The following is a 138653-nucleotide window of genomic DNA, read 5'->3' as shown; positions in this document are numbered from 1 at the left end:
TTTTGGGTCCTTTTCCCAGGGAAAGGACCGAAGAACAAGGGATGGCATTCTCCTTGCCAGCTTGTACTTAACAGACTGCCTCTGAAAGGGGCGAGTCTGTGAACACGAGCACAGAGGGCTGTCACAGCCCTGAAACCCTGAAACAGGAGCTTTCATCCACCACTTGTGGTGCGTAGGGTCCAGAGCCAGAAGGGAGTCATCGGTATTAGCTATCCTTTGCTCATTTTGATTCAGCACAGCACCTCCTTCCTCGCCGCTTCCCTAAGCCATCCCCGCCACCAAACTTCCCACACGTTCCCGGCAGCACCATGGCTGCTGGGTTAGAGGCACCTTCCCAGCAAGAAGAACCCTGTAGCATCTGTGCTAACCATAAATGCCCCTGCAGCTCTGGCTGGGGGGCTTCAGGAAAACAGCTATCTGACCTGTCTGCTTTATTGAACAACTAGCATAAAATCTTTGCCGTGTTTCAGTTGACTCTGGCGCAGAAAGGCTGAAAGGAGCTGTAGGTACGTCCTAGGGCTTCAGATCTAGGGGAATTTCTGAGCAGGAATTTCATGGTTATATTGGTTATAGGATGTTCATAGGTTCCGGCCCTTAGGTCACCTGGAATCAGTCTCAGTTTCACATGTGTAGGCCTCTTCTCTGACCTTATTCCAGCCAAACCAGCAGGAATCCCAGACTAGCATCAAGCTGGCTCAGGACTCTTACCAGGGAGATGCTGAGCAATGCTGGGAGCTTTGGAAACAGCACGTGCAATCCTTCTGTGCCCGGTTCTGCATTTGTACCACGGGGTTGCAGAGACACCTGCCTAGCTCTCGTTTGCTTTGTCTCCTTCCATGGTGATGCTCAGGTGTTGGGACCAAGGCATGACAGCAATCCGGGCTCCTGCTGTGCTTGTGCATTTCAAGCAAAAGTTGGCAACTAATAAGACCTTGTGCTTGACTGTTGCACAGGTAAATCCTCTTCCCTGGCCAGATTTACTCTGCTCTCGGTACAAAGATAAAGATGGAAGTGTAGTGCAGAAAACAAGAAGGACTTCTCCTTGAGCAGTGGCTGCAAAACAGCAGCAGGTTGTTACAGGAGTGTGGACACCTTAGAGATCAGAGCATCCCCCCCTCTGCACTGGCAAAGGATAAATATAACTAGGCCAGCCTTCGCGGCTGCTCGTCCAACCTGTTCTTCAGACCCTTGTAGTTGATGGACTCCACAAGGCCCTTTGGCAGGCTGAGACGTAGATGCTATTTTGAACCTGCAGTAATGCCCACGGGTTATCAGCCGGGCGCTGTGGGCTGGGGCCAGGCTGCTCATGGGCACATTCCTCTGCAGTCCCTGTAATTTAGTAAGCAACAGGGAGGGTGGTGCTGGCAGGAGGAGGCAGTTTGCTCTTGCATATGGGGTCACTGAATTTCAGGGCTATAAAAACAGGACTGGCAGCCAGAATAAGGCAAAAGACTGGTGGATCACTCACCTGGCTAAAGTCAGGTATGATCCCACAGCAGAGGTGAAGGGAAGATGTAATTCCTGCTTATCTTCCAAACGCTTTGCTGTTTCTGCACATACTGGGATAGCTTGAAAAGTCACCATGCTTTTAAGGGGAGCTGTGGCAGGTGCTGAGCAAGAAATCCTGCAGTAACAACCACCTGAACTCACTGGAAGAGATTACGGCCCTTGCACCAAGCCACACAGCCCGTCACCCGGCCCAATTTCTTCCCCACCCTCCTCTGCTTCTTGTGGAATTCCCCTTACGCCATCCCAGAGAGGGTCAGGGGCGGCACCGCTGAAGCCATCCCGATGCGCTGCACTGTGGTTTATTCTGTTTGCGTACGCCTCTTAGCATTATAGATTTGGCCTTTGTCTTTGTTATTTGTGTCTCCAATTCTTCCCCTACCAAGTACATTAGTTGCTATGGAAACAATTATTTCATTGGTATGAGTAATCTTTACGACAGCCACAAAAGCAGCAAAAAGTCAGTTCATATGCCGCACCTTCTACTTAATTCAGTTAGCTGCTAATTAGCTCTTCCCTTGGAAGTGATCAAAATCTCTGCCACCAATAATCTGTAGGGAAAAAGAAAGAGTTTTGACTGGTTGCTTTGATCATTTTGTGCTAACATTGCATGGATCGGAGAAACCCAACAGGTAGGTGCTGCAGCACGAACCACCACCCAGTCCCTCAGCGTAGGAGGACCGGAGGACATCAGCTGGGTGTAGGAAGCACGCAGCAGCTCGCGGCGTCAGTGCCTGAGCCTCTGAGCAAAGCAGAAAGGGCCCAGCAGAGTCCCGGCGTTATGGAACCGACAAAGTCATTGCACCGGGGCTGGCAGGGTGCAGCATCCCAGCGCGGCGACATGCAGACTCCATGGGAGACACCACGCTTGGGAACCCACCAGAGCTCGTGCACTCCAGGCTGAGCAACCCTCGCTTAGCAAGACTGGAAACCTTCCTCTTTTGTGCCAGGCAGGAACTGCAAACGTCGCTCCTCGCTGCGTGCCAAAATAAAGGGATGAGAGAAAAAGCAGCGTGTAGCAGGGGCCCCAGGAGCATCTCTCTGCTGGGCATTACAACTAGCAGTGACCGTCTGCAGCGATGGCAGCTCTGGCTCTGCCGGGCCAGACTCTGCTGTATCCCATGTCAGAGGTGTCCTCTGCCTCGGCAGCCCCTGGGCAGTCGGTCTTCAAAAGATTAACCATTGCTTGCAATATACCAAAGTTTATCCCAGGCTTTACCTTAACGAGAGATGATTAAACTTCCCAATCAGGCTCTCACAGGATGTCTGAAGGCACGCCTGCAGCTGGCCCCGCAGCGCCGGGACGCCGGCTGAGCCACCCGACGCACACCGAGTGCCGCCCGGCTGCTGCCGGCTTCGCCCACACCTCACACGGGGCTGCAGGCCCCGGATGTGCGGAATGGTTGACCTGCCCGTGGCTACCAGCAAGCTCGGTGGAAACGGTACTTCGAGTCCTAGCCAGACTGGTGGAAGCAGGTTTAGATGGATCCAGGGGTGAGAGGCAGAGGGGAGTCTGAGCAGGGCACGTCCTCGTACCTCTGCCCGATGAGAACTGGCTCATCTGAGGATGCTCCCAGGTGACAGCCTCGCTGTCTTCCCAAGCGCTGCTGAATGTGAGATGTCAGATGAGCGCTTCTGGGTCTCCGGTAAGAGCTGATTATACAGAGCCAGGCTAATATTAGCAACCAGACAAGCTCTTTGGCATGGAAAGGAAAAAAGCAGAATGGAAAAACTAACCTGATCCCAAATCATTCCCAAAGAAGTTGATGTCTCCCGTGATCCATCCACAAGAGTAAGCCCAGGGAAATCCCCTGGGTTGTGATCAGCCATTGAGAGACTGGATCTGCAGGCTACAACAGCGAGGACCGAATGTGTCAATGGGATGGGACAGGCTGAGCCGTTGGTTTATTTCTCTTCTTTGTCTCTACACAGGGAAAATTTACTGCAGCTCAAGTAACAGCACAGCAATTAATTCTTCCTGCTTTCTCTATTTGGCAGTCACTGCAGCAGGGAACTGATACCGACGTTTCTGAAGGTTAGGAGCAGTGCTACGCTCTCCTTGACCTTCCCTGGGAGCACCTCCTGCCCCAGCACCCCTCTCTCCTCAGCCCACCCGCTTGGCTGCAAAGGCAGCCCGCTGCTTCCAGCACCCGCCGGAGCCGGGGCTACCACCATGGGGATTTTCCTTCCCTGGAGACCCTCACCCTGTGGGGTGCCTGTGGGATGGCAGAGAGTGCCTGCTGCCCAGCGCTGCACTCAGGCACCCCCAGGTCCCACAGCAGCAGGGGCTGCTGTGAGATGTTATGCGGGTGCTCATCCCTGAGCAAAGAGCTTTATTGAGCCACTGCAATCAGAGAGGGGTTGCATTCAGCCGTGAGCACTCAGGCTTGTGCCTGGGCCAGGGAGCAAAGGCAAGTGACCGCTCAGGAAGGACTGGGGTGCAGCCTCCCCAGGGATCGGGAAACACCCTGCAGCCTTTGCGAGCATGCGCTGTGTACTGAGCTCGTCTCCATCCCTGCATGGCCTGGGAGCCTGCCTGCTTCTCCTGCAAGTGGAGACCTCTGGCAGCCAGCCGGCATGGGTGAGCGTGTCTGGAGCACGCCACGGGCTCTGTTCCATCTGCTGGAGATGGAGCCACTTGGGAGGGGAGGACAGCTTCCTTCCCCGCTGCAGGGAAACTGCTCCCAGTCCAGTCCCTGAGCCCTGCTGGGAACAGCACAGAAGTTTTGGGCAATGCAAAGCAGAAGAGTGGTGACTGCAGTGCCCCAGCAATGGCTGACCAGCAGTTCAGGGCAGGGTGCCAGAGCCCTGCCCTGCTCAGCACACCTGCACCGCACAGACCTGCTGTCCAACCAACCTTTAAACCTCATCCCGAGGATGCCCACAGAGGGAGGCTGAGACACATGCAGGATGAGAAGGGGTCCTAGACCTGCTCTCTGCAGCAGGAAAAGCACTCACACACGTGCACATGGAGAAACAAGACCCAGGATCCTGTGCCAGGAGCTCTCTGGTGCACGCCCCACCGCCCGCTGCCGGCACCGGGCGGGCTGTATCCACCTCTGCTGCAGGAAGGCAAAGGGATCATTAGCACCGGACTTTGCTGACACCCAAATGAGAATCTGGGGTCTTGCTGGGGTGTCTGGACTTCTCTCCCCCTCTGGCTGCATCTCAGTGCCCCCAGCACAGACCCAACAGGACCTTCTGCATCACCTGGAGTAGAGTTGGCAGTGAGCGTCGGGGAGCTTGCTTGAGCGCATGCTTGGCTGATCCCATCCCAACCGGATGCCACACGGCACCCACGTACCACCTATCCTCTCTCCCAGCACGTACAGCTCACTCTCCTTCCACCATCCTTGTTTTATTAAGGAGGCCTGTTGGCTTTGCCCTAGTCCCAGCGAGCCAGGATGCTCTTTTCAACCTACAGACCTCCAGAGCAAGAGCAAACCCCATTCACGGGGATATGCCATCAAAGGCTCCTAAAGCACACGACAGGCAGAAATGCATCAAGTTTTATCCCTCTTCCTGGATGAGGGGAAAGTATTTATTTCCCTGGTTCTCATTCTCCTGCCTGGTTTGTGGAAAAGGCGAATCCCTCCTTTGTGCCCTTTGTATTTGTGTCTGGTGCTCAACCCTGCTCCTTGCTGGAGCTCCAGCCCAGTGGGGTTTGGGGATGGTACAGTCCCCCCAGTCCTATGGGAAGCTCTGCATGGCGGTGGCCTTCCATGCCCATCATGCTCACCAGTGGACTCTCCAACATCTCCTCCTCTCCTCAGCACACACCTCAGGAGGCAAAGACATAGGAAAGATGCTCAGGACGTCACAAGCCTGGTGATCCATGAATTCTGAACAGGAGAAGTCCTAGACTGTCACCTCTTCTGGCTGTTACCCTGTCTTGTTTTCCTTTTACTCGTGAGAACCATGCTTCTTTAACATGTGCTGCTAACTCTTCAAAGACTTTGAGATGTTCTGGGGTCAGCACCAGCCGGCTGGTGGCTGGAGGGACCACACGCTCCTCTGACAGGTCCTATCTGCTTGGTACTGAGCACGTGAGCGCTGGAGCTCCTCTGGTCTCGCTGCTTTTTTCAGCCACTTGGGGAAATCAATGCTGTTCACTGTCAGCAAACCGCGCCCCTGGGGAGATGCTCTTGGAGAATCTAAGACATGCAAATTGCTTCAGAGATAACGCTGTGGCTGCTGCTCCAAGCCCATTGCAAGAGAGAACAGTGGGGACAGAAAGAGAAAAACCCATGTCATCTGGCTAATCAGAGGCCGAGTCAGCAGCCAACAATTATTTGGACAAAAGAACTCCAAAGAGATCTTCAAAGAGAGTTTGGGAAGAGCCCAAAGCCTCTAATACAAAGGGCCCAGTTCCAGACAGAGGAAGCCTTTTGCTGGCAAAGGGATTTGAAGCCCTTATATTATCCCCGGGAGGAAAGAGCTCATGTTTGCCAGCCGACTGTCAGGTTTCTCCTACTTAGCTTGCACAGCAAACATCTTTTTGTTCTGTGGTTGTATGGCACTGTGGACTACAAAGTCCCAGCCCATGCCTGGTCTTCCAGCATGCTGCCGGCATCCAGGGAACCCAGAGGGAGCGCAGACAAGATCTGCAAGTGTGATTTCTTTTGCACTAGTGCCTATCTCAAAGTGGTCCAGTGCTGCGACGTGGGCTGCTGCTGGGAGGAAGCCCCGAGTGCCAGGACCAGCGTGGATCTCAGTCACTGCTGACCCAGTTCCCTTGCGCCTGCAGGAGGACTCAGAGGAGGAGGCTAAATGCTTGCAAATGGGGCAGTGTCAGGTCAAACAATCTATTTTCCGTCCCCTCCCAGCAACTCCAGCATTATTAGAAGGTGCTGATGTCTCCAGATGGATAAACAAGAGCAGAGGAGCTGCAAGGGAAGGTCACTGGTAATCACATGTGAGACAGGCTGATTGCTTTTTCATATTGCCGAGTGAGGCATTTTGCTTGTGCAGTGTCACCCTCCGGGCTGAACTTTACCCTCACGTACACCTCAGGGATATCTTCTCCTGGAGAGAGCACATGAGGCGCGGGGTCCAGGCCGCTTTCCGTCTTGCCTTCCCACAGCTCCCAGGCGTGGGAGCGCAGGGCTGAAATGCAGCCGCTCCACTCCAGTGCCTGTATTGCCTAAACAAAATCAGCTTTTCTTTCCCGCAGTCCCTGCAGACAGCTTCACGTGTCTTCAGCTCTAATGCCATCGCTCCGCACCCTCCGCACTCTCCTTTTCTCCTCACGTCCCTGTACCTGCCTGGCTGTATCCACCCATGCAGTGTGTTTCATATAAGCCGGGGTTGCATGAAGGACTGGCCTAGGGCAACTTTAAGCACATCCTGGGAGGTCGGACTTGCTGTAAGAACTTGAAGGCTCAGATTCAGCTGGCCGAGTTGCACCTAAATCTCTTATTAGCTGCTCAAGGCTTCATTCCCAAGGACTACTACGCAGAGGTGGAGAACAAGCCATCTGAGAAGCTTTCAGAAGTGGTTGGTGGGTCAATTCCCCAATAAAGACACCAGCTTCTTTAGAAAGGTTGTGTCTCTGCCTCTGGTAAGCAGGGCTTTCCTGGGGCTCTCGTGATCACCAATGCAATGCCCCGGCTGAGAGGACCGTGGGCTATCTTGCTCCAGGGCTCATCCCAGCTTATGACAGCTCCCCGTTGGATGCTGGAGGCAGTGGGAAAATCCCTGTACATCACCCACACCGCCACAGATACAACACACGGTGAGGTCACCGTAGTGACAGCAAGAGCCTTTCAAGGTCCTCTGTGCTGTCTCACGGGAAATCTCCAATCTGCAGCTGGTTTCAGCTGAAACCCACGGCTCTGCTGCCCGCGGCCCCGAGGAGCCTGGGCAAGCCCTCTGCGCCGCTCTACGTAGGCACCACCAAGGCGCCAGGACTGTCGCCAGCTCCCGTGTCTTCATACCACATGGCAAATGCTACAGGCATGGTTGATAACCCAGTTTTTATTTCTCTGCAACAACGGATGCATTTTAGCTTTTACTGAAAAAAAGAAAAAAAAAAAGATTTAGCTTATTAAATGACTCCCAATCTTCTACCTAGGTTTGTACTCAGTCAGACCTAAAGCATTCTTATAAACAGGCTTGTCAGCAGGCCAGCAAGTCCTGGGAAAAGGGTAAAATTAAGCCATGAATGAATTTTTTTTTTTTAATATGAAAACCTGTAATGCCTTCAAAATGGAAGGAAACTAAAAAAACATCAACTCAATAAAATCTGGGGAGAGGCAAATTAATGAAATGTTCTTACAGAGGCTACCCTTTCTTGAAAAATCCACAAACATGCTGATCTCCTGCTCTGTGTCATTTAAAAGGTGCAAAAATGTTCTCATTTCAGTAGCACCTTCCCTCTCAGGCTCTGTAAGCACAACACAAAAGACTGCCCAATTGTGCAAGCAGTCACCTGCACCAGAGTCATTCTTCCGTTCAGTTACGTGTGGCATTAAATATCTCTCCCTCACACACCTGGCATAGCCCAGAGATGTTTTGCTGGATTTACCAGGTTAATTCTCAAGTCTGATCACGTAAAGCTGTGGCAGAGAAAAATAAACTCAAGACATCTTAATTCAAAGCCCAAAGATATAACCTTCATGGAAAGCAGTTTGCACTGCTGAGAATAAATCTCCATCTCTGCTCATGTATAAAGATCTAAGAATAAATTATTTGATAATGTTTATCCTTGCAACGTGTGTGAAAGTCTTATATCATTCATTAGACGTTTGGCTTTCAGGATAAGCGGATGAGCACTGGTTGCTGGTCTCTTGACTTGACAGAAACGCTCTGAGGTCCTACCAGAGTGAATTAATCACTTTTCCCCTCCCTGGACAGTAAAGGGCCATTGCCTAAAAGCCATTACCGAGCCCAGCGCTGCTCCCGTGTGCCGCGACACCTCCGTTTGCCCCCCAGCCCTGTCCCAGAGGGTTGGCGTCACCTCGTCCACCATCGCTTTCCTGCCTGCCCTTCCCCAACGCCTCTGCTCTGCTCACCAGGTCTCCTGGGGCTCCTCCCTACTTCTCCAGAGCCTCTGACAGCAGGGTCCCACTCTCCTGCTTGGCTTCGTCATGGTGCTCCAGCTGAAATCCCGGCCGGCATCCCAAGGAGAGCCTCCCACCCACCGGGCCAGCACAGTCCGGCAGACGGAAGGGCACGTGCGCAACCTCCACGTGCCACCAGTTCCACGACAGCCGCGCGAGCGGGTCAGGCATTTCGCTGTCAAGCCTCAACCCTCCGCTTCCTTCCAGAAACGTTTTCATTCACGCTCGCCCTGTTGCAAACCCTGCTCCTTCCCTGCAGTTTGGAAGGAGCTCTGACAGGTTCCTTCTCTCAGGGAGATCATCTCTTTGAATTTCCAGCCCACAAGGGTTTAGGTTTTATTAATACTGTTGGGAGTGGGATTTTTAATGCTAAATGAGTTTCAGCCTGAGCCAAGGAGGCCAAGTATCATGGGCAGCACAGAGAAGGATTCACAGAAGTTAAAGACTTTATTTTTTTAAAAAAGGAGCTGTGATTAATCTCCTTAATGCAAAGAGCATTTTCTGTGACGTCAGTTTAATGAGTCAACACTTCTGCCACAGTGCTGCAAAGTCCCTCCACTCATTCAGCTCCTGGAGTCCAGAGCATTTCTGCTTTTTATTCAGAATAAAAAGTGCTGAACCCCAGGGGGAAGGAGAATAGCTGGAGAAGGGGGTAAAAGCCCCCCGAGATGGCACGCAAAGGGATGCAGCAAATCACCATTCTCACACCAGACTTGAGTTTTTGGACCCCCATCCCCACCCCCCTGCAAACCTATGCCTACACCAGGCTCTTCGCACCCCCTGCCCCCAGATCCCCCCACGCCGGCGGCCGGCATCCGCATCTCTGCGGCGTACGAGGGCCGGGAGAGCGGGGCACGTGCCCTTCCACGGGGCTGCAGCGCTGCCCGCGTCTCAAGGACGGGGACACGGGGACCGCCCGCGGGGACAGGCAGGGCTGGGCGCGGGCAGACGCTGCCTGCGCGGCGGTGGCCAGGCAGCGATAGTCATCCTGGCCACGGGTCTGGCAGGCGGCACCGGCAGCGTCGGGGACGGGCAGGCGAGCGCTTATCAGGGCGTCCCAGCCGGCTCCGAAGAGCCGTCCCGCGGTGACAAATTTCAGCCAGGCCTGACGCGAACTGAGAGCAGATGGACAGAGGCTGGACAGCAGATGGGGAAAAGGAAATTTGGACATAATTGGAAGGCCCTGAAGTGTCTCGTTAGGAAAACACACATCGCGGGCAGTTGTCTGAGCGGCAGAGCAGCCTGCAGCCAGCCTCGCATGCAAAGGTGGAAAGGATGCGAGAGGAGGCAAAGCACCGCTACCGAAGCCACGACCCGCTCCGGTCAGCAGCGGGGTCGAAGGACAGCCAAGCTCCCAGGCATAGCACGCACCCTGCCTCAGGCTTGCTGGCCTGCCCAGGTGCAGACAGACATGGCAGCTTTTCTCAGCTCTTGGAAGCGTCCAGCCCACACCGCTGCAAGCGAATAAAGCCGGGAAAGGCTGGGACCCCTGCCAGACCCTGAAGCGGCCTGCCTGGCCCTCAGGCAGCAGCAGAGCACGCAGTGGGGAGGCCTTACCGCTCTCTACAACTACCTGACAGGAGGGGGTAGTGAGGGGGGTGTTGGGCTCTTCTCCCACGTAGTTAGCAATAGGACGAGAGGAAATGGGCTCAAGCTGCGCCAGGGGAGGTTTAGGTTGGAAATTAGGAAAAATTTCTTTACGGAAAGGGTGGTCAAGCATTGGAACAGGCTGCCCAGAGAGGTGGGGGAGTCCCCATCCCGGGAAGTGTTCAAAAAACGGGCAGAGGTGGCACCTGGGGACATGGTTCAGTCTGGTCTACCCTTGACTGGTTTAGTGTGGACTTGGTAGTGTAGGTTGATGGTTGGACTGGATGATCTTAAAGGTCTTTTCCAACCTAAACGATTCAATGATTCTATGATTCCTCCCCCTCACGCCCTCGGCCAGGAACCCTGGTGCCGGCAGACGCCAGGCCGGTGCCTCCTCCGTGCGCTGCCTGCGGCGCGGGAGCCGTGGGCAAGGCGCAGCCCCGGCGCCGTGCCCAGAGCAGGTCAGCGGTGCTGGGCCGCAGCACCGCAAGCTGCTGGGTGGCTCGGCAGCCTTCTCCTCATCCCCGCCATAGCCCTCCCTTCCCCGCCATCCCTGCCAGCCCCAGGCCCGCTCCAGCGCCATGGCTCTGCGGATGAGTCCCCCCCAGGCCCTGCGGCTCCGTGTGCCTCAGCCCTGAGGCTGCCACAGCCGAAATGAGGGCAGGAGCTGCCTGCCTGAGGGCAGGATGGGAAAATGGGGGAAAAGGGAGCGTGTTTGCTGCCGGTGTGTTGGTTCGTACACCCCTCTGCTGGGCAGTCGGAACAGCGGCTGGGTAACATGGCAGAGCACGCTGCAGCGGGCAGGACGAGGGCTGCAGGAAAGAAAAAACCCCCCAACATGCTTTTAAAATGAAAATGCCAGTGACAGAAAAGTAACTTCATCAAAATTAAGGAAGAAATTTTTTACACTGAGGGTGGTGAGGCACTGGCACAGGTTGCCCAGAGAGGTGGTGGAGGCTCCATCCCCGGAACCATCCCAGGCCAGGTTGGACGGGGCTCTGAGCACCCTGGGCTGGTTAAAGCTGTCCCTGTGTCACGACACCCTGGCACTGCAGGGGTTGGGCTGGGTGATCCCTAAAGGTCCCTTCCAACCCAAAGCATTCCATGATTCTATGATTCTATGAAAATTTCCCAGTGTGGAAGATCTCCACCGGCCCCACCGCCAGCCAAACTGGAGTCCGTGCAAACATAGAATCATCCCTCGGCCCTGTTCAGCCTGGGAGGGGACAGGATCAAATGGGAGATTTTCATCAGGAGAATCACTGAAAGAAATATAAGCTGGGAATCCTTGCCCTGCTCTTCCAGCTATCTGGATAGCTAGAAGAGCTGGACAGGAGGCATATTAAAAAAAAAGAAAATCACTCATCTTTTACATTCTCATAAAGCAGCAGAGGTTGGGGATTCAGGCTTGGAGACATCCCAGATCAGAGGTTTTTTAGTCTAAGCTCAGCCAAGGGTTTCACGTGCCTTCGGTGACACGTGTGTCGTGGTTTAGCCCCAGCCAGCAGCTCAGCCCCCCCAGCCGCTCACTAGCTTCCCCCCGGAAAACTCGTGGGTTGAGATAAGGACAGTTTAACAGGGAAAGCGAAAGCCGTGCACGCAAGCAAAGCAAACCAGGGAATCCATTCCCTCCTTCCCACGGGCAGGCGGGTGCTCAGCCATCCCCAGGACAGCCGGGCTCCAGCACGCGTAGTGGTGCCTTGGGCAGACAAACGCCATCGCTCCCAACGTCCCCCCCTCCTCTTCCTCCCCCCAGCTCTGTGCTGAGCGTGACGCCATGCGGTGTGGGACAGCCCTGGGCTCAGCTGTCCCGGCCGTGTCCCCCCCAGCTCCTTGTGCCCCCCAGCCTGCCCGCGGGTGGGGTGGGGGAGAGGCAGGAAGGGCCTTGGCTCTGTGCAAGTGCTGCTCAGCTACAACCAAAACATCCCTGCGTTATCAGCACTCTTTCCAGCACAAATCCAAAACACGGCCCCATGCCAGCTACTGTGAAGAAAGTTAACTCTGCTGCAGCTATATCTAGGCACTTCATATAGATCAATTGATTTTATATAAATATACATAGGATGAGCTGAAATGACAGGCCTTTATATACAGTCCCCAAATTGAATAATACAAGAAATTCGGGTTCAGAGAGTAATTAGTGCTTTGTCTGGGCACAGAATGGATGACATTCTTCCTGTGACCTTCCTCAGGGGCAGGCAGGACCTCTACCTGGAGCAGAGAGGGAATTTTTGCTGGAGTCTATGACCACGCAGGAGACGCAACAGTCCACATAACATCAGCCAGTGCTACCGGGGAGAAGAACAAACACGTTCACAGCCCAAGGATACCCATTTCTCCCTGTAAGTGTAAGTCCTAGCTGTACAAACACCCATTCAGACCCATGCTGGGTGCCCCTGCTCAGAGGGAGGGTCCATGGGGAAATGAGACCCATTTGCAGAAGAGAGAGCAAGAGACTGAAAGCCACTAAAGCCCACGTGCATCTGCGCTTGGCTGCTGTCCGGGACCAGGCGCTTCAAATGCTATGCCCAGAGGGGACCCACAAGGCATATAAGGACATTCGCTCACATATTGCAAAAAAACAGCAGTAGAAAAAAGTCACACCCTAGCCACTAATGCACAGAAACGGTTGCGGTCAGTTCAGCAGTTCTCTACATACGTGTCAGGAGGCCCCATTTTAGTCCAGACTGATGCTCATGACTCAGTGGCTGCGCTGACCTAGCGTGGTGGCTCCGAAGGAGCTGCTAAGGCACAGCAGATGAATGAGCTGCTTGAACAACAGCTCCAGGGAGCTGTTAACATCTCCTGTGCCTCGGCTCGCTTAGAGACATTTTTTAGCTTGTGCCGTGACTGGCTGCTGATAGCTTTTGGAGCTCTCATGTTTTAACAGGTTGGTGCAGCTGGAGGGCTAAAAACGCGCAGGAAATCATCCATTTAAAGCACGCCGAGCTGCAGTGGCCTGTCTCTGAGACCAGCACTTCTTGTCAGTTTGTTTTCTTCCCCCCATCCTGTGGAAGAGAACTTTGCCCCCTGCGATGCTCCTTGACCCTGAATTTTGGGGAGGAGGAGCCACGTGCGAGAAGAAGGGACCCTTGCAGGCAGGGCCTGCCAGACAGCCGCGGGGAGACCTCGCACCCTCACGTGTCCCTAAGCCTCCATTCCCCACAAACAAAATGAAGACGCAGGTGCGTCCGCAGCGAAAGACCCCGTGATGACGGGTACGATCACAGCAGCGAAATACCCAGTGATCACAGTACCCAGATGCATCTGCCAAAGACCTGACCTGAATTTGCCCACGTTCCGCGCGTGAATCCAGACTCGCCCTCCAGTGTCAGTGCCCATGGGATTCACACAAAGGAGCTATGGGAAAATGTGAGGAAACCAGGCAGCCTGCCCATTTTGCCTCTTGAGCAGCACCCGGATTCAGAACTGGGTTCTCCGTCAGAGATGTGAGACGAGGACGAGGTGATGGGAGAGGGAAGTGTAACAGAAACAGTCAGACACTTGACAGCAGCATCCTGAGACGCCAGTCTTGCAACAAACAGCTGGTGCATAATAAATTCATGATATGCATATTTTATACTGTTTTCATGAGACACCCGCATATGGCCATACCCGCTGCTGACAAGACTGGAGAAAGAACATGATTTTCACACCGAGGGCTCTTCTGACAACAGATTATAAGAAATAATCACTAGCCAAATATTAGCCCTCAACAAGACAGACAAATTACATGTGATACTTTTTATTGGACTAACAATAAAAGACCCATAAAAGGTTACCAGAACTCTGCTTCATATCTGACAGATTATGATTAATTACAGACCAAGCTTTTGTACCGAGAGATTAGAGCCTTCTGCCCTTAGGAGGAAAAAAGATGAACTGTAATTTCTTCTTATGACGCTCTTCCCGCCTTTCACTGTGGAAGTGGTATGAAAAGACTGTAATACTTACCCTTCTCCATTTCTCTCTTTGCCTTACGTGCCCAGGGAAAAGCACCAAAGGTTTGAACTACAGAGTTGCAATTTCCAGTTCTGCAGCGCCAGTTGATTTGGCAGATCAGGCCGTAAAACTAACGCATTTGAGACGTTCATCCTGTCCTGGTTTGGGTTAAACCACGACAATCCTGGGTTCCCAGGGGTCAGCAACACACGTCCCTCTCTGTGTGAGAAAGGCTGAACCTGGCTGCTGCGTGTGCTCATGTACGTCAGGAATAGGAGTGTTAAGTCAAGGGCGTAAAAATAATCGGACACAACAGAGATAGGTCGGGGAAATGCCCTGGGACCACTGATCCAGAAGGATGAAGAAGATAATTGGAACTTATCTGCATCTCCTTTGAGCAACATCCACCAGCCTGCCTGGACTGTGTAAGAGGTGAGGTTCATCTCTGGTCACTAAGTCACCGTGTTACAGCCACTCCTTGCCTTCCAGGGTTACCAACAGACCACAGGAGAAGGCGTAAGACAGCACAGGGCTGAGGCCATTCTAATTACAGCCAAGGCTGGTCAGATAGGTCCCTAAATGGCCTTGGAATAGGGGGAGTTTTGGTCATTCTCCATCTAGGCACCAGGCTGGTCCTAACCCAGCCATCAAGCCCCTCAAGGTGGGAGAAAACTAGAGGAAGAAGAAACAATGTGAAAAACAGATAACTGATTGTGGAGGACAAACAGTGGAAAAAGGGCAGGGGTGTGAGAATCAAGGATTTGAAAATGGCTTGAAGGGGCACTGGAGGGGGACACGGAGCATGGCACCCAGTGAGGAGGCACCCTGAAGACCCTTTATCCCTCCTCAAGTATAGGAACAGAAAAACCAAACAAGGCTGCAAGATCCTAATGTGAATCCTCCCTCACTTTCTGTGTGGCCTCAGCAAATCTCTCTCTGTTGCCACCTGCCAGGAGCTTTGAGGTGTCCTCCCAGAGAGGGCCATCATATAATGGGGGCCCTTGGAAGCCCAGAAGACACACCAGCCCACGCTGGTGTATCAGGATCCCATGGAACGTGGGACTTCACATCCCGCATGGTCACATCCTCTGTATACTTCTAAAATGCATATGGGGTGCAGGCACCAATACTTTGGAGAAATGGGCACTGCTCATGTGGAGATACCCGCACGGCTCCTCTGTCCCTGGATGCGCTCAGCACGTGTATGATGGAGAGCTGTCCTGCGTGCGGGCTTTACTGGTCCAGAACTGGGGAGGCCCCCGGTGCCCCGGGCCCAGCGGCTCTGCTCGCCTCAGCAGCAGGATGTGTTGCTGCTAGGAAGGAGGCAGACCAAGCAGGGATGGAATCAGGCAGCTGTCTCTCCTTTCCCTTCCTAGACACCCCCTTGACCCAGCAAATGCATTCCTAGTGCCACGTGTCCCTTTCCCAACCCCCCCCCCCTCTCTTCTGCGCTGCTTTGTTGCTTACTCGGTTTAGGATTTTTTTCCAACCTGATGTTGCTTTTGGGAGTGGGTTTGCCTGATTGTCTCAGTACAGGAAGACCGACTCACTCCTTTGCCTTTGCTACTGCTTGACACCCCAGCGCTCAGGACGAGTAGGTCCCAAGCTCAGTTCTTTGCATGCATAAAAACAGGCCAGAAAGTGCAGGGGCTGCCTGTGCTCGCTCATGCTCCATACGGCCCTCAGCTGACCAGGCTGTTTTTCATCCATTTCTAGGGCACCGTGTGGGGGTATTCTCCCAAGGACAGGCAGCAATATAAACACCAGCTGAGGGCTCAGAGCTCAGAGGATGCACGGACAGCGCTCTTGTCATGAAGAATTTATTTTTCCCTGTTGGAAGGGGGAAAGACATTCCTTATACTAAGAGGCAGAGGCGTTGAAATGAGTGTCATCACCTAGGAGAGAGCAGCTTTTCTGGGCTGTGAGGAAAGCACTGAAGTGCAGCTCTTCCAGGAAAGGCAGTTACTTAAGGCTCTGATCCTGAAGAACATCCATTTGCAGGGAAGCCCTTAAGAACAGGCTTAGCTTTCCTTTTGATCCTTGAACTTTCGTACAGGCTTACAGACACTATCTTCAACTGAGCACAGGACATTTTAGCGAGAACTATCTAACTGGGTTGTTTCCAGCGAGTCTTGGCATGCAGCTCTCCTGCTCTGTAGGTGCCAGCACAGACAATTTCAGAAGAATGCTCATATCCAAGGTTTTTAAAATTTGGGCCAGTGAATCATTATCCTCTTATGAGAACAGGCGCGGAAAATAACAGAATATAGCTGTAGTGGGGAGAAGACCTTTTTGATTAGACATTATAACCTGCAGTTATCTCAAAGGAGACACAAATGACAAAAACGAATGGCTTTTTTCGTATTGTAAGTTTTTGGTCCTTTAGTTCTGTGTATCCAACACCCAATGCAATGGTACTGCTGTCCGTGGGAGAGGCTCAGAGATATTATTACATTTTAGCAATAAATAGCTGTAATACTTCTCCCACTTACCTGTTTCTGAGAAAGCACTGGTGCTACAAAGCTTGTTCCCTAAACAGAACAGCTGAAAGTTGAAGCCCCTGAGTGTGAGATACATCCCAACTCTTCCAGGAGAGCTTATATCTCAGTAGGCTCAGGGCAAGGTACAGCATAACTTGTGCCGTTCCCCTCTGTGCCGGGCTCTTCAGGACTAAAGAAAAAAAGCCTTTTGAATTCTCTACACAGAGCTGATGGACACTACAGCCTGGCTAATGGTTAAATTACCCACAAGTCAAAATATCTGCTGGTAGTATTATATGAAAAAACAACAGCAGGCCTGTAAATCAGTGACTTAGCTGCAGAAGTCTTTCTAAAGCCAGCAAAAAACACTCAACAAACTCATGAAATCTTCCAAGCACTGTCCACTACAACGGAAGAGAAAGAGGTCACTCGTTGTCTGTGCGCTATATGAATCAAGCTTTTATTAAATGAGAAAAAAGAGACTCAAGAGGTTTCCCCCACTTCAACTCAAACTCAGCAGTTGCTTTGTTACCGATTAACTCGGGGCAACCTCCCAAGAATTGCAGGCAATCGCAGTGCCTTTGCTGGGTCGCGTTACTGGCGTTGATGCCCGCAGTAGCGCAGCACCGGGTGAACACGAGCAGCTTTTCATGCAGCTGGGAAAAACACAGGAGCAGGAGTAAATGCGGCCTTCCCCCGCTAAATATTTGAATCGCACAGCATACAATATAAACATGTTGTGTTGGAATATGTAGTTTGTATCAAACATGCAAATTTTGGTATACACTACAAAATAGCATTACAATGTAAAGCCCAGCAGCCTGAAGCAGTGGTTTTATTAATATATTGGGAGGATTTTTCAGAACGTGTATTAAATTCAGAACGGGTATCAAAGGGAAACCAGGACAGGGAACTTGGTCACTTCGGGCTCCTCTTAGGGATTGCTCCCACGTAACCGGGTCTGCAAAGCACCCGACAGACCGAGCTCTCCGGCCTCCGGGGCCTGGCTCACGGCACACGAGCTTCAGAGGCGCTGCCGCCAGCCAGGCCGCTCGCCCTCCCCGTCAGCGCCCGGCCCCACCGGGCTCAAGCGGGCCGGCTCGGAGCCGACTGGCAAAGCCGGGCTGCGGCCGAGGGGCCGCTCCGGGGCGGCGGCGGGGCCCGGCGGGGCTGCGGGGCGCGGGCAGGGCCGGGCCGCGCCCGCGGGAGGAGGCGGAGGCGGAGGCGGCCGCGGCGCCACCGCGCATGCGCAGAGCAGCACCCAGCAGCGCCCGGCGCCTGCGCAGCGCCGGCTACCGCCTCGCGAGCGCAGGCAGAGCGCTCGGCGCATGCGCGCCGCCACCCCGCCCGCCTCCCCCGCCAACCCGCTCGCGGGAGCGTGGTGACGCACCGCGCCGCGCCCCGCCCCTTCGCTAAAAGCGGCGGCGGGCGGCGGGCGCCATTGTGCTGCGGAGCAGGCCGCGGCGGTGCAGCGTGCGGGCCCGGCAGCGCCGCTCCCCGCCATCGCGCTCTCCTCTCTCTCTTTCCCCTCTCTCCCTTTCTCTCCCCTCTCTCTCTCCCCCTCTCCCTCCCTTTCCCCCCTCCGCCGCGGACATGCCGCGCGTCTACATCGGCCGCCTGAGCTACCACGTCCGGGAGAAGGACATCCAGCGCTTCTTCAGCGGCTATGGCCGCCTGCTCGAGGTCGACCTCAAAAATGGGTGAGCGCCGCCCTCCCGCGGCCTCAGGGCCGCCAAGGCCCGGCGGACGCCCCGCGTCCCCCCGTGTCCTCCCCCCCCCTCCGTGTCCCCGTTCCCCGGCGGTCCCGTCCCCCGTCGCCCCCGGGGCTGGGCCGGCCGCGCCCGCCGCCCCCCGCCCGGCTCGGTCCTCCCGCCCCCGCCCCGCTGCCGCGTGGCGCCCGCCTCAAAATGGCGGCGGCGGGGGGGGAGCGCGGGCGCTGCGGCGGGGCCGGAGCCTCCAGCCCCGGAGCCTCCGCCCCCCCTCCGCCCCGGCCTCTCCAGCCGCGGAGCCTGCGGCGCCGCGGGCGGGCGGCTGAACGGGCCCGTCTTCTTCCCCTCCCCCAGTTACGGCTTCGTGGAGTTTGAGGACTCCCGAGACGCCGACGATGCCGTTTACGAGCTGAACGGCAAGGATCTGTGCGGGGAGCGTGTGATCGTGGAGCACGCCCGCGGCCCCCGCCGCGACAGGGACGGCTACAGCTACAGTAGTCGCAGTGAGTACGGGCCCGTCCTCCTGCGTGGTTACAGGGCTGCTTGGGGCGAGGGGCAGGGGGCGAGGGGAGGCGGCTCGGCCTCGGGGCCGCGGGTGATGGAGTCCCGTGGGGCTGGGGGGGCTGGCGCTGGCTCAGCGAGCACGGCCGGAGGGGATGCCTGGTGCAGCGGCGGGAGCGGCCCGGCTGCTGCGGGCCTTTTTCCTGGCACCGGCGTTGCACTCAGCCATCCCCTAAGAAACCCGCCAGGGCGAATACGTGAAGCCGTTCTGGCCGCAGAAATTGTGGCCTTCTAGAAAGGGTTTCGCGTTCGTTAGAAATGATACGCTCTGCTAATTTAAGGGCTCCGGTGTTCTTGGGAGCGTGTAGATGAAACGGCGATGTTGCATCGCTGGTGTGAATGGCTAAATGCCGTTGCATAATTGGGGTAGAAGCACTCGGCTGTGAAGTTTCATGTGAATGTTTCAGTGGAATATATAGAAGGGGTGGGGGGAGGTTTTCGAGCAGGAATCTGTTGTGCTGAGTGGGGGATGTAAATATTTCTACGTTCGGCTAACTTGTATAGCTTCTTGAGCCGAGCTGTATAGAACTTAGCGGGCCTAGTACTGTACTTCAAAGTACTACGGTTCAGCTTTCAGTAATCTCTAGAAGCTTGGTGTTTGGGGGGGTGGGTATCTGTCTTTTTAAAAAGAATCAAATGTATGTTGTTTAAAATTGTTGCATGTTCAATTCAAACTTTTTAACAAGTCCTTGATGTTTCAATTTAAAAGTGACCAGTGGGGCTGAGGCTGTGTCCACTGAGGCTAAGATGACTGCCTTTCCTGATTGGCCATGGCTTTTCCATACATTGTGTGACCCTTGCCCTATGACCCTTTGGCTGACCTTACCGGAAGCCATGACGACAGCAGCCTTTTGCCATTAGACGCAGGGTGATGGTGAGGATTCCAAGGGTTAGACAAAACTGGTTAAACTGAACTAGGTGACTGTTACCTTGCGTGTTTTGTGGCCAAACCACCACCAAAAACCTCATACTGTGATGTAAGTACTTAGTGTAACTAGTAAACGTTTTTGTAAAATGTAGAAATGCATGTAATCAGTTAAGTTTTATATTTTACAATGTTCTGTAAAATAAAACTTAGCAAGGTGAATCTAATAAGGAGCAGTCACTCTCTAACAGATCTTAGGAGCACAGACTTGTAGGATTTTAGTCTGTTTGATTTGCCATTAATATAGATTATGGCAAAATTGCAAAGTTTATTGGAGGCTTAGAGAAATAAAGTCCTACTCCAGTAAATATAACTGTTTAACTAACTTTTTCAGAACTTTTAGTTTTCTTCATGCTGGGAGACGATCTAACTTTATTTCTTTGTACAATAAAGGTGGGGGTGGTGGCGGATATAGCAGTCGGAGACAATCTGGAAGAGATAAATACGGACCGCCTGTTCGTACAGAGTACAGACTGATTGTTGAAAACCTTTCCAGTCGCTGTAGTTGGCAGGATTTGAAAGTATGTATTAATGTTCTATCGTAGAGCCTGTTGTGACTAGCAGGAAGCAATAACTGCCTTTAATATCAATGTTCGTTTTGATTTAGCTAGAAGTAATTGGGAAGTACTTGCGCATGAATGTTTACACACAATTAATGCCGCTTGCGTTCGCTCGGGCTTGTCGTAAGCTAACGTACTTGGGGAGCGTAAGCACGTGGAACGGTTGTGTAACTCTTCATCTGCTCCCTAAAGGATTTCATGAGGCAAGCTGGTGAGGTAACCTACGCAGATGCTCACAAAGAACGTACAAATGAAGGAGTGATTGAGTTCCGATCTTACTCGGACATGAAGCGTGCCCTGGACAAGCTGGATGGCACAGAGATCAATGGAAGGAAGATCAGGCTGGTTGAAGACAAGCCCCGCTCAAGCCACAGGCGATCTTACTCCGGCAGCAGGTCAAGGTAACTTGTGGGACACGTCAGTCTCTGCACCAAGACTACTTACGCTAAGAGTGGGTATAGGTAGCCCTGCCTCCAACGGTTACCCTCAGTTGATATTGTAGGAATAGGATGATGCCTGAGAATGTAGAAAGAATTTATGTAATACAGCAAAGCCAGGTTTGAGAGTTTTTCACATGTGGAACATCGGATGTAATTCACTGACGGCACATCGAATCTAGGTGGATTACTAGTACGTCTTGATGTAGCCGTGCTTATTTTTGAGAAGTTCTTTAGCAGCTTTTCTCTGTTAGAAAGCATAACAGGGCGCACCAGACAAAAGAATAAGGGACAAATTGCATTTTCAATGTTTCTAGGTCACGATCTAGAAGACGGTCTAGAAGCAGAAGTCGTAGGAGTAGGAGCAGCCGCAGCAGGTCCCGTAGTGTCTCCAAAAGCCGTTCACGGTAAGTGATAACGTTGTTTTCCGTTAGTACAGGAATTGCTACTTGCTAATTGGTAGATACTTAAAACTGCTGTAAGTGAGCTTCAGTTCATGCAGAATAAACTCTTGTCTCTTTTTGAAAGTTCTAAATCCAGGTCACGAAGCAAAGACCGCTCACGTTCCAGATCTAAAAGCAGGAAGTCTAGATCAAAGAGCAAATCGAAACCCAAGTCTGACAGGGGTTCACGCTCTCACAGCAGATCCAAGGAGAAGTCTGAGAAGTCTCGGTCCAGATCCAGGTCCAGGTCTCGATCTCCCAAAGAAAATGGTAAAGGAGATGCTAAGTCTAAGTCCAGGTCGAGGAGTAGGTCTCGTTCCAATTCTCCGCAGCAGCAGCCATCTGCCAAGGCTCGTTCAGAGTCACCACCCAAAAGAGCTGCCTCGAGGTCCCGCTCCAGATCTCGTTCAAAATCTCGCTCACGATCAAGATCTAGTTCAAGAGATTAAGACTAGAACTCTCCTCTCACATTGCACACTATTACGGAACATTTTCCTACTTGTCAGGCCATTAGTGTTATGTTAGTACTTCAGAAGTTGGTTTTTTCTCTTGCAGGAGTGAATGGCCTAAGAACTAAATAATGAGGCATAAAGGTTTAATTTGTATCCCAAATTTGAAAATACAAGATCGGATGGTGGTACAAAGCAGGAAAAGTCCCCCTTTTGTAGAAATCGGCTAAGAGTTTGATTTTATAGCATTTCCGCAGGAGTAACTTAACTACTCTTAAGTGCAAAGTGGTTTTTATATTAAAAATAAACTGAATATAAACAGGCTTAAATCTGGGCTTTTTTGAAACTATCTTTTTTTTCCTATTTTTTTGATGGTTTTAGAACTATGGGTATCATTAGCTTAATAGGTTACAGCTTGCTACCAAAGGCAGGATTGCCTTGTGGGCAGGTCAGCTAATTCTCTGGTTTATCTTAATTTGTGGAAGCAGGCTGCAAACTATATAAACCGGTAACAGTGCTAGGAAGATTTTAGACCAGCAATAAACTCAATTTGGAGCGTTTGTGTTATATCTTGACTTGCCAAAAGAGCATTCTCCCCCATATGGTGACTGTATTAAAGGTAATAAAGGTACTCTGGAACCTGTATCATACAGTATTGCTGAAAAATCCTACGTTTCAAACTTGAAAGAATGAAAGCTTTCTGACATTTTTTTGCTTGAATATCAAGTGTCACTCAGCTGTCAGACACTAATGTGTCTCTTGGGTGTGGTCCAAGTCACTAGTATGTTGTATGGTTTGTCAGCCTCTAAATACCTATTGGATATGAAAACTAGGTAAATAAAACTGTCTTCCCTCCCTTTTGACTCATTTATGTTAACATTTTGCTTCAGACTAGGAGAGCTATAATCCTATTGTGTGTAAGTCTGAACTTTGTTGGAAATGTAATCTCTTTGAGCTAGAGTTCTAGTCTTAACAAAGGCTTTGCTAAACCACAGTTGCCAATTCACTTAAATTGTGGAATAGGACTCATCCCAAAAATTCCCCTTTATAGCGAAATTGATTTTTGTAACATGCAATAGCAAACATTAGAACTGCCTTGTACTCTTTATACAACGTGTAGTTTGACGTATAAAATTAAATTGGTGACTCAAACTCTTGTGTTTGTTGCAGTGTAATGGGATTCTTTTTCTGCCTCTCATGCCCGGGAAATCACGGTTTGTCCTACTTGCCTCTTGCTGGAGTAACTTCTTTGTTTTAGTAGGAGACTTGGGAGCTCTCGAAATGCGCTCGGTTTCGTGCTTGAGACCGGCTGGCCAGCCCAGCGCCGTTTCTCCCAACACATTGTCCTTTCTTCAGGCGCGACGATGCGAAAGCAGCACCTCTGACCGGTCAGAACGTCACACGTCTGTTCAGAGGAACTGGATCAGGCGCAAGGAGCACATCCCGTGCGTGCTCAAGTGCGACTTGATGCCACCATTTGCTGATCGTATCTAGAAAGCTTGAGCTTTTGCGAGTAGCCGTGCTAGTAAAGGGATGCCAGGATGAGCAAAGCTAGTTTTGCATGGTAAGCTCGCGTTCCTAATGGAACCTGCACACAAGCAATTACACGTGGCTGGTGTTGCCATAAGATCAGGTTACTGTTGCTTTTATGTTGTACGCTTTTCCATGCTGTTTCTATCCCAAGCATGGAAAAGCGGCCGTGCTTGAGCTGCCAAGCCAAGCTTCCCATGATTGTTTGTATAACCACGGAGTCTTACAGATGTTTCTGGCATGACTAAATCCACACTTCTGCAAAGTGCACTTAGTACTAAAGTTTTATTCTCTGCACCTGGAATGAGGTGACTCCTGTGTTTAACTTGTGATAAGTTTTTTTTTTTAAAGTGGTGTATTTTAGCATAATGACTAGAAAAATTACATGCTGTAGTTCTCGTTGCTGCAGGCAACACCTTCTCTGCATTGGATTTCAAATGTGGGGGAGTAGTGGGGACTTTTCTGCAGAAGTCAGACTGTGCAAGAACAGTTTAATGCAGGTTTATGGCACTAAGCTACACTTGTGGAAGTATTTACCTCCCTTAAAACTTGTTGACACAAAAGCATTATGTCCCCTTGATTTTATTGATGCTGATCATGGAGTAGGTCCGACTTCATGGAGAGCTGCTCTTTGATTAGCCTCCGGGGGTCTTCAGTAGAATACATGTTGCACTCCCCAAAACGAAGAGTAGAGCTTGGAGCTCAGTAGATTAAAAGGTATAGATGCATATTTTCAGTATCTCTGTGTGTCTTTGCGGTAATAAACAAGATGTTAACAGTTGCTTTTGTGCACATGCTTGTAGATATTAGTAACAGCTTGTTTCTAAAACTGATTTCCAGTGCCAGCATGAGAATGTCTTGGCCTCATAGTAGCTGTTAGCACCCCAGTCTTGGTTAACGATGCATAATGATGGCTTTTACCGACTATATTCTTAGCTTTCTGAAACAAGGTTGTTATGACAATGGTTATGTTTTGAAGTCATCTTTATTCGTGAATCACTTACAGGGAGGGCCTAGGCTGGATTTAACCAACTTGCCTGTAACTCCCTTAATGATCGAAGATTTCTTTTTCTGTTACCGGAGCCACGTGCGATGTCTCCCTTGGCTGCTATGCCACAGAGAAACGGCCCTTTACTGTGCAAATGAAGCAGGAATTCCTTGGCATGACTTGCATCCTTCTGGATTTGTTCCCTCTGGAAAGCTAGTAGGATTTCGGTAGTGCCAGACACTGAGCCAGTGCAGTTAAGCGCAAGGCTTGCAATTTTAAAGAACCCACCAACAAAACCTAAACACCATTAAATCCCTCTGGCTCTGACAGCACCCTTTTTTGTAGGCGTGGAAGACTCTGGTGTGTATTTGTGATCTCAAGTGTGATTATTTCTGAGATCTCTTGTAGGTGTTACAGAAGTGTGGTTTGGCTAAATGTCTTAAACTTCATAGAAGAGTACAAGACCGTAGAAGACTTGCCTGCTTGCTGTGTTTTGCAGCTGTAGCATGTGCTTTGCATCGGCCTGCAATAGTAGCAATAGTTGATGGCAAAACCATCCGGCGTGGCTCAGATCTCGGTTTGTAACCTAACTGGAGCCATCTTTTCAGGGATGTGCTTTAGTGTTAGGCATCCTGGCTTTTTTCCTGCATTTCGTATAACCAATATAAAATTGTTCTTAAAAAGACAAAAGAGAAATATGCCTTCTCATCAGACGTGGAGTGCAGGATTGACTTAAAATGTTAGTGTCCTGTAGCACATTGTGAAGGAGAACTCAACAGTACCGTTAAAAAATGTGAAACTTAGAATCTGGGGCTGTATTTGGAGTCTGTTCCTAGCCTTTTCCTGTATTTAAAAAAGCGTCTCTCCCTGTATTGTGGTGGTCAACATAAATGAAAGTTCTGTCCTTAAACCAGCGATTCATGTGACGTAAAATACCTCCTTTCAAGTTAGATGATGAAAACGCCTCTCCCCTTCAGTGTGTCCTACTTAAACCCCGGCAGGTAGTAGGGACGCGTTTCTGCTTCATGTAGGTGGTGAGTCGGAGTGCTCTGCGTGAAGCCACCTGCAGCCTTGGAAGCGAATCGGAATCTTCCTTGCGCCATTTCCCTTGGTCAGCGGTGACGCTGGCTATTGCGCACAAATGGGGAAATCTGGTATTAAAATACATTCTTGCTCAGAGTTTCCGGGTGACCCATCGTTTTTGTGCTTTGAACTTAAATCTCCTTGACTGCCTGCGTCAGGAGGTCATAAAAGAGAATTCTTTTTCCCAGGAAAAAAAGGCGTTTTCTTCCATGCTTTGGCTTCTAGCCGAGTGCTTTGGTGGAGACGAGAACAAATCCGTAATGCACCTGGGCTGGTGAGGAAGCAGGCTGCAAAATGTGACTATTCCTGATCTAGGTAGGTGACTGCAGTCCTGAAGCATGAAATGAGGTGGTGCTTCAGGGACTGGGGACGACGGTGAGCATCTGGCTGGCAAGGAAGGTCATTTGGTTGTCCCTAAAGCCAGTGAAGGGGGCAGATGAACTGAGATGCATACCTCTGTGATGCTGAGGCCCGGGAAGGCTTACCTGAGCCTTTACATCCAGAGCGTGGGATTTTCGGAAGCTGGTAACGCTACTGCTCGAGTCAGTGCAAGTGGTTCTGCTTCAGCCAGTCCCCGTGCTGCCAAGAAAAAAGAACAGCGTGCTTTGATAGGCAGACATACAGGCCTGTTCCATGCCAAGCGTCTGGAAATTGTTGCTTAAAAAGGAGCTAGGAGCTGGACTAAGAACAAGAGGATTTAAAATGTGCTGGTCACAAAACATACCCCTTGAAATGGTCATTTACGTTACATCGCTAAGAGAAAACAGGTACATTATGTTGGTTTGCTGTGAGGGAGCACAACTTTTGTGTGCGATGTACCCCAAAACGAGCATCTCGCCTAGCAACATTGCTGTGCTTGGAGTGAAACTGTGAGTGGCCAGAATAGGTGATGCTCCTTTTTCCTACTGTAACATTTCTACCTCTAAAGTTTGCGGTTTTAGAGTCCATGTACAACTGGGAGATTACTCTGTCCCAAACGACATTGTAACCGTCTCTGCACAAGCAGTGGGGAGGGGCAGTTAAAATGTGATTGCTGGATTTATTATTCATGTGGGGAGTAAGTTGAACTGTTTCCAATTTCTACTTAAATTGAGTTCAGGTTGGCATTGTAACATCCAGAGAGCAATTATATCAGTGAAAGCCAAAGCTGGGAAAGTAGTAGTTTGGCTCAGGAGCCTGGAAATCCCCAAAATTTATGCGAAATGCTGTGATCATTTGAAAGATGCATAGTTCAGATACTGATGATCAGAAGGTAAAGTTCCTGCGACACAATTAGCAGATCCTTGCTGTGTTTCTTGTGCGCTTTGTAGTGTCTATTTAATGTGAGTAGGAATGCATTACTTTAAAAGGTGAGAAGCACAACTGATACAAACACTGCTTTGCATAGTGGCAGCTGTTAAGGTTCAAGAATTTTAACTGTTCCTGGGATCATAAGGGTATCTGTTGACATTGTGATCAGCCCTTTCCCCCCACGTCTCATTTTGTGGTTAGGTGGAAAGAATCAAATAGCAGAATGCGGGCTCTTCGCTCTCAAAGCTTCTTCACGCATTACTGTTTTTGCTAAATGTGTGTGTAGATGTCAGAGGGGAAGTTTCAGTTATTTTGTAAGCCAATAAAAAATTGAAATAAACTGCTCTGGAGTGGCTCATAAACTTCTACCCTTTGAGCTACATCTGTCAGTGACACGTCCAGGTTGGTTGGATGAAGGAGGTGCGCTCCTGTACGAGAAGGAATGGTTGACGGCAGTTGGTACGATCCGGACCACTGAAAGAGCAGTGGCAGTAGGAAGATGTCTACAGCTAACGCATGCTTTGGGATACGCTTCACAACAGTTCGTACCAATACTCAAGTTTTGGATGTGATTCTGGGCGATTCTCTGACTCAAGGGCTACATCCTCTTCCTCTTGTTCACAGAAAGTGACTTCTGCAGGGCAGTCTAAAAATGAGTGTTTGAGATATTCTAAAAATTAGTATTTTTACTCATTTTAAAAGCAAAAGCTTGAGTTTTGCTCCAAAGTTTTGCCTTTGGCCAAGAACTGAGTACAGTGATTTTGGTCCAAAATCCTGACAACAGTGGAGGGAAAGCTCTGCAGGTGACACCAGGGTTGGAGGTGACTGGAAGATGCCGCCTGTGCTGTCATGTGGAGGGAGTTGGGGCGGGGGGAAATACTTGGGCAGGTCCTATGGTGTGTGCAGCTCCTGGAACAGGATTATCCTGCAAATGGGAATACAAAAGTTAGTGCCGTTAAGTTGGTAGATGTTATATAGATCGTGCCTCATCTGCTCGGTGTAATCACAATGTACAGGTGCACCCAGTCAATCTGCTAGTCGAAAAGCAGCGTTTCCCCTAAAAATGGGTAAAGTCCAAAAAGCTTTCCCCTGTGCAGTGTCTGTGGTCCTTGTTCTGCTCAGCGTCAACATCCTTGCTCAGCACCAACGTGAGAGGAAATGATACAGCAATGGGTCTCTCGTGGTCACGGTGGCGCAATGGCGATGCTGTACAATTAACCTGGGGGCAATGGCGGGGTGCACCAGCAGCGCTGGGGCGGCATCTCCTGTTCGCTCGACCCTCGGGCACAAAATGCCGCTCGGCAGGGAGTAGGTGCTGACAGGAGCTGGGGAGACAGGAGAAAATGTTTGGAAAGAGCTGCTCCACTTACCTCAGCTGGGTCTATTTGCTGACAATTAAAAACTGTTGCTCTGTGAGCTGAAAGTGTAACCCACTGTTTGCCATGATTTAGGCGTCACCTATGTAAGTGTGACGACCCAGAGCAGAATTCTTTTGCAGTTCTGCAAAAGAACCCTAGAGAGCATGAAACTGAGGCACGGAACCGCAGTGGGAATAAAAGCTACGGATGCCAGTTCGTACCTCAGACTTCCTCCTGTGGCTTCACGCTTTGTAAGATCTCTATCGGGCTCTTGGGTCAAATGAGCGCGGGCGGTGACTGCGGGTGCGGATGGGAGAGGCAGGTACAGCCGCCCGCAGGCGCCGCCGCCCTCTGAACAGAATGCGAGGGGGTGAACCCTGGCCTAACGCGTCGCAGAGCATCTCTCGTCAAGCACAGCCCTGCTGCAGTCTGCGCTAGGTAGGTCTGGTGGTATCGGTGGCATAGCGGAGTCTGACAAGCCATGTCAGGATAAATTCAGTAATAAAAGCATTACTAAGAGCTAAGTTTAAATAAAAGTTCATAGAACCACAGAATATCTCAGGTTGGAAGGGACCCATAAGGATCATCGAGTCCAACTCCCTGCTCCTCGCAGGACTACCTAAAACTAACCACAAGACTAAGAGCGTCGTCCAGACGCGCCTTGAACTCTGACAGGCTTGGTGCCGTGACCACTTCCCTGGGGAACCTGTTCCAGGGACCGACCACCCTCCGCGTGGAGAACCTTTTCCTAATGTCCAATCTGAACTTCCCCTGACACAGCTGCATTCCATTTCCTCGTGTCCTATCGCTGGTCACCAGAGAGAGGAGATCAGCAGCTCCCCCTCCGCTGCCCCCCTTGAGGAAGGTGTAGACTGCGATGGGGTCACCCCTCAGCCTTCTCCTCTCCAAGCTGAACAAGCCAAGTGACCTCAGCCGCTCCTCGTAAGTCTTGCCCTCGAGACCTTTCACCATCTTGGTCGCCCTGCCCCGGACACGCTCTAACACGTTGATGTCCTTCGTACGTTGAGGCGCCCAAAACCGCACACAGCGCTGGAGACAGGGCCGCGCCAGTGCGGCGTGGAGTGGGGCCATCGCCTCCCTCGACCGGCTCGCTGTGCTGTGCTCGACGCGCCCAGGACACGGCCAGCCCTTTTGGCTGCCAGGGCACGCTGTTGACTCACGCTCAACTTGCCACCAACCCAAACCCCCAGATCTCTTTCCGCGGGGCTGCTCTCCAGCCTCTTGTCCCCCAATTTTTACGTCTAAGTTGAGATGCTTTACAACAGCGGTCGCGGAAATGGAAGCTGAGGCACAGGAGGGAGAAACGGTCTGGTATTACATTGGCCAGAGGGCTTGCCGGGAAGCCGGGGATGCCTCCTCTTTTTTTGCCTGAAGTAGCCATTTCCCAGGAATTCATCATTAATGATTTTTTTATGGCAAGCGTAGCCAGGCACGTGGAAGCGATGGCAGAAGGTGAATGCTGGGTTGCTTTTCAAGTGACTGAGTTTCACTCTGCTCCTGATTCGAATCTATTTGAACCTCCCACTGCAGCACAAAACAGTTTATACGGGAAGACCTTTTCCTGTACTGCGCCACTGATGGTTTATTTGAAAAGGGGGAAGAAGGCAGTAGCAGCAAAAGAAACACTGTTACTTCCTGATTTTCAGGATCTAATTTGACTTTTTTAATGTATTCAAAATTTCAGAGTACGAAACTCAAGGTGATAAAAAACCGGCAGGTACTCTCGCTAGAAAGAGAGCTTGCTGCTGCGCTCCCCGAAGCGAGCGGGAGCGCTCCTTGCCCTGGGGTCGGCACGGCAGGAGCCGGCCCGCAGCGTCAGCAGGCAGCCGCCTCTCCCCGGCCGCTCCGACATGCATCCAGTGCCATTCTCAGCAGCTTTTTTTGTGCATTTTGGTCCTCGTGCTTCCAGCCTCGGCTCCTTCCGTTCCCACCTTCTGCGGGTAAGTGGGACAGACGTTGTGTAAGTGTCTAAAAGCCACGCTTCTCGTCTGGCCGTAAGTATGGAAGGTTGGGCAGGTAAGCTGTCCTGGTTTTTGATCCGAGCGCTCTGCAAGTCCTGCGTTTCCTCCGGAGACCCGCTTCGAGCCATCCTTTTGCTTCTCGCCGATCTTGGGGGTTTCGTGTTAACGTTCTCCGCTTACTCCCCGAGCCCGCGGCAGGAGCACCAGGGAGGAGAGGCATCCCCCGCTTCGCCAGGGCGGCCCGCACCCACCTGCGCCAGGCAAGGCCCGGGGAAGCGGTCTGCTCTCCGTGGAAGCAGTCTGCTCTCCGTGGAAGCGGTTTCTTCTCCGGGGAAGCAGTCTGCTCTCCGGGGAAGCGGTCTGCTCTCCGTGGAAGCGGTCTGCTCTCCGTGGAAGCGGTCTGCTCTCCAGGGAAGCGGTTTACTCTCCGGGGAAGCGGTCTGCTCTCCGTGGAAGCGGTCTGCTCTCCGTAGAAGCGGTCCGCTCTCCAGGGAAGCGGTCTGCTCTCTGGGGAAGCGGTCTGCTCTCTGGGGAAGTGGTTTCTTCTCCAGGGAAGCGGTCTGCTCTCCGTGGAAGTGGTCTGCTCTCCGGGGAAGTGGTCTGCTCTCCGGGGAAGCGGTCTGCTCTCCGTGGAAGTGGTCTGCTCTCCGGGGAAGCGGTCTGCTCTCCGGGGAAGCGGTCTGCTCTCCGTGGAAGTGGTCTGCTCTCCGGGGAAGTGGTCTGCTCTCCGTGGAAGCGGTTTGCTCTCCGGGGAAGCGGTCTGCTCTCCGTGGAAGTGGTCTGCTCTCCGTGGAAGCGGTTTGCTCTCCGGGGAAGCGGTCTGCTCTCCGTGGAAGCGGTTTGCTCTCCGGGGAAGCGGTCTGCTCTCCGGGGCCTCTTGGCTCCTAACGCCGGGAGGACGCGTTGGCGTTGGCCATGTGGAGCGATCGCTGTCCGAGGGGGGTTAGGACCCTAGGAGCCACTCGGAGACGACGCAGCTTCTGCTTTCCAAGCCCCCCGCCCCGTCCCGTCTAACCCAAGAGAGCCAAGCGGGTGGACGTGGCGTCCCCGCCGCCCGCGGCCCCTGCGTGGGGTGGGCATGGGGTCGCCGGGCCCCCACGCCTTCAGCACCGTCCCGACGGTGACCGGCGCCGGCTCGGGCTCCCCGGTGCCGCGGGAAGGGGCGCGGGGGGCCCGGCCGGGGTTGGGGGGGCCCCGCGCGTTGCCATCACACTCCCCCCCCCCCCCCCCCAAGGCCCGCGGCGGGATCGCGATCACGCACGGCGCCGCGGCCCGCAGGGCCGGGCGGGTTGCCATGGCGACGGCGCTCATTAAGCGCCCGCATCGCCAACCAAGCCGCCCGCCGCCCCCTCCCCGCCGCGCGCACGCACACGCACACTCAACACGCGCCTCCGCTCACACTCACGCACACGCGAGTTGCGCGGCCCCGGCCCCGCGGCCCCTCCCGCTCCCCGCTCCCCGGGCCCTGAGGGCGCCGCGGCGGCGGCGGCCCAGCCCTCGGGCGGCTCTGCGCAGCGCGGCGGCTCGGAGCAGCGCCCTGGCCGGGCCCCCCGCCGCCCCCGCCCCGCCGCGGAGGTAAGGAGCGCGGCCGGGCACTGCCCCAGCCCCGGGGGCCGCCTCCCCGCCCGGCCTCGGCCGCCTCAGGCCTCTCCCCCGCCGCGGGCCGGAGCGGGGCCGCGGGGCTGCCGGGGGGGGTGGCGGGGCCGGGCCGGGCTCCGCGCCGCCCCGCCGCTCCCCTCCCTGCAGCCGGGGCGGCCCCGGGCCCGGCGGGGGGGAGGGACGCTCCGCCATTTGCCGCCTTCCAGAGAACGGGCGGGCGGGGGGGACGGCGCCGGCCGGGCCGCGGCGGCGGGCGGGGGGCGGCCGGGAGCGGGGCCACGGCCCACGGGGGGCGGCGAGGCCGCTGCGGCTCCCTCCAGCACCGCGACGCTTAGGGGCAGCGAAGTGTGTTTTATTTTTTATTATTTTTTATTTTTTACTTTCCTCAAGGCAAGCCACGACGCCCGGCAGCGGGGGATCGCTCGCCCAAAAAAAAAAAAATTAAAAAAAAAAATTAAAAAAAAAAAAATTAAAAGGACACGCAGGTGCTTCTCTCCTTTGGGCAAGTTGCGTGGGGCAAGGCGGTGCCCGGGCGTGAGCCAGCGGCGTGCAGCTGGGATGGGGAGCGGGGCCGTTCTCCCCTTGCTTTCCCAAGGGATCCTCGCTGGGACACGGAGAAGTTGGAAGGCGCTGCCAGGGCGGAGGCTTGACCGCGCTCCTTCTGGTGTTTCTCGAACGCCGCGTGAGCGATGCTCACGCGGCGTTCGAGAAACACCAGAAGGAGCTGCCCCGGAGCCTGGCGCTGACGGGGCTGCAGCCCTCGAAGGGCTCCTGCAGCGTGGAAGGCGTCAGTCCAGGCTAGCAGGGCGCAGGGCAACTGGCCCAGGCTATGGCGAGGATGCTCCACAGGGTCTAGGACAGGTTCTGGATTTCTTTCGTTACTAATTAGAAAAGCAGGTAAAAGACCGGCCATCTCGCGGTATTTCGGGACAGCGTATCGGTCCTCTTCGGATGTTTCCGCCTGCTTCCAAGCGTACTTGCGGAAAACCACCCCGCCTCGTGCCCTAACAGCGTCCCGGTGCTGTCGGGAGGCCGTGGCCATCCGTGGTGGGATGCGGGCCGTCCCCTTTGTGCCTCTCTCGGCGGTGGCTGGAGCTCTGCGCCCCGCCGGAGCTGCCCGGGCTTCGGGCTGCCTGCTGGCCTCGGCGTTGGGCCGGGATGGCGTCACCTTGAGCGCTTCGGGGTGGCACACGAGATCACCGGTAGCTGCTCATTCTCCCCACCTGTGGGTCTGAGGGGATCCACGGGCCCAAGAGCTGGTCCTGGTGGCAGTGACGCTCCTGGGGACAGCAGGTGACACCCAGCCCGAGTGTCTCTGCTTTGCTAGCAGTGTCTGAACCAAAAGCTGAAGGCAGCTTGTTGCTCCCTTGCTCTTCTCCCTCCGATCTCTACCTTCGCAGAATCTATCCGCTATTTGGAAACGTGCAACGCGAACAGCCTTTACTGCACGGAAGGACATTTAATCCTGTTTTGAGATGCTGATAAATGCCACGGTCCATTCCAAACCTCGCCCCATTGCTGCAGCAGAACCTGGGAGGACTCTGGCCCCTGGCTTGTCCCAGAGGAGGCATTGCCTCCTGGGTTTAAAGCACCAGTCAGGTTTGGAAGGGAAGAGGGGTGTGTGTTTGCCTTTCACTGCTGGGCCACCCGCCTGTGCAAAGGGTGTTACTGAGTGTGCTCCTGCGTGTATATGGGGCAAACAGTTTCTGCGGGGCCGTTAGTCTCTTAAGCGCCTGCCCTGGGCAGTGCCAGAAGACGGGAAGATCCAAGGGAGCAGCTCCCAGAACACCGTGTCTCGGCAGTGCTCCGGTGTACCACTTGCAGTTTTAGCGTGATCCCAGCTGGTGCTTTTTCTTAAAGGCTCAGTTTTGCCACTGGAGGTAATTAATAACCCGTACCTCAGCTGTTGTTGAGGATGAGGAAGTTCTGTGTTCTGGCTGAGGAAATTCCTGAAAAAATAATTCATAGAGCCACAGGCTGGTTGTGGTTGGAAGGGACCTCCAGAGGTCACCTTGTCCAGCCCCCTGCTCCATCAGGGCCACCCAGAGCCAGCTGCCTGGGACCGTGCCAAGGCGGCTTTTGAGTATCTCCACGGGTGGAGACTCTACCATCCCCTGAGCAACCTGTGCCAGGGCTCGGGCACCCTGACAGTGGAAAAGTGTTTCCCGATGTTCCGAGGGACCCTCCCGTGTTCTAGTTTGTGCCCACGGCCTCTGGTCCTGTCCCTGGGCCCCACTGAGAAGAGCCTGGCTCCGTCCTCTCCGCGCCCTCCCTCCAGGTATTTACACACCCGATGCGATCCCCCCGAGCCTGCTCTGACGCTCCTCCGAATGCAGCCCACGGCACCGTTCGCCGCCTTTGCCGCAAGAGCACATTGCCGGCTCCTGGTCAGCCTGGTGGGCACCGGGACCCCCAGGGCCATTCCTGCCAAGCTTCAGCTTTCCGGCTGGGCGGCCCCCAGCGTATACCAGTCCAGATTTCAGGAATATTTAAAAATCTGAGAAGCTGATAAACATGTTAATATTGTTTGAAATACAGTTGTTTTAAGCCAATTTTGTGATGAAAAGAAACACATATTTTGACCAGACTGTGCTTTACAAAGTGCTGACGGGGCTGTGCAGCGTCTCTGCGCTGGGAGCTGCTTTCCTCTATGCTCCTCTATGGCCTGTTGCACGCAGCATATCCCTCCTCTTCCCAAACAGCGGATCGTTCCCTGGCTTTTCCGTGGTTTTGCGAGAGGGTGGGTGTGAGACTGTGGCAGAGTTGGAGGCTCGTGTGTATAGCAGCCGTAGAAATGCTTGCTTTCCAAGCCCCTGTGTCTCTGGTCTGCGGTGCTGCTGTGCCAACACCCAACATTTCTTGTTTGATGAGCTAGAAACTTTGCGAGCAGCAGAACCGGCGAAGCCTGGTTGCCTTAAAACGTGTGTTTTGTGGCCGGTTTCCTCTGCACGCATGAATCTGTGTGCACGGATCAGCTGTCCCCAGCCGCTCTCCGGTGCTCGGGAAGTTCAGCCCGCGCTCCGCGCTGACGCCCTGCCCTGCGAGGTGAGGGGCAACGCGAGACCCCGTTCTCTGTGCCGATGCTTGGTTTCCCAAACTTGAAGGTTTTACTCTGATAGAGACCACTCTTACAGAGACACCTGATCTTGCTGTCAAAACTGGTTGAAATAGGCTGGTGGGGTCTGACTGCAGACAGATGGCCGTATGCGCGTACGTACTCGTACGTGGAGAACGTGATTGCAAGAACTGCTTTACTGGAGCAAAGCAGGCCAAGAAAGAGAGCGCTTCTGGATGAAAGTTGTCTTGAAAAATTCCTCCTTCCAGCCAGCATGTTGTGGTGGTCTCTGGAGGGACCACAGGTCAGCGTGTACGTGTGGCCAGGGCTTCCTAGGGTGGCTTTTCTCCTTTCTGGCTTCTCCGGGGTGGGAGTCTGAGGCCCTTGGCTGTCCCTCAGCAGAGGAGAGGAGCGGCTGTGCAGAGTTTTAGGTCCCTGTGGACCTCAAGGGAAGACTGAATGGCAGGTTTGTTGGGGAGTGGGGCTGACCTACACCCTCCGTAAGACATACGGAGTTACGCTCAGTACCAGGAAAAATGGAGAACTCGGGGCCTCACTGATAAGTCCAAAGTAGCTTTCACCTCTCCAACTGCTTGCTGTTTTAAAATCTGGATGGTGGGATTTTTGAAAGCTGTTAAGTGTTGGCCTAATTCTGGTCCTGTTGGGGAGGGTGGAGTTTTATCAGACGTCACTGCGGCACATGTAGGCCAAAAGCTTTTTAAGATCCCAACTAAATAAAAAAATTTAGAAAATAAATAAACCTTTTATTCATCGTCTAGAGCAGTCACCGGAAAGGGAAAGTGTTAGTTTGTCTTGCTAATTGTTGTGCTAATTTGCAGGAAGGATGGTTTCCATCCTGGGAGGTTTTGAAGACCAGACCGGATAAAGCCCTGAGCAACCTGGTCTGATCCCATAGCTGACCCTGCTGTGAGCAGGAGGTTGGACTGGAGACCTCCTGAGGTTCCTTCCAGCCTGGCCTGAATTATCCGGCAATCCTTAATGGGTCATACCAGGGCTTGCAGGAGACCCCTTGAAGTGATCTCTGGGGTGGCGGTACCTGCCCAGGCTCTGGCTCCGTGTGCTGAAGCAACCAGGCTTGTCTCAGCCGTGGGCATCTTCTCCCTGACGTCTGTCAGAGGTCCTGCTCTCAGGGAGCAGCGTTGTCCAAAGGGATGTGTGCCAGTGCCGTTTTCCTGCTGTGACAGTGATGCTAGGGCAGATCATAGCCGTGGCTGTGCTCCTTTACAGAGATCCTTGTTCTCTTCTCCCCTTTTCCTCGTGTGCTGCTCCTGACCTGAGGTATTTCACAGCAGGTTGGGCTTCCAGGGGTTTTTCTGCCAGGGTTTTGAACGCTCTGAGCTGCAAATAATGTCTCCAATCCTGATTCTCACTCCTCCGGGTTGGGGATGGAGCTCTGCAGCCCGGGTGTTGTGCCATGCCCGCACCCGTCCCACCAGCAAGGCTCCAGAGCGTTGCGAGGCAGTGGTCCAGTGCAGTGCGACTGTTTGTGTGGGGGTTATCTCAGAAATCCTGAGTTAAAAGTTTAACAATGTGCGCTATGGTTGATGTGAGCAGTGTTGGCGGTAAATCATTGTCTAACACCACGGAAGCCCTTGACGGGAGGTGGGAGAGCCCTGGGAGTCGCTGGGTTTCAGCTGTGGCAACGATGTGCTTACAAGTTCACACCAACAGTGTTCTTGCTGCTCATGTGTGGCCTTGGAATAGCTTTGGGCCTGTTTGCCTCCAGGGATCTTAAAAAGAGAGAACAGGGAAAAGGAGAGGCTTGAGACGCCTGTAAGCATAAGGTTTTGTGGTGTCCAGGACCTCAAAGTCTTTGCTTCCCTGTGGGGGAGAGCAGGACACGTGCTGGGGGAGTTGCTTGCAGAATCTGTGCTCCGCATGTGCTCGAAGGGCAGGAGTTGGGGCAAGGTGTTAGCGAAAGGTTTCCGCCAAGAAGAAAGAGGTTGCTTTGGCCAGAGGTGCCGGGGGAAGCACAGACACCGCTGCTGAGGGGCAGATAAGGGGAAGAGGAGAGTGTTTGACATGAGATAATTACTGCTGGTTATTTCCTGTGCAATTATTTGCTATTGTGTTCACATCATAGACTGCTGTACAGGGATGAGTTTGAGCATCACCCAGCTTGGGCACTGGATCTACTTATTTCTCTTCATTTCTAGGCATTTCCAGTCCCGAGTTCTGTTTAAATAAAAAAAAAAAAAAAGCCAACAGCTCACACAAAATGAGGAGTTGTCTTTGAAACGTTTGACCCAAGTGATGAATCAAGGATAAGTATCAGGTTTAAGTGCCTGAGAAAGCGGATAGGTTCCCAGCGGGTATCAGGAAGCACCAAGACAGGTTGGCTGCCAAATTCATTTTGGCTTTCAGTTGGAGTCCGGTGTCCAGCTGAGTTACTCAGTTCCTTTGGTTCTCCTGACGCTTAACAGTGCTTTTCTGACCTTGCACCTGGAGGGCCTTAAAGGTCCGTACCGTCTGTCAGTTGAACATCAGGTATTTCTGATCACAAACCTGGCAGCACTGTAAGAGACAGGAAGAAGTAGATCTTCCCCTAACGTGAGCACACCATCCCACTCTTTACCCTCTGGTTGTAACACCTTTATCTTAATGTCTCAGGTTTTAAAATTCCAGACTCTGTAGGCAAATTCTTGTTTAACCGTGCTTCACTGAAATGATCATCCTGTTTTCCACACGGCTGTCTTCTCTTTCAAATTCAGGTTGCACAAAAGCAACCAAGACATGAGCATGGTCCCTTAGCCCCATAGCAGCGCTGCCTCCATCCCAACAGTAGGTGCTTTGGAGAGGGTGTGGGAAACAGGGCAGATCCAAAATCCTTTCCCAGCTCAGTGTCCTCAGGCTCCAGCAGTCTCTGGGGCACTCGGACCATCATTTTCAGTCGGCATGGAGAGATCCGCCTTCCCTGAAGGAAGCTGGCAGGGCCACTGTGGCCAGGTCCAGCTAGGAGCTCGGGCCACCAGGCAAGGTCTGAGATCAAGCCAGCTGGAGAGCAGCGCTGCTGCAGTGCGGTGTAGACAGCCTGAGGGTGGGCGGACATGGAGCCCTCGGGCCCATGGGTGGGGGTCCCAGGGGAGGCTGGTCAGGGCCAGTAAGGCCCACTAGTGCCCTCAGGGCCCTGACACCTTGCTTACTCCTTGAAGTTCATGGCTAAAGGGGCTGAACATCACCAGTCCTGTGAGAAACTCAGCTGTGTGCAGTGGACTTCGTGTTCTCCCACACCCCCAGTTAACTCCTGTCACTTGTGAAATTCTCTCTTACAGCCAGAGAGAAGACCAAGGGTGACTGCCCAACAGGAGAACTGGAAGGGGAACTTCAGGGGCTTGTCTTCTCCAGGGCAGGATTTGCCAACCCTCGGTCACAGCCTGCATCAGGGTGGTGAAGGCCCCAGTGGGAGCCCGGAGCAGCCATAGTTTGTAGTGGACCTGCTGTGCTCATATCATCTTATGGTGGTGCCAGGTAAGAAAAACCCCTCGGCGTTTGCAGGCTCTGAGCTGGGATCTCGCAACAGGGGCTTTACTGGGTCATGTTGGTACCAGCTGTGACCTTCATGCTGTTCTCTGTTGGGTTCAATGGGCCTTTAATACCTCTTACAGGGGTTTCTGCTGGGAGATGGTGGAAAGGGAGGCACCATCCTCCACAGTCTCTTTCTCACTCCTTTGTCGTGTTTGTACTTGGACCCAACTCAATTTCTTTCTTGCTGTCTTCCAGCGTCTTGCTCTGTGCCCAGGCAAGGTGATGGACAGCAGAGCAGAGATGGAGGTTGTGAGAAGCACGAAGGGGAATGCTGCTGGGGAGGTCAGCGTCCACGTGGTCACCACCGAGAGCACTGTGCAGAGCACCCACCTGCCAACGACTGCCTTCATCATACCAGGTATGCGGAGCTGTCCTCTCTAACTGGTGCCTCCCCAGATACCTCACTCTCCTTCTATATGTGTGCTCCTCCCAAACCTTGGGAGGCACAGCCGTGCTGCTGTTGCCATCTTAGAGGTTCTCTGTGGCTATCCCACATCACTTGGACAATTTGTGGCCGATCAAAACCTCTTGAGTTTTAAACCAAAGTCCTGATGTCTAGGGCCCTGTGCCAGTGCAGTACAGTGTGCTGGGTGCCTGCTCTGCAGGGCGTGTGGGCTCCTGGGTTGCTGCATTGTCATAGAATCATACAATATCTCAGGTTGGAAGGGACCCGTAAAGATCGTCGAGTCCAACTCCCTGCTCCTCGCAGGACTACCTAAAACTAAACCACAAGACTAAGAGCGTCGTCCAGATGCGCCTTGAACTCTGACAGGCTTGGTGCTGTGACCACTTCCCTGGGGAACCTGTTCCAGGGACCGACCACCCTCTGCGTGGAGAACCTTTTCCTAATGTCCAATCTGAACTTCCCCTGACACAGCTGCATTCCATTTCCTCGTGTCCTATCGCTGGTCACCAGAGAGAGGAGATCAGCAGCTCCCCCTCCGCTGCCCCCCTTGAGGAAGGTGTAGACTGCGATGGGGTCACCCCTCAGCCTTCTCCTCTCCAAGCTGAACAAGCCAAGTGACCTCAGCCGCTCCTCGTAAGTCTTGCCCTCGAGACCTTTCACCATCTTGGTCGCCCTGCCCCGGACACGCTCTAACACGTTGATGTCCTTCGTACGTTGAGGCGCCCAAAACCGCACACAGCGCTGGAGACGGGGCCGCGCCAGCGCGGCGTGGAGTGGGGCCATCGCCTCCCTCGACCGGCTCGCTGTGCTGTGCTCGACGCGCCCAGGACACGGCCAGCCCTTTTGGCTGCCAGGGCACGCTGTTGACTCACGCTCAACTTGCCACCAACCCAAACCCCGAGATCTCTTTCCGCGGGGCTGCTCTCCAGCCTCTCGTCCCCCAATTTGTACGTATAACCAGGATCACCCCATCCCAGGTGCAGAATCCGGCACTTGCTCTTGTTAAACTTCATGCGGTTGGTGATTGCCCAGCTCTCTAGTCTATCCAGATCTCTCTGTAAGGCCTCTCTACCCTCCAGGGAGTCCACAGCTCCTCCTAGTTTAGTGTCATCGGCAAACATACTTAACGTACATTCAACCTATGCTTCCAGATCATTTATAAAAACTTTAAAGAGCACTGGCCCTAAAATTGAGCCCTGTGGAACCCCACTGGCGACTGGCCGCCAGCCTGATGTAACCCCATTTACTGTAAGTCTTTGAGCCCAACCCATCTGCCAATTGTTCACCCAACGTATTATGGACTTGTGTAGCTGTGTGCTGGACGTTTTGTCCAGAAGAATACTGTGAGAGACAGTATCAAAAGCTTTGCTAAAATCAAAAAAAACCCACATCTACCGGCTTCCCTTGGTCCACTTGATGGGTGACCTTTTCAAAAAAGGAAATCAAGTTAGTTAAGCAGGACTTTCCCCTCGTGAACCTGTGTTGGCTCTGACCGATGACTGCATTGTCTCTCAAGTGTTTTTCAGTAACTTGCTGAATAATCTTCTCCGTAATTTTACCAGGCACTGAAGTGAGACTGACAGGCCTGTAATTACCAGGGTCGTCCTTCTTACCCTTCTTGAAAATTGGGACAACGATTTTCAGCCCAGCTGACCAGTGTCTTTCAGGAGGTGTGCGAGCAAAGCATGTTATGCTTTGTTAGTATGTGTGTTAGGTGAGATCAGGGGTGTTCTTTAGAAGCGAATCTCCCAATTTTTCCTGCTCCCGGTTCCTCGGTTCCCACTGCAGAGAGGGCCTGGGCTGCACAGTGCGTTCCTTTGAAATGAAACTAAGCTGGAAGACGCAGTCCAGGAGCTCGCCAGCACACTCCTGCCACGTCAGGGCATCCTGGTCATGGGAACAGTCTGAGGTTAGGCTGAAGCAGGAACCCTTGAACGGGGATAGTGTTGGTGCCACTCCCCAGCACAAGCCATTGCCGGCTGCAGATCTTGTTGGGTCACGCTGCCTGCTTGTGGGTGCTTTAGCCCGTGGCACTGAGCCCTCGGCTGGGAGACTGTGTCCTCGCTGTCATTTTGTGCTGCCTTTGAGCCTTGTTTGCATCAGTTAAGTGTTCTGTGTATGCCTCTGGTTGTTTGTTTCCTTTCTTCCCTTCTCAAGCAAATGCCACTACCATCAACCTTCCCACGAGCACCTTAGAAATTCAGCGATTCCCCCGGGAGCCACAGAGAAGCGCAGGGGCCGAGAGGCCAGAGAGGGGAGCAGGGAGTGAGCCCATCACAGCTACTGTCATTCCCCAGATCAGCGGGGTGCAGACCTGCAGCACAGTCCGTGTGCTGGAGTGGAAAGATGGGGTGGCTACTTTGCCTGGGAGTAACCTGCGGGTAAGTGTAGCCCTGGGCCACCGCGTTTGCCCCCCTGGCCACTCCCCGCAGCTGCTTGCCCATGTAAGTGGCAGTCCCCTGGCCCGCGCCAGGCCAGGACCACCAGGATGGGAGGTGGCCCCTGGCAGTGCCCGCACCCCGGCTGGAGGATCCCTCGGCTGTTCCGGCTCTGCGAGGCTCTTCTCGCGCCCCGTCCCTATGGCCCTCCCCTCCTGTGAGCTTAGCAGAGAGAGCCCACACATGGTACCTGCGGGCTGCAGCAGGTCTGCCCTGCACAGGGAGGCAGAGGGATGCTACGTGCTGTGCGGGGCATCTTTCCTTTCCAAGCTGTGCCGTGGAGTTGGCTCTCACCAAACTCCTGCACTCACCCTGGAAACAGTGGCCTTGCGCTCATCAGACAGCGGGTGCCTTTAGGCGTACCCTTCAGTACATGAAATAGCTTGCAAAAAATGCACTGATTTCTCAGCTGCTACTTGGCCTCAGGGCACCGCATTCTCCAGCCATCACCCTGCCCCTCGTGCTGCAGCCAGTGCTGGTCTCGCCCAGGTGCCGGCAGCGTGCTTGCCCCGGCAGGCTCAGCAGCCGGCACAGACTGCAGGGAGGGGCAGCGGGACAGGAGCCTTTGGTGCTGTGCTCGCCTCTGTCATCGGAAGAGCTGTCCTCTTGTTGGATGCACTAGTGACCAGACCGTGTCCCTCTCCTTCTCGGAGCTCACGCACCCACTAGCTGTCAAGTTACATTTCTATCCTCTTTGTTAACTATTTTTCCTTGTTTTTTGGTTCAATGACATAGTTTCGAATAAATGAGTACGGGACACTGAAGGTGGTGAGTGCTGATAAGATGCCTCCAGTGGAAGCTATAAAGGAGGGTCACACAGAAAAAGATGGGGACTCAGAGGTGGCACCCACCAGCAGGGACAATCCTACTGTGGCTCAGGGTAAGGGCACCGTGGGGACACTTCTGGGGTGGTACCGTCGTCCAGCAGGCGCTGCATGGCGTAGGCCCTGAGCAAGGCAAATGTCTCTGCTTCCTGCTCTCCTTCCTGCTGCACCTTCTGCCTCACTGCTCCTCTTCTCTCTGACTCAGATGTGCCGGAGCAGACCAAGCTGCCAACAGCAGAAAGTATGTGCCACTGCGATACCTGTGGCCGGAGACACGTGTCGGACGGAGCCCGGGAAGGCAGGGGCTTCTGCAGCGAGCACTGTCACCAGCAGTTCAAAGAAAGGTAAAGGAGGGGGAGTCTGCTCCATGCAGAGCCATATCCATCTGTCTGTCCGCCCTCCCTCCCCTGGTCCACATGCTCGAGCGAGGGCTGCAAGCGCATCTGTCTCTGGCAGGTGCTGGGGACCCCGCTTGTTTCCCTCTTTCCTGTAGGCAGAGTGCCTGGCTGCAGTGGGGTGGGAGCTGAAAACTTGTCCCAGGGGACAGCAGGGGGCACAGGAGCCAGATTTGTGCCCAATTTGTGGCTGGAGCAGGGCTGCAGCAGGAGCGTGCTGCAGTGGGTGCTTCCAGGCTGAGCAGCAGTGGGAGGCGTGGGTCACAAGGGCATTTCCAGCCCCTCTGCTTACTAATGTGTGACTCTGGGGCTCCTTTTCCAGCATCTCTGTGTGACTCTGATGCAGCTTAGAGCCCTGCTACGGAACTAGATCACTTTTGATCCATCCCTGGGTTCAGGTTTCTGACACCCAGGTGTGTGAGGGTGATTCTGGTCTGTACCCTGGTTCTAACCGCTTGCCAACTTGTGTGCTAAGAGGAGTGCATACATTAGTCAGGAGAGGTGGGAGCGTGCGTGCCTAAGAAACGGGGTGACAGTGATTCTCCACCAGCCGCTCCCTTACCGACGCCCCAGCCATTGCCATGTACCGTACTCGCCCTTCCTCCGTGCAGGTCCGTCATTGTGGAAAACTCCGCCAGCAGCACCAATGCCACTGAAATCCTCAAGCCAGTGAAGAAACGAAAGAGGAAGGATTACCAGAGCCCTTCAGAGGAAGAATATGAATCTGAGCAAATGGTAGGAAGACAGTAGGGAGGGCATGTGTGCGCCCATGCCGGCATCAAGGGTGGGCCATGGGCCACCCCTGTACGCGCTGTGGGTGTGCGCAGTTCTCGTTGGTGCTTTTCAGTGCTGCATCAGCTATATGTCAAAGGGTTAACCTGTTGGCTGTTAATGCCAAAAAGACTCGAATGTGTGGAGCATCAGGGCTTCTAGACACTTGGCTGGCTGTTTGGCGTGCCGAGTGCCTCGGCTTGGGCAGTGCTAGACACGTCCTGATTGGGCTATGGGTGTGGAGCGCTCCCAACTGCTCTCTTGAGTCTAGGCCACCCGAGTAAGTGTTGAAGTAAGAGAGTGTCTGTCTGCGTGGGGTGTATCCTGGGGAAGGGATAAGGAAGCTCTGCTTGCCAGCCCTGGCTGTAGCAGATCCGCTCCAGGTGTGATTGCCACCACTCAGCACCAAAATCCCCCTCGGGCTCCCATCGTCAGAGCCTCTTGGCTGCCCATTTCTGGGCCAAGCATCAGTCAAATCGTGGACGTTGCGGAGGCACAGTATGGCCCTTGGCACTGGTGTGAGGGTACAACACACAGCATAAACCTCTGTGCAGAGCTCCAACGCAAAGGGTTTCTGTTTTGTCTGCTCTCATGCCTAGGAGGAAAAGCAGGAAGAGAGGAAAAGCTCTGCGGGAGACTCTGCTATCAGCAATCTGGAGGCTGATGCGTGGAATGGGAGCCAGCACGGTATGGAGGGCCGGGCAGGCGGTGGGGTGCTCACCTGACGTGGCCATGGGGTCCCGCTGCAGGGCTGGGCCAGCATTTTGGTGCTCCAGCAGAGTCAAACACCCAGCGCAATGCGCTGGTACATGTTCCTGAAGGCTTGTAAGCTCCTCTGCTTGCTTGATCCTGCTCTCTCTGTCTTTTTCCATTTCTCTCCTTTCCTCTCTTTTTCTCTCCATGGAAAGGGTGCACCCTTACAGATACGGCTGTGTCTTCTTCAGGCATCACGCTGTACTGTACAGTGCTTTCTCGTCCCTCCCCTTGGGAGCTGCATTTATTACTTGCTCGTGGACACCGTGTTTGCTCCGAGAGGCACTATCCTGAGCAATAACGTGACTCTGTGCCACGTCTGGCTTTGCCCTCCCTTTTGGACGGTCTTACGGGGAACTTCCCTCATGTGATCGGGAGCTCACAAGTTTGGGAGCTGCTCCCGTAGGTCTGGTGCCGCTGAAGCTGGGTGATTTGGGGTTGTCTCACCTCGTGGGGATCTGTTCCTGGACCGTATCAGAGGAGATCTCAAATGCAGAGCTGTTGACACAGAGGGAAAAGAGACGAGCTGAGGGATGCAGTGTTTGCTTGTTTGGTTTTTTCCCTGCAGTGCGATGGGGGCGAGGGGGAAGGAAGGCTTGGGAAAATACTGAAAATAAACATTTATGGGAAACCTTTTGTCTTTGAATAGTGAAAGGTCATACTCAAAGTCATTTTAAAATTAATCTGTTCCAGCTTTGTACTCCTCTCCATAGCCAAATGTAGGGACAGCAGCAGGGGCCAGATGTTGTTAACCCCTGATGTTACACTGAGTTAACCACTATTAAAAAGGGATCTCGTACTCGCTTGCCAGGTCCTTTTCTCTACAGTCTGAGCCCTGAGCATGTAACTTTCCCTGCTGTATCAAGTAAGCAGCGCTGAGCCTTGTTATTTCAGCATTTTATCTTCACTTAATTTAGAAGTACATCAGCAAATAAAATACACACCCGGGTGCTTCAGTGTAGTAGAGTTGGTGTACGCTCTATCTCCAGGTGTATTTGTCATTCTCCAGAAGTGCAGAGCTTGTACTTAGGGATTCCCCAAACATGCCTGCCACTTTTTTCTATGTCCTAAAGAATAACAAAGGTGTTTGTCACTCTTAAGTGTTAGCAAAGCATCTAGGTTAGTAACCTTGCTAATTTCTTCCACAAGTTCCTACTTTTTCCATCTCCACTTCCCCTAAGCCCAAGGGAGGAAGGAGCTGGTCTGGTTTTCCCCTGCATTTCTGGCCTGCCCTACCCAAGGCTGCCTGCCACGGCTGACCTGTAGGTGTGAATTACTCGGTGCTGGACTCAGCGCGCAGCACTCCTGGAATCCCTTCAGGCGCTACGAAGCAGGGAGAGAGAGTGGCTGGAGAGCAAGAGAGTTGAGTTGTGTCTCATGTGTCGTGGGCAAGGCCTTTGTGGCCTTCCCAAAGGGGTCACAGGCATGAAGGATCACCTCCCTGCCTATGAAGAGACGATGCTCTCTTCTTTTCATGAGTACCATAAGGGTAACTGCATCTCTAGGGCATCAGGGTGGCCCTGGTGTGCCAAGGGCGGCTCAGGTTGTCTCAGAGCAGAGGATAGCAGAGCTGCTGCCTCTGGAGCGGCGGCGGGAGGTGAGCCCGCTGCTGGTTTGACTGGCCGGGGAGCCCCTTGCAGCTGGGAGTGCTTCCCAGACCTCTGGATGGATCCTGCTGGCTGTCCCAAATCCATCAGTGCTGTGGCCATTTCGGATGTACTGGCTGGAGGAGGACTGGTTGCAGAGGTGTCCTGATGCTTTGCACGGGATGGGCTGTCCCTCAGGCTCCTTAGGTGCCTTGCTAGAGCACTGTACAGCGGCAAGAGGACATTTGGGTCATGGGGACCCATGTGAGAGGGGGCCTCTTGGCTCCGTCCCTCCTCGGACAGCTGGCCAGGTTTGCTGGAGAAGGGGCTGTGGTAGGATGGTGCTGAGCTTTGCAGGAACGCAGGACTGTGCATGAGAGGAGGAAGTGGCCCCAGCGGGACGGGTGCGCTCGCCTGCCCTCCGCGCTGCGCCGAGGCAGGCAGGGACGGAGGCTGGAGCGGACCCTCAGCAGCGCCTCTTGTGTGTGCGTTTGTGCTGCGCTCAGGTGCCAGTGAGGAGAAGAAAGAAGGCTGGTCTTGGGCGTCCTACTTGGAGGAGCAGAAAGCTGTCGCTGCCCCTTTAGATCTCTTCCAGGATGTGAGTTGGGATTTTCCTGTCGTTTCCCCTCTTTCATCTTCTCTTTTCTTTCCCTGTTTTTTTCCCACCCCTTCTCCTTCTCCTCTCTTCCTTGCTTCCCTATTTTGCGGGACTCTGAGCAATAAGCAAGCTCCCATCTTCACCTGGAGGTGACCAGTCAGCCTCCAGTTTTGATTTGCCCCAAGTTACACTCCCCAGAAGGGTGCTGTCCCCCATCCCAAGCACCCCGCATTTGCCTAGGACACCTCTGTGGCTCTGGCAGGGTGGTGGAGCCTTTCCAGCCCTTCCTCGAAGCCAGCTGTGGGCTCTCCTGAGGCCACGTTGCCGCGCTGCACCCCTGCTCCCAGGCGTCTGACTGCCAGGGTGCAAGAGGAGCCGGGCCCATGCCCCACTCTCCCCGGCTGCGGCTGTTAGCCCAGGGACACCCTGCCCTGCCAGTAGCAAGCGATGCAAACCCACAAGGAGGTGGAAGAATGTTTTTCTACGGGAAAAGGATTAAAATTTGGATGACAGCATAACCTGTGGCCCAATCTCCTGGTCCCAGCAGCTCCCATTGCCTGCTGGTTGCTCCTTGGGATGGTTCTAGACCCAACTACCTGTGTCATTTTTTACATTATAGTTTAATTTTTCTTTCCAGTACCAAGTAGCTTCCCAGCACAAGAATGGCTTTAAAGTGGGGATGAAGCTGGAGGGGATCGATCCGCAGCACCCGTCTATGTACTTTATCCTGACAGTGGCCGAGGTAAGGCGCCTCCGGATCCCATGTTCCTTGGTTCCTCCTCGCGCTTGCGCGCCAGGGGGCTCTGTGGGAGGGGAGGTGCTGCCGGCTGGCCCGTGGAGGAGACTTTGGGCCCTTGCCTGCATGTCACTGCATGAGATGAGCCGGCGCTTCAGCACCTCGGTCAAGCAGACGGGGAGTTTCCTTCCAGTTCGGGGGGCAGGAGACAGTGCTGTGGAGCGGCTGTCATGCCCCAGCCTGGTTGGTCTCTCCACCACCCTGACACAGCAGGGCCATGGCGGGAGAGACTGTGGTGATGGCAACAGCTTCTTATCTTTGAGCTGATGCCCCTCAGGCAGGTCTGAGCCCTTGAGATGGAGGGTGTGGAGGCACCCCATTGCTCTTCCTTGTGTCCGCGGAGACCCTCTGTCTGTGGGGCTCTCTGCTCAGCCACGTGGCAGCCGAAGCAGCCTCGCCTCGCAGTGCTCCCCAGGCAGCCACGGAGATCAGCCATACAACAGTGGCTGCTGTTCTTGCTGCTGGAGAGGTTTCACCAAAGCGGCATGGCATTTAGCCAAAATCCCTGCGCCAGCATCTCCTCCGGGTGCAGAAGAGGGAATCCTTGCACTTGCGGGACCCAGCAAGGTGCCCCACCATGGCATCTCACGCACCAGGCTGAACCTCCTGTCTTAGGGCTGGCTTGTGGTAGCCTTACACTTACCTTGTTCTGTGCTGGGCACCTTTTGGGACTCGCATGTGCCTCCTAATTTGGGCACTGGCCTATGATTGACTCTTGGCTCCCCTAAGGGGTCGTGCATGGGAGGGGAGGCGCATGCGATGCTCAGCCAGGGAGAGCAGGAGGTTTCCATGGTCCTTCCCCTTTCCTGCCCTCCCTGCTGGTAGGTGTGCGGTTACCGGATGCGCCTCCACTTTGACGGCTACTCGGAGTGCCATGATTTCTGGCTGAATGCTGACTCCCCCGACATCCACCCCGCTGGCTGGTTTGAGGAGACGGGGCACAAACTCCAGCCCCCGAAAGGTAAGGAGTTAGCAAGTCTCAGTTGGTGGGTCCTGTTGAAGGAGGGGGACGAGTAGTGGGCCCCCAGATGTAGAGCTGGAGATGGGGACAGGGTGGCTCCATGGGGCCCAGGAGGGGATGCTGCCGTGCTGTTGGGGTTCCACAGGACAACCTTTCAGGCACCCATCACACTAAAGATCTCTGCTCACTCCCATTTTGGGGCAAAGCCCTGTCACCCTGGCTATCCCAGTGCCAGGCTGGAGCCAGCAGCTGTGCCCCAGGGCAGGTGGGACCAATGCTTTCTGGGCAGGAGCTGAGCTCTGGATTTCCACTCCACTGCTAACGTTTCCTAGCACCCCTTCAAAATCAGCCATTGGGCCTTTGAGTTTCCCAGGGCTGCTGTGGACCCCGTCCTCCCACAGCAGGACACGCCTGGCAGGGTGAGGGCTGGTCGGGGCTGGTTGGGCTCAGCCTCACGACCTCCTGGCTGCTCCGTGTGAACTTGCTGCTCTCATTTTTCTTCCTGAGGGGTTGTAGGTTATAAGGAAGAAGAATTCAGCTGGACAAACTACCTGAAGATAACAAAGGCTCAGGCAGCTCCTAAGCACCTCTTCATGGTCCGAAACACTGTGAGTAGCAGCTTCTCCTTCCTACCAGAGCCTGCAGGTTCAGGTGGGACTTCTTCCCCTCCAGCTGAGCAGAATGCCTCCGCTGGTGCTGGGCTTTTCTCTGTCCGCCCCACATTTCTCAAGCCCACAGTGCAGAGGGCCAGGAGAGTGTACTGCTGGCATTGCTTAATGAGGTGTGGCACGCTTTGCTGATGAGGATCTGTAGCTTGGACGCTAGTTTGGTGTCCCCAGAATTGGCGTTGGTCTGATTCACTGTTTCATACAGGTCTGTCTTATGGACAGTTGAATCTGTTGCAAAAGTACTGGTGAGAAGAAGTAACCACTATTCCCAACAATTATTTTGCCAAAACCCCTCAGTTAACGTTTCATAAGTATAATTCTTTTGTCTCTGTCTCCGAAGACACAAAATCTTCATTGTTTCTGTCTCTGCCTTTGTTTTTCATATGGCAGCTTGGGTAAGGAAAATGGGAGTATAGCAGAGTGCAAAATGCACATGGTTTCTTTGTCAGCTGCAGAGGAAACTCAACCTACTGATAAATCAGCCTCCCCGAGTTATTTATTGTGTCTAAACCCTCCTGTTCATTGCTGCAACAATCCCACTAGCGTGTGTGATGCAGCGTTTTGCACAGATTTTGGATCCAAGAAATAAAGGCAAGGTAGGGTGAAGGGCCCCATCCCAGCTCCTCCTGCCAAGCCTAGGGCATTGGTTGCTGCTAACGCTGGAGGAGCAAAGGTTTGGTGACCGCAAACAAGTGTTTTGTGACACAATCTGAATCAGTGTAAGTTGGAGGCTGTTTTTCTCTTGGAGGTTACTGCTTGTAGAAGATCCTGAGGGTCTGAAGATTTCTTTTCTTCTTTCTTTGTGTGGCCAAGCTCTTACCCCCACTGCCCTTCTGGGATCCTAAGTGGTCCTGGGCCTGCCTGGAGGCCAGGGAGGGTTTTGGGAGGCTTTGGGCAGGTGCCTCCTTGCAGCAGGCAAGGGAAGTGGTGAGGAGGGCGCTGGGACTGTGGCTCCAAAAGAACCTGCCCCTCTCTCCTTCCAGCACGAGGCTTCCCCGGGCTTCGAGGTGGGCATGAAGCTCGAAGCTGTGGACCGCATGAACCCTTCCCTGATCTGTGTTGCCACAGTGACTGACGCGGTGGACAATCGCTTTTTGGTGCACTTTGATAACTGGGATGATACTTATGACTACTGGTGAGTTCACAGAGGCTCCTGGGGTGCCAGTGCTGGGGAGACACCCTGCCACGGCATCAGCAAGATGATGGGGTGCTCGGGAAAGTGTGGGACGATGCCAGCACCCTGCTGCAGACAGGCCACCGGTGGGCCAGTGAGGCAGAGGGTCACCCCCCTGTGCTGGGGGGCAAACCTTTTCCTCTTCCGTGTCGCCTCCTGGGACGTTGCCATGGCCCTGTAGTTAACGTGGGGCAAAGACAGGCGTGATCGCGTGCTGTGGGCTTGCCCCGAAACCCACATGGGAGACGGGGCCACCTGCAATGCAGAGACTGACGGCCTGATCTTAAAAGGAGCTCCCGTGTCTGTCGGCAGGGGATTGTGGCCGGGGCACGGAGGTGTCCCAGTTGAGGCTGGTTAAGGCCATTTTAACTAATGGCCGGATAGCACAATCGGGGTCCTGAGAGCAGCTCTGTTTCCTTTGTGGCTGGAGCCCTCTGACCTTCTCTTCCTCCTCTCCCTGAGGAGCTGTGGGGCTGCAGTGGTTTCTGTCCCCAGCTGCTCCTCACTTGCTGGTGCTGGGCAGCTCCCTGCTCTGTCCCAGGGCGGAGCAGCAGCACCTGAGCGTGCTGTGACCTACCGGGAGCCGTGACCAGGACGTGAGCCCCCCCGACTGCTCAGGTCTCACCGCTCTGAGCTCTGAAAGGCACAGCCTGCCTCCCTGCTTGCAGCAAAGGGTTGCTGTTCCCTGGGCAGCTCTGCGGCAGGGCTTGCACCCGGGGCGTGTTCGTCTCCTGCCCCTCTGAGCTGGAGTCCCCCTGCTCTAGCCCGTGCCTTGCCAGGGCCCGCGGTTCCCTGGGTGGCTCAGGGACAAGGGTGCTGTCCAAGACCTCGGCTTCTGCAGGGGCTTTTGCTGGTGCTGCAGGCCTGGGGGGTGCCGCTGAGCGGCCTGCCCTGGGCCCCTGCAGCCTGCGCTGTCTGGCGGTGATGAGCTGGATATCTTGGCCCTGCCTAAGCGTTTGGGTGTGTTTTCTAGGTGCGACCCCAGCAGTCCGTACATCCACCCAGTTGGATGGTGTCAGGAGCATGGCAAACCCCTCACACCCCCTCAAGGTGAGTCGGTGGCCTGGGAGCACAGTCTTTGCTGGCACATCCCCTTGGGGACAGGCTTCCCAGGGTGGCATGGGGAGCCTGGGGGCACAAACCCTGCGGCCCTTGCTTGTCTGCAGGGCCGGGCAGTTTCCTTCAGCAGGGCCACAGCCAGGGAGGCAACATGCCTCTGCCGAGGCTCCTGCACACGTGTTCAGGGGGGGCATGGTGGTTGTGTCAGGCTGAGTGGAGACATGAGGAGGACCCAAGCCGTCTGTGCAGATCTTTCTGCTTCCTTGTACCCTGGATTTCATGGTCCATGAGAAAACAGCACTTTTTGATGTCTCTTGGGTTCCCCTGTGCCTGGCACAGACTTGCTTGGTCCTTCAAGGCAGTAGGACGTTCTGGGGTACTTGCTGTCTTTCTGCAGGCGTGTCTCACCTTCTGCGTCTTCCCCCTTCTAGATTATCCTGACCCTGACAACTTCACCTGGGAAAAGTACTTAAAGGAAACTGGAGCATCTGCTGTCCCGGGCCTTTAAAGTGGTGAGTGCCACATCATCTGCTCCACTGTGCCCGGGCAGGAATTTGGGTTTCCTCCGTTGTCAGGTCTGTGCTTTTATGAAAAGTCAAGTGGCGTTCAGTATGCTCCTGCCACAGGCCTGGGGTTCTGACCTACGCTCAAGGTTCAGAAGTCAGGGCTATCCTGGGCAAATAGTTCAAAACTGGGAAAAATGGGAAGTATGACCACCCCCTCAGGTAGACAGGAGCTGGGTGATGGGAAATTGTTTAGGCTTGCTTGATAGTTGTTGTCTCCGACTGCAGCAACAGCAGCTGTGTCCCGCCAAGTGTGGCTGCAATATAGATCCCCAAAATGTGTCTCTTGGAGACCTTCTTCCCTTGGGCACAGCTTTCCCACCTTGTTAAAACACAGCTTAGATCCGGGAGGCCTGTCCCCACTCTCTCCTGTTGCCACTGAGCTGGGATGGCTCTTACCCGGACAGGCCAGGGCTGGGAGCTGGGCTTGAGGAGCGCACGCTGCTGGGAAAGCTGCCGAGGAGCGCGGGAGCCCGAAGCACGGCCCTGCTCCCCACTGACCTGGGTTCTTCCTGGCCCCAGCGCCCACCCCACGGCTTCCTGGTCAACATGAAGCTGGAGGCAGTGGACAGGAGGACTCCTTCCTTCATCCGAGTAGCCAGTGTGGAGGATGTGGAAGACCACAGGATAAAGGTGGGTGCTGGAGTCTCGGTGCTGAGCCCGCATCCAGGCACTGTGCTGGCTCGCTCCTGCCCTTCTCAACTCGCTGCCAGTTCCCGTGGCAAAGTGTGCGGAGGTCTGTGGAAGCAAACAGTGCGGAGGGTGGCAGGTCCCAGTGCCTGGCTCCAGGAGCGGAGGAGAGCCTTGTGCTGCAGTTCAGCTCTGCCCTGCTGCTTGCTGTCGGCTTGGAGGGCTCCAGAGCTCCTCAGGGAGGTGCCCTGAGGTCTGAAGGGTGACCTCTCTACTTGTCTCCGCAGATCCATTTTGATGGCTGGAGCCACGTCTATGATTTCTGGATTGATGCGGATCATCCGGACATCCACCCCATAGGCTGGTGCTCAAAAACTGGACACCCACTGCAGCCTCCTCTCAGTGAGTCCTGCGCCAGGGTCAGTCCCTCATACAGGGCCCATGCGTGCCAGATCCCCGCTGTCACCGCCACCTGCCCATGCACAGAAATGGGAGGGCAGGTGCTGGCCGAGGATGGGCAGGGAGGAAGGGCTGTTCCGTGGAGTTATCAGTTGGAAAAGTCCTCCCTGTTTGGTGCAGGCAGAGAGCCCAGAGCCCTGGCTCTGCCTGGGGCTGCAGCCGTGGCAGTCTCTCTCCTGTTTCTCCTCCTGGTCTAGGGCCAAAGGAACCGGCCTCCTCTGCCCACGGAGGCTGCCCAACCCTGGGCTGCAAGAGCATCCCTCACACCAAGAGCTCCAAGTACAGCTTTCACCACAGGTGAGCTCCCCAGCACGGCTCAGAGGGGCACAGCTTCCCTGCCAGCCCTTCCTCCGCTCCTCCTGCCACCCCACCAGCAACCAGCCCTTCCCTGCGCCCACCCCACACCTGGCTCTGCCCCCCACTTAGGGGCAGCCCTTGCCCTCCCCGGGCCAGGCCCCAAGGCAGCCCAGAGCCCGTGGCCAGTGTAACTCCTGCCAGCTCCTACTCTGTGCCTGTCCTGCAGCATCCAGAGCCCCTGGTGTGCCCTACGTGCCCATCTACCTGTGAGGACATATGGGCTATGTAGGGGACGGTGCCTCTCAGGTGCTCTTTACTGATACCAGCTGTGAGGACGATGTTCCTCCCCTCATAGGTGCCTTTCACTGTGAGGTTGTGAGCTGGGAAGTCCTGAGAAGGAACAGTGCATCTGCCTCAGCTCAGTCAGTCGCTTGCGTGACCTTTTCCAGGGGAAACCGGGCACGGTGTAGGGCCGACCCCAGTGCGGCAGGCTGGCGTCAAGAGGAGCGAGTATGGTGGAACGTCCTTAAGGATGGGGAAGGCAGATCTGGCTCCCAGGGGTTTCTCTCTACTGGCCACACTCGTGACACTTGCTTCCTCCTCACTCTGAGACCAGCCTGGATGCCTGTGGGGGCAAGGAAGGGAAGGTGGAGACTCTGTGAACCCCAGTGACCGGCTTGATCAGCGCTGTGCTGACTTGCACAGGGTTGCTGTGACAGCAGGGGGTGAGATGGGTGTTTGTACGTGGAGGGACTGGGTGTGCCCTGCCCATGCACCCAGCACCCTTGCCCCGGGAGTTTGTTCAGCACGTCTGTGCTCTGCTTTGCATGGCCAGGGCTACGGCTTCCCATGCTCGGGGGTGGAGGGGTGGCCCTGCTGGCTCACCCTCCATGCTGCCCTGAGCTGGGTCCAACGATTGCTTCCCCTCTGTTCTCTAGGAAGTGCCCCACGCCAGGTTGCGACGGGTCAGGACACGTGACGGGGAGATTCACGGCCCATTACTGCCTCTCAGGGTGCCCGCTGGCAGAGAAGAACCAGGGCAGGCTTAAGGCAGACTTGTCTGACACCGAGGCCTCAACTCGCAAGAGGAACCTGATTGGCTTCCCTCAGCGAAAGAAATCTCGGCACCACGGGAGGTAGGGACAAGCCCGGTGAGCCCCGTGCAGCAGTGCAGGGCCCCTGTGCCGTGACTGCCATCCCTGGGAGGGGTGGCCAAGCCGGAGGGGCTCCTTCACCACGGGGGAGCACGGTTGCTGGCAGCTGGCGTTTGTCCTTCCAGCTCTGTTGGGCACCTCTCTTGGGTTTTTTTCCCCATGTTTTGTGTCTTTAGCTGTCAACCCTTTGGGTCAGGGTCCTTGCTCCCACTGCCAAGGCATTGCTCTGCGTGGTGTGGAGGAGGGCCCTCGGGCCAGTCCCAACCCAGTTGGAAATCAGTCTTCCTGTCTCTTTAGAGGGCGACCTCCAAAGTACCGGAAGATCCAGCAGGAAGACTTCCAGAGTAAGTGCTGTCCTCTGCCGCGGTGTCATCGCAGGGGCAAGGCTCGAGGAGCTGGGGTGGTGGCTGTTGGAGGCAGGTCTCCCGTGGCTCGCTCACTCAGACCTCCACAGGTCAGCACCAGTGAGGAGCTTGTGGTCAACTGCCCAAGTTGACCATCTGGCAAGGAACGTCCCTGCCTCTTACCAGAGCTCTGCCAGGTCCCTCGTCATGTCTCCTGGTTTATGTCTGAATCTTTGAGTGCTTTAGGGCAGGGAATTAGGATCTTCTCTCTGTGGCAGTGCATGGCGCTTTGTCCTCTTCAGACAGGGATGCTGTGCCTTCATCCTGTGGCTGCTGTACCCCAAAATATCAGTGTGGTTGTGAAGGGACAAATTATTGCTGCAGTGCAGAGACTGATGCTGAACAGTTTGCTTGGCATTTAGTTCTGACGACTGACATAAGACGATGACTGACATTTGTTCCAGCTAGCGTCCATTTTACCATGGGCTGTCCTGCTGCCTACCCCAGCGCTGGGGGGGAATGAAGAGGATCTCTTCTTGGGAGCCATCCTTGACTCCTTGGAGCAGAGAGGAAGGGAAAAGCTTTGTTAAAAACGTGAACTGAAGGATATGGGATGGCGTTCTGGTGTGAAATTTGACATTGAAATCTAGTTCAGTATAGAAAATGAATGATTGAAGGTGGTGAGAACAAGGCAAAGCTGAGCTTGTCTCTAAACTTCTTCCCCCGCCATCCCCAATCCCACCAAACTGAACACTTGGATACACCGATATCCTGTTAATTCAAGGGACAACCACTAGCTCTTGATAGCTGGACCCATGAGACCGTCTGCTGCCAGCCCTGCGCCCTGCCCTGAACAGGGCCCTCCCCAAGCCTTGTAGGATAGGATGGGATGGGATGGGATGTTCTCGTCCTTCTACCTTGATCACATCTTGCGTTTTTACTGCCAGCTATTTCTTCAGACAATATGCACCAGTCGCTCTTCATGTCCGCCCTGTCTGCCCACCCCGATCGTTCCCTGTCGCTCTGCTGGGAGCAGCACTGCAAACTCCTGCCGGGGGTGGCCGGCATCACAGCAACTACGGTGGCCAAATGGACCATTGATGAGGTAAGATGGTTTTGAAGACCGCATGCTGGCTCCTAACCCACTGGCATGGCTGGGAGCACTCCACCTGGCTGTGCAGCACTGTGGTACGTGCAGCAGGCACGGAGGTGCTTCAGTGGCCACTTCCCTGGGCTAGCGAGAAGGCGGTCTGCTGGACACGCTTGTGGGGCACTGTGCGGACAGCTGCCAGACGTGAGTCCTGATGGCAGCTTCTGGGAAGCACATGCAGAACTACCAGGTTCTCACTTGGCTTGAATGTGACGCTAGCCCAGGAGAGGCAGGTGAATGCAAACAGCAGTCTCTTCATTTAGCATGTTACAGTTTTCCAAAGAAATCAGTTTCATCTTTGCCAAGTTAAAAAATTAAACCATAGACTCTGCAGATGAGAAGTCACTTCCCTGTTTCTCCGAAAAAGAAATCCTTTTCTCTTTCTCAGATTCTTCACTGTCACCTTCATTCACTTTCTTGGGCACCTGCGATGGCCCCTCTTAAGGCCTGGGTAGCTGGAACTCTGGCAGCAGCCCCAGCAGCCAGCCCTGCCCGATTTCCCCAATACCCTCCTGTGTGCCCCTCGCCTGCCCCCGCCCCTCAGTGGGAATCGTCTCACTGTGCTGGAGACGGCTTGTTGGAGATGAAGCTGCTGTAGCATTTCCTACTCTGGGGCTGGAGGAGGCCAGCACCCGTGCCGTGGTCCGCGGGTGATTTCTAGGTGTGGGAGGGTGCTGCAACGGCAGCCTTTGCCCTGACAGCCACATGTTAGCAAAATGCCTCTGTGGAAGTGAGGATGTGGGCTCATGGGGGCTTTCCAGCCAGAAACATTGCTTCTGTCTTGACATTTTTCTCCGTTTATTCCAAGGTCTTTAGCTTTTGTTCAGACTCTGACGGGTTGCGAGGACCAAGCCAAGCTCTTCAAGGATGAGGTGAGAAGGGCTGGAGGAGGAGTGCAGGTGGCCATGGCACAGCTGTTGGCCAGCGGGGGCAGGGAGGAATTGGCCAGTGGCCTTCCTGCAGCGGATTGCTGCTGAACGCCACGAGCACATCCGGCCCCCGGCGGCGATCCCACCCTGCTGCAGCCCCGCTGCATTCGAGCGTGCAGCAGTCTGCCTGTGCAGATACGGTGGCAGGAGGGGAAATGCTGACCCCCAGGAGCTGTGCTGCCCCGTTCTCCTGGCGTGGGCAGGGGAGGAGGCTAGGATGGAGGCATCCATAATAGACCGATGTGCCGCAGCCTTAATAGCACCCATCCCCTCCTGAGGGAAGCTGCTTACTCCTCACCCATTCACCCTTCCCTTCCCTTCCCTTCCTTCCCCCCTTCCCTTCCCTTCCTAATGGCTGGACTTGATGATCTTAAAGGTCTTTTCCAACCCAAACGATTCTATGATTCTATGATTCCCTGCCTGCGTTCTCTCACCAGCACAGCAGTTCGGTGGCATTGCTGTCTGTCAGCCAGATTCATCCTTTTTAGAACCCCTCTGTGGACGGACGCGCAGCGGGGCTGCTTTCTGGCACGCGCAGTACACCCAGGGCAAGGCTGGTCTGGGCACGCTGGGTGCAGCAAGTGTCCAGCTGTCAGTAATGGCTTCTGTGCTTTAAGGGTGCTCAGGCACGCAAAGCTGAGCTGGCAGCGGCCTCCACGCCAGGATCTGGAGCAGGGAACAGACGGGTTTTGCCCAGAGCAGGTTGCCTGCCAGCTGTGTGCTGTGCCCGGCCGGCTGCAGCGTGAGCCCCTGGGGCAGCCCCTGGAAGGGCCTTTCCCCCCTCTCTGCCCTGTTCCAGGCACGTGAGCCCAGCTCTCGCGTATCTGGGGCAGCGTGGGCGTGCTGTGGGTGGCCCCAGCCACCCCACCACCCCCTGCCAGGGAGCAGGGGCTCCCTGGGATCATCTGTGGTGCCCGGCTGAGGGTGAGCGCGACTGTGCACGTCCCCAGGTCGTGCCCGCGCTGGCTGTCCCTAGGAAGTCACAGCCTGAGTTTTCGGTGAGTGCCTTTGTCCTGCTCTCCTCTCCAGATGATCGATGGCGAGGCGTTCCTCTTGCTGACGCAGGCCGACATCGTCAAGATTATGAGTGTCAAGCTGGGCCCGGCACTCAAGATCTACAACGCCATCCTCATGTTCAAGAACGCTGATGACACCTTAAAGTGACTTTTCTTGGCCCGATCGGGACCCTCCCTCAGCACCGGTGCTAGCCAAACTGTCTGGTCAGGACAGAGATTCCCCCCGACTGACCGCAGCTTGTCATGTCCTGCTCATGTCCTCTTGGATGCCGCATCTCCTCTCTCCCCACCAGCCCATCTCCCATCCTCTCCCCTCCACTCCACGCTGCCCTTCTCCTCCAGCGCTGGGTACAGGGCTGACCCCAAGCCTCGGGGGCGGCTGCAGGGCCGGAGGGTGGACGTGGGGACTGGCCTGTCTTAGTGTGACAGCTGCCCCCATGTCCTGCCGTGACCGCACCGATTCGGGGGTGCGTGTTGAGGGACGGGGGGAGCAGTGCGGAGGGTGTAGCAGCTGGGGGCTGACGCCACTACCCGAGTCACCCAGATAAGGGAAGGGACTGACTGCCCGTGTACGTGCTTGCACCCGTTTAAAGGCTGGGTTTGGCTTTGCTCAGTAGCTGAGATTTTTTTTTTTTTTTTTTTTTTCCTCAGTGTGTTCCTCTGGGGGGGTTTGTGCTAACATCGTTTCCAAGGGATGCTCTCAAGGAGCTTCTGCTCACTTTGCCTTTTTCTCTGGATTCTTTTGACTTCCCTTTTTAAGGCCAGATGATGACTTTGCTTTGCCCCTTCACCTCACTGGGAACCGGTGGCCCACCTCTTGCCCCTTCCAGGGAGCAACGTGTCCTGGCTGCTGCTCTGCCCACCGACCAGCCTCCGTGCTTGATTCCTCTTCACTGTCGTGCAGCAGCCCCAGGGCCCCACGGGGTCAGGGCTGGGTGGGTGCAGAACAAGCTCCGTTTGCTCTTGCACTTTCAGGCTGTCTTGGCCAGCACGTCTCTGTGAGAAGGGGTGCTTGGTTAACTTGTTCCCCTTGCAGCAATTAAAAAATCCTCTGCAAAGGAGAGTCGGGCCCTCTTTGGTCCCTGTACTAGGAGCAAGGCCCTTTCTAGAGCGGGGACAGCTGGCAAGGACAAGAAGCATCCATTCCTCCATAGGCAGATCCACGGCTCGCTTCTGAAGGCGTTCCTGAGTTGACTGCCTCGATCCTTCAAGCCGCCGCCTTCCTCTTTTTTGCTCTCGCGAGGCCCCCAGGTTTTGCTGTCTGAAGAGCAGGATCTTCTGCTGTCCCGGGATTCCTTACCTGCAGAGCTAAAAGAAACTGAGCTGGGATTTTTTTGTCTTTTTAATAACGGAGCACCTTTTCAGCAAGGGTGCCGGCACTTTGGGAATGCCTGTGTAACACTGTCCCTTGTAACGGAGGAGAGGCCGAGTAGGCTAGGACTGCAGAGCCAGGGTGCCAGCGTGCCTGGCGGGTCCTGGCAGAGTCCCGGGCAGGTTCTGGCAGTCCCTGTGTCCCCTGGCAGTGCCCACGCTGCTCTCGCCGTGGCCTGTCGTCCTGTGCGCGCCTGCTGTGGGTGCTGTTGGAGCGGCGGCGCGGTGCTGGAGGGCGGCCACCTGCCCCGAGGGCTTTCCCTAGTCCGCAGCGATGTGATCCGAGTCCTACGTCCACTTTCTTTCCCCTTCCCAAGAATGACATATCACTAGCAAAACAATTTTTCCCCCTTTCCCAGTGCCCAAAGACAGGGATGAAGGGATCTTAGCATGTGCACCAGCAATGTGTCTTGGAGCAGCGCTGCCTTGGGAGCCGTTGTCACACCTGGGTCATCTGTTCTAGGCTTCCCATGGAAATGTAGCATTTTGACTCTTTGTTACTGAATATTTGGAGTCGCATTTGACCTGCTCTTGAAACGTCTGCTGCTTGCTCTTCACGCAGGACTTGCAACTAGTCCATGTATTTGTTTTGTCAATGCTTGGGTTTGATTTAGGCAGCTCTGCCTCTCCTTTCCTTTTTTATTTTCTTCCATCTCTTTGAACACTGCAGTGTGGCCAGCTGTGGAGAGAGGGGGAGCGGGAAGGAACAGCCGTGTCCCTGGGTCCCACGGTCACTCCCCAGGTCACCCTGATGCGCAGTAAATGGTCCTGAAGTTGGACTCTTCAGTTGGTGGGGAGTCTCTGGGCCGCTGTGTGCTGGGGGAGAAGAGGAGGAGCCCGGGGACCTTCAGCTGTGAGACTCTGTGGGAACGGCGCTGAGGCCTCTCCAGGTGCGATCTGGAATGGAACGGCTCCCTTGCACAGGATGTGCTTATTGAGCTTATAAGGAAATATCTCATGAAATCATCCTGCTCTCATCTGCTCCGTTCCCTCACGCTAAGTCATTCCTCCTGTTGGGGAAGGGGCTACGCGCTGTCCCTGGGTGCTGGGAGAGGAGCTGCTACCCGGGCGTCCGATCTGAAACCAGCGTGAAGGACGGAGAGCCTTGGCTCTCACGGGGCTGCCGTGGAGAGCTGAGGTGGTGAGCTCAGAAGATCCCTGCTGAAGGGGAAGAGGAGACATGAGCCAAGCCACGGCTGGCCCACAAGACTGGCTACAACCAACACCATCAGCTCTTGCTCCGCTGTTGGGTGCGATCAAGCCGTGCTCTGCCTGGGCACCGGCGAAACAGGCGGAGGTGCGTGCTCCAGACTGTGCCAGCCACAGGCATCAGCAGGAAGCTGTGCCCGCGGGTGCTGCCTTACCCGGGCTCTTTTTGACCTCCCTCTAAGAGAGCAGAGCTGGGCAGGACTGCCGACGTGCTCCCCCTTGGCGGTGGGGTCTGGCCGCGCAGCTGGGCCCCGGCTCTCTGCTGGGTCTGAGCTCTGCGCAGGGAGCGGCTGCCAGGAAAGCCGGCCCCGCTGGAAGGGTGCTGTGAGATGTGAGGGTCTCCGTCGCACGCGCTCACCTGCTGTTCTGGTCAGGTCCTCAGCCGCTCGGGCTGACTCAGCCGCTTGGGTACAGAGCTTCTGGATCCATCTGGGTGAGAGAGTTAGGGGGTTTGTAGGTGGTCAAGGGCTATTTACTGTTAAAACTTATAACCTTCTTCTCGTTTCCTTTAAAACCAAACCAAACCCAAAGCATTGTGCGTGTACGTGTGGATGGGCGTTTGTGGAAGTACCACGGCGCCATTTCCCCTACTGTTGGTGTGTCGCCGTTTTAATGTGGTGGTCTCTGTGGCTGTGGAGACGGCAGGCTCTGGTCCCAGGGTCTCAGGCGATGTGTCCTCCGTGAGCAGAAGTTGTCTCTGGTCCCAGCAGGGAAGCCAAGAGAAGGAAGGTTTGCTTCACCCCCGGCCTTGGCAGGTCCTCCATCTCTGCAGAGCATTGATTGGGATTCCCCCCTCAGGGAGCATCAAGGGCAGCTGTGACCAAGGCAGAAGCACCAAAGTTTTTCATCCCTCCCCAGTTGCCCGACCAAGTTCCCCACAGCGATGTCCACTGCCGTGTCACTAAGAAGCCGGGGAGGGCAATGGGGCTGACTCTGGCCCACAGGTTCCTCTCTGTGGTCTTTCTGAGAGATGTGACTGCAGCCAAAATTTCTAAGTCACTGAAGAATTTTTCAAGTCAAATGGGTTTTTTTTGAGTGGAGGCCCCCGAGCCCGTGCTCCTGTCGTCCCTGCTCCTGCTGCTGCAGACGGTGTTGGCAGGGCCTGGCCGGAGCCATGGGAGATGTCCCACCACGTGCTCCAGCCTCGGACACGGGGCGTCTTCTGGGGCGGCTGGTCCGCAGGTGACGCCGGGTGCATGGGAGCAGTTGGAGCCTCTCGGGAAGGTGTTTCTCCCTCCTCATGGCAACGGGCAGCATCGTGACGGTGCGAGGCCAAAGTCTCCGTTTCCGTGAGAGCAGCCAGCCTGAAGCTCAGCGAGGAGGGCGGCCGTGCCCGCCTTGCCAGCACACAGCTGCCTGCCTCCCCCTTCCTCCAGAGATTTCCGTGGCCATCGCAAGCACTTTGAGAAAAAAAAAGAAACCCTCCAAAGGGTCGAGGAGGGTTGCGGGCAGCTGCCGCCCGCAGAGGCAAACCTGGGGCCGCGAGTGCAATGAGGGGCGTTGGAGAAGAGGAGGGAGCCGGGAGAGGGATGGGACTTGGCCGCTTCTGCTCCTCTGTTCCTCGCTCCTTGACGCTCCGGAGGGAGGAGAGGGAAGGACCCGAGGGCTGCAGCCTGGCTCCCCTCCTCCCACGCACCCCTTCCCCCTGGGGCCCGAGGCTCGCTCGTCCCGGGGGGAGGAAAGGAGCAGGGGGAAGCATATTTTGGAAGGAGCGTGATTATGATAACAAAAGCTTTTTTGCACTTTCGTTCATTTTGCACTCGTTTTTAATTTCTTTTTTTTCCCCCGCGTTTTTTTGATATTCGCACCTCCTCTTTGTGTTTTCATAACAAAAATACTTTTGTTGTAGCCAGTGGAGCTATTCTGGAACGTTGTGTCCTGAGTATACAGAGGTTTAAAGGTCCTATATATATAAATTTATATCTGTATAAAAGTAAATTTATATATATAGATCATGGTGTGATGTGTTTTGTCAGTGTTTTAAAATAATAAACGAATGTGAGCAATGGAAGCGTGTGCAGCCGCAGACTGGTTCTTCAGCCCTGCTGCCTCCCTGGGGAACGGCGCTTGTCCCGGCGGGGGCAGCAGGAGCCGGGCCCATGGACACACGCACGCACAGACAGACAGACAGACACAGACACAGACAGACAGACAGACACACACACATGCGCACGCACGCACGCACACACGCACGCACACACACACGCACGCACGGCGGGGAGGCAAGGGGCCTGGCCCCGCCCCCAGCCCACAGCCACGCCCCTTCCATCGGGCCCCGCCCCTTTTGCAACGCCCCGCCCCTTTTGCAACACCACGCCCCCAGCCCAGAGCCCCGCCCCTTCCATCGGGCCCCGCCCCTTTGCAGCGCCCCCGCCCCCAGCCCAGACAGAGCCCCGCCCCTTCCATGGGCCTCCGCCCCTTTGCAACACCCCAGCCACGCCCCCATCCCCGAGCCACGCCCCTTCCATCTGGCCCCGCCCCTTTGCAACACCCCCACGCCCGGAGCCCCGCCCCCTGCCCCGAGCCCCGCCCCTTCTACCGGGCCCCGCCCCTTCCATCGGGCCCCACCCCTTTGCAGCACCCGGAGCCCCGCCCCTTCCATCGGGCCCCGCCCCTTTGCAGCGCCCCCGCCCGCCCGTAGCCACGCCCCCTCCCCGAGCCCCGCCCCTTCCACCGGCCCCCAGCCCCTTTCACTGGGCCTCGCCCCCCGCCCGGAGCCCCGCCCCTTCCATCGGGGCCCCGCCCCTTTGCAGCGCCCCCCGCCCGGAGCCCCGCCCAAGCCCCGCCCCTTGGCCGGAGCCCCGCCCCGCGCCGCGCCCCCCGCTGCGGCCCCGCCAGGCCGTGGCGCAGGTGAGTGCAGGAGGCGGCGGCGGGCAGGGCCGTTTATTTTATTCATCCCGCTGCAAGGGGGGATAAATGGGCCCCTTCCTGGTCCCAGTGACGGGGAGCGTGCGGCCCCTCCAGCCCCGGCGCTGGGGCAGCCCGGCCACCTCTCCCGCTGCGGCCGAGGGGGCTGCGGCCGGAGGGGGCTGTGCCCCGGCCTAGCGGGACCCCGGCCTGCGCCGGTGGCTGTGCACGGCCTCGGCCACGATCAGCCCCAGCAAGAGCAGGACCCCGCTGCCCAGGGCCAGGCGCACCGCGTTGTTCCAGGTGTAATCTGCGGGGGGACAGGAAGGGACAGTCACTGGGGGGCCCTGGGAGGAGCCCCCCGGGAACTCCCAGACCAAAGGAGTCCCACGGGGGCGATGGGGACGGAGGGGGCACACAGGGGTCTCCCAGAGCAAACGGACACACGTGGACGAGGGGAGACGCCGGGGAGCTCCCGGGCTGAAGGGGCGTTCGTGGGGAGCACAGAGAGCCCCCAGGGCTCCTCCCACTTCCTTGCCCCCGGGACACCCCTACACACAGCCTCTGACCTGTCACCCTGACTGGTGGCACCGAAGGTGGGGAGGAGAGCAGGAACATGGAGTTTGCCTGCCTGCCGCTGTCGGCCGGACGGTGCCTCTGGGCTGCAACAAGACGTACGACTGTCCCCCGGGGCTGGTGGGTGCAGGCACAGGTGTCCCCTGCCACCTGCCCCCCACTGCTGGCCTAGCAACCCTGTGGCTATAGGGTCTGTAGGTCACCTGTAGGTCTCTGAGGGGCTAGCAAGGCTCAAACACATCTGAAGGAAGCTTTAATCCTCTGCTTCTACCCCTACTACAGCTCCTTTCTTCCCCCACATCCTCTTTCCTAGTTTCCCCAGGATGTGGCAAATGCCAGGGAGGAAGAGCACAGCAGGATGTGGCTGGGGGGGACGTCTCACCTCTCACTACCAAATCCAGGGTGTTGCTGACGGCAGACCATTTCAATGAACCACCAGACTTGGAGAAACACTGGCAGCTGTAGCGGCCCTCATTGCTTTTATGCACATGGGTGAGGCTGAAATGATCTTGTTCCTTTGAGATTAAGTTGGTGGTTTCCATCCGGCCCTCCTGGTACAGAAAACAGCCAGCGCCGGAGTGATTAATGGTACAACGGAAAGTCACGGAAGCTCCTGCAGCCACTTCCTGCCCAGGCAGGATAGAGAAGACAGGTGTGGGGAGATGGAACTCTGTGGGGAGAGGAGAGGGCATGAGAAGGTGTGCAGGGCTTCGACGTGGTGCCGGGAGCCACCAGGATCTCCACGACCCCACCACCTGGCTCAGGCAGAGGTGAAAATGGTCCCCACCTCTCCAAGTCAGGGAAGAGGAGAAAAACCCTGTCCATCACGTGGATGGGGAAGCCAAGTGGCTACGTGCATCCCACTCTGCCCATGTGGCATCTGACCCCACACGAAGGGGTGACAGAGCACATCCCTCACCTTGCACTATGATGTCCAAGGTTTCACTGCGAGCCAGCACAGTGCGTCCATGCAGCCAATGGCAGTTGTAGGCACCTGTATCATTTTGGGTGGCATTAGAGATGGGGAACTCGGCCCAGTTGCCATGCAGGTCCAGGCTACGGATCTGGCGGCCGCGCTTGTAGAGCACGATGGTCCCCTTGTCACTCTGGCAACTGCAGCAGATGGTGGTGGAGCCTCCCGGTGGGATCACCCCAGGCGGCTTCAGGAAGATGGAGATTGTGGGGCGACCTGCACAGGGAGAGAGATGCTGCCAGACAGACGGGGAGTCCCCAGCGCCCGGCCGCCCTGCGGCGAGCCCGGAGCTGGCTCCAGGCCCATCCCCACACAGGGGCGAGTTTTGTTCTGTGGGGCTGGGCAAGAGCCCTGGGAGATGGGTGCGACCCAGAGATGTGTCCAGACTCCCCGTCTACTTCCTTCTGATACTCACTCGCTGTAGCCTTGCTCTGTACCACCAACCAAACGCCTGCAAGAGAAACAGCCATCTAACATCTTGTGGTTTAACCCGGCAGGCAGCCAAACACCACACAGCCGTTCACTTGCTTCCCCTCACCCCCCCCCCCCCCCCCCCCCCCCGCCCAGTGGGATGGGGACAGAATTGGGGAAAGAAAAAGAAAAACAAAAGTAAAATTAGTGAGTTGAGATAAAGATAAGGGAAGTTTAAAAGGACAGCAAAGGAAGGGGAAAATAATAAAATAACAATAATAATAAAAGAATGTACAAAATTAATTATACATAATGCAATTGCTCACCACCCACCAAGTGATGCCCAGCCTGCTCCTGAGCAACGATCGCTGCCTCCCGGCCAACCCCCCCCAGTTTCTATACTGAGCATGACGCCGTATGGTATGGAATGGCCCTTGGGGCAGCTTGGGGCAGCTGCCCTGGCTGTGCCCCCTCCCAGCTTCTCACTGGCAGGGCCTGAGAAGCTGACAAGTCCTTGACTAGCATAGCACTACTTAGCAACAACTAAAACATCAGTGCGCTATCAACAGTATTCTCATACTAAATCCAAAACACAGCACTATGCCTGCTACTAGGAGGAAAAAAACCCAAACAACGCTATCCCAGCCGAAACCAGGACACATCTCTGTGGAGTCTCTGGATGCCTCATGTCCCTCTCTGGGAGCGCACACAGCCTCTGGCACTCACCGAAGGCTAGCACGTGGGTCACAGGCAGCATCATGTCCCTCTTGGCTCCCTCCGTCCTTGGCTCAAGCAAGGTTTCTTCAGAGGAAGGCGTTGGCCGGGGACACTGAGAGCCGGGTGTCTTCTGGTGGGTCCTGATATGCCCTCGCTGCTACAAGTCACCTTCTGTCCCACGGCTTGGGTTTCTGCAGGCACAGCTGCAGGGCTGGGATGGTTGAACCACCACAGGTGTCCCAGGGCTGGGCACCTGCGACGACCTGATCTTAGGATCCTGTGGACCTTAGGAGAGAAGCTATCGGAGCTTTTGCTTGTGTTTCTTGACTCTCGTCACTTGATGGGGAAATGGTTTCCTCTCAGCCCTTGCGAAATAGGGTGGTGATGTGCAACAGGGGCGGGGAGAAGAGATAGTGCAGGACTCTCTCTGAATCTTGGTGAGAAACCTCCAACAAGTGGCATCATGAAATAGAGGTTTCAATAGGACGGAATAAAAAAGGGGACTATAGATAGCAAGTAAATCTTACATCCCTTCGGAGGCAGGGCACCCCACTTTCCTGCAGCATTGATGAACCCCAGGTGTGGGGGGTAAATGCGCAATGCTGCACAAATCCCATCTGTGAAGACGTGCCCAGCATCTGAAGGGGTGTAAGATTTGCTTGAGATCTATATTCTTCTTTTTTTTATTCTATGTCATTAAAACAGATATTTTATTACTCCATTTGTTGTCAGGCCTTGCTCGCCGAGGTCCGGGAAGACCTCTGCACCATGTCGTGCGCCCTCGTCATGCCCAGAAGCCCTGCGCGGTGCCCCCGCCGCAGTGCAGACCAGGGGATGGAGGGGAGAGGACACTGGCTCCAGCCATAGGCTATGTCCAGGCCGTGCTCTTCCCGACGCCTGCGGGGCAGGATTGGTGGCTCCACAGGGTGGAATAGGAGGGAAGTGACTTGGCTTCCCTTCTGGCTTCTTCGGGGGCTGTTTCATCCCACCTGGCCTATAGTGTCTTTCACTGGAGGAGGCACAGCAATATCTCCTATCTGTAGGTCTGAATCCACCCCACCGGGTTGGCCCCCTTCCTCGTCCACCCAGGCCTCCCCGGTCCTATGCAGAAGCAATGTAAGGTCCTTACGCCAAATAACTGCTCGCATCCACCACGCCTGGAGCCTGACTCCGGCCTCCTCAGCTGCCACCTACTCTGGGTTGGCCAGTGGTGTAGACGGAGCAATGACGAAGGGTTAATTAAACAGGGGAAGTCGCTTTGCCCCTTTGGGTGATGTGGGAGTGAGGAGAGCAGGGAAAGGCTGGGTTGTGGGCCTGGAGCTGTGTAGGACAGGTGGCAGGTTGTCCAGGGATCCCACGCTGCTGAAGGCTGCGGCATCCGTAGCTCCTTGCCCTCCTGCAAGCTGCAGGCAGGCACGTCCTGCCCTCCTCTGACTGTGCGCAGGCCTCTCTGCCATAACTCGCCCCAGCAGGAACAAAACCACAGGGCTGAGGGCTAGGCAGATGGTGTTTATATGGCTGTAATCTAGAGGAAAAGGCAAAGCGGGCACGGACTGCTCCAGGGCTCTGGGCTGCCCCACATGGTCCCCGCCTAGACCCTCTCCACCCTTTTCTTTCTTCCCCCTTCAGCCCTTTTGGTCTCCCTTGGAAATATCATGGGGTAGGAGAAGTTTTGCAGCAGGGTGCCTTGTGGCCTTCTTTTCCGGGGCACCTCTTCTGGCCCCGTCTCCTGTCTAACCCCATTTGCCTCCCCCAGGCTTGACCAATTCCTGGATCTCCTTGAACAGACATGTCCCAAAGTCCCCCCCTACCCCATAGTCCCACAGGTACCCATCACCTCATATACATCTGAACTGCCTGCACTGTCCACACTGGACTGAGGGACACCCAACTGCTCTGGCCTCACCAGCGCCTGGGGAACAACCCCCCGGCTCACCCTGCTATGCCCCGGCTAGCGCAGTCCAGGACAGAGTTGGTGGCATTGCCACGGGGCCCGTCCATGGCCCCATCCGAAGAGAAGGCTGCGGGGAGACCTTAGTGCGGCCTTTCAGTACTGAAAGGGGGCCTACAGGAAGGATGGGGACAATCTTTTAGCAAGGCCTGTTGTGACAGGACAAGGAATAATGGATTTAAACTAAAGAATAATAGATTTAGACTGGATATAAGGAAGAAATTGTTTACACCGAGGGCGGTGAGGCACTGGCACAGGTTGCCCAGAGAGGCGGTGGAGGCCCCATCCCCAGAACCATCCCAGGCCAGGTTGGACGGGGCTCTGAGCACCCTGCTCTGGTTAAAGCTGTCCCTGTCACTGCAGGGGTTGGGCTGGGTGAGCTCTAAAGGTCTGTCCTGGTTTCGGCTGGGATAGAGTTAATTTTCTTCCTAGTAGCAGGCACAGTGCTGTGGTTTGGATTTAGTAGGAGAAGAATGCTGATAACACGCTGATGGTTTAGTTGTTGCTCAGTGCTGCTTATGCCAGTCAAGGACTTTTCAGCTTCCCATGCTCTGCCAGGGGCACAAGAAGCTGGGAGGGGGCACAGACAGAATAGTTGACCCAAACTGCCCCAAGGGCCATTCCATACCATACGGCGTCATGGGCAGTATAGAAACTGGGGGGGTTGGCCGGGGAGCAGCGATCGCTGCTGGGAACTGGCTGGGCATTGGTCGGCGGGTGGTGAGCAATTGCATTGGGTATCACTTGCTTTGGATATCATTATTATTATTATCATTATTATACTGTTACTATTATCATTACTATTTTACTTTATTTCAATTATTAAACTGTTCTTATCTCAGCCCAGGAGTGTTTCTCACTCTCACTCCTCCGATTCTCTCCCCCATCCCATCGGGGCAGGGGGAGTGAGTGATGGCTGCGTGGTGCTGAGCTGCTGGCTGGGGCTAAACCACGACAAGGTCCCTTCCCACCCAAAGCATTCCATGATTCTATGATTCATTCTATGATTCTATGGCACCGTGGACTCCTGGGCCCTCCTCTGCAGAGCTGCAGACCCACCTCTGGGTGCAAGTCCAGGGCATGGGACCATGGAAGGAGCTTTGCCCTCCGTCGTGTTAGGGGTTGCTGCATCCAGCAGCCTGAGAGAGACGAGGCTGCCACAGCTCCAGGCCCCCAGGTCCAAGCAGCTGTGGAACCGACGGTGTATTTCCAGCAGGCAGACGCGCAGGCACGCCTGTACGACACACGCATGCACGCATACATGTGGCCAGCCACACAGATCAATACAGGCACAGAGAGCACTCACACAAACAAACAGCACCAACAGCCGCGTCCTGCTCCCCTCTCTGGCCGATCAGGACGTACCCTTATTGCACCCCTTGAGGCGAATTTGAGCTTAAATATAAAAAGCTTTAATGGACAAAGCATTGGGTAGAGTCCCACTACCATAAGCGGTTCTACAAGGAGTCTGAAAAGACGTGGCACAAGCCAATTCCTTATACATGCTTGCGCCAGCACCGAAGCACCAGTCCTGTGCGTGCGGGTTCATCCCCCAGTGCCAGCTCTACCAGCCAAAGGTGGTCCCTCAGCGACTGCATTGCATGATTGCTGCACGACAAGGCTGCTGCACTTCTTACCTCACCAGCAAGGGAAATTTCACTCCCTGACAAGAGTCAAAGTTCCTGGCATTCTTGCTCCCAGCCAGTTTAACCCTTTCTGCAGCTGGGCATCCCCACCTTCCATGCCAGATCATTCCGTGGTCACAAACTACCATTGCTGAGCAGTTACACCTTCACCTGCCATGGTTTGTCTGTGCTCCGTGTGCCTGCAGAAGAGCTTTTTATCACATAATGTAACAATCGCCAGTTGTAGGGGCCGTTGGAGTCCAGTGGGACAGTTGGCTTTCATCCTTCTGCTGCAGCAGCAGGCATGTGGCCCACTGTCCTCCTGGCTGGCCAGTGGGTTCTGGCACTGCTGGGGGGCCCCATCTCCATCCCTGCAGAGGAGGAACATCACATCTCAGCACTGGCACATGTAGCAGATGCTCATGGCTGTTGATAGTTGCCCTCCACAAACACGCATCCTGGTCCCACATCTTCCTGGATGCATGTCTGGCTCCCATGTGTTGCCCCCAGATATGTCTTGGTCCCTCCCCGACCTTGACACACGTATTGTCCCACATTCCCCACCTGGACGCATGTCGTGGTCCCACCTCACCCCAGAAACCCCTATGGGTGGCCATAGGTCCAGCTCTGTTCCCAGCTGAGCCCACAACATGGATCCTTGCTGGCCCCATACCTCACCAGGCCCTCTGTCCCTGACCGCCCCTGGGCTCGGGGACTCTCCAGGACAGGGACAGCCCATGTCCTTTGTTCCTCAGTGCCTGTGGCCCTGGAGATGCCTTTCCCAGTGCCCTCCTGGTCCTTGTATCCTCCCATTCCCTCTGTCCCCACACAGTTCTTGTGACTGGGGGATGCCCTCAGCTGCCTGTCAATGGGGACATACCGCGTGGGATCTACCAGGTCCAGCAGGCAGGGACATACCTCGAAGAGGTGACCTTTTTGAAGGAGTCAGGTGGGCTCATGGTCACCAGAGTCTCCTTTTGACCAGGGGCAAGGGGAGTTGGAAGAGATCTGCTAAGCCTTCCCTTTCATCAATCCCACCATGGCCCTTCAACCCATGGCCCTGTCCCCCAGCCCCACAGCAATCCCATCCCACAGACATGTCCCAAAGTCCCCCCCTACCCCATAGTCCCACAGGTACCCATCACCTCATATACACCCTCCACATCCTCCCTACCCCGTTTCCATGTTTCCACGTTCTCCCCACTCCACTGCCATGTCCTCCATGCCCTCACCATATAGCCACATCCCAGTGTCTCCCTGACCCATAGGAATTCCACCCCACAGCTATGTCTCCATGATCCCACATGCCATAGTGCTGTGCCCCTGCTCACAGCAATCCCACCCCACAGCTATGTCCCATGTAACTCCATCACCCCATAGCTGTATACCCATGGCTCCAACCCCATTGCCATGGCCCCAAGGCCCTTGCCCCACAGCCATGGCTCCATGGCCCCAGCCCCATAGCCATGGTCCCATGGTACTCTGGCCCCATAGCCATATTCCCATGTATCTCTGACCTATTGCCATACCCCAGTGACCCCATCCCTGTAACCGTATCCCCATGGCCCCCCTGTCCCATTGCCATGGTCCCTAACCCATAGCCATACCCACACGCCCCCCACCCCACACCATAGCCATACTCCTGTTGCCCAGTGGCCCCCGTCCCATAGCCACAGCCCCATGGCTATGGCCTGATGGTCCTTGCTCCACAGCCATATCGCTACGTATCCCCATACCACTACCAACTCCCCACGGCTCCATAACCATATCCCCAAGTCCCTGCCCTATAGCCATGGCCCCAGGGCCCCCCCCATCACTGTACCGTCCTGGCCCCGCCTCTCCCCGCCCCCCCTTCCCCCTCCCCGTCTGCAGTTTTGGGGTTAAAAGAAGAGCTGGTGGTCATATGCAGCAGGGAAACGAAACTACTTTGTCAAGAGGGCGGGGCCAGGGCCATCAAACCATTGGGACCCAGGCAGCAAAGTGCAGTTCATCAGCGGGGACCCAGGCATCCCCCCCAGGCATCCCCCCCGGCATTCCCCCCCAGGCATCCCCCCTGCACCGTCGCTCATGGCCCTCAAGCAGCTGAAAGCGTGAGTGGGGCCGGGGGGCACTGGGGTGTTACTGGGGTTTTATGGGGGGACGTGGGGGATGGCTGGAGGGTTGCGGGGGGTCACTGGGGGCTGTCGGTGGGACTGGGGGCTCAGGGGTTGGTGGGGAGACCTGAAGGGTTACTGAGGGAGGTGGGGATTATGGGGGGCTCAGGGCTTGCTGGGGGGATGTGGGGAAGTTTCAGTGTTGCTGGAGGATCCCAGGAAAAGAGATGGGGGCCTTGGGGAGGTGGGGGGGGTCCTTGGAGGTGGCTGTTCCAGTGCGTCCCGGGAGGAGATAGGGTCCTTGACCCCCCAAGGAGGGCGACATCCTGGGGGATCCGAGAAGGACACGGGGGTCCTGGTTACCCACGGAGGCGAGCCGTCCCCCGCCTTTTCTCTCTGCTTTGCAGGGAGGCCTTCTGCCAGCAGGCACCCATCTTCCTCGACTACCTGCACAGCATCCTGCAGAAGTACCCTGACGGGGGGCAGATCCTCAAGGTGAGACCCCCAGGGAACCCAGCCAGTCTGGGCTCTCTTGCCCAGGCGGGCAGACAGACCGCAGGCAGCCGAGGCGGGTGGTGGTCCTTGCCCAGCACCAGCCCCTGCACCTTGCTGGCCAGCTGGGAGAGCAGGTCGGTGCTTTTCCCTGGGGGCTGGGTGGAGCAGGTGTCCAGGCACTAATCCCTGAATCCAGGAGCTGGTGCAGAATGCGGACGATGCCGGCGCTAAGGAGGTTGTGTTTGTATCTGACGAGCGGGAATTCGATGTCAGCGCAGGCGGGCTGGCAGGCACCCAGGGTGAGAGATGCTACTGGCACTAAGAGAGTCTGGACAAAGCGCGGGGGGGGGGGGGCACTGGCAGGTACTGGGAGGGATTGGGGAATACCGGTGAAGAATTGAGGTGGGATCAGAGTGGACTGGTGGAACTGGAACCGATTAAGTGTTCTGGGATGTGTTGCGGGCACTGAGGGTACTGGGAGGACTCAGTGCTACTGGGGGCACCAAGGGGGATTTTGTGGGACTGGAGGGGGGGACTGAGATTGTGCAGACACTGAGTGTGGGTCGCAACCCCCCCTACATGTCCCAAGTCTCCCCTAACCTGTGGTCCTGACCCCCCCAGGCCCAGCCCTGCTGGCCTACAATGATGCCGTGATGTCCCCCCGGGACTGGAAGGGGCTCCTGCACCCCGGGGTGTCGCACAAGCGGAAGGACCCTGGCACCGTGGGGCGCTTCGGCCTGGGCTTCACCTCTGTCTACCACCTCACCGGTGAGCGGCACTGGGGACCGCAACTGGGATTGAACCGGGGGCGTGGGTTGTACTGGAGGCACTGAATTGCTGGGGAGTAGTGGGGGGCACTGAGGGGGTGCAAAATGGAGGGCTGTGCCTGAAGTGAGGAAACCTGGAGCACCGGGAGGCTGGGGGGGGAGGCTGGGTGGCAGTGGAGGGCAGGGCTGCAGCAGCAAACTGAGGGAGGACTGGTAAATTGGGATTAAGCTTGGGATCACGGGAGGCACTGTGGGGTTGAACTTGAGGGTACTGGGTGGGCACTTGGGGCACTGATGGGTTGGGACAATGTGGGGGTCAGTGGCGTTCATGCCATCCCTGTAGCCTCATGGTTTGCATGTCCCCAGACCTGCCAGGTGTGCTGAGCCCCCCATCCTTGGGGGTGCTGGACCCCGAATGCCAGGTGCTGCCAGGCGCCGGTGGCCGCTGGGACATCTCTGCAGCCCAGGACCTTCCTGGCCTTTTCGAGCCCTTCTGGGCTGGGCTGGAAGCTGTGGGACAGCACCGTGGCTCTGCCCAGGGCACCCTCTTCCGCTTCCCCCTCCGCCGGCAAGCCTCGGGAATCGCTGCAGGGGTCTCTGATCCCGAGCGCCTCTGTAGCCTCCTTCAGACCTTCCTCACTGAGGCCCCCCTTGCCCTCCTCTTCCTCCGCCATGTCCGCCGCGTGGCCCTGTACCGTGTGGCCCCTGATGGGGTCCGGACCCTCATGGGGACCCTCGTGGCATCCTCGCAGCCTCTCCCTGTCCCAGGGCCATCAGAGGACGAGGGGCTGAGTCTGGCGTGGTGCTTGGTGGCCCTGCACGGGGATGGGGTGGGGGACGGGAGCGAGTGGCTGGTGGCCACAGGCAGGGCCACGGAGGGGCCGGCCGTGGAGCTGGGCACAGGGCTGGGGTGCTGCCCCGAGCTGAGCCTGGCGCACCCCCTCCGTGGGCCCTGCCAAGGGCGGCTGTGCTGCTTCCTCCCCCTGCCAGCCACAGACGAGACGGTCACAGGGCTGCCCGTCCACGCCAGTGCCCCCTTCGCCCTCTCCGATGACCGTCGCCACCTCCGCTGGCCCGAGCAGGGCGAGGAAGGTGAGGAAGATGCCCGCTGGAACGTCCTGCTGCTCCTTGGCCTCATGCCACGGGTCTACAGCCACATGGCTGCCGTGGCGATAGCTCTGCCCGGCGCAGCCGCCTACAGCATCTGGCCGGACCCGGAGCGCATGCCGAGCTGCGGCCGCATCCACAGTTTGGTGACCCATGTCTGCCGGGAGCTGGCAGCTGCCCGCACCCTGGTGCCAGCCGCGGAGGGGGCCGCAGGGCGGCTGCGGGCCCCTGAGGCTGTGCTGCTGCCGGAGGCCGCAGGGGACGTGGCCGCACGGCAGGTGGTCCAGGCCTTGCTGGTGGCAGCCGGGGAGCAGGTGGCTGAGGTCCCAGCCCACGTCCGGAGGGCGCTGGCTTTGGGGATGCCGGAGGGCGTGCGGGAGGCCACGGCGCGCCACGTGCGGGAGGTGCTGCGGCGCCATGGGGCTAGAGACCTCTCGGCCGCCGACCGGCTCTCCCTGCTGCGCTACGTGGCCGGGGATGGGTGCCACGCTGAGCTGCGGGGTCTCCCCCTCCTGCCTCGCGCCGATGGGACCTTCGTGGCCTTTGGGACTGCATCAGCCGTTGTCTATGTGGACACATCCGACTGCCCCAGGTGAGTCCATGGCCCCAGGCAGCCCCCTTTCCTGCGGGACTGGGCAGGTGAGCTGGTTGCCCAGGGTGCAGGTGCCGCTCTTGAGCTGAAAGGGGGGCCAGTGTCGAACCTGGACGTTTGGGTACCTCACCGCCCTCCTCCTCTCCCCTGGTCTCGCCCAGTGAGAGCCGAACCAGGTGTCCAGGAAGCTGCCTGCCCCCCATTACCCCTCTAGTCCTCCAGCACCTCCATTTGTCCCCACAGGGAGCTCCTGCCTGGCCTGGCTGGGTCCTTCCTGCCTTCGGACCTGGAGCCGGGCTTGGACAGCCTCCTGCGAGGCATTGCCAAGGCGGGTAAGAGACGGCAGGGGTCCCTGGGCCACCTTTGTGTCCCCTGATCTCCCTCTAAACCCCAATGCCCCTAGGCACCCTTGTACAGCCTTGGGCTCCTCTGCAGCCCCAGTATCCTCCTGTACCACGCTGATACTCCCTGTGCACACTTGGGGGTCCCTGAACCCTGTCTGAAGCCCCTCCCCGGGCTTCCCCCATCCATTCAACAGCACTGTAGATCCTAAGTCTCGCTGTCTCTCTCTCTGGCTTGGGGGTGTGTTGTCTGAGCCCAGGGCCACCTCTCCTATCCTCCACCTCCCCGTGTCTCTGGGGACTCCACCATCCTTGCTGTTCTTTCCACACTCCCCCATCCCCTCTGTGCTCCCTCAGATCCGGGGTCTCCCTGTGTTCCCCATCTGAGGACCTCTGTGCCCCCCAGTACTGGTCCCCCTAGCACCTCTTTCCCTCTCAGATCTTCTCTGTCTCCACCAATCTGGGGTTCCTCCTATTCAGGGTATCCACTGTCCCTCCAGAGCCCAGGTCAACCCATCCCCAGTATGGGGGGGCCCCATCCCCTGCAGATCTCAGGTTCTTTCCCCCACATCCTGGGCCCCCCTGCCAGGTCCCACGTACTCCTCATCCAGCCTCTGCCTCCTGCACACAGGTCTCTTCCCCAACCTGATTCTGCTGGACCCAGCTGTGACTGCCCAGACCCTACGCTTGGCTCTGCCTCCCACCTGGACGTCCCAGTCTTCAACCCCAGTGACCTGGTACCCAGCCCAAGGCCCCCCCGAGCCCCCTGCCTCCTGGTTCCCAGCCCTGTGGCAATTCCTGGCTCGCCACGTGGAAGACCTAAGACCTCTGGAGGGGCTCCCTCTCATCCCTCTGTCCCCACTGGATGCCCCCAGCATCCGTCTGGCTCCGCTGATACCCGAGTCCAGTCTTATCTTCCAGGCATGGGAGGACCAGTGCCTGCCACCTGCTGTGGCCTCTGTCCTGGAGGCCCTGGGTTGCTCAGTGGTGCCGCCGGGCACGTGGCACCGCTCCCTGTCCCGCTATGTCCTGCCTCCATCTCCCCTCAATGCCCTGCAGGCCCTGGGCAGGCGGGGGGCTGCAACTGTGGCCTCCCACCTGGCCTCGCTGCCTGCTGCGGATGTGGTCACCCTCCGGCTGTACCTGGCAGACATCCCGTCCCTGACAATGAAGGACAGGGCCACACTGGCCACTCTGCCCCTCTTCTTCCCACTGCCCTGCTTGGCCACCCCGCAGCCCTTGGAGCTGGTACCGGCCGGTGCCACCCCAGCGCTGGAGCCAGAGTTGGAGCTGCCCAGAGACGTGGTGCTGCCAGAGGCCATGTTGCAGTGCCGGGATGAAGTTGACCGGCAGCTCCTGGGGAGGCTCCAGACGTCCTTCATCAGTGCAGCCAACACGGCGCTGAAGGCCGTCAGCGCCGTGTCCCAGGGCGCCTATGCAGGGCGGGCAGCCGAGACACAGGCTCTGATGCTCTGGGTGCTGCAGCATGGAAATGTCCTCTTTGCACAGAGCCCGTCGCTCCAGAAGGCCTGCAGCAGCCTGGCCTTCCTGCAGACCCCCAATGGTCCTGCATGCCCGCGAGACCTCTACGACCCCCGCGAGAGCATCTTACAGGCACTGCTGGGCCCTGAGCGCTTTCCTCCTGCTGCCTTCCACAGTCCGCCTGTCCTCCATGCCTTGAGAGCCCTGGGCTTGCGGCACGGTGAGGGGTGCCTGGCACCTTCGGACATCCTACAGGCTGCAGCAAGTGTGAGTCAAGGTGACGCAGCAGCTCTGGACAGGGCTCAGGCACTGATCAAGGTCTGCAACTGCCCCAAGGCACTGGCTGGCTTCAGCGCTGCAGATCTTAGGCAACTCCAGGCCCTGCCGTGGGTGCCTCGTTCCAAGTGCACTGGAAACCCTGGGCAGCCCTTCCTGCCCCCCAAGGAGCTGCGGTCCGCCCAGTACCAGCCCCTCGTGGGGCTTGCCATGCACCTGACTGCTGCCTTTGTGCCAGAGGCAGAGAAGCAGCTGGGGCTGAGCCAGACCCCACCGCCAGAGAGAGTGTGGGAGCAGCTGAGGCAGCTGGCAGCATGCAAGGACATGGGTGAGGTAGGTCCCGCGCTCCGGCCTGTCTACCAGCACATGCAGGAAAACTTGAGGACCTTTGGGACTGCCCCGGACGATGCTGTGGTGTGGACCGGGGCTGGGTTTGTCCTGCCATGTGATGCCGTGCTGGGCTATCCTGAGGGGCTGGAGCTGGGGATGCTGGTGCCCCTGGTGCCCCCTGACTTCCTACCTTACAGCTGCCTCTTCAGGGCTTGGGGGGTGGAGGCGAGGGTGAGTGAGGAGAGGGCAGTTGCAGCCCTGCGCTGCCTGGGGCAGGACATAGACACACGCAGCTCCAGAGCGGGCACTGCAGCAGAGTTGGAGGTGGCTGTAGCTGTCCTGGAGTGGCTTAAGAGGCAGGGGCACCAGGGTGAGGGCACAGTGCCGGTTCCTGTGAGGATCCTGGAAGGCTCAGGCTTTGCCCTCCGCCCGGCTGCCTCTACCGTGTACCTGGACATGGAGCTGGAGGCAGAGGAGGATGTTCAGGACGTGGTGCATGAGGCAGTGCCATCCAGCACAGCCATATTCCTTGGCACGGAGCTGCTCAGTACACGGGTGCTGGGGCTGGAGCCATTCATGGCCTGCGGCCCCTCAGAGCCCATCACATTACGGCTTCGCAACATCCTCCGGGAGTACGGTGAGGAGGGCGACCTCTTCACAGAGATGGTCCAGAATGCAGAGGATGCCGGAGCTACTGTGTGCTCCTTCCTCCTGGACCTCCGACGCTGCAGAAAGGCCACCTCTGGGCTGCTAGACCCCGGCATGGCTGCCTGCCATGGCCCAGCCCTCTGGGCCTACAACAATGCCCTGTTCACCGAGGATGATCTCCGTAACATCACACGGATTGGGGCTGCTACAAAGGAGGGCCAGGCAGACCGGATCGGCCGCTTTGGGCTGGGCTTCAGCTCTGTCTACCGTGTCACAGATGTGCCAGCAGTGCTGAGTGGGGAGACACTGCTCATCTTCGATCCCAATGGCACCCATCTGGGCAAGCGCATCCCCAGGGCCGACTGCCCTGGCATCCGCCTGGACTTCTCCAGCCGACCACGCATTCTCCGTGCCTTTACTGAGCAGTTCTGGCCCTACAATGGTATCTTTGGGTGCCGCCTGCCTGAGCCAACACCCTTTCCAGGGAGCCTTTTCCGCCTGCCTTTTCGCACTGAAGAAGAAGCTGTGAAATCACAGATTTGCTCAGAGGCCTTTGGTACAGAGCGCATCCAGTCCCTTGGCACCAACTTCCTCGGTTCTAACCGTCTCCTGCTGCTCTTCCTGCGGAGGGTGAGGGAGATGTCCCTGGAGATGCTGCCAGACATGGCCACGTCTGCAGAGGCTACCACACCTCTGGCCATGCTGCGGCGAAAAGAGATCCGAGACCTGGGGGCCCCTGGGGATCCCCCAAGCTGGGCAGCCATAGAGCAGCTCACAGCCTGTGAAGAGACATCCAAGACCACACGGCACTACCTAGTTTTGGTGTGTCATGGTGATGGGGAGTTACTGGAACTGTTTCACCGGAACACACAGGCAGGACTCCATCCTCTGCCTCCCATGGCTGGTGTGGCCCTTCCCCTTGCCCTTACTGCAGATGGCAAATGGGTGCCACGTCTGGGTGACGAGGAGGGGCAAGTCTTCTGCCACCTTCCCATGCCAATTGCCTCAGGGCTGCCGATCCACGTGCATGGGGCCTTCAGCATCCTCTCAAACCGTAAAGGGCTGTGGGACACGGCAGAGCGGGGTGAGTGGAACCGGGTCCTGCTCCGCAATGCCGTGCCAATTGCCTGGCTCCGGGCGCTAGATCACCTCCGCACCATGCATGAGGCAGGGGAGTTGAAGAGCTATGAATATCATGTCTTCTGGCCGGACACTAACACTGCCCGTTACCCCTTTACGGAGGCTGTGACTGGTTTCTACAAGGCTGTGGCAGCCAGGAATGGCCCCAGGCTCTTTTCTGATGGCTGCTCATGGTGCTCACTGCAGGACGCCCGGTTCCTGCACCAGGCTGTGGTCAGCCACCCCAAGCTGGGTGCCATGGCAAAGCGTGTCTTTGCCGCTACCCTGCCCCATCCCCTGTTAGCTGTGGCCTTGCCAGAGCAGGTGCAGAGGGGCCTCGGGAAGGCAACGGATGCTGGCACCTATGACTGGCCCCGCTTTTACTGTGAGCTTGTGCTTCCCAACTTGGAAGACCTGTCTGTTGTTGACCGGGACCCACTGCTTCTCCATGCACTGGATATGTCCCATGATGATGTGGACAAAGTGCTGCAGACAGTGCCCTGCATTCCTGCCACCCCTCATGGCCACCTGCAGCTCATCAGTTGCCTGGTGCATCCCAGAGGCCGCGCTGCCCCTTTATATGACCCTAAGGATGGGCGCTTCCCCACTGGGGATGCCTTCCTTTCCTCAGAAAGACTAAGCCGTCTGGAGAGGTTGGGCATGGTTAAGGACACAGTGACCCTGCCAGAGCTGCTGGAGCGGGCAAAGACAGTCCAGCTTCTATGGACCGAGGACCATGCCCAGGGCTGCCAGAGGGCTGCCTGCATCCTTGAGCTGCTTCAGGATGCAGTGGAGGAAAGGGTGAACAATACCATGCAGGCAGCTTTCCAGACTGTGCCCTTCCTCCCTGGTACACTGCCCACTGGCGAACATGTGCTGTTGCCAGCTGCCCAGCTCTACCATCACACCTGTGCTCCACTAGTGGGACTCATCCGCCCTATCTTGGCTCCTGAAGTGCTGGGAGAAAAATTCAGCCTCCCCAAGGATGTTGCATCCTTCTTGGGGCTGGACCGGCAGCTACCAGCAGCTACAGTCCTTGAGCAGCTGCAGGCACTGAGCTGTAGCTCCAACGCTCTCCCTTTGGAGCACCTGCAGAACAGCGCCAACTGCTGCTACAGCTACCTGCACATGTTGCTCCAGAGAGATCACTCCAGCTGGGATGAGGTGGCTTCTGCAGTGACCCAAGGGGAGCCCTTCATCTTGGTGGACTCCCACTTTGTGCCAGTCATGGCTGTGGCTGAGAAGTTGTCATTTGAGGCTGTCCCATATCTTCACCAGCTCCCAGAGCAGTACCGGCCCTACAGCCAACTCTGGAAGTGTGTGGGGCTGCGCCACACGTTCACCTGGGATGATTATGCCCAAGCGCTCTGCATGCTGGCAGAGATGCATGCTGGAGAGCCGCTGCCTACCGCGGAGCTGGCTCTGGCCTTGCGGCTGGTGTCTTGTGGCTTGATGGCAGATGACAAAAAGCCAGATGCCTATCAGACCCAGCAACTCTTTCTACCTGACCAGGAGGGCATTTTGCGTCCACGGGACAAGCTCCACTTCAATGATACGCCATGGATGCCAGTGGGCAGAGATGTCCTGCTGTGCCATGAGAAGCTGTCCCGAGCCACAGCCCTGCACTGTGGGGTGCCTACCACACGCCACCAGGCACTGGAGAGGAGCCGACTGCTCACTGCAGGTCTGAGCTGCTGGATGCAGCCATTTGGTGCCCATGAAGACTTGACTACACGGCTGAAGAACATCTTGGGTGAGTACAGAGCATGTACTCGTGATATAGTGACAGAGTTGCTCCAGAATGCGGACGATGCTGGTGCGGGGCTTGTGCACTTTGTGTGGGACCGCCGGCAGCACCCAGTGCGTGCCACTTTCAGTGAGGACTGGAACATCCTGCAGGGCCCTGCCCTCTGCATCTACAATGACAGCCCCTTCCAGCAGCAGGACATTGAAGGCATTCAATGTCTGGGGGTGGGTGGCAAGCAAGACCGGCAGGATGTCACAGGCAAATATGGCCTTGGCTTCAGCACTGTCTTCCACTTCACTGACTGCCCAGCCTTCCTTACTGGAGACAGTGCCCTGTGTGTCTTTGATCCCCAACTCTCCTACGTGCCTGGAGCCACAGTTGAGAGACCTGGTGGGATGTTCGCTGTCAACCATGAGTTCAAGAGGAACTTTCCAGACATTTATGACACCTTCCTACCCTCCCACTTTGACCTCAACAAGGGTGTCCTCTTCCGGCTGCCCCTCCGCACTGCAGCTGGGGCTACCAGCTCCAAGGTGTCTAACATGGTCGTGCGGGACCAAGACCTCATGGACATAGAGAAACTCCTGGCTGAGGAAGGTGAGGACTTTGTGCTCTTCCTCCGGCACCTCCACACTGTGGTCTTCTCTGAGATCCCCCCAGATGGGGAGCAGGTGTTGGAGAAGCTGCGGGTGGCCACAGAGCTGACAGATGGTGATGCAAAGCTGAGACAGGGTTTTCAAGAGAGATTGAGCCAGGCCATGGATGGGACCAGCCCCACCTCTGTCTCTTATATCATGACAGTTGAAAACAGCAAGACCAGGGCCAGGACCAAGTGGAGTGTGATCTCCCAAATTGGGGTGCAGGAGGGGGCTGAGGAGTCTCCAGTGCTTGGGCGGCTGCCCTATGGGGCTGTGGCTGCCTGCCTGAAGCCACGGGGCAAAGTCACGAGCAAAGCTTTCTGTACGCTCCCACTGCCGCTGACCACAGGGCTGCCTGTGCACATCAATGCCAACTTCTCTGTGAATGCAGCCAGACGCAATCTCCACGAGGACCCAGGCAGCAGAGAGACAGCCTGGAATGGCTTCTTGCTCCGGTGCTTGGTGGTTCCACTATACTGTGCCTTTCTCACCAGGCAGTGGAAAGTCCTGGGGCCTGAAGGGCTCCAGTTCAAGTCCCTGGAGGTCTGCCAGAAGCACCTGGACTCCCACTATCTCCAGTTCTTCCCTGCTGTGACAGACGTGGTATCTACCTTTCAGAACCTGGCAAGGGATGTCTATAGGCACCTCAGTCATGCACGCCTGCCCCTGGTGCCTGTGTACCACATGAAGTCCCCTGACAACAGGGTGACAATCACCTGGGCATGTCCAGGTGGTGGGAATGTGCTAACAGAGCCATACTTCCTAGGCAAGAAGCTTGAGCCAGATCTCCAGGAGGTGCTGCAGCACCTGAACATGAACCTGGTGCCACCATTCACCCACCTGCGGCAGATGTATGAGGCATTCATTAAAGCTGATGTGAAGGCTGTTTCCTTTCAGCCAGCCTCTCTCCGGTGCTTCCTCAAGGACCTGGCACTCCGTGTGCCCTGCATGCTGGCTGAGACACCCCTGAGGAACCCAAAGAACTGCTGCATCCTCCTGAAATATTGCCTGCAGTCCCAGGAAGAACTGGAAGGACTGCCCTTGCTGGTCACACAAGATGGCTGCCTGAATGCCCTCAGCACCCATCACCCAGTCTTCCAAAGCTCCTTTGCCAGCCTCTTTCCCCGCCACTGCCACCGCTTTGCCCACGAGTTAATTCCTGCCTTGTCCCTGCCTTGTTTTGTGAAGGAGCTTGGCCTCCAGGATGCCATACCACTCATCCAGGAGGCACTGGGTCAGCTGAACTGGACCACAAAGGAGGAGTGGCTCAAGGAGCTGTGGAAGTTCTTCAGCACTGTGGTCTGCACAGAGGATGACATGAAGTCATTCATGGGTCAGCTCCACGATGTGGTGGTGCTGCCTGTTCAGAAGGGTGAGACAGGCTCAAAGCACCTACTGCCCCTATCCTCCCTCCCCAATGTTCTTTATGAGTGTTACACGGAGGTGGCCAAGGTGCTGCACAAATTGGGCATCCCTGTGCTCCAGCAGTCACTGCTGCCTCTTATCTTTGCCTACAAGTTCCTGAAGACAAGGACACTGCAGGTCACAAAGCCCAGGGATGTGGTAGCCCAGCTGGCGGACGCCAGAGCTAATCTCTGCTGGGGGGAGTTAAAAGAGGAAGATGTGACAATGCTGCTGTGCTTTGTGCAGGGAAAACTGGATTCGTCAGCACTGCAGCAGCTCCAGCTCCTGCCTCTCTTCCAGAATTATGTTGGGGACTACGTATCTGTGGCACCCTACCGCAAGGTGCTGTTGCTCAGCAGCTGCTTCCCAAAACTGCCCCCGGGTGCCCAAGACCTGTACAGACTGGATAAGGACATGTTGCTGCTCAGAGCAGACCACGTGCACCAGCAGCTGGCCAAGAACATGTCCTGGAAGCTCACAGATGACCAGCAGCTCTTCACGGATGTGGTGCTGCCCCGGCTGTCCCAGCTCACAGTGCAACAGCTTATGAAAGCTGTGCACTTGTTCTTTGCCCTGCAACCGACATGTGATGTTAAGTTCAAGGAAGATGTTGTGGCAGCTTTTCAGACTGTGGCCTTTATACTTGATGCCCATGGTGTGCCGCGCCTGGCCTCCTACTTCTACGACAACATGGCCTCCTTCCACACTCTGCGGCTCCAAGACCGCTTTGTGCCTGAGTCTTTCTTTGTGAACCTAAATTACAACTTGAAAGCTGCTAAGGACTTCCTGCTTCAGGCAGGTGTCCGCACCAGCCTCTCTGTGGAGGATTTTGTGGCACTGGCCCAGGAGATAGAGCATGAAGCCACTCAGGCTGGGTGCCACACTGAAGACCTGCTGGTGCGACAGCAGGAGATGCTCAAACAGCTTGGCACTGTGTTGGAAGATCCCTTGTCAGAGCATTTCCTGGAGCAAATTGCCTCGATCCGCTTCCTGCCTCCACTGGGCATCCCCCCAAATTTGATGAATCTCCACCCACCTTTTGCAGCCTGCACTAAGCCCGTGGCCCTGAAGGGCAGCGTTTACCACTGCCAAGATGTGGCTGAGCTCCTGTGGACATCAGCCACCATCCTGCCAGAGTCCTTTGAATACAAGCAGGACCGCCTGGAAGCCATGGGAGTCCTTGTAGAGATACCCACAGCCCTGGTGGTGGCCAACCTGGAGCAGGTGTGCAGGGCAACCTGCCAGACACCACAGCAGGTGAATACACGGGCCAGTGTGCTCCAGAAGGTGTACAAGTTCTTGCAGACCCATCTGGAGGAGGTGGATGCAGGGCGCCTCGCTGAGCTGCCTGTGGTGCTGGCCAAGTCAGGGGACATGGCAATGCCACGGAAAGTGGTGACATTACTCCCAGACGAGGCTGACTTTTACCCCTATCTCCTCATGCCTGACCCCCGTGTGGCTGTCTATGGAGAGCTCCTGCAGCACCTTGGGGTGGCCCTGCTTCCCACACTGACTCACTACAGCCATGTCCTGGCCCAAATCCACCAGGAGAGCCACATCAGTGGGACCCTCAATACTATCCAGAAGAAGACAGTCCTGCTGGCCACACGGCACTTCTTCCAGCTGCTGCGGGAGGCACCGGAGCCCCCTGATTTCTCCACTGTGGCCGAGCTGTACTTGCTGAGCACTGATGACTGCCTAGAGTCATCTCACAGGCTATACTTCAATGACTGTGTGTCCTCAAGTACCTCTAGGGCCTTGAGGAAAACCTTTGTGTTTATGGCTGAACTGCCGGGGACTGGGTGTAATGCCTGGTGGCTGCTGCAAATGCTACCGCAGCGCCTGCGGCCACGGGCACTCTCAGAGGTTTCAGAGCAGCAGCTGGAGGAAGGCAGTCTGCAGCCATGTCGCTACGGTTCTCAATGCCCTGGACAGAGGCGTCTGCAGACCCTCCTGGTATCACAATGGTTTAGGATGGGGCTGGAGGCCCTGCTCCAGTGGCAGAGCCACAGGGCTGTGATGAGAATGGAGGAGGTTGGTGGCTTTGCAGGGGAGCAGCTGAAAGTGCAGTGCTGTCAGGACATCCGCACTGTGCTGGTCCACTGTGGTGCAAAGGTGGAGGGCAGCTCCCAGCCACGGGTTACCCATGTGTGCCCGGCTGGTGGTGGCCAGCGGCTCCTCTACATCCGGCATGCAGAGCTCGTGCTGGACCGGCACCACCTGAGGGTCCTGGAGACGCTAGCACAGGAGATCAATATCATCCTGGGTAGACAGCTGGAGGCACCCACCTTGTCAGTGCTGCGTGAAATGCTGGTCTGCCAGGAGCCACGGGACGTGGCCTTTGTTCTGGAGGAGAATGATGTGGCACTGGTGGGTGCTGCACCAGAGCCAGAGGACGTCATGGCACCAGAGCTGAAGAGGCTGCAGGAGGAGGCTGTGGTAGAGGGGAAGCCATGGAAGAACTGGCACAGCCTAAAGCCAGAGGTGACTGATCATGAGGATCACAGCCTGGCAACCTCATGGCAGCTGTGTGCTGTCAAGCGACCAAAGGTGTTGCGGGACCTCTGCCTCCAGTACAACCCTGTGAGCGCTGCCCAGCACCACTGCTGGGGACAGAAAGGCCGTAGCTCCTCGTGCTGCAAAGAGGAGGCCATGGCCCTGACTCCATCCATTCCAGAGGCTGAGCGGTGGCTGCAGCAGGCAAAGAGTGACCTGCAGGCAGCCCACAATGACATCAGGTGCTGCTGCCCCAACTGGGTCCTCTTCAAGGTGCACCAGGCCCTGGAGAAGGCACTGGTGGCTGCTGCACTTTGCTATGATGATGCCTTTGAAGCCCCAGTGGCACTGGTGGGACTGGCCCAATGGCTGGAGGCAGTGGAGCCAAAGCTGAGGGGCCTGGCAGAGGAGGTGGAGTGGTTGCATGGCTGTGGCGTGGATGGCATGGCCACACAGTACCCAAGTTACCACCCCTCCCCCATGACACCCAACGAGGCCTTCCAAAGTGTGGATGAGGAGGAGGTACTGAAGCGGGTCCAAGGAGTGCTGGGGAGGCTGCAGGACCACGTGGGAAGAATGTGAGGATGTCCCCACAGAGGGGGCACTGGCAGCTCTGCCATGGGACCACCACGGACCCACCAGAGACCCACCACGGACCTGTCGTGGACTCACCATGGACTTGCCACAGACCTGCCACAGGCAGTTTGAGACTCTCCAGACCTGCAGCAGGGCTGGACTAGATAGGGGGCCTAGGCCACTGAAAGTCATGGGGTGGCATGTGCCATTGGCATGCCTTGAGAGTGGGGGAAATAAAGTACAAGAATAAATGTTGCACTGCTGGTAGACCCTTCACTAACAGTGTGGTCAGGGGACATGGAGAGGTCATGGGTGACTGGGGGTGTGTGGAAGGTGAAGGTGACGACGAAGGGGTTTAGAGAACTGTGGTGGGTTGACCTTGGCTAGCCACCAGGTGCCCACCAAACCACTCTACTGCTCCCCCTCTTCAACAGGACAGGGGAGAAAATATGACGAAAATGTCATGGGTCATGGTAAGGACAGGGAGATCACTCACCAATTACTGTCACAGGCAAAAAAGACTCGACTTGGGGAAATTAATTTAATTTATTGCTAATTATACAGAGTAGGATAATGAGAAATAAGAACAAGCCTCAAACACCTTCCCCCACCCCTCCCTTCTTCCCAGGCTCGACTTCACTCCCGACTCTTCTACCTCTTCCCCCCGAGCTGTGCAGAGGGCCAGGGAATGTGGGTTGGGGTCAGCTCATAACACTTCGTCTCTGCCACTCATTCCTCCTCACGCTGTTCCCCTGCTCCAGCATGGGCTCCCTCCCATGGGAGACAGTCCTGCATTAACTCCTCCAATGTGGGTCCTTCCCACAGGCTGCAGTTCTTCAAGAACTGCTCTGGCACGGGTCCTTTACATGGGGTGCGGTCCTTCAGGAACAGACTGCTCCAATGTGGGTCCTCCATGGGCCACAGGTCCTGCCAGAAGACCCGCTCCTGCATGGACATCTCTCCACAGGCCGCAGCCCTTGCCAGGGGCTTGCTCTGGTGTGGGATCTTCATGGGCTGCAGCGCCCTTCAGGGCATCTCCACCTGCTGTGGTGTGGGGTCCTCCACCCATTGCAGGTGGATATCTGCTCCATCATGGTCCTCCATGGGCTACAGGGCAACAACCTGCATCACCATGGTCTTCAGCATGGGCTGCAAGGGAATCTCTGCTCCGGCAACCTGGAGCACCTCCTTCTTTGTCCTCTCACATATTCTCACTCCTCCCTCCCAGCTGCCATTGCACAGCAGTTTTTACCCCTTCTAAATATGTTATCACAGAGGTGCTACCACCATAACTGATTTGCTCAGCTTTGGCCAGCGGCAGGTCCATCTTGAAGCCAGCTGCAACTGTCTCTGGCCGACTCAGGGGCAGCTTCTGGTGTCTTCTCACAGAAGCCACCCCTGCAGCCCTGCCGCTACCAAAACATTGCCACATAAACCCAATACAAGGATGATGAAGGGGAGCACGGGGGACTTAAGAGGGTGCGAGGCAGGTGAAGTAGCAAGAGCAGCTTGAAGTTTCAACAGGCTGGAGTCATTGCCATAGGCCCAGAGGCAATCAGCAAAGTCAAAGTTTGATTGTGTTGGTATGTTGAGGTGACACGTCATGATAGGGATCATGGGTCCAGGGGTTGCCAAGCTGCCATGGCATCATCTCCAAGTGTTGGGTGGTTCCTGCCATGAGGTCAAAGGGCAGTTTCTGGGGAGACCAGATCATCTAATTGGGCCAAGACTACACAACTAGGATGCCATTGCTCAGTGCTGAAGGCTCACTGTCAGGTGCCCTGGCCCTTGACCAATTGTAGGAGGTGGAGGCCTGTGTGCCTTCAAGGCTGGGAAGACTGAGCACATGGCTCCTGTCTCTCTTGTCTGTGGTTCTCCCCTGTGGTGAGCATGGGGTGCAAGGAGGAGCTGAGGCTGGACGTGACATCAGTGAGTAGCGTGTCTTTGAGCTTCTGGGGACCATAAAAATGAGGGGTGGCTCCAACCAGGAAGATGCAGTGCTGCCACTCAGCAGGGCCCTCTGCCCTGGTGGCACCAGGACTCTATAAGCAGGACAGGCATCAAGGTGATGGCTTCCCATGGAGGCTGGTGTGGGAGGACAGAAGCTGGGGTCCTCTACAGTGTCCACCACAGGATTCCTCTGTGGGGGCCTGTGCCCTCGGCTCTGGGTTCTCCTGCCAGCTGGGTGGGAACCTTGAGGTTAGAGCAGGAAGAGGGTGCTTTGACCCTGCATGCCTTTGTCCTCCCATGGGTAAGAGGAAAGTGGAGGGTTGAAGAAGTTCTGAACACCTGGGTCCTCCTCTAGCGTGCAAGGAGGTGGGTCCTTATAGCCTGGATGTTTGGTTGCTTCTGCAGCTTGTGGATCAAGTGTCCAGTGGAAACAGAAGCGCAGGGTGCCTGCAAACCTGGACACTTGTGTTTGTCAGTGTCCTGGTTTTGGCTGGGATAGAGTTAATTTTCTTCCTAGCAGCAGGCACAGTGCTGTGTTTTGGATTTAGTAGGAGAAGAATGCTGATAACACGCTGATGTTTTTAGTTGTTGCTCAGTGCTGCTTATGCCAGGCAAGGACTTTTTCAGCTTCCCATGCTCTGCCAGGCACACAAGAAACTGGGAGGGGGCACAGCCAGAAGAGTTGATCCAAACTGCCCCAAGGGCTATTCCATACCATATGACGTCATGCTCAGTATATAAACTGGGGGGGGGGGGGGTGGCCAGGGAGCAGCGATCGCTGCTCAGGAACTGTCTGAGTATCGGTCGGCGGGTGGTGAGCAATTGCATTGTGCATCACTTGCTTCGTATATCGTTATTATTATCATCATTATTATACTGTTACTATTAGCATTACTATTTTACTTTATTTCAATTATTAAACTGTTCTTATCTCAACCCAGGAGTGTTTCTCACTCTTACTCCTCCGATTCTCTCCCCCATCCCATTGGGGTAGGGGGAGTGAGCGAGCGGCTGCGTGGTGCTGAGTTGCTGGCTGGGGCTAAACCACGACAGTCAGCCATTTGTGGAAGTAAAGTTCAGGAGTTAGAGCAGGGAGCATGTCCTTGCGTTCTTCCCAGGGCTCTGGGTGTTTGGGTCCTCCCCTAGCTAATCAGCCGCACCTTCCTCTGAGAAAGGCATACTCTGGTTAGTGTCGTAAGAGTAGCGGCTAGTAGGGCATCTGAGAAGAACCTGAGGAGGAGCATACAGTTATTATACAGGAGAAGTGCTGGGAACCCCCTGCCATAGCAGAGAGGAAGCCTGTGAGAGGACATTCACCTGAAAATCCAGTTGCTGCTCTTCTTGGCTGCCCTCTGGGGACAGTGTTCCCTTTCCCTTCTCTCCTTCTCCCTCTCCCTCTCCTTTTGATCTGGTTCCCCACCACCCACCCCCGACACAGCTTTTGCCTAAATTTACAGTCAATGTCAGACATCAGCTGTAGATGTTCAGCTGCAGGTCACCATTTCTGAAAGTGGTTTTGAAACCAACTTTTACTAAAAAAACCCACCCACACATCTTTAAAACTCAGTTCCTGGTATCTCTTTTTTCTTTTCACCACCACTCTTAACAATTTAACAATTGCAAGGTATAGGTTTAGGGGTTTTTTTGCAATGAGTAAACTTTCCTTCCGCTCTCCCTTTTCTTATTCATTGAATTATTCTATGGAGACTCATATAGAGTTTAAAGTTTTAACTAGACAGAAAATACTTTGTTCTCAGGAGCTGAAACTGCTGATTCTGTTTGTTCAAACCTCAGAATAGCCAAACAGGAAGCACTCTGTCAAAAGACAGAGTGTAGCCTTTGGCTCAACTGTTTTTGAGACATCTCAAGAACTTTTTAGACTCTGATGTGTAGAACAGGTCTACACTGAATTGCTTGATGGGAAAAGGAGCCCTGTTGGCTAATGGAAAGGACCACGGGTCTGCCCTCTGCCTGGGAAGAGGCCTTCTAGTAAGGTTTCACTGACCATTTCTTCAGGATCAATCTTCTAATTGATTGTCCTTTTAATAAGTGGTTTATACATTCACATCAGCTCTGAAAAAAAAGAGTTAGAGTATGCCTTTATCACAAAAACATAAAAGCAGTCTGCTGACCAAACAGGAAGTCAGCAGAGCCACGAGAAAGAGCGTAAAGAATTAAGATTAAAATGATCATTAAGATAATTGCAACAAAACCTCTCCATCTGCACAATCAAGGGTGTCATTAATAGTGTTTGTGTTCCAAGCAAAAGCCAGGAAGGAAAGATAACATGTTAAGAGATTGCTGGGTGCTGTAACTCCGACAGTCTCTCCACTGGGAGAGGAGGGGGCTTTTGTAGGCTTAAGACAGGTGATTGAGAGTAGGGTTCCTGGCTCGTCTTAGTCCAGCCCGTTTCTCCAGCCTGTCAAGGTCCCTCTGAATTGCAGCCCTGCCCTTTGGTGTACTGACCGTTCCCTCCCCTGTTTCATGCTGACTGTGACTTTGGCGAGTGTGTGATCTGTCATCCATGTCGTTAGTAAACAAAAAAAAAATATTGGCTCCAGTGTTGAACCCTGAGGGGTGCCACTAGGGACCGGCCACTTCATGCAACTGATCCACCAGTACTGAGCCCGCCGGTTCAGTCAGTTTTCCACTCACTTCACCATTCACTTACTCAGTCCATATCTTGCCAGTCTGGCTATAAGGAGACTATATATGTGACTGTTGAATGTTTTGCTCGTGTCAGGTAAACAACATCACTGATCTCCCATTATTCACAGAGCCACTCATTTTATCGCGGAAGCAGATCAGGTTGGTCAGCCATGATTTCCCCTTGGTAGATCTATGCTGGCTGTTCCCAGTCCCCTTCCTTCATAGGCGCTTGAAAGTGGGTTCCAGGAGGAGTGTCAGCAGCGTCCTACTGCTGTCGAGAAAGCAAACGCCATGCATAACCGGTAGTACTGACAGCCAGACACACAGCATCATCTCCTCACTCTGCTCAGCTCTGCTAGTCTTCAGCTTGCACACAGTGTCTGATGCTGAGACCCCAGTTCAAAAAACACATGGACGGGCAGGATATACTCCAGACAAAAGCCACAAGCACGGTCAGGAGTGTAGAAAACACTTCCAGAAAGGATGGAAGGAACTCAGGTGATGATTTAGTTTAAAAAGTAGATGCATGGGAGAAACTGTTCATAAGATCCAATACAGATGGGACAAGAAGTCAAAGCCAGAAGAAAGATCTAGGTAACAGATAGGGGAAAAGCAAACCCAACAAATTCCAGTCATAACAGTAGCAAACCTTGAGGAGGCTGTGCAACCGAAGGCTTTTAGGGGCATCTTTCAGGAACGACTTGGAAAAGGCAGTTTCTGGACTGGCAGTGTGGTTTAGATGTCCTCTCAAGCTCTCTTCCAGGCCTATTTACTACTATTCTTTTTTTTATTTATCCACATGGCTATTGCTTTTATGAGTGTTACCACCTTGATCTGATTCTCGATTTATGATTTTTTTCCCCCCCAATGATACACTAACATGACCAGGGAAGGTGGTCTATCCCAACCCTATATACAGGAATCTCATGCATGGGGAGTTTATTGCCATTGGTGACATCTGCAGCGATTTGCCTCATATCTTCAGTCCTACATCCCCAAAGGAGTTCAGCATACTGGAAACATTCAGAGAAGATGATTCAGCTGAGCAATTTGGCCTTCACAAGCACAAACATCAGGCTCATATGCCTCATGCCTCTGGACTTTCTTTATAGTCGATGGGGAGAGAGGTGGCCTCCTCCAGAGGTAAGTCAGATCAAAACTGATTTTTACTACCATGAATCTCTGAAGGACTCTCTTCTTTGGATTCTGGACAAGGGCTTGGACAAACTGCACTAAGTTCAACTGAGGCATTAGGAGCACCCACCTCTGACTCTTCTGATCGTGCCGAGTGTGTGTTGCGGTCAGACCCTGTGCCACTATCTACCCCTTGAAGGAATAAGTCCAAGTCCAAGGCACTCCAAGTCCAAGGCACAAAGTAAGGTTTCTTAGGATAAGGCACTTATTAAGTAGGTAACAATTAAAGCACCTTGTGGGTGGGGACTATTCTGCTTCTATTCCAAATTCCTTATAATCCACCTACTAGGTATCATCAGTTCTCAGGAAAGTATCCTTACCTGGCATCCCAAGTAAGGGGAGCTCACCAAGGTGAGCTGTTCCTCAGGAGCACCAAAACTGGGCTCTCGGGGAGTGGTTTATGTACATGTCCTCGGTGGTTTCTGTGGTCCCCACCTAGCAGTATGATTTCACTGGTGCTGGGCAAGCTTGGGCCCAGCACAACAGAAGGTCAGAGCCCCGACCAAAGCGCTGCCACTCGGTCTGGATTGTCTCCCCACAGTGTGCTATAGCAGAGTCAGGACCCAACACCCCCTACTCAGATCCCAGCAGACATCTTCCCTCCTGTAGTGACCCTGACCAGAAGAGCATGGTACATCAGGGAGACGGTGTTCCACATCACAGTACCCAAACAGACTGGAGGCAACAAAATTGCAAGAAAATAGTGCCAACTCAGCTAATAAATATTCATTAGTTGGCTTGATAGCACAGAAGCATTGACCTAAGTCACCTAGGCCGGAGGGACTTTGTTGTTTGAAGGCTGTTGCCTTTAGTCTGCTCTTCAGCGTGTACTGCGAAGGGTGGTGCGGAAGTGGCGGTGTCCTGGGGTGGAAGTGGCGGTGTCCTGGGGTGGAAGTGGCGGGGTTTGTTGCTGCTGCCTGACTGGCTTCCTGTTGTCTGATTACTTGCATGTCGCGTGTTGGCTGAATCTGTCTGGGGATGATCTGGTCGAATGGAGCTTCGTTGACTCAAGCAGGATACAGATAAGGTCTCACTAATGCTTTCTGGGGAAGGGAGGCATCTTGTCATGAGCACAAAAGAAAGCAGAAATAATAGAACTTACTGAAGCCCTGCCTGGGAGTTTTCCCTTGACCTTTTCTTACTGTATTTAGAAGACCCTTTTAAAGTGTGCTCTACCTAATTCTTCATCTCTTTTGTTACGGCACTCTGCTGGTAAAAGGGACATGGAGGCACAAAGGAAGGGGTACAAAGTAACCAAACAGTGTTAAGATCAACGGGTTTTGGTTGCCTTCAAGACTACAAGAAGAAGGAGAAACAGAAGAAAATAGTGAATTGGTCAGAAGGCAATCATCCTGGACTGGGAGCAGCTCTCCAATGAGTATAGGATGCCCTCCCTCAGCTCACATGAGAAGCCCCTTGTTCTCCATTGATGGATAAAGACCTGTTTGCTGTTCAAAGGTGTTGAAAATGAAATGCTTTTAAAGACAGGGATTTTCCAGCTGAGATCTCTTTTCCATTAAACACAATTTGCAGGTGACCCTTTGCTTAAGCCCAGAGGCAGTGGTAATCCCTCTCTCCACCTGTATGCTGGCTTTTTTGTAAGCCTTCCAGGGCCCGCAGGGCCACCATGAACAGGCGCTACCAAGCGTCAAAGCCAAGGTGCTTTGCAGGTTTGCTTGCAGTCTCCAGTTCAGAACACTGAAGCACAGCCAAAGGAGGAGAACAAGGTTGTACATGTGCAAGGGTGTGGGATGGCATGGTTAATGTTTGGGTGGGGTGGGGAAGAAAGACTATGATATTGAAGCCCTAGTTTGGGAAGTTAGGGAGCTGCTACTTCCGCTGCCAGGCAGGTTGCAGAGGGAAAGGGAGCAAACTGAACATGGAAGCCCCTGCTTTATGAAGGAGAAGTATTTTTCTGGAGAAGGAGGAAAGAAAGGTAGTGGCCAGGCTTTACAGAATGTGTATACAGGCAGGAATTCATTTGTGCACCAAAGGCTGATGGGTGAAAAGGCTAGATGCTAAACTCAAGTGTCCAAAGGCTTGAAACCTCAGCTGCAAACAAATGCAGGTGTGCTTTGCAGGCCTGTGCCATTGCTTTACCTCCTCCATCAAGCATTGGAACAGGCTGCCCAGAGAGGTGGTGGAGTCACCGTCCCTGGAGGGGTTCAAAAAATGTGTCGACGTGGCACTTTGGGACATGGTTTACTGGGCATGGTGGTGTTGGGTTGATGATTGGACTGATGGTCTTAGAGGTCCTTTCCAACCTTACTGATTCTATTCTAGTTTTACTTTCATTAAAAAATAATCCAGCCACCAAGCCAGGAAACTTGAAATTAATTACTCCTTTATCCTTAATTGGTTTAGTGGTGGACTTGGTAGCGTTGGGTTAATGGTCGGACTGGATGATCTTGAAGGTCTTTTCCAACCTAAACGATTCTGTGATTCTATGATTCTATCTGTCCTGAATCAGCAGGTCTGTGTGTTGTGCGGCAGGGTGGAGCAGGAGTGGGAGTGTGAGAAGGATGGGCGTGGGAAGTGGAGCGTAGGCAGGCTGGAGAAGTTAGCTGGGAGCTGTTGCGTTGGTGCGGAGAGCTGCTCCTCTGCACACCCTCCCCTCCCCTCCATGGTGGCAGGACCCCTAGCTCCCTCCCGCCAGGTCTGAGCAGGCCAAAAATGAATCATGTTCCCATATAATTGGATATTGTCCAGCAGTGTTCAGGATGCGAGAATAAAAAGACACAATAACATCCGGGTTAGCTCAGTTGGTTAGAACATGGTGCTAATAACGCCAAGTTCACAGGTTCAATCCCTGCTCACTGCAGGGGGGTTGGGCTCGATGATCTCGCAAGGTCCCTTCCAACCCAAAGCATTCTATGATTCTATGATCTGTGATTTATTAATGGAGGAGGCAAAAAAGAATCCTGCTCCGGCAGCGTGGGGCAGCAGCCTGAGAAGAGCAGGAGTGGGAATTGCCAAACTGCCAAGCAATTGGCATCAGAAGGTATTTTGGTGAGTACCTGAATCGGATCTGGTACTACAGGGCGTGGGAGATCTACTATTCTATTTACTGCTTGCAGATCTTGTACAAACTGGTACACAGGTTTTCCATCTGGGCCTGGCTCTGGCTTTTTAACAGGTAATGTAGGAGCATTGCGTGGGGACGTGCATTTGACTAAAATCCCATTTTTTGTTATGTCATTAATTACAGGTTCAATTCTCTGTTCACCTTCTCGAGGAGGTGGGTATTGTTTTACTGATGGCCAATCTTAATGTTTTACCAAAATTTTTACAGGCATAGCTGATTTTAATTATCCAGCCTCATTTCCAGACATAGCCCATACTCACCTAGGGACATCTTTCAGTTCTTGGGGTATCGGTTGGAACTCCTCAGCCACCACTACGTGACCAATTACTTCTGGCAGTTCCAGCACCATGCCCTTACTTCCAAACATAACTCCTGCCTGTAATTTTTTCAGTAAATCCCTTCCCTGTAAATGAATTGGACTGCCTTCCATTAACACCAACTGATGGTACGATAAATGTGGACCTATTTCTACTAACGAAGGGATTGTTATCGCTCTCCCGTGCCTGCTGGCAGGTGCACCCCCTGCTCAGCGCCGACCATCCCGCACCCACCGGCTGCCGTGCCCTGAGGCACGCACACCCCTTGGCAGTTTTAACATAACTAACTCGGTCAACAGACCGAGGGCCCACAGCCAATGAGGCGCCTGGGCTCAGAGAAGCTTCTGGATCATGACCGGTCATGACCACAGCTCAGATCCAGCCCAGGTACAAACGGGGTGGCGCTGGAGACCCCCTTGGAGTGGTCTTCTCAGAGCAGCAGGTCTGCGTTCGAAACTTCTCTCCTCGGGTTGGGACGCTGCCTGAGGAAATTTCCCGGGACTGAGTGCCCTCACCTTTTGGTGAGTGATTTCTTCTGGATATGTCCTTGAGCGAGCCCTTGCCCCCCCCCCCCCGGGTGAGCAGGGTACCCCCGAGAGAGAGAGAGTTCCCCCCTTGTGAGTGAGTGTGCGTGCACTTTGGATCATCCTTCTTGTGTGCATTGACGTGTAGTAACGGTAACCCGACGGACACCTTGAACCTGTTTGGTGTTGAATGTCACTGGAGTGTTGGTTGATTTTGGTTTACCCCTGTTTCTCATTGGTTTCTGTCATGTGGTTTTGGCTGTTCTTTGAAATAAAGGTGTTTGAGCTTGTCCTTTGTTTGGGTTAGTTTTCGTGTACCTCCGTGACACTGCCGTGTCACTTCACAGCCTTTCTGTATTCACAGGTTGTGGCATTACAAATTTAATGTCTGGGCACAAAAACAATTAAAAATTTTGTGTAACAGGTCCTGTATCAGTCACGGTGTACTGATTGGGTCTACTTTAGACAATGTTTTAACAAAGCCTTTATGCAAGTAACGTCTGATCGATGCTCCAGGAAAGCTTACAGATAGGCAGTTCTTTCTACGGAGGGTGTTCTTGAGAGGACAAATGCTGCTCTGTTCATTGGTCTTATTTCACAGCTCAGCAGGCTCTACGCGTGCCACTTCAGGTGGGCTCTGGGTGCAGGATGCACAGCTTCCAATACAAAATTGTTGCATTCATGTGTAGAAGAGTTATTGTGCGTAGAACAAAACCAAGAGTACAAGACAGCATTTTTAGACATACCTCATCACTTTGAATCTTCTTTTGTCTTATTGCTGGGGAAAGAAGAAGAAAAAGTGATCCAAATTCTCTGAATGCTGATCATTGTGAGAGCTGTTACGGGGCAGGGTCAGAGGACATTTGGTAAGTTTTATACTTTTTTGTATCTTCTTAGCACTTGAATTCATACTGTTAAGTTGCATACACTTTTTCTTTCCAAATGTCTGTGAAGGTCTGTGCAATGAAATCCTCCTGGGCACATGTTCAGAGAACGATGAGAACTGTTGTGGTTTTGGTGTGCCTTTGGAAGCTGCACTCATGATTGTTAACAACGTGCAGAGTTAGGTTGTCTAGATCGTCTACATGCCTGTTTAAGGGCAGTGCAAATTGCACACCTTTGCAGTAGCACCAAGATTGTATCTCAGCAAGCTGTATTTTTTCTGGGATTATTTGGTGTCCAGAGGGGAGCTGTGTCAATTATTTCACCGTCACGTGGGCTGTCTTGGAATAAAACCCGGTTATGGCCTTGCCTTGTCACTTCTGCTGCAGGCTTTGCATCCTTACAGGAGCGAAGACCAGACATTCATCGCTCACACAAACAACAGGTGTCATTTGGTGTTTCTTATTTGTCCTACCTTCAAATTCCTCCAGGAACAGATCTGTGATAGTCCACACGTTCTGGACTATCCTTCGCTGCTATTGTCTCTGTAGTAACTTGGTTTATCCTGTCTGTCAAGTCGGGTCCTTCCCCAGAGACGTCTCCATCTTGAGGGATCCTTGATTCCAGCCTTCAGCTTTTTCTTTGGCCCAGCAACCTTACTACAGCCAGGATTTACAACTTCACAGCATGTATCTAAGCTACCAAGAAGCATCTCTGCATTGCATCTATTCTCTGCAATAGGCATGAATGCAAGCTGGCTGTCCTGAGAGCAAGTACTCTGTGCACGTAGAGGAGGGGGCGAGGTCTGGATAGCTCCCTAATTGCACGTGCCCCAGATGTCTTGCACAACTGGCTTGAAAAATGAAGGGCTTACATCAGGGGAAATACAGATAAAAACCAGAAAGGACTATGTGGTTACTGCAAAGCGCCTGGAGGCAGAGTTAGGAATATTGCTGTTTTGAGGACAGTGAAAAGGAGTAGGACGAGGGATGACGGGCAAACATTCTGCTTTCTGGGAATTGTGTCACATTAAATAATGAGGAATAAAGGCTCCTAATACTTTTCTCCATGTGCAACTGTTTTCAGCTCTCAGGGATCTACTGAGAGTCCTTGGTGGCTCTCTTCCCGGTACTTTTCCCATCTCACCATGAATCCATGTAAACGTTCTGCATTCACAACACCCTTTGGCAAGGCCTTCAGCAGGGCTGCTCTGCTCTAAGAGAAAACACCTCCCCTTGCTTGCTCCCACTAGCTGTACCTGATGGCCCCCGTTCCTTGGTTGGAAAAGAGCCCACGGTCGCTGCCCGCTCTCTCCCTGCCTTTCAGGATGTCGTAGACCTTTCCTGTGCCAGCCTACGAGCCATGTCTTGCCTCCGCTGCAGAGTCCCAGCTTACTCAGATGGTCCTTTGTGGAAGCCATTTGACCTCCGGGCTTCCTTGCTGGATTTCTCTGAACGTCTTCCAGTTCAGCTCCGTCTGGAGGTACCAGACTGCACCCTGGACTGAGATCCAGGCTAAGCATGACATAGGCAGTGGCATAATGATTTTCATCCTTTTGTTCTCTCTTGCTTTCCTAGTTATTTGTAACATTTGATTCCCCTCCCCTTTTCCCCAGCCTTCCCCTTCGGAAATGTTTTCATGGCACCAACCAACAACCAAGGAGTTTTCCCCGACCCCCAAGGGAAATGGACAGCTCGGAGCCCGATCGTCGTCTTGTACGTGAAGCTGAGACTGTTTTCTGCCTCAGTATAACCTTTCTTCAGTTTAGTTTACCAAAAGGAGGACAGTGTTTTCCCCTTTAATTACAGATAAAGATCTTGACTAGCACTGGTCAAAGCTCCGTGACCTCTCCTGGAAATACCTTGTTTGAATTATAATTCCTTTTAAGAACCTCTCTGTGTGTGATTTTTGATCCCTTTAATGAGGTCTATATTAATGCTCAGTCCTATTAATACACTTAACAGAATGTCACACAGGATGAAGTTGAATGTCAAAGAGAAGTCTGAATATTCCAAACTGTTCTCATCATAAACCACATTAACAATCCAATAAAAATAGTAATTTTACTAGACTGATTTGGCACAAAACTGTGATGCCTGACAGTATTTTTGCTCCTGCCTTCTACTCCCTACTGATTTGAATCAGTAGCGAATAGGGGGGTGGACAAGAATGTCAGTCCTGCGGACGGTTCGTTCCATCACACTTGGTAATCTGACCATAAATGTAATCCTGATCTGAGCTTCTGAACTTTTGTCATGTGCTTGGCATTAACATCTTCAAAACTGTAACTTCTCTCCTGGGTAGAAGCAAGTTGAAATTGCTTTTTTCAGGAAGTAGAGTAAGAAGTAAGAGCAGACAGGGGCTAACACATGTGCAAACCAGAACCAGCACTGAATTAAGACACAAGTTTATTTCTGTTTAGTTATGTTAGCTTTAACTGTGTGCAGCTCCATCTTTATGTCCTTTAATTTTGTTTGAGTAGCAGTCCTGAGATAGATGTGTCCCAGAAGAAGTCTTATTTTTCAGGGATTATTAATTTCTTGTTTGGGCTTCCTTTCCATACACAGTTCTCTCTCCTTGCCTATGTTTTTGTTCTCACATACTCGTATTTTGTCCCCAGAAATCATTTGCCTGAAATACTACTTTATAGACTCTAAAACTCATTGTAAGGTGAGGTTTGACAGCAGCAGCTGAGTGTGAGAGGAATGTAGGTAAAAGGCAGGGAGTGGCCTTGCTCAGAGGAGTTCATCCCATTTCTCACATCCATGAGCCTTGATTCTTTGTCTTTGGCTTGGCAGGAATCCTTCCATTGAGGCAGAGAGGATCAGAGGTCCTGTTTAGACTAGGAAAAAAAAAATTGAAGTTATATACAAGTTTGCTAACATGAGATAAACTCAGTTACTTTCCTAATCAGGAGGATGCTAATGAGTAGCCACTAAAGTCAGATTATCAGCAATTGCTCTCCAATTTTTTTTCATTTTTAAATACTGTGTGAGGGGGTAAGCCTCATGAAGGTCCTTCTGAAGAGTTACTGAATATCAGGTTTTATTAGTTACAACCACATTTGGACATTCTGGTTATTTATTGACAATGTGCTATGTATATGTTTTAATGCAGACGTGTATTGACTAACAGGAATCAAAGTTTTGAAACAGGTAGCCTATGAATCTCATGCTCTTAAGAGATGCCATTGCATTATCTCATCATAGGGTAACATCTGCCGAAATAGATTCAAACCGCATTTCACTTGTGTCTGGCATTCTAAACGTCCTGAGGGTTCTTCATCAAAAAAATCAAGCCCCTAACATCTCAGCCTTTCTCAGAAAAAAAATGTTACCCAAATCTTATGTGACCCCAGACTTATTTCTTCAATACACACAAAGAACCCTTCCCAAAGGAAGACATTTGACCTGCTCATCAGGTTCACCCTGCTTTTCCAGGCCTATGACTGACCCCATCCGTACAAGCCAGCACCAGTTTTGTCCCACCACTGCTTCTGCTGGGGAACCCGCAGTGAACACTGTGCTCTGAACTTCTGTCATACTTCGGGACCCGTGCCTTCAACCAACCCCCCTGCCACAGTTCACCTGCTACAGCAGGTCCCCAACTTGGCTCCTACTGAAGCCTTTTGCTGTGCACTGGTCCTGTTACCTCAGGTCATCATTTCTGGTGGATCTGGCTGTTGAATTCAAGGGCTGTAGCTCTGGACCATCAGTCTCCTGAGAGACTAGCGCCAAGTTAAGATTCAGAGACCGATCCAGCTTCCGAGTCTCTGCCTCCAGAACAGCAGCTTTGGGCTCCCTGACCACAGCTGCTAAGGAGTAAGACAGCTCTTGGTGAAGGTCTGACAGCTCCTGGCTGGTCTTTGCACAGCACTCAATATAGTCCTGCTTGTATTGTCGTTCTTGTGCCAGCTGTGTCTGCAGAAGGGACACCTGAAAGAGGCAAAAGGCCAAGCTCAGGCAAGCCCACGCGGTTAGGACCATCCGTAGCTCCACGGTACTGGCTGTCAGGGAAGACGCACCCTCTAACTCCAGCCCTGACAAACGCTTTGTCCTTGTGGCATGGGAAGTAACAGGTTCCCAGAGTCACCCTGAACTGAACTCAGATTGTCAACAATTCGAGTTTCTTTCTGGCACACCAGTCACACGTACAACACTGACACGTTACACGTATATTAAAGAGAGATGTTCCTACAGGATTTAGTAACCCAACTCTTTTTTTCAAAAGAGAGATTTGGGCTACTGACACCTTACTGACATGCTTTTTCCTCAGCAGAAGGACCACTGGTTACACAAGGTACTGAAGACCTGTTCTGTTATGATCTAATTTAAAAACTTGACAGCTAGCACATGAAAAGGGAGCAAACTCTCATTTTTTCCTAACTTTAGAGCATTTCACAAATGGGCAGAGCATAATTTGATGAACAAAGCCCAGGGGGGAAATGAGCCTTAAAGGACTGCTGAGGCCTTGAAAATCCTCAAACTCTATTATTTCCTGGCAACATGGAGTTGTGCCTGCTGGGCTTTTTGGTGGGAGAGACCCAGCTGCTCTCAGCTCCTGTTAGGTTTGCAGTGTGGTGCAGGCACAGCAGATCTGGCATGTTGCCCTCTGCCTGCTTTGGAGCGGAGGAGATGCCAGCACTGGGAGCAGCGCTCAGTGCTTTGCTGTTTTGGGAAAAACAGCTCAGGTCAGAGGTTCTCCTCTGTTTTCAAAGTGACATGTGCTTTGCCAAGGGCTGTGTTCCACATGGGAATGCAATCCCCAACCTCAAGCTAGGAAGATGAAAATATTCTTCCATGGTGAGTGAACTCAAATTTAACAGAAGCAATTCCTAACACAGTTTTATGGCTTATGGAACCCGCTACATTTGAATTACAATACCAAGGTCTGTCAACATAAAGCCAAACCTGATAAAAAGTGGGACCCTTATCTGCTAAGCGTCTAGAGCAGACTAGAGGTGAAACTCTGGCAGCCAGCTCTGGAAGGGGAATGCGCAGTGCTGAATTAGAAGCCAGTAGTGCACACGGAAAGTAAGACGTCAAAGGGACTTCACAGCAAACAATATGCATAAGCTAGGGAACACCACTGCTGAAGAGAGGGACGGAACCAACCTCCTCTCTGAAATAATAAGGGCACCTTTGTGAAAGTGGGCTTGGAAACCTGAAAAACCCTCCCTTGCTCTGCCAGGTAACCCAGAGCTATGAGTGGGAGAAGTGACTACCTGCTGCATAGAGCATCTCCCAGGAAGTGGGAGACCAATTTCCAGTTCCACTGTTTCCCAGACCCAGAGGAGTGCCCTAACTAGCCACCCAAGGACTATTCTTTGGGCAGAGCACCTTCATTTTCCTGCTGAACTAGGTCCACAGTGCAGGCAGACATAACAGTCACAAGGGGAAGGGGGTTCAGTCAGTTATCTGTAGCAACAGAACTTCAGACAGTGAGGCTTCCTGGTAAAAACATCCTTCAGATATACCCTTGATGGCTTCAGCAGTATTCTCAGCTCACTTGCCAGAGCTAAGCATCATGTACTTTACTGACATAAGCATTACATGCATTTTGCTTTGAACTCCTGTGAATATTCACCTCCTTGGGGAGACCAGGGTGTACCAGACCCATAAAATTACACAGAAGAGAAGTCTGGTGACGGCTGCTACTGCCAGTGCCACTGTCAAAGGATGCAACAGGGTTCAGTAGCTAGAACGTACATTCTTACAGTGATAAAACAAATGTCCATACAGTGCTTAGGTCTCTGACTCAGTCCGATACTGGGATCATGATTAGCACAGCATAGCAATATGAGACTAACGATTGCCTGAAGGCTATAAGCTCTGGCACTGCCTCAGATCCCTGGAGCTCTGATACGATGTCAACTCCGCTGTTAACGGAGTCAAGGGAAAATGGAAACAGTCAACAAGATGAGTAAGACTCAAGGGGGGGGACCATCCTGAGAATATTCTCTATTTTCAGCCGAGTTCCAGTTTTCTGAATTTCCTCCAATCCCTCTCCCACCCTGCCTGACCTTTACGCAAGTCAGAGACTAGACCTAGGTGAAGGACGTTGTTTGGCTGTGGCCAACGGGTGTGTCTAACTGACACTGCCTGCTGTACTCACTCCCTGACAGCCAAACAACACTCAAGCTGTAGCATCGTGCACACTTGTGCCCATCAGTACAGCCACGGTGGCTTTTGATGAGAGATTTCCTGCTCCTCACCTGGTTCTGTAACTCTGCTAATCGACAACTGCAGCGAGCCTGAGACTCCTCCTGTGAAGAAAATGGAAAGGATTTCTCTTTAGTCTCCAGTTTGGTCAGGGCCATGGTCTACATTCACTTCCATTAGGTCTACAGTGGGGGACTGTTGCCTCTAGGATTTGCCATCGTTCCTCTGTATGGGCAGAGCCTCCTACCACCAAGTAAGATTCTGTTCTCACCTGTCTAGAAGCAGGCATCTTGTGCTGGTCAGACTCAGAGACAGAAAATCCACATGCATCTGGCAGCGACCGACCTCTACAATACCTCTTCAGTCTCCTCCGTTCACGTTCCACCTGCACGTTGGATAGGAGAAAGGGTCACAGAAACCTGCCACCAACCAAGGAGCAAAAGGACCTCTGGGCATCATGGCAAGGAAATGTTGGCTCAGAGACCGTTAATTGCATCAGAGAATGTTGGGGGTAAAAAGCACTTGATGTAGACTATGGAAGAGAAGGAGCAAGAGGAAACAGTTCCTGACACAAGAGACTCAAATGTGTGCGTATGGGCACACTGGGGCGAGAAGGGTGGTACTGGAGTGAACATGCATTTGTGAAGGTAATGGGGTGCCAGAAGAGAGAGAAAATGCAAAAGTGTGCGTCCACAGGGGGAATTAGGAGAGGGAAAGAAACAAGCAGAGGACTCCAAAGGACTCCAAAGTGCCATCTATAAAAAAGCGTTGTGTTCCAGAGGACCGTGAGGCTTTGCAGAGGCAGTTAAAGCCTGTTTTACCTGCTCAAGAGTCCTCCTGAGCTCAGCATTGAGTTGCTTCAGCTCCGCCTTCTCATGTTCCAGCCTTGCAACTGCTTGCTGCAGATGTTCCAGCTGCTGCAACAGGAGTCTCTTCTCCGAGAGCCATGATAGCTGCTCCCCTTCTGCAATAGCCTGCTGGGTATTCAGAGAGGAGATGACGTGAGCTGGTGCCGCATAAAGGTTAGGATGGCCAAAATCAGCACATCGGGGAGAGTGACCGGACCCGGGAATGGACAGTGCTAAGTCCCTTGTCCTCCTCCAGGCCAAAATTACACACTCTTTTCCTAGGGGCCCTCCTCCAGACCACCCTGGAGAAATGGAGTTGTTTGTTCTGGACATGCTTCCTGCTCGCTTTGTTCAGTGTCCCCCATTCTAGTTTTGAGAGAGACTGGAAACATTAATTTCCTATTCAGCCACTTACTGGTTTTACAAAGGTATGTAGTATTTCCAGCTCCCTCTCTCTCAGCCATTTCTTGTCCATCATGAAGAATTCCACATGGACATGTTCCTCTTAGGGAAGCTATTTAACATCTTTGGCCATCCTCTTTGACCTTCACTGTATAGTCTCCTATCTATAGTTCTACTCTCTGTCCTCGGACAACCAAACAATACGCAAGATGTGGGTGAAGCATGTATTTCTGTGGTGATAAACTACCATTTTGTTCTCTATTCCCCTTACCTGTTACAGCATCATTACAGAACTGCTCTTTGAAAAAAAATCACATTATCAACCAAGCCCTGTGCACTGCTCTGAACCTAGTCAAGAGCCACCTCCCCTCTTGTGGGTTTCTTGATGAAGTGCTCCTTGAAGCGATCCCTGACAGCATCTATAAATGCAGTCTTGATATCAGCATCATACCGACCTATATGGATGCAACTGCATTACCTGATCTAACGCTATTGCATGCCTGGTCTACGTGGATGCAACTGAAATCTCGCACTGTTTTCATGTTTCCTGCCCTTGTCACTCCTCTGCTTCCCACCAACAGATCACGATACCCGTCATCATCCTGAGCAGGCTGGTAGTGATATTTCTCAAGTAGTGTATAATGCATAAATACAGTATTTTATCAGTAGCATTTTTATATGCCTGTATACTAACGTAATGCTAAAAGTATTGGCAGAGTCCCAGGTAAGTTTGCAGCACAGGCTGTTGCAGCTGTTCCACCGGCAGTACCCGAGTCGATCACCTTGCAGAAATCGACACAAATCTGCCTTCGTGATTTTTGGACTGCGGCACAAATACATCCTGAATGCGCAATGAAGCCTTTAACCTGATAAGGCAACAGTACTAATTCCATTCTTTTTAATACACTGGAAAGGCTGTACCTCAGAAATCTACGTCTCTGAAAGCATCCTCTAAGCACATAGCTGCTGTTCGGCCATCGTTATAAAATTCAACTAAGTTTAGTACATTAGTCTGGTCAGCTGTGCCCTTTCCATGCCAAATCCCAGCCACAACACATTGGCTAAGCTTGCCTAGACAGGAGAGAGCCAATTACCCACCCCCAACTTTGGGACTTGTTTCAATTTTAATGGCAAGCTCTCTAGTTCTTTCAGTAGTTCTGGGCTTGACAGAAAATATTCTGGCCGGAGCTACACAGACAGGCAAGCCTGCTGGCCGCAATCATGGTTTCTTTGGCCAAGCAGGTCATATATTTATGGGAATATACATTCCCATATCTTTATGGGAAACATCTTTAGAATCCTTTACAGACATTTGAGTTGACTGACGATCAATCACAGTGCCTACCTGAAGATGAAACCGGTCCTTGTCCCTCTCTGAAACCATGCTCTGCAGGACGGCTATTTCTTCCCTCAGAGTCCCGTTGGCCTTTTCACTCTTGGTAAGGGCAAGAGTCAGTGTTTGTGCCTTCTCTCTCCATTCAATTTCTCCACTTTCGGTCTGCTTCAAAATAGCGAGCACACGCTCCAGTTCTTCCCCTTTTGCTTTCCTCTCATCTTCCAGTTGTTCAGTTAGCTCCTTCTGCCTCTGCAAGGCACAGTCTCTCTCCTGGAGGACTTTCCTCTTCTCTGCTTCCTCCTCCTCCCATTTTTGGAGTCTCTGGATTTGTTTCTTTAGGGTCTCTCCTTCATCTTTCCACTGCAAGGCTGATGTTAATTGTTTCAGGAGTTCACTCTGCCTCCTATGCTCTTGTTCTCTCCCTGCCAGAGTCTTCTCCAAATACCTCACTCTGTCTCTCTGGTACTTGATCTCTTCATCCTTCTTTGTCAGAGTCTGCTGAACATGCTGCAGATCTTCCCGAAGACCTCTTATTTCCTCTTCTAACTCTTTTTGCTCACCTTGAGCCTTGGTCTCAGGCAAAGCTTCTTCCAGGAGCTTCTCTTGCTCTCTGTGATGCCTAACCTCTTCACTCCTCTCAGTTAGCCTAAGCTGGAGGTTCTGCAAGGTCTTCAGTTCTTCTTCTTGGCGCTGGAGTTTTTGCCTAAGACTCTCATTGTCTTCATCGCTCTTCCTCACCGCTTCCTCAAGCAGATCCACTTGCTTCTGGCATGATGTTAGTGCTACTTTTGTGCTCTCTTCACGAAGCTGGCACATGTTCATTTGCTCTGTCTGCCGGAGGAACTCCAAGTGGTTCTTCTTCACTATTTGGCTCATTTTTTCTAGATCCTCCTGTAGACTCTTAGCCTGCTTGCCTTCTAACTCCTTCTGCTCTTGAAGGTCCTGGACATGCTTTTGCAAAGACACTACCTCTTGATCTCGAGCAGCTAGAGAAGATTCAGCGTATTCTAGTTTTTGCAGTATGGCTTTAGTCTGCATCGCTGCCTCCTCCTTTTCCTGTTGAAGCTTAGAGTTAGCCTCCTCCAGAACCTCGATCTGTTCTTCTCTCTCTTTCAGAGTCAGTTTTGTTGCTTGAAGATTTTTTTGCTCAGCTTCATGCCTTTCCTCCTTTTCCTTGCATGCCTCACATTGCTTTCTAAGGGATAAAATTTCTTGCTCTTGTTCCTTTAGTGCCGCTTGAAGATGCTGCAAAATTTCCTTCTGCTGTTCAGAGTCTTGTTCTTGTTTTTGGAAATTCTCAATCACTTCCTTCTGAGACTCAATCATTAAATCCTTTTCTTTCAGCATTGCCGTAGTGTATTCTAAGTCTCTATGTAAGATGTTCATCCGTTCTTCTGTTTTTTCCTCATAGTTCCATGTTTGTTGCTTTTGGATGTCTATGAGTGTGTTCTTTTCTTTTAAGGTTTGTAAGGCCTCCTCCAGTTGGTCATGGACATTCCTTAACTGCTTTTCCATGACTTCTTCGGCTTCCTGGATTTGCTTTTGCTGTGACTCAAGCTCTTGATCTTTTTTAGATAAAGAAAGTGCCATCTTTTCTACTTTTCCATGAAGCTCTTGCAGGTGCCCCTCTTGCTGTTCCTTGTACTGCTGCAAGAGTCTTAACTGATCCCTTTGAGAATCACACTCGCTCTCTCTGTCCTTAAGAACTGCCCTCAGGTGTTCAAGGCTGGTGTGCAGAGATTTCACCTGTTCTCTCTGCTTTTCCAGTTCCTGGATCTGCTGAGTCAGAGACATAAGCTCTATGTTTTTCTCCTTCAAGTTTCCTTTCATTTTGTCAAGATCCATGAGCAGATTCCTCACTTGTGATGTACCGTGTTGTTCTAGAATCATTATTTTCCCCTCCTGAAATTTGATCTCCTGGTCTCTCTCCTCCAGCTCGTTGCTCATCTTGCTCATGGCAGTCCTCTGCATTTCTTGCTGCTTCTCCAGATCTGCTATCAGTTCTTTCTGGGATCTGATCTCCTGCTCCCTGTCTTCCAGCTCTTTGGTCATCTTGTTTGCAGCAGTCCCCTGCATTTCTCGCTGCTTCTCCAGATCTGCTATCAATTCTCGCTGGGATCTGATCTCCTGCTCCCTGTCTTCCAACTCTTTACTCATCTTGGTGGCAGCAGTCGTCTGCATTTCTTGTTGCTTCTCCAGCTCCTGTATGTGTTCTTGCTGGGATCTGATCTCCTGGTCTCTCTCCTCCAGCTCTTTGCTCATCTTGCTTACAGAAATCCTTTGTTCTTCTTGCTGCTTCTCCAGCTCCTCTATGCGTTCTTGCTGGGATTCTGTCTTCTGTTTTTCCTCTGTTACGTCCTTCATAACCTGATCAAGAGTAGTTTTATGCATTTCTTTCTGCTTTTCCAGCATTCTCATCTGTTCCTGGTATAACTTCATTTCTCCCTCCCTCTCTGACAGGATGGCAGTCATACGAGTGAGATTCTCCTGCAAAGCTTTTACCTCTGCTGCCTCTTTCTGTAGCATCTGGATTTTCTCCCACTGCGTTTCCACTTCCTCATTTTTAATTTTTAAGATAGACAGCGTAGTTTGGAGTTCTTGTTCAAGGGAGTGATTCATATCTGTTGCTGTATTTGCTCGGGTTTCAGAGACTGTGACTGATTCCTGAAGAAGTTTTATCTCCCATACCAGTTTTTCTTTAACTGCTTGCAGTCTGTCCCGTTCATGCTGCAAAACCAGGAGGAAAAGATTCAATAATTCCATCTATATATGTGTGGTTTTCATACTAGATTTGAACTCCTGCTCCAGTGGCAGTCAAGTGCTGAAGTTTGAACTTTTAGTAGAAAATTTGGGCTATTTAGTTGATAAAAATTTTGTTTGATATAATTTTTCTACTGTCACTCAAAAAAGATTTGAGCTGTACTGTATTTATCAAACTCTGTCCATAACTGATTTTTGGAGTCATTGTAAATAGAGAAGTGGGAAAATATTGTTCATCTAAGAACAGCTGCACTGGCTCAAATGTCTAGGCTACTATCCTGTATGTAACGGTGCCTATAAGTGCATACCCAGGGAAGAAAGCCTAAGAGACACAGACTTACATGATACCTCCCCAACCCCAGCACTGTTCCAGCTTGTGAGAACTTTCACAGTCTCCTCCTGACCCCACACAGACCTGCTGTATTTACAACACCCATTGTCAAGGAGTTCAACAGGTCTGCTCTGCTGTAAGTATACCAGCTCCTGTCATTTGTTTGCAGCGCGGCTCTCGCTACCTTCATCAGATGGCTCTTGTTCATCTCTTGGAAAAAGAGAGTGACAGCCACTGCCCCCTCTCTCCCTGCCTCTCGGGATGTTGTAGACCTTTCCTGCACCACTCTTTAGATTGTGTCTTTCCCAGCTTACTCAGCCATTCCCATCTTTCTTTTTGCCATTCTCTGAAGCTCTTCTGGCTCTAATATGATCTTCTGGGGAGGAACTGCCAGAACTGCAGCCAGGATTTAACGTCCAGATTAAGCATGATTTAGGCAGTGGTATGATGATGTTCTCTCTTATTAGGAAGGGAAGAGAGAACAACCCCAACATTTCATTTACCTTTTTTTTTTTTTTGGACCTCTACTGTGTAGAATCTTCATGGTACCATCCTCTAGAACCCCACTGCCCCCTCTCGAAGGAGTAATGGTCAGATCACAGGCTGTCATTCCGTGTTTCAAATCAGGACTAGTTTTCCCCTTGCAGGCATACGTATTTAGCTGGATCAGCACTTCTGCTTCTCAAATTTCTCTATTTCTTCCCCACTGTCTGCTCTCAGATGAGCAATGTTGAACAGCTTTCTATTATTAGCAAGCTTTGTCTTCTCATCCCTTTTTCTAGATCCAGACATTTAGAAATCTAAATATGGATTTGGACACAAATTATTGCCCAAACCATGCAATGTAAATAGAGACAAGTTTGAAAATTACTTTGACTAAAGCTTCAAGGGCAGAAAACTTCAGAATTGAGGAAAATAAGCACCCTGAATCATAACTGAGTTTTATATGGCTATGGCATCTTTTCCTACTTATTCAGAAGAATGCAATTGGAAAAGTTAAACCAAAAAACAAGTTGCTCCTTAGAATTATTAACAGACGGCCAAAAAATACATAAGAAATGGCCCTTCACGGCATCTGCCAGTCTCACCTGGACATCCTTTCTTTTCTTCTCAGTGCTCTCAAGTTTTCTTTCCAAAGACACCACCTCTTGATGTAGAGTCATAGCCTCCTTCTTTAGAGACTCTTCAGAGGCTGCTAGCTGAGACGTCAGCTCTTCCACCTCAAGTAAAACATAACAAAGCAGTCAAAGACTACAGCTTTTCACTGTCAGCCATATCATGTACTGTGAGGAAAGGGAAAGAACAACTTTAAATTTCACCCTGTCATGAGAGTACCAGATTCACAATGGATACAGCCAACTTGTTTAAAAAAAATTTAAGTGGGTCACCATGTTCATCTGAAAAACCACCTTAAAACACAAGGCTAGCAGTAACAGGCCACCAGAAATCTATTCTGATGATTGCTGGCAAACAGGCAAAAGGATTAGCTCATCTGTCCAGGCCAGCAGCTGAGATTCAGCTGGCCAATAAGTCTCCTTCAGACCAGCTGAGATGGAGACCACAGTATGAGAGCAGTCAGAGGGATTACCCCATCTGCCTGCTCTGCGATGGAAAGGCAAGAAGTGGAGAGACCACCTGTTTGATGACTGGAGTAGCTATTGCTGCCTCAGTCACCTGTTTTTGTAGAGCATCCCTCTGCTGAAGAAGACTATTCATTTCCTCTTTGATGGTTTTGATTTCTTCCTTGTGCCTCTTCTCCACTGCCTTGATCTTACTCCGAGTTTCCTGCAGCTCTGCTTCCAGCTTTTCTGTGATGTTCTGGAAACACAAATAGAGAGCAAGTTACTGGGACCTGCCATCAGGTTCAGCTTTTTCCTCTTTCTGTCTCAGAATCACATTCATTCAGCCACTTCTTTCTGCTTTTCTACCCAGCTCTGCTTCCACTGTAACCCTTCCTTCCCGTTGCTAATCTCTGGAGCTTACCAGGCTCCATACCTGCAGTATTCCTTGCCTGCTCAGTCCCCGGACCTAAGTTTTATTTTCTTGTTACTGCCCTTCACTCTGTTACCTGGCTCTCCCAGCTTAAGCCCAATGGCCAACAGCCTGTTCTTTCAACCTACCCTACCAGTCAGACTTACCTGCCCATTCTCTTGCTGCTTTTTCACCCCCTGCCTGAGCTGGTCTAGCTGCTGGTAGGCTTCTCTTAGCTCTCCCCGAGTTTGGAGTAGCGTCTCTAATAAAGCGTCCTTCTCACTCTCCTTTTCTAGCAGGACCTGCACAGAAATAAAGAGAAGATGGGTTTACACTCCCCATACAAAATTTGTGTGGCAAGACTCAAAGACTTTCACACCTTTCACCTTACCAAATTCAATGCATAAAACACGTAGGGCAAGCTCCACACAGCCCAATATCCAGCCATCTCCCACAGCTCTAGCCTTGCAAAAAACCACACAAATCTTCCCTTCACAGTCTTTACCTCTTGCTTGGCGTTTTCAATTCTGGTTCGTTCCTCCTCTTGTTGAGCTTGCATGGTAGCAACCTTCTGCTTCATATCAAACAGCTGCTTCTTGTGCTCCCCTTCTGTCTCCGCCTTCTCCTTTTCCCATCGCTCCAGCATCTCCTGCAGCTCTGAATGGTGCCCTTCCCGCTCACTTGCCTGATGACGGGAGGAGAAGACTTCAAAATGAAGTCCCAGCCAAGCTCCTCAAAAAAATGTGAAGCTTCATCCTTCCCACAACCCCCCACCTCAACAGTGGACAGCAGTGGCTTTGTGCCCTCCATAAATCATGTCCTATCAAGGAACTTAAAAAGATGGTCAGCAGGTGGAAGAAAAGGAGACGTTACCTTCCCTTCTCTGATGGTTTCCTAGCACCTCTCTCCTCAGGATTTCTCTCTGTTCTCAGAGTCTCTATTTTCAAAGCTCACCTCCCTTTTCATCAATGAAAAGGTGCAGATGGACTACAGGGTGAGAAAGAGGCCAGTACCCCAATGCCCTAGTCCCAAGACAGGCCACGAACTGAAGTACCAGGATCAAGGAGCCTGTTCCATATGCTTCAAGCCCAAAGATAATACCTCTGTTAACTGTGAAAGCACAGAAAGAAAGGAACAAAGTTCCCATGACTGCAGTTGGCAGCAATGTTAGGAGTCTACTTCACCCTTTGCTGCCATGCTTTGGGTGGGGACCACTCAACCTTCTGTTCTACTCGTCTTACGCCCACACTGAATCTGTGGCTGCATTTACTGTCCCAGCATAGTCCTGTGGGTCTTCACGTGCCTTCAAGCACGAGCCATTGGCTCTGCTGCCTGGCCTAGCAACGTGTGGCCTATGACAGAGGACTGCTGCCATTTCACACGCTCAGGCTATTATTCTTCTAAAGCCAGCCCACAAAGCTTACTAGAAGAATTCAAAAGCATATTGTTTCCTACCAGGTCTTGCAGGAGCTTGTTTATTTCCACTTCATGGTCAGTTTCCCGACGTTTGAGGGTACTGTTATACTGCTGTTCTGTCCACAAGAGCTGTTGTGCCATGTTTTCCCGTTCCTGCTTCATGAGAGATCTTTCTGCTTCCAGCTCACATTGAAGGCACTTCACTTCCCCTGCAAACACGACAAACGGCAAGATTCAGAATCTACACAAACAGTGGTTCTGGCTTTACTGACCTTAAGCCATCTGAATTTCAGTGTAGGAGGGATCTGCCTCCAGCTCCTTCACTCCTCAGAAGCACTGCAGACAGAGAGCTATCTTTATACCATCTTCCCTAGGTAGGGGGATCACCAGAGACAAAGCACATGAAGCTTTCACCTTGTATCACATCCTTGGCCTGCGTGACTGTGTGAAGTTGGATTTCAAGCTGACTCTTGGCGATCTCCAGCTGAGATAAGCGCTGCTGAGTCTCAAACAGGCTGGATTCCAGGGTCTCCTTCACTGACCTGCAAGTTGTGAATACAGAAATGAGTTTCTTGCTCCTGACACCCACAGGGAGTTATTCCAGTTAAGAAGATCCCTACACCTGAGTATGGAAAATGGGTTGCATGGAAACTTGCATACAGAAAACGTATTTCTACTGTTTAAAATAGCAATGCAGGCCCCTCCATGGGAATGTCCAGGCCTTCCTTATGACCTAGCATAACACAGAAAGCCCAGCCAAATTTGATCTCAATAGCCAAATCTTAAATTGCTGTAGTTTGATCTATGACACGCCGGTAGCTGTGCCCACACAGTCTGTGCCAGCAAGCAAAAGCCCAGTCTCTGCTCACAGCCCTTATCTCATCAGCACTTCCAAGTTGCTCTGAAGGGGGACAGAATAAGAGTATTTCCCTGGCTGACCCATGACTTTTTAATGCTGTTCATAGTGTAGGTATAGGTAGGTAATTTTCCAGACTCCCTAGGTTTAAAAGGGACTAAAGAAATACATCAGATGATATAGTAAAATCTCATGCTTCTAGCAGCATTTGTAAGAAATCAGAACTAGATTTTATCTGAACAAGAACTATCTGACAGGAGAGACAGGTGTCCTTCAGTTTAAACTGTTGGAAGTTTAAGAGAAAAACTTGCTACTTTTCTTTAAGTGTTGCTACCTAAGTAGGCAGTAGCCCAAATGACTTGTCGCTCTCTAAAATGGAAGTTGTAGGACTGCAGATGCAAACTGTTACATCCATAGACTTCAACTGACTGCTGCGTATGACACACCAGATTCTGGCACCAGGAGCTGCAGTTACCTCCCTGATCTAACACAGTGTCCTGTGTGCCAGGTTCCTACAATACACAGCACTGCCTCACTAGCACAGGGACGCAACCAGGATCACATCCTTCAAGGTAAAGGAACACCTGAGTGGTACAACAACAAACCCCACAACAGTAGGATTTCAATACTTTGATGCACAATGGAGGATATATCTTCAAGATGGAGAACAAGCACATATTTCTGATTACGCCAATCTCTGGCAGTCCAAAGTAAATATCCTCCATTTTAAGGATAAATAGAAGTCACGTCTCTAAAACAGAGCAGAAAAGAGAGTCCAAAACTGTGACAACAAAAGGCTCTTGAGAACAACATCTGGCAACAATAGTTGCTGATTTTTCATTACCTGTTGCCAAAGGTTCTTCATAACTAATTTATCTCTTTTTAAAAAAATAATGTATCCCTTTAAAAAAAAAGGAGCTGAACATTTAATAATTTAATAACAGCCCAATAATTGACCAAACATAATTCAGCTGGATCAAATAAGAGAAGCTGGAGCTCAGAAGCAGCAGCAGCTCTCAAGAAACACACAGAGTCAAAATGGCATTCATCAGCCTTGCTAACAACATACTATGGAGTGGTAAAGCGTAAAAGTCATGAAGCATGACAAAGAATCTCTAAAACATCACTTTTACAGCTCTGCAAGTTCAGGAGTCTTCTAAAAAACACCTAAGAGGAGGACAATACTCAATACTTTTTTTTTTTCCTTTCTCTCTGGAAAAGCAGAACTTGTCACATTTGATCTTAGAAACCTAATACAACAGAAGGACAGAATCTTGTTCCTTCCCTGTTTAACTTCTCCATGACGCCCCTCTCTGAACGGCATGTGGTAAGTAGTACAGGACCCAGACATCAATGATGGGCAAGAATCCCCAGAGGCTATCGAGAATTCCAAAGAGCTTTCCCTGCTTCTGGTGTAACCAACTCTAGGTCCTGCACCATACTTAACAAGAGTTAGCTTAGAAACAGGTGGTCCTCAAGATTTTCAGCATGAGCCTCTAGCTTCACCCTAAATGGCAGTGTCTTACTCACAACATCCGTATGTAACAGCCTTGAATTCTGAAGATCCCACATCAAACTACTTGATAAGGGAAGTTCTGTGTTCAAATGCACAGAACAAGAAACCAAAACCAGAGAGAAACTTCAGGTTTCAGTAAACGTCTGCATGGTTTAGTTATTCTCAATTCAGAGCCAAGCTGGCTTGCTTTGGACTTCACACAGGAATGTGCAAAAGGGGATAAACATGAGCCCAAGGCTCAGGAGAGCTTTGCTAGCTTTAGGTGTCAGAAAAACAACATTCAAATCATGGTATACTTTTTTTTTTTGCTTGAGATTCTTCCATTTTCTGTCCATGGAAGGTGAAAACATCTGAAGAGCACACAGGATGCAATAAATCCTCATGTAATGATTACCACCTTCATAATTAGACATTAAATAATGTCCTGCCTAGGGTCTCCTCCCTGCCTTTACCTGGCCTCTGCCAGCTGCTCTGAAAGGCCTTGTCTGTCCCGCTCCACAGCTGCCAGTCGCACCTCTAGGGCGGCCTTCTCATGCACCAGCAATTTCTTTTCTTTGGACACCTTGGCCAGTGCATGCCCTTGGCGAGAGGACTCCTGGCGCAACTGCTCCAGACCACTGCTAGCGGACTCTTGCTGGCGGGAAACCTGAAAGCGGGACAAAAATACAGTTAAGAGTTCTTTCTCTGGAGTTCTGTGCAGAGCCAGCCAGTGCCACTTCTGAATCAGCTAGAGGAGAAAGAGCTCCTGTACTGTGGGCTGAAAGTTTAGGAGCATCTGCTGTATATCACACTAATACCCTGGGCTGCCAAAAGGCACTGGCACTGTTAACTTGAAAGGGATGTGTAAGGCCCTACTGGGTTGCCTGGGACCAGACAGCTCCTTTGTGACAAACATACATACCCCAGACTACATGTTTTCATGCAAAAACACTGCATTTTCTAGAACGGCCACCTTGCAAACTAAGACTCTTATCAGAATCTACTCCAGTGCTGGAAATTTTCAGAAAAGGTTGAGCAAAAGCAACTTTGCTTACTGAAGAAAGTGAAAATACACATGGCTTCTCCTTCTAGGAAAAAAAAGAAAAAAAAAGAGAGATCCAAGTGTCACCTACTTCAGTGCGTAAAGCAGTTGGATGCAATGAGGTGATGCTTGGCAGGGAAACTGCCCCTGTGGTGAGCAGTGTCGTTAGTGATTTATGAAACGTGGCTGATGTGGCCAAAGAGATGGTAGGCTCTGTTTGTATAGCAGTTCGTGTCAACACTACCGTTTACTTGTCTCACACAAAGAAGTTGTCTAATATACCTTGCTGCTATTCAAGCTTGAAGATTAACCATGATTTTTTAGCTTTTTTCTTCAGTATAACACTCTGCTGTGTATTTGCCAAACATACCACGTACTCCAAAACTAAGACTAACAGAGAACAGTCCATCAGAAACAAACAATTCTCCTCTCAAAGTTATCCTGTAATACCCAAGATTGTACATTATGAAACTGACATTTAAATTATGACAAACTCCCTAGTCTCCTCCAGTGACATGATTCTCCCAAGCTCTTTTTCCAGGGTACCGAAATTGGTTAGGCCAGAGTGAAGTGTCTTGTGTGATCACCTATTTCTCATCTTCTTCCTCAAAGCCTAAAGAGGGTCTAACAATTCACAGAATCACAGAATCATTTAGGCTGGAAAAGACCTTTAAGATCATCGAGTCCAGCCATAAACCTAACGCTGCCAAGTCCGCCACTAAACCACGTCCCTAAGCACCACATCTACGCATCTTTTAAATACCTCCAGGGCTGGGGACTCAACAGTTCCCTGGGCAGCCTGTTCCAGTGCTTGATAAATGTTTCAGTGAATAAGTATCTCTGAATATCCAATCTAAACCTCCCCTGGCACAACCTAAGCCGTTTCCTCTCATCCTATCAATTGGGAGAAGAGACCAACACTCCCTCCCTGCCCCCTCCTGTCAGGCAGTTGCAGAGAGCGATGAGGTCTCCCCTCAGCCTCCTCTTCTCCAGGCTGAACACCCCCAGCTCCCTCAGCCGCTCCCCACCAGCCCTGTGCTCCAGACCCTTCCCCAGCTCCGTCGCCCTTCTCTGGACACGCTCCAGCACCCCAATGTCCTTCTTGGAGTGAGGGGCCCAGAACTGGACACAGCATTCCAGATGTGGCCTCACCAGCGCCGAGCACAGGGGCACAATCACTGCCCTGCTCCTGCTGGCCCCACTATTCCTGACACAAGCCAGGATGCTGTTGGCCTTCTTGGCCACCTGGGCACACTGCTGGCTCATGTCCAGCCGGCTGTCGACCAGCACCCCCAGGTCCTTTTCCACTGGGCAGCTTTCCAGCCACGAAATTGCATGTATGTCTTAAAATACAATTTTAATAATTTCAAGATGTCATTCCCATTCTTAGCAATACAAGACAGCAAACACTGACTTGCAGCTTTGTCCTACCCTCTAGGCTCAAACAAATGGGGTTTTGAAAGTTAAAGACTTCACAACAAAAAGCATAGAAACATGCAGCCCTGGTTTTGCCTCAGAAAACAGATTCAGAGCTACAGAGTTTGTTTCTTTTGCCACATGTGAGAGTAGTAGCCCCCCTCGGATTCATGGACAACACAATCATCTCTTTACAGCTTATCAAAAGCCAAAAAAGAGGCCAACAGACAGGTGGATTAGAAGAATCTGTAGAAGCAGGGGACAACTCAGAGAATTGCAGAACAGCTCTGCAAGCCATCAACACATTTCCAAAAAGAAGTAAAAAAAAGCCTTCTGACCTCCAGCACTACCAAGTGTCTCCTTGACAAAACCACTGCAGAATCCAACAGATACAGCTTCACTGAGCCAAGCAGCCAAATGCCCACCCAGAAGCACCAGGTTTTTGGTCTCACCTGACCGAGTTTCTCTTGCATTTCTTCCTTCTCCTCTGCCAGTATCGTCAGCTGTACCCGCAGCCCCTCCTGTTGCTCCTCTGCTTTCTTCAGCAGCTGCTCCAGGTGGGCTTTCTCTGCACAGAGCTCTTCGTTTGTTCTTTTACACAAGTTCAGCTTCTCCTGGTCAGAGATCTTTGCTCTCTCCATCTCATCCACTTTTCTTGACAGAACTTCATTCTCTTGCTCCAGCTACAATCACAGAAGCACAGAGGAAATAAAATACAGTAAGACTTACTCTGTAGGAGGTTTGGCTCGGACACAGAAAGGAACAACATTTCCATAGTCAGTCAGTCGTACTGTCTGAAGGCAAGAGGTCTGAGAAGCAGCAGCAGCTGAGACAAAGACCTGGCAAGATCTTTGGCAACTCTGCTCACCTGCAGCACAAGTTTGTTCAGTTGCACTTTATCCAATGCAAGGGCTTCGTTGATACTGCTCATGTTCGCTGCTGCAACACGTAGATCAGCTATTTCAGCAGTCAGCTTATTCTGAGCCCCTGTCAACTCTGCTACTGACTGCTCTGCCTGAAGAGACAAAAGAACGACATGACAACTAAGGCAGGGAGATCCCTGACTTCAAGCAGCAACTCCACACCCCTGTGTATCTGTGACATACTCCCAGTGCAGTGCTCCCAACAGGCACGTGGGGACTAACTACCCTAAAGAGCCTGTGTGGTCTGATCACCATTTTCCAAGAAGGATAACAACATTTTCCCTGTTTTCTACTGCCAGAAACAGCATCTGTGGTGGTCCTGCTATCACAACTCCCTCTCCCACAAGGGCTACCTAGGAATAAGGCAACCATACCTTCTCCAGTGCCATGGTAAGCTCATGTTTCTCTTGCTTCAGCAGATCCCTCTGAAGGTGCGATTCCTCCAGTGTCTCTCTCACAACTACCAACTCACTCTGTAATAAGGAATGTTTTCCTTCAAGTGCAGCTAAGTCCTTCAGTCTATGAGAAGAGGAAAGACAAGTTTTTAATGTAAAAACATTCTCATTGGCAAAACCAAGAGTACATACTATGTCTCAGATATGGCAGTTTGAATGATTTCCAACAGCTTTCTATTTACACCTAAAGAATACTGGAATTTCCTGACTAGAGCTGCATCACTATTTGTCATTGATGTAGGTGAAACATTCATCACTGAGAAAGTAAAACAAGCTTCCAGAAATCACTGAATGTTCCCAAAAAATTCAGGTACTCTTAACAGCTTCCTGCCTGTTTATTTCTCTCTCTCTTTTTGATACATTGGATACAAGACTTTCCAAAGTTCTTCTTTGGGTAAGACAGACTTTTTAAATCCAAATTAATATTCCCAGAATTACTCTTGCCTTCGGCAGTGAAGCTATGACAGACCCTGCAATCTGTTTGGGGAGGAGATGTGCATGAATTTCCAATCCAATAACCACAGGATCACAGGATGATTCAGGCTGGCAGGGACCCCAGGAGGTCTCTAGCCCAATCTTCAGCTCAAAGCAGCTGGAGTCAGCTATGGGACCAGTCCAGGTTGCTCAAGGCTCTGTCCAGTTGGGTCTTCCCAATTTCCAGGGATGGAATCTGCACAACCTCTCTGAGCAACCTGTTCTGCTGCATGGTTGCCTTCACAGTTCAATTTTTTGTTCTCCTTAAATACAGTGCGAACCTCTCTTGTTTCAGCTTATGCCTGTCATCAACTGCTCTGGTCAGGTTTGGAATGATTTTTGGAAAGGGTCATGAAGCGAGTACAAGGAGGCAGCTATGCTGTATGTCAGTAGGTAGCCAGACCTGCCCACGTGCTCCCTTCACCCTTCTATACTACAAATGATGAGCATACAAAATTCATTCTTTTACGGTGGGCCTCCTAAAGTCCAGCAATGCCCACCCCTGCCCAGAGAAAGCTTTAACACTCACAGGAGCTCCTGGTCACGACGCGCTCTCTCCATCGTCTCTTGCTGCTCCACCTTCTCCCCTTGGGCTGAATCTTCCTTAAGCTGCAGTTCAGTGTTACTTCGACGCAGACGCGAGGCTTCTTGCTCTGTTACTTCAAGCTGTTGCTGTAGCTCTTCCCTGGTTTTCTCGAGGTTTGCACAGTCACTGCAGAGACAAGGCTCAGTCAGAAGAATGAAGAGGCGTGAAGAGTCATGGATCCCATTTTCATCATTCCAGGAGGGAGTTGTGGGGAGCATGGAAAGGAAGAACTTGCTCTTCCCCTCACAAGGTAACTGAAGAGGGAAAGGAAGGCAGGCTTTTGCCTTCATTCAGTGAGAAGCAGTGGCTAGGAAAGGGCACCCAAAGAACAGAATTCAGAGAAGCAGCATGTCAAGAGGGAGGCGTCTTGTATTCCAACATCAGCCTGAATCTCCAAGACAGCCTCAGGATTCACAGTAGAGGATGAAAAGCAGTGACAGGAGGATGCTGAAGTGCCAAAAGGAGGCATACACATGCTAGGGCAGGCGAGTTCTTTGCCCATAACACCTCTGAACTCCCAGAAGTGGAAGCAGATTGCCTCTAGAACACAGGAGAAGGAGGAAATACTCACCTTCTGAGTGCTTCTACCAGAGATTGGAGGTGCTGCTGGTCACTGCTGGATGTCTTGCATTCCTCCTCCAGTTGCTCAAGCCTTTGCTGCAGCTTCCTGCACTTCTCTTCCTGCTGTCTGTGCTGGTGCTGCAGGAAATTGATGGAGTCCTGCCTGGCAGAAAGCTCTTCTTTTAGGGCCTGCAAGGAATGGGCATGGAAGAGCACAAACAAGCAATAAGGAGCAGGGAAGATGGCTCTAGATAGCTGGGAGAAGCAGCAAGCAGAGAGACAGCTCACCTGAAGCAAAAGCTGTGATGAAGGGGTGGAGATCAAGGAAAGAAAAGCAGGAGAACACAGAGGTGGTGAGACCGACAAGACAATTTGGTACCAAGAGTGGGAAGGCTAGAAAGAAACTAGCTAAACTGGCTAAGGAAATGGAAAGGTTTCAAGCTAAGTGAGGCATTAGCAGCTGAGCCTGTGGCCAGTGGTAAGGACAAAGAGAAATTCTCACCTGTGTTGCTCCTCGCCTCCTTGCCAGTGCTTCCTGAACCAATACAAAGGCATGCTCTGCGTCAACGCAGCTCAGACAAGAGAGGATGTTGCTAGAGTCTGCATGCTGGGAACTGTCCGTGCAGATAATGCTGACCGTGCTGTCACTGTCATCTAACACCATCTGAAAGCCCACATCAAGCTGTTACTCTTTGCTCATTCTACTTGGTTTTTTTTATCTATTTCTCCTTTTTCCCCCACTTCACCCTAGAGTCATTAAAAACTCAATTCTCTCCTTTCTTCAGTCAACAAAGAAGTTTTGTCCCTGTGGCCACAAGTACTCCAGGGATTTCTGAATACAGCTACTATAAACAAAAAGAAACAAGTGTGAAGTGGCTGGAAACTTCCTGAACGCTCAGTTTCTTGAAGCTCTCAGGCATTATTTTGGTCTCCTTCAGCTTCTTAGAGCCACATACATGAGCACCAGATCAACACTGTAAACAGCAATTAAAGGAAACTTTAACGCTGGCCAGGGAAGAGGGAAGCTGATTAATTCTAGAAAACAGCAATGAAAAAGCTGATATTCGTAATTACTCCGAGCAGTAGCACGAGAGGATAAAAATGACTACATAAGGGAAAAGAACTAACTTTGTCAGAGGCTGTGCAAAAGATTTGATGATTAAGCCCCACTGCATAGAGTGAAGTTTAGGCCTCAGTTAAAGTTACCCCTAAACAGTTAGACCAGTGCAATTCTGGGGACATAATGGTCAGTGAATGTAGAGTGAAGGAGCAGAGTTGGCAAGTCCTTTGCCTGAGTCAGTGACCGTTTATAAAAATCTGAAGAACAACAGTCATTGCTCAAGGAGGGTGGGGGAAACCTCCAAGCAACACTGGAACACAAACATCAAGTAGCCAACTCAGAAAGCACAGTCCAAGAGAGACCCGAGTGGGATGGCGAAGGCAAAGGTATTGAAACTTCTAGCGACTCAGCTGAAGAGTCACAGGATGGTCAACTTGGAAGTTATAACAGGTTTTATGTCAGAAAAGTGGTATAAAAATTAAACAGCCAGTAGCAGTTAACACGGGCAGCATACAACACAGGCAGCTATTCCCTGGGCTAGTCTGCTGCCTTCCTCAAGTACTTTTAAATCAAATTTACAGGCATTTGGTCCCAACTCTGTACTCACCTCAGTTATATCTCTTATCAGCTTTTGGAGGGAAAGATTCTCTTCTTTGGCACTTTTAGTCGATGAAGCTTCATATTCTTTCTCTAGGCAACTTGCTTCCTGAGAACAGAATACGGAAAGGGTGAGCAGGGAAGAGCTGCTGCCCTCTGTAGCATTCCCATCCTCAGAAGCATTGTCATGCCGATAAACCTCAACCCTAGTGATTCCAGTATATTCCTGCCCATATCTATTCAATTTCTTCTTTGCTAAAACTAAGAGGAGAAAGACCAACAGCTCGTTTTTATAGACTGCTATGAAGCAGTCAATTCCAAGGAACTTTGCTCCCTAGAGACCAAAAGTCACAGGCAGAATAGCATTGGCGCAACCCCCCTGAGGAAGACAGCCAAATTGTCTGCAGCTCCCCTGCCGCTGCCTGCACCCGGACTGACTCCACATGTGCCAAACACAAGGAATATTTTGGCGACGTGCCTGATGTTCCCATACAGTTAGCATCTTTACCGCTCCTTCTCTTGAGAAAGCCACAGTTCTTTGTGCTAAGGCTGGAGAGCAAACCTGGGCTATCTCCCAGATAAAGGGAAAACATACTAGAATCTCCAGAGTGTCGTTAAGTGCTTTCACGGTCTTCTCCTTCTCCTCGTTCTGCTTCTGAGACTGTACAAGCAAGGCTGAGAGCTCCATCACCCTGAGAAGAGAAGGTCCACGTGCCATTCCAAAAGCATTGCACACCGTCACCTGTTAGAGAGCTAAGCAGCTCCCAGAAGCGTAGCAGAGAAAGTTCAACCCAGAAAATACACCAAAGGCAGCGTTCCCCTCTACAGGTTAATATGCTTCATTGTGCAGGATGGCACGTCTTGCCCCAAAGGCCTTCTGCACACAGTCTTGCAAGGAACCGTCAGCGCAGAGGTGCTACATCGCTTACGACGGCCCTGCGCAAATTCCTCCCAACTCCTTTAGCACAGCCCTGGGGAGCACAAGGGGCTGCACAAGAGACAGGGCTCTCCTTACGCTGGTCTCAACTTCTCACCAAGAATCACTTAACGGCAAAAACACCGTAATATGCAAGCTCTTTTCCAGTCTTGTCTTACTCAGAAGAGCTGCCGTCAGTCAGACGGTTTTGCTGTCCCTTCTGTTGACGGCAATAGGTTGACTAGGGACAGAAACAAGGCTGTGCAGCATGGGTGTGGTTTTTAGATGTGAACACAGCCCATTATGAATCAGAGAAGCAGCCACAGGAGATAATGCTGTTAATAGCAAAGTTTAAAACACCTTTACCTGTCTTGAAGCTCCTTCTTCTCCTGGTCCTCCTTGGCTTGTAAGCACATCACTTCCTGAGCCTTCTGGCTTATTTCCTGTTCCGCTGGCTGCTGTGCCTGATCCTTCAGGACAGCTCTACCCAGAGTGACGGACTCCCAGAGCTGGACACCAGAGTTTAGACGGGAGCAGTTTACCAGTATGGATCCAGAAAGCCTCATTTGCTCTGCCTTCAGCTCTGACAAATCTCTGAAGGAGAATAAAGAAAGAGCTAATGTTCACACTACCATCTTTATGAGCTGACTCACTTCTGAAGCACATAAGTGTGCAACAGTAAACGCTAGCAGGAAAGACAACACCTTTGTTGGGGACCAATCGTTCATCTGACAGTTTGGGATCAGGACACAGCTTGACAGTTGAGCAATAAGTCTACTGGCTAGTTGAGGAATGAGTCTGTTTTCTCCTCAGAGATAACAAGAAATGTATGACACAACCAGAAGGTTTCAAGGACCTGCAACTACTCTTATTAATTGTTGCTCCTGCTCTATCTTATTAACATACTTTAATTATCATTAATAGATGTAAGGAACTTTACCAAGGTCCCCAGCTTTTATACATAGGGGATCAGCCTTAAGCGACCTATTATTATCAGCACTTGGACTGCTAACAGACTCGTGACAATATCTACATAATAAATGTTTCAGGAAGGTGGTTTAAGAATAAGCCTAGAATGTTGTAACAAAAAAGCACAAATAATACAAAAATTAAATAGTAGGTCAGGCATACTCCACACATTAAGGAAATGTTATAATCAAATTAGATAAATTGCTGACAGTAACCCAGAGTTTGAAACTCTCAACAACGATGGTACAGGAATAAGCAGATACAAACTGATCAGAATACATGTAAGCTGGAAATACATATATTCATGAATGATCTTTCCATCAGGAGCAGTGGGAAAAGAAACTCAGTAAGATTTAAGGCAGATTTTCATCATTCTATAAAAAGAACTGCTCTACATGCTGCATGCATAGCTTTGCTGAGTCTCTTCCAATGTGTCCATATATGCCTGCGTCCGTGTTAATATGCCCAAACACCACCACAGTCAAGTCTTCTATTCAGGGTCTCTGCATTGCTTATAGCCCAAGCCCCTCAGTTTTATCTAAAAACCAGCATCAAACAAAATGGCTCTGAAAATAGCCTAAAGTATGCTTAAAGGCATTGCTTCAGACTACCAAAGGAGAAATCGTATCTTCAGCTGCAACTAACGTAATATTGAGGCTCAAAAAGCAGGTGTGGAGGGAAGCTACATTTTTTCTGCAAGAGATCTAGCCTTAACTTGTACTCACCGGTCAGTGGCAGTCTTCATTTCCAGGAAATGACGGCGGAAGGTTACCACCTGACGCCATAGGCTGAGCAGACGGTTATGTTCTCCCCTGAAGTAGTTGTCATAAAGCTAAACATGCAAAGACAAAAAGCAATGCCAATTCAGCCTTCACTGTCACAAGTCTTTCAGATGGGAGAGCGTACAACCACCATCACCAGGTCTCTTTTCATAACTACTGCAACAAGGGCACAAAGGACTGAAGAGGCACCACAGAAGCGTCCTCAGCAGACCTGCCACGTGACTTCAAAGAAGGGAACATCCACACTTCTCCTGTGGGAGTGGGTATCAACAGAGCAAACTGATCATGATTCATCATCTCGCCTTGCAAAGGTGTCTAAAGTCTTGGTGGAGGAAGATAAAACAAGCCCCTCCAAGACCAGTGTCAGGTTTGCTTACAACAGGCTACTGGTAAGGGAGGCCCATCTTGTTCCTCTGTTGGCTACTCTGAATGTCAAAACACACAGACCTCTCTGGTCTCCACTGGTCTAGACAGAGATTTAAGAACTACTAAAAAGATGAGCGGTCGGTCCTGTGTGACTGCCCTACAGTGCCCAGCAACAGCAAGCATTTGCCTTTAAGACCAAGCAGTAAGGTCACAGCAGGTGGGAATCTTCCATCACCACAATTTGCTGACACTCCTCCATCTCACACCCCTGTCTTCTGCTCGTCAACACCAGTACACCCTCAACAGAGCCACAACTTTCACACAGCAAGTCCTCTATGCCAGAAATAAAATGCGTTCTCTTTCCACTCCGGTATCACGTCTGACATTCCTGTAGCCTATCCTTACCTCACGTTCATTGCGCCATTCACTCTCCTTCAATTCCAGCTCCTCCCGGGCCCTCATCCAATCCGCCGTCAGTTTTCCAACATCTTCCTTGAGGGCTGAATTAACCTCACTCGCTTTATCGAGGTGCTCCCGCAGGAGAGCGTTCACTTCTGCCAGATTCTCACACCTTGGAAAGGAAGAAACAGCAATGAGGTCACTGAACAACTGCTATCCACAAGCAGCATCTCCGTGATTTTCCAGCTCCCTCAACACTGGCTTTGTTGTCAAACTGAGAGGCAGTAAAAGCGCTTTCTAGGGTTCACTAAGATCTCTCTGTAATGGCAAACTCATTTGCTTCTCCTTGCTTTAAGCCTTCAATTTCCATCTACAATTTCGGTTTCCTCTTCAACTTTGATGATGCCCACAGTTAACGACTTGGCTCCCCTTTGTGCTGTCTGATCACTGGACGCATCACCTTTCTCTAGCATTGTCCTGAGTCGCTCACCTACTGAACCACAGAATAGTTTAGGCTGGAAAGGGACCTTTGGAGGTCACCCAGAATAACCCCCCACTCCGCTCAAAACAGAGCCATTCAGCACACAACACTATTACTGCACCAGAAAACAGATTATGGACGCTTCTCCCTTCAAAGCGGCTTGGCCAATTGCTTCCCTTGAGAAGACTAGGTAGCACTGACAGGTTTTCCCTCACTTCCATCAGTATCCAGGATACCAAATATGAGGGAACGCGTCTTCCTTGTACCTTTGCTGCTCCTCTTCCAACTGAAGCAGTGCCTTCTCCAGGCTGTGGTCTTCTGCAGCTTCCCACCTGCCTGGAAGGGATCCCTTGAGAAAGAAAGGAAATATTTAGTCAAGTTCTTGCGTTCCCTTCACTACTGTTAGCATCCATCATTTTCCCCTCCATTTGTTTGGTATCTCAGGAGCTTGTGGCTTCTTCCAGGCGTAACAGTGTCACGACTATGGAGAGGAAGGGAGGGGAAGGTGTTACTCAATGCGAGTAGCTCTCCTCAGCTGCACTGTTGCACGCTCACAGCTAGGTATCCTCAGCTCACGACTGTGAGTGCTCACTTTGACCTGAAGCCTGGGAACGCTCTCCTACCCTTCATTTCCTAGATTTACTTTATCCATGAAGCAGAAAGAAAAGCCGAGAGCCAGCCCTCTATGTTGAACGCAAGCATTCGTGCTTTCCAAAATGTTATGTTTCAACCGACTCTCTCTCAGAGACAGCCATATAATGTACCAGGCAGCACAGCCCTCTCCTGAGACCTAGGACAAAACGTTACTCCAGCAATAAAGCACTCTTGCACAAAACTAAAATCCATCTTGATAGCGTTTTCTGGACTGGCATTTCTGGGACTACTGCCTGCTCTAAGAAAGGCAACTGGACAAAACACTGACGGGCAAACTTACAGCGCTTCTTTAAATCCTCGGGTAGCAAACTCTTGGTTTCCGCTGTCATTGCTTTGGGGAGCTGCTTTTTGTCAGCGTTAACAAATGCTACGTACACTATCTTTAGGTAGCAACCTGCACGCTCACCTCTCCTGCTTCCAGTCGCTGCTCCAACTCTCGACACAAAGTCCGGTACTGCACTACCTACACGGATACATAGAACGAAGAGGAGTGAATGCAGCTTGGAACAGACTCGGCTCCTCCTGCGTTAGCTTTTCTCTAAGCCTTCACAGCCCAAGCGCAGCACACTTCACAGTGCTGATGCTACAGTCAACAAGAAGTCGTTGCGATATAGGGAAGCTTTGCTTTATCCAACAGAAAGTGAGATGGGGTTTCTTTTACACACAGCGCTGTCTGCTCATCCTAAGACAGCGATGGCAAGCAGAGTGAGGAAACAGACTTAGCCAGCCATGCGTGGCCTATGGCCACCATGTACCCCAAATCAGGATTTCCAATGGGCAGAAAGTCCAGTGGGTCCCTGAGGTTAGAGAAACGACTTTTCAAAATTGCTTTTTTAATACTTAGCCAGTAAATATCGTTCTGACCACAGTCCTGCCCGGCCACCGCAGAGCGCGGGTTTCTGCTCAGCCGCAGAAGACGAGCAGGGGCAGGACAAGCCCCGACCCTCGCCCTCCTCGCTGCCCCCGCCCCCGCCCGAACCGGGCCGACCTGCCCGCCCCTGCCCCCCGCCGCCTCGGCCCCTGCCGCTCCCGCGGCCCCGCCAAGGCCCCGGCGAGCCCCGCACCGCTACCGAAGGACGGCGGCGGCGGCGGCGGCAGCGGCGGGGCGAGGCGCCCAGCGCGCCTGGGCGGGCCGGGCCGGGCCGGGCGGAGCGGGGCGGCTCCCGGGGCCTCCCCCGAGCCCCGGGCTCGGCGCCGTCCCGCCCGCGGCAGCGCCGGGGAGGGCCCCGGGGAGGGCCCCGCCGGGGCCGCGCCTCCGCCCCCAGAGCACCCCGGCCCCGCCGCCTCCCCGGCCCCGGGCGGCTCCCCCCGGGCGGCGGCCCCGCTCCTCACCTTGGCCTGCAGCTTCCGCACCAGCAGCGCCTGGCGGTGCTGCGCCTCCTGCGCGCTCTGCAGCCGCCGCTGCAGCGCGGCCTGGCCCCGCGCCGCCTCCCCGGCCCCCGCCGCCATCCCCGAGGGCTCGGCAGCCGGGCCGGGCCCCCCCCGCGGCGGGGGCTGCTCCGCGCTCAGGCGGCCCCGGGCCGGGGCCTGGCGCCGGCCGCGCCGGCTCCTCCTGCCCTCCGGGCGCGACGGCGGGAGAGGCGGGGCCGCCGGGGCCGCTCTGGGGCAGCGCTGCCCTTCTCGCTCCGCGCCGGGGGGGAGAGGCCGCCCCGCCGCGCCCCGCTCCAGCGCGTCCCGCTCAGGGACTGTTAACGGCCCCGCAGAACGCTGCGGGCCGCGCGCCCCGGGCGGCGCGGGGAGAAGGGGCGGGGGGAGCGGTCCCGGCACCGGAGACTCGGCGGGGGGGAACGGGGGCACCGGGGCCTGAAGGCTGGGACCCAGCGCAGCAGGAAGGCTCCGTCGCACGGGGAAGGCAGCCGAACAGCTAGGAGGAAAAAAAATTTAAAAAAAAAAAAAAAAAAAGCTCAAACTTCAGCCTTTGAGTGCCCCCGGAGCAGGACTGCCAGTGCAAAACCCAAACATACACAGACGGAATTACTGAATGTTTTTCCCCGTTTCGCAGCATCAACAGGACAGACTGCAAGCAGTTAGAGGAAAAAAAAACACGGTACAGGAGAGAAAACTTCCCAATTTACAGGACAACATACTCTGTGAATAAAACTTTATTTCATGAGCTCATGAAGAAATACAACAAACAAACACGACAAACAGGGCTCAGTCCCTTTGCCCAGAGCAGTCTAGTACATGAATTCACTTACTCACCGCTACAGCAATGAGGTTTCGTAACTTAGAGCCCGTAACGCTGAATTCGTGCACTTAGGAGCAAACAAGAAAGAATTCATTCCCGAGCTGACGGTGAGACTGCTCATCCGTCCCCGTCACGGTGCGGGCGTCCCCTGTATGACTCGAAGCACAAAAGCCTCGGCAGTCCAGCTGCTGTTGGATCTGCTTCAGAGTTTTTTTGGGTAAGCTGGCGTTTTATGCCTTCCAGCTTGGAAGTCTGGCCTATACCATTTCCAGAACTCAGCAGATTCTGACGAAACTGCCAGACAGAGATGATGGCTGCAGGAGCCAGCCGGCTGCGGGTGCTAACGGCTGCGCCATGGCCCTTCAGCTCTTTCTGGCCACCTGTCCTGCCTAGCTGGTGCTCTCGCTTTGACTTAATGGCGCTGCTCCCAGCACACAGCAGGCCTTAGCATGAGCTGGGTTAGCCAAACCCTGAGCAGGAGTTGAGCGAACCCCTTGGGACAGACCGAACACCCAGCAAGCCCCTTGCCTCAGCGAGCGGAGGTCCTGTTGCTCCTCTTGCCTCGCTGGGGGTGAGGGTAGGGGAAAGTTTTGAGCACTTTCACTGAAGTCTGGCCACACAGTTCATAATCAGGTAACGATGGTGCGTGCTTTCAACATGGTGAGACAAGCAATAAGCACAGATATACAAGCATACTAATAACAAAACTAATAAAATCGAGCACAAGGATGTTACACCGTATGCTCGTTGTACAAGAGGCAATATGCCACTTGCAGATGGTGCGCATCCCATAACAATGTCAGACCAGGGATGTCCAACCATTTGCTCAATTTTTCTGGTGACTCTGACAATCTGGCCAGTATTGTGTTTGACAGCAATAGTTTTTGGTATGTTATACCTCTTTCATAGCTGGTGATTAAGGATTCCAGTTCTTCAATTTGAGAGTATACTGAGTCTATGTAACAGGTACCTGAGGGACCAGGAGATCAGATCCCAGCAAGAAGAGATACGGGAGCTGGAGAAGCAACAAGAAATGCAGACGACTGCTGCCACCAAGATGAGTAAAGAGTTGGAAGACAGGGAGCAGGAGATCAGATCCCAGCAAAAACACATACAGGAGCTGGAGAAGCAACAAGAAATGCAGAGGACTGCTGCCACCAAGATGACCAAAGAGCTGGAAGACAGGGAGCAGGAGATCAGATCCCAGAAAGAACTGATAGAAGATCTGGAGAAGCAGCAAGAAATGCAGAGGACTGCCATGAGCAAGATGAGCAACGAGCTGGAGGAGAGAGACCAGGAGATCAAATTCCAGGAGGGGAAAATAATGATTCTAGAACAACACGGTACATCACAAGTGAGAAATCTGCTCACGGATCTTGACAAAATGAAAGGAAACTTGAAGGAGAAAAACGTAGAGCTTATGTCTCTGACTCAGCAGATCCAAGAACTGGAAAAGCAGAGAGAACAGGTGAAATCTCTGCACACCAGCCTTGAACACCTGAGGGCAGTTCTTAAGGACAGAGAGAGCGAGTGTGATTCTCAAAGGGATCAGTTAAGACTCTTGCAGCAGTACAAGGAACAGCAAGAGGGGCACCTGCAAGAGCTTCATGGAAAAGTAGAAAAGATGGCACTTTCTTTATCTAAAAAAGATCAAGAGCTTGAGTCACAGCAAAAGCAAATCCAGGAAGCCGAAGAAGTCATGGAAAAGCAGTTAAGGAATGTCCATGACCAACTGGAGGAGGCCTTACAAACCTTAAAAGAAAAGAACACACTCATAGACATCCAAAAGCAACAAACATGGAACTATGAGGAAAAAACAGAAGAACGGATGAACATCTTACATAGAGACTTAGAATACACTACGGCAATGCTGAAAGAAAAGGATTTAATGATTGAGTCTCAGAAGGAAGTGATTGAGAATTTCCAAAAACAAGAACAAGACTCTGAACAGCAGAAGGAAATTTTGCAGCATCTTCAAGCGGCACTAAAGGAACAAGAGCAAGAAATTTTATCCCTTAGAAAGCAATGTGAGGCATGCAAGGAAAAGGAGGAAAGGCATGAAGCTGAGCAAAAAAATCTTCAAGCAACAAAACTGACTCTGAAAGAGAGAGAAGAACAGATCGAGGTTCTGGAGGAGGCTAACTCTAAGCTTCAACAGGAAAAGGAGGAGGCAGCGATGCAGACTAAAGCCATACTGCAAAAACTAGAATACGCTGAATCTTCTCTAGCTGCTCGAGATCAAGAGGTAGTGTCTTTGCAAAAGCATGTCCAGGACCTTCAAGAGCAGAAGGAGTTAGAAGGCAAGCAGGCTAAGAGTCTACAGGAGGATCTAGAAAAAATGAGCCAAATAGTGAAGAAGAACCACTTGGAGTTCCTCCGGCAGACAGAGCAAATGAACATGTGCCAGCTTCGTGAAGAGAGCACAAAAGTAGCACTAACATCATGCCAGAAGCAAGTGGATCTGCTTGAGGAAGCGGTGAGGAAGAGAGATGAAGACAATGAGAGTCTTAGGCAAAAACTCCAGCACCAAGAAGAAGAACTGAAGACCTTGCAGAACCTCCAGCTTAGGCTAACTGAGAGGAGTGAAGAGGTTAGACATCACAGAGAGCAAGAGAAGCTCCTGGAAGAAGCCTTGCCTGAGACCAAGGCTCAAGGTGAGCAAAAAGAGTTAAAGAGGAAATAAGAGGTCTTCGGGAAGATCTGCAGCATGTTCAGCAGACTCTGACAAAGAAGGATGAAGAGATCAAGTACCAGAGAGACAGAGTGAGGTATTTGGAGAAGACTCTGGCAGGGAGAGAACAAGAGCATAGGAGACAGAGTGAACTCCTGAAACAATTAACATCAGCCTTGCAGTGGAAAGATGAAGGAGAGACCCTAAAGAAACAAATCCAGAGACTCCAAAAATGGGAGGAGGAGGAAGCAGAGAAGAGGAAAGTCCTCCAGGAGAGAGACTGTGCCTTGCAGAGGCAGAAGGAGCTAACTGAACAACTGGAAGATGAGAGGAAAGCAAAAGGGGGAGAACTGGAGCGTGTGCTCGCTATTTTGAAGCAGACCGAAAGTGGAGAAATTGAATGGAGAGAGAAGGCACAAACACTGACTCTTGCCCTTACCAAGAGTGAAAAGGCCAACGGGACTCTGAGGGAAGAAATAGCCGTCCTGCAGAGCATGGTTTCAGAGAGGGACAAGGACCGGTTTTATCTTCAGGTAGGCACTGTGATTGATCGTCAGTCAACTCAAATGTCTATAAAGGATTCTAAAGATGTTTAGAAGGTTCAGGAGGCCACGTGCAAGGCCCTGCACCCGGGTTGGGGCAACCCCCAATATCAGCACAGGCTGGGGGATGAAGGGATTGAGAGCAGCCCTGTGGAGAGGGACTTGGGGGTAGTGGGGGATGAAAAGCCGGACATGAGCCAGCAATGTGCTCTCGCAGCCCAGAAAGCCAACCCTATCCTGGGCTGCCTCACAGGCAGCGTGGCCAGCGGGGCGAGGGAGGGGACTCTGCCCCTCTGCTCTGCTCTGCTCTGCTCCGGTGAGGCCTCACCTGGAGCCCTGCGCCCAGCTCTGGGGCCCTCAGCACAAGAGGGACGTGGAGCTGTTGGAGCGGGCCCAGAGGAGGCCACAAAAATGATCCGAGAGCCGGAGCCCCTCTGCTGCGAGGCCAGGCTGAGGGAGTTGGCCTTGTTCAGCCTGGAGAGGAGAAGGCTGCGGGGAGACCTTAGTGCGGCCTTGCAGCGCTCACAGGGGCCTGCAGGAAAGACGGGGACAGACTTTTTAGCAAGGCCTGTTGTGACAGGACAAGGAAAAATGGATTTAAACAAAAGAAGAATAGATTTAGACTGGATATAAGGAAGAAATTTTTTACAATGAGGGTGGTGAGGCACTGAATGGGTTGCCCAGAGAGGTGGTGGAGGCCCCATCCCTGGAACCATCCCAGGCCAGGTTGGACGGGGCTCTGAGCACCCTGCTCTGGTTAAAGCTGTCCCTGCTCGCTGCAGGGGTTGGGCTAGGTGAGCTCTAAAGGTCCCTTCCAACCCAAAGCATTCCATGATTCTATGATAAGGAGAGAGAACTGCATATGGAAAAAGAAGCCCAAACAAGAAATGAATAATCCCTGAAAAATAAGACCTCTTCTGGGTCATATCTATCCCAGGACCACTACTCAAACAAAATAAAAGGACATAAAGATGGAGCTACACACAATAGAGTTAACATAACTAAACAGAAATAAACTTGCATCTTATTCAGTGCTGGTTCTGGTTTGCACGTGTGTTAGCCCCTGTCTCCTCTTACTTCTTATTCTACTTTCTTATAAAAGCAATTTCAACTTGCTTCTACCCAGGAGAGAAGTTACAGTTTTGAAGATGTTAATGCCAAGCACACGACAAAAGTTCAGAAGCTCAGATCAGGATTACATTTACGGTCAGATTTAAAAGTGCTTCTGAGTAGGACCTGTCGCACTGTCACAAAGACGCCTGTGCGGACGCCCTAGCTGGAGATGTGTTACACAACAGTAACACTCAGGAGAAGGAGAGAGTAACAGCGCAAGAAACTGAGAAGCTGGTGTGCCAGCTTCAGTATTTGAATAGCACCAAAAAACACAAGTATGGACTCACATCTAACCATCAGTTGTACAAACGTGGTATAGCTCCTCCAGCATGAGGCTCAGAGAGCGGTGCAATGGAACGAACCGTCCGCAGGACTGACATTCTTGTCCACCCCCCTATTCTCTACTGATTCAAATCGGTAGGGAGTAGAAGGCAGGAGCAAAAATACTGTCAGGCATCACAGTTTTGTGCCAAATCAGTCTAGTAAAATTACTATTTTTATTGGATTGTTAATGTGGTTTATGATGAGAACAGTTTGGAATATTCAGACTTCTCTTTGACATTCAACTTCATCCCGTGTGGCTGCACCGCTCTGCAAACCTAACAGGAGAGAGCAGCTGAGTCTCTTTAATCTGATGTCTAAACCCACCTCTGTAGACAGAAGTTTAGGACTAAGTTAAAGTTGCCCCTAAACAGTTAGACCAGTTGCGATTCTGGGGAGATAATGGTCAGTGAAGGCAGCATGCAGGAGCAAAGTTGGCGAGTGCATTGACTGAGTCACCACTCCTTCTCCTGAGGAAGCCACAGTTCTTTGTGCTAAGGCTGGAGAGCAAACCTGGGCTATCTCCCAGATAAAGGGAAAACATACTAGAATCTCCAGAGTGTCGTTAAGTGCTTTCACGGTCTTCTCCTTCTCCTCGTTCTGCTTCTGAGACTGTACAAGCAAGGCTGAGAGCTCCATCACCCTGAGAAGAGAAGGTCCACGTGCCATTCCAAAAGCATTGCACACCGTCACCTGTTAGAGAGCTAAGCAGCTCCCAGAAGCGTAGCAGAGAAAGTTCAACCCAGAAAATACACCAAAGGCAGCGTTCCCCTCTACAGGTTAATATGCTTCATTGTGCAGGATGGCACGTCTTGCCCCAAAGGCCTTCTGCACGCAGTCTTGCAAGGAACCGTCAGCGCAGAGGTGCTACATCGCTTACGACGGCCCTGCGCAAATTCCTCCCAACTCCTTTAGCACAGCCCTGGGGAGCACAAGGGGCTGCACAAGAGACAGGGCTCTCCTTACGCTGGTCTCAACTTCTCACCAAGAATCACTTAACGGCAAAAACACCGTAATATGCAAGCTCTTTTCCAGTCTTGTCTTACTCAGAAGAGCTGCCGTCAGTCAGACGGTTTTGCTGTCCCTTCTGTTGACGGCAATAGGTTGACTAGGGACAGAAACAAGGCTGTGCAGCATGGGTGTGGTTTTTAGATGTGAACACAGCCCATTATGAATCAGAGAAGCAGCCACAGGAGATAATGCTGTTAATAGCAAAGTTTAAAACACCTTTACCTGTCTTGAAGCTCCTTCTTCTCCTGGTCCTCCTTGGCTTGTAAGCACATCACTTCCTGAGCCTTCTGGCTTATTTCCTGTTCCGCTGGCTGCTGTGCCTGATCCTTCAGGACAGCTCTACCCAGAGTGACGGACTCCCAGAGCTGGACACCAGAGTTTAGACGGGAGCAGTTTACCAGTATGGATCCAGAAAGCCTCATTTGCTCTGCCTTCAGCTCTGACAAATCTCTGAAGGAGAATAAAGAAAGAGTTAATGTTCTCTTACCATCCACCATCTTTCAAAATGCTATGTTTCAACCGACTCTCTCTCAGAGACAGCCATATAATGTACCAGGCAGCACAGCCCTCTCCTGAGACCTAGGACAAAACGTTACTCCAGCAATAAAGCACTCTTGCACAAATCTAAAATCCATCTTGATAGCGTTTTCTGGACTGGCATTTCTGGGACTACTGCCTGCTCTAAGAAAGGCAACTGGACAAAACACTGACGGGCAAACTTACAGCGCTTCTTTAAATCCTCGGGTAGCAAACTCTTGGTTTCCGCTGTCATTGCTTTGGGGAGCTGCTTTTTGTCAGCGTTAACAAATGCTACGTACACTATCTTTAGGTAGCAACCTGCACGCTCACCTCTCCTGCTTCTAGTCGCTGCTCCAACTCTCGACACAAAGTCCGGTACTGCACTACCTACACGGATACATAGAACGAAGAGGAGTGAATGCAGCTTGGAACAGACTCGGCTCCTCCTGCGTTAGCTTTTCTCTAAGCCTTCACAGCCCAAGCGCAGCACACTTCACAGTGCTGATGCTACAGTCAACAAGAAGTCGTTGCGATATAGGGAAGCTTTGCTTTATCCAACAGAAAGTGAGATGGGGTTTCTTTTACACACAGTGCTGTCTGCTCATCCTAAGACAGTGATGGCAAGCAGAGTGAGGAAACAATCACCTCCCTGCTCCTGCTGGCCACACTATTCCTGATACAAGCCAGGGTGCTGTTGGCCTTCTTGGCCACCTGGGCACACTGCTGGCTCATGTTCAGCCAGCTGTCAACCAACACCCCCAGGTCCTTTTCAGCCAGGCAGCTTTCCAACCGCTCTTCCCCAAGCCTGTAGAGTTGCATGGGGTTGTTGTGACCCAAGTGCAGGACCCAGCACTTGGCCTTGTTGAACCTCATCCAGTTGGCCTCAGCCCATCGGTCCAGCCTGTCCAGGTCCCTCTGCAGGGCCATCCTACCCTCCAGCAGATCGACACTCCTGCCCAATATGGCATCATCTGCAAACTCACTGAGGGTGCACTCAATCCCCTCATCCAGATCATTGATAAAAGATATTAAACAAGACTGGCCCCAAAACTGTGCCCTGGGGAACACTGCTTTTGACCGGCCACCAACTGGACTTAACTCCATTCACCACAACTCTCTGGGCTCGGCCACCCAGCCAGTTTTTTACCCAGCAAAGAGTACGCCCGTCCAAGCCATGAGCCGCCAGCTTCCTTAGGAGAATGCTGTGGGAGACGGTGTCAAAGGCTTTACTGAAGTCCAGGCAGATGACATCCACAGCCTTTCCCTCATCCACCAGGCAGGTCACCAGGTCATAGAAGGAGATCAGGCTGGTCAAGGAGGACCTGCCTTTCATAAACCCATGCTGGCTGGGCCTGATCCCCTGGTTGACCTGCACATGCCTGTTGAGCGTACTCAAGATGAACTACTCCATAATCTTCCCCAGCACCAAGGTCAGGCTGACAGGCCTGTAGCTCCCCGGATCCTCTTTCTGGCCCTTCTTGTAGATGGGCGTCACACTGGCAAGCCTCCAGTCATCAGGGACCTCCCCTGTTAACCAGGACTGCTGATAGATGATGGAGAGCGGCTTGGCAAGCTCCTCCACCAGCTCCCTCAGTACTCCTGGGTGGATCCCATCTGGCCCCATAGACTTGTGAGCGTCCAGGTGGCGTAGCAGGTCATTAACTGCTTCCTCCTGGATATGAGGGCTCCATTCTGGTCTCCGTCCCTGTCTTCCAGCTCAGGGGGCTGAATGCCCTGGGGATGACTGGTCTGGCTATGAAAGACTGAGGCAAAGAAGGCATTAAGTACCTCAGCCTTTTCCTCATCCTTAGTGACAGTGTTCCCCCCTGCATCCAATAAAGGATGAAGATTCTCCTTGGCTCTCTTTTTGTTGTTAATGTCCTTGTAAAAACATTTTTTATTATCTCTTATAACAGTGGCCAGACTGAGCTCTAGCTGGGCTTTCGCCTTTTGAATTTTCTCTCTGCACCTAACGAGATCCCCGTACTCTTCTTGAGTTGCCTGCCCCTTCTTCCAAAAGTGGTAAACTCTCCTTTTTTCCCTGAGTCCCAGCAAAAGCTCCATGTTCAGGCAGGCCAGTCGTCTTCCCCGCCGGTTGGTCTTACGGCACGCGGGGCCAGCCCGCTCCTGCGCCTGTAGGACTGCCTTCTGGAAGAACGGCAAGAACGCCCAGGCTCCCCGGGCCCCTCTGCCCCGCAGGACTGCCTCCCACGGGACTCTGCCAAGCGCCGTCCTCAACAGGCCGAAGTCTGCCCTCGGAAGTCCATGGTAGCGGTTTTGCTGGCCGCCCTCCTTACTGTGCCAGAATCGAGAGCTCTAGCATGTCACGGTCGCTAAGCCCAAGACGGCCTCCGCCCACCGCATCTCCCGCCGCTCCTTCTCTGGAAACAGCTCGGGCGCGGCAGCCCCGCTCCCCTCACCCACCAGCCCCGACCCTCGCCCTCCTCGCTGCCCCCGCCCCCGCCCGAACCGGGCCGACCTGCCCGCCCCTGCCCCCCGCCGCCTCGGCCCCTGCCGCTCCCGCGGCCCCGCCAAGGCCCCGGCGAGCCCCGCACCGCTACCGAAGGACGGCGGCGGCGGCGGCGGCAGCGGCGGGGCGAGGCGCCCAGCGCGCCTGGGCGGGCCGGGCCGGGCCGGGCGGAGCGGGGCGGCTCCCGGGGCCTCCCCCGAGCCCCGGGCTCGGCGCCGTCCCGCCCGCGGCAGCGCCGGGGAGGGCCCCGGGGAGGGCCCCGCCGGGGCCGCGCCTCCGCCCCCAGAGCACCCCGGCCCCGCCGCCTCCCCGGCCCCGGGCGGCTCCCCCCGGGCGGCGGCCCCGCTCCTCACCTTGGCCTGCAGCTTCCGCACCAGCAGCGCCTGGCGGTGCTGCGCCTCCTGCGCGCTCTGCAGCCGCCGCTGCAGCGCGGCCTGGCCCCGCGCCGCCTCCCCGGCCCCCGCCGCCATCCCCGAGGGCTCGGCAGCCGGGCCGGGCCCCCCCCGCGGCGGGGGCTGCTCCGCGGGCTGCTCCGCGCTCAGGCGGCCCCGGGCCGGGGCCTGGCGCCGGCCGCGCCGGCTCCTCCTGCCCTCCGGGCGCGACGGCGGGAGAGGCGGGGCCGCCGGGGCCGCTCTGGGGCAGCGCTGCCCTTCTCGCTCCGCGCCGGGGGGGAGAGGCCGCCCCGCCGCGCCCCGCTGCACAGGGGGTGTCCGTGGCGGCCCGGCCGCCGGGAGCCGCGCCGGGCAGGGGGGGGAGCGGGTTGCCCACGGCAGCGGCGGGGCTGCGGGGCCTGAGGAGAAAGCCCTGAATCGCCCGTGCCTGCGCAAGGGTCCTGTGCAGAGCCACCAGCACGCCCTGCTCTCGCCCAGGGAGGAGGAGGAGAGCCGGGAGCGATTCCTGCGAGAGGGACAAAAGGGCTGGAAGTGCAGAAGGTGTTGCCAAGCCAAGAGCTCGCAGAGCTTTCCGGCCAAAGCCGGGCCAGTAAATGGCAGCAAAGGTCGCCACGGCCGCCGCAGGGCTTCGTGCGGGAGACGCTCCCTCGCGCGTAGCCGCCACTTGAAGCGTGGCAGCGTGCAAGGGTGCCAGGCGCTGAAGCAATTACCCCATCCTTACCGCTACGCGTGACTTTCCACAGTTCTAGTTTGTATCTTATTTATCTCTATTTCAGGGCCGCCTGGATGATCATCTCCAATACAGCAGAACCCTAAATATAATTGAGATGGATTCGGCTCCGTCTGTCTTAACATAGCTGAAGCATCAATAGCAATCCAGGCAAAACCAAAAATGCTCAGAACTGGGGGGTAGCGTCTTGTGAAGCAGTGATTGCAAAAAAGGCCTTAGGGAATGAGCCCTGTAAACCTTTATGCGAAGCGGCTGAAGGAGGTCTAGCTTGTTGATCGCAAGATGAAGAGAGGTTAATTTAAAGCTATAAATTCCTGTCAACTGAGACAAAGATAGGAAAGAAATTGAATTTCTGAAACGGCAGCTGAACAAGTTCGATCTATAAATACAATGCCTTTCTGTGCACAGCACTGCTGCTGGGCGGATCATTTTGCGCTGTCTCCACTTTTCGTATCTTCCTGAACCAAAGTGCTGCTCTGTAAGAGCTCAGAGGCTCTGCTTGTGTCTCAGCACCGCGTCGGGCTCCGTCTCCAAAGGCACTCGCCGTCAGAGTCGCAGGAAGCTGCTGGGCGGCTCCAGCCACGCTCTCTCGCACCCCTCCCGGCCTGCGGTGCCAGGGGTGTGGGCAGCTCTGAGGCTCCCGTGTCCTTGGATCTGCAGTGGAAACGAGTTCTCCAGCCTTGCTAGCAAAACGCTGCGGCCTCAGCTGGGCTGTCGTCGTGGGGCCCGATTCCCAGTGGCCTGGCTTCATTCTTGCCTGTAGTGTTCCAGGTGAACTTCTTGCATAAGGTCTCCTGAGATTCTTTTTTGTTCCAGGTCGTCACTGTTTTGAGACTGCTCAGACCCCAAGACAACTGGCTTTCCATTGATTCCAAGTGCCGTCCAAAAATGCGGTTTCTTTTTTCCTGCTGTGCCCGGCTTTCTGGTCCTACCACATATGCATCATTGGAGCAGCCAGGTTCTTTTTAGAACTAGTGTTCCTGAGACAGGACACGTAGTGCATAGTACCCCTGTGCTTTTCTCTAGGCTTGTCCCGTCCTCGCTACTGTTCAGAGGCGTAGCCAAGGCTTTTGATAACCAATAAATTCTTTCTTTGGACTTGACATTTTTTATTTATCACCACAACATTGTAGCACAGCCTTTTAAAATTATGCCACAATTTCCCACGTTAGTAGAGACTTTGTTATCTCTGTTTTGCCCTGGCCCAAGACAAGACCAATTTTTAATTATAGCATCTCTGAGTTTTCTGTAATTCTTCCCTTTCAAAAAGAACAGAGCTGTTAAGTTGCTTCCTAAAATTATCTTTTCATAGTTTTAAAAATCAGTCCCCCAAAAGCTATGGTGCAGAGCTCTAAATTCTCACAGAAATAGAATGTTAATTAGTTTCAATAAGCAAAAGCAATGTGACAGCAAATGGCTTAATATATGGCGTTTACTCAACTCAATCCTGTAAGTCCTTTCTGGAAATTAGTTCCCCTGGGAAAGGACAATGAAATTCCTGGTAGATCACTGGAATAAAGATTTCCACGTGCAGCTCAAACTGCAAGGTTAGAGCAGCGAACAACTTCTGACTCGCGGCATCACGTATCCAACGGAGCCTCCTTGGAGCCATGTTGGGGTGACCAAGCGTATATGGTACATTTTAGAGTGCACCCAGGTTGTTCTGGGCTCTGTGGGCAAGCCCGGCATTTTCTGCTTGGCTCAGCCCCTGCCTTTATTCCGCAGCTCCTCTGACAGATGGAGCAGGTGATCTGAGCTGTCCCTGAGAACGACCCTGCCGCTGCCTGCTGCAACACTGGGTAGGACTTCAGCTGGCTGGAGTTCCGCGGCAGCACTGCGTCCAAATGATGAACATCTACAGGTGGCAATGTGATGACAAGGTGTGTGCTTCAGGGAGCACATCAGGTGTTAGCGTGTGCCTGTGCCCAAGCTTTAAAGAGGAGTACAGACAGAAGCCCGTATCCTGGCAGGGGCCCGTGCACTGT

The 138653-nt window shown here is 53.1% G+C and overlaps 6 protein-coding genes across 8 annotated transcripts; 4 read left to right on the top strand and 2 right to left on the bottom strand.

Annotated features, from left to right (window-relative positions):
* The first annotated feature begins 18051 nt into the window (after positions 1 to 18051).
* On the top strand, positions 18052 to 22515 carry SRSF6 (serine and arginine rich splicing factor 6). Of its 3 annotated transcripts, XM_075721006.1 has the most exons (8): positions 18052 to 18276; positions 18640 to 18747; positions 19263 to 19301; positions 20190 to 20292; positions 20524 to 20726; positions 21086 to 21175; positions 21297 to 21353; positions 21519 to 22515. In XM_075721006.1, exons 1-8 carry the CDS (start codon positions 18170 to 18172, stop codon positions 21658 to 21660), a joined length of 849 nt encoding a protein of 282 aa, XP_075577121.1. In that variant the 5' UTR covers positions 18052 to 18169; the 3' UTR covers positions 21661 to 22515. The 3 variants fall into 3 exon arrangements, with proteins under 3 accessions (XP_075577121.1, XP_075577120.1, XP_075577119.1); XM_075721005.1 differs by lacking the exon at positions 19263 to 19301 and having other exon boundaries at positions 18640 to 18785; positions 20165 to 20292; positions 20524 to 20732; positions 21297 to 22515; XM_075721004.1 differs by lacking the exon at positions 19263 to 19301 and having other exon boundaries at positions 18640 to 18788; positions 20165 to 20292; positions 20524 to 20732; positions 21297 to 22515.
* Positions 22516 to 38313: 15798 nt separating this feature from the next.
* LOC104034915 (L3MBTL histone methyl-lysine binding protein 1) lies at positions 38314 to 57268 on the top strand. Its single transcript, XM_075720962.1, is given in 22 exon segments — positions 38314 to 38449; positions 40655 to 40878; positions 41671 to 41815; positions 41965 to 42103; positions 42766 to 42889; positions 43525 to 43624; positions 45768 to 45862; positions 46500 to 46604; positions 47484 to 47619; positions 48127 to 48227; positions 49271 to 49422; positions 50435 to 50511; positions 50952 to 51018; positions 51020 to 51032; positions 51606 to 51716; positions 52001 to 52115; positions 52370 to 52469; positions 53408 to 53605; positions 53921 to 53967; positions 54915 to 55080; positions 55926 to 55989; positions 57076 to 57268. Coding segments are annotated over 22 exon segments (2550 nt in total). The 3' UTR covers positions 57211 to 57268.
* Positions 57269 to 62683: 5415 nt separating this feature from the next.
* On the bottom strand, positions 62684 to 65245 carry LOC104035392 (osteoclast-associated immunoglobulin-like receptor). The gene is made up of 5 exons (XM_075721272.1): positions 65176 to 65245; positions 64454 to 64489; positions 63985 to 64254; positions 63445 to 63735; positions 62684 to 62805 (listed from the first exon to the last, which is right to left on the bottom strand). Exons 1-5 carry the CDS (start codon positions 65207 to 65209, stop codon positions 62684 to 62686), a joined length of 753 nt encoding a protein of 250 aa, XP_075577387.1. The 5' UTR covers positions 65210 to 65245.
* Positions 65246 to 70809: 5564 nt separating this feature from the next.
* LOC104035405 (sacsin-like) lies at positions 70810 to 84859 on the top strand. Its single transcript, XM_075721375.1, has 7 exons — positions 70810 to 70832; positions 71243 to 71330; positions 71527 to 71629; positions 71952 to 72098; positions 72464 to 73796; positions 74040 to 74128; positions 74769 to 84859. The coding sequence occupies exons 1-7, from the start codon at positions 70810 to 70812 to the stop codon at positions 84857 to 84859; spliced, it is 11874 nt and encodes a 3957-aa protein (XP_075577490.1).
* A 12992-nt stretch (positions 84860 to 97851) lies between these two features.
* On the bottom strand, positions 97852 to 126160 carry CEP250 (centrosomal protein 250). The gene is made up of 27 exons (XM_075720978.1): positions 126044 to 126160; positions 125118 to 125174; positions 124324 to 124406; positions 123583 to 123748; positions 122755 to 122861; positions 121427 to 121654; positions 120740 to 120836; positions 120155 to 120253; positions 118990 to 119151; positions 118498 to 118676; positions 117870 to 118052; positions 116786 to 116930; positions 116357 to 116503; positions 115941 to 116171; positions 113504 to 113697; positions 111094 to 111221; positions 110719 to 110888; positions 109769 to 109948; positions 109431 to 109565; positions 108967 to 109110; positions 108381 to 108512; positions 104211 to 106928; positions 102437 to 102592; positions 101887 to 102000; positions 101669 to 101719; positions 99106 to 99389; positions 97852 to 98296 (listed from the first exon to the last, which is right to left on the bottom strand). The coding sequence occupies exons 1-27, from the start codon at positions 126158 to 126160 to the stop codon at positions 98212 to 98214; spliced, it is 6492 nt and encodes a 2163-aa protein (XP_075577093.1). The 3' UTR covers positions 97852 to 98211.
* A 1549-nt stretch (positions 126161 to 127709) lies between these two features.
* Positions 127710 to 129582, top strand: LOC142594921 (uncharacterized). Its single transcript, XM_075721374.1, has 2 exons — positions 127710 to 127786; positions 127866 to 129582. The coding sequence occupies exons 1-2, from the start codon at positions 127710 to 127712 to the stop codon at positions 129580 to 129582; spliced, it is 1794 nt and encodes a 597-aa protein (XP_075577489.1).
* The last annotated feature ends 9071 nt before the right edge of the window (positions 129583 to 138653 follow it).

This window comes from Pelecanus crispus, chromosome 14 (genome assembly GCF_030463565.1).
Source record: "Pelecanus crispus isolate bPelCri1 chromosome 14, bPelCri1.pri, whole genome shotgun sequence".
Classification (NCBI taxonomy): domain Eukaryota; kingdom Metazoa; phylum Chordata; class Aves; order Pelecaniformes; family Pelecanidae; genus Pelecanus; species Pelecanus crispus.
The sequence above is the reverse complement of the archived record's forward strand: the minus strand, read 5'-3'. Positions and strand labels throughout refer to the sequence as shown.

Coding starts and splice junctions, on each gene's coding strand:
- CEP250 (XM_075720978.1), bottom strand. CDS start 126,160: ATGGCGGCGGGGGCCGGGGAGGCGGCGCGGGGCCAGGCCGCGCTGCAG. Junction 116,172..116,356: donor TGAACAAACTTGTGCTGCAG/GTGAGCAGAGTT, acceptor CTGTGATTGTAG/CTGGAGCAAGAGAATGAAGT. Junction 99,390..101,668: donor TAGCAGAGTTACAGAACCAG/GTGAGGAGCAGG, acceptor TGCCTCTTTCAG/GTGTCCCTTCTGCAGACACA.
- SRSF6 (XM_075721004.1), top strand. CDS start 18,170: ATGCCGCGCGTCTACATCGGCCGCCTGAGCTACCACGTCCGGGAGAAG. Junction 18,789..20,164: donor CTACAGCTACAGTAGTCGCA/GTGAGTACGGGC, acceptor TGTACAATAAAG/GTGGGGGTGGTGGCGGATAT. Junction 21,176..21,296: donor GTCTCCAAAAGCCGTTCACG/GTAAGTGATAAC, acceptor TCTTTTTGAAAG/TTCTAAATCCAGGTCACGAA.
- LOC142594921 (XM_075721374.1), top strand. CDS start 127,710: ATGTCCAACCATTTGCTCAATTTTTCTGGTGACTCTGACAATCTGGCC. Junction 127,787..127,865: donor TTTGACAGCAATAGTTTTTG/GTATGTTATACC, acceptor TCTATGTAACAG/GTACCTGAGGGACCAGGAGA.
- LOC104035405 (XM_075721375.1), top strand. CDS start 70,810: ATGGCCCTCAAGCAGCTGAAAGC. Junction 70,833..71,242: donor GCCCTCAAGCAGCTGAAAGC/GTGAGTGGGGCC, acceptor TCTGCTTTGCAG/GGAGGCCTTCTGCCAGCAGG. Junction 74,129..74,768: donor GCGAGGCATTGCCAAGGCGG/GTAAGAGACGGC, acceptor TCCTGCACACAG/GTCTCTTCCCCAACCTGATT.
- LOC104035392 (XM_075721272.1), bottom strand. CDS start 65,209: ATGATGCTGCCTGTGACCCACGTGCTAGCCTTCG. Junction 64,490..65,175: donor GACCCACGTGCTAGCCTTCG/GTGAGTGCCAGA, acceptor TTTCTCTTGCAG/GCGTTTGGTTGGTGGTACAG. Junction 62,806..63,444: donor GGATTTGGTAGTGAGAGGTG/AGACGTCCCCCC, acceptor CTTCCTGTCCCC/CCGCAGATTACACCTGGAAC.